This window comes from Delphinus delphis, chromosome 17 (assembly GCF_949987515.2).
Source record: "Delphinus delphis chromosome 17, mDelDel1.2, whole genome shotgun sequence".
In the NCBI taxonomy this organism is placed as follows: domain Eukaryota; kingdom Metazoa; phylum Chordata; class Mammalia; order Artiodactyla; family Delphinidae; genus Delphinus; species Delphinus delphis.
Window position 1 is genome coordinate 65451695 of NC_082699.1, and position 122136 is coordinate 65573830.

General features: G+C 39.2%; 1 protein-coding gene and 1 long non-coding RNA gene across 3 annotated transcripts; one reads left to right on the forward strand and one right to left on the reverse strand.

Annotated features, from left to right (window-relative positions):
* Nucleotides 1–28744: 28744 nt before the first annotated feature.
* TMEM65 (transmembrane protein 65) lies at nucleotides 28745–75977 on the reverse strand. The gene is made up of 7 exons (XM_059995162.1): nucleotides 75224–75977; nucleotides 44751–44795; nucleotides 41680–41747; nucleotides 37258–37312; nucleotides 36352–36394; nucleotides 34382–34487; nucleotides 28745–32362 (listed from the first exon to the last, which is right to left on the reverse strand). The coding sequence occupies exons 1-7, from the start codon at nucleotides 75507–75509 to the stop codon at nucleotides 32261–32263; spliced, it is 705 nt and encodes a 234-aa protein (XP_059851145.1). The 5' UTR covers nucleotides 75510–75977; the 3' UTR covers nucleotides 28745–32260.
* Nucleotides 75978–76213: 236 nt separating this feature from the next.
* Nucleotides 76214–121469, forward strand: LOC138414323 (uncharacterized). Of its 2 annotated transcripts, none has more exons than XR_011246786.1 (4): nucleotides 76214–76637; nucleotides 87399–87477; nucleotides 118998–119157; nucleotides 121231–121469. It is a non-coding gene; the product is annotated as an uncharacterized lncRNA (long non-coding RNA). The 2 variants fall into 2 exon arrangements; XR_011246787.1 differs by lacking the exons at nucleotides 118998–119157; nucleotides 121231–121469 and adding exons at nucleotides 95665–95853; nucleotides 96691–96757.
* Nucleotides 121470–122136: the final 667 nt, after the last annotated feature.

Consider the following 122136-nt stretch of genomic DNA (forward strand, 5'->3'; position numbering starts at 1 on the left):
GTTCAGATATTGCCGTGTGTGTCCCCTGTGATGGGTGCTGTCTGAGAAGTGCAGCCCTCTGGGGCCAGTGGCCCTTCACATTCCATATGGAGTTTCTTATTCAGTGAAACGGCCTGTTCCCTTTCCCATTCATTCCCCTTGATTTGATGGTCTCGAGGTGGAGGTATTCTTCTGCTTTGCTGTGGTATTTACAAATTCCTCAGAACCCTGTCCCATCACATTCCTCCAGACAGGTTGGACTTAGATCCAAGGGCCCAGACTGGAGGACTGGGTGTTGTATTTCTTGGTGAGCCTCTGATGCATCTCTGGTTAGATTTCTGTCTGGCAGCCATTCACGCCTCCCTGAGAGTACAATCTCTTTTTCCCCTACAATGCTCACGGGGTTGAATTGTGTCCCCCTGCCCCCAAATTCATATGTTGAAACCCTAACCCTCAGGACCTCAAAATGTGACTGTATTTGGAAACAGGGCCTTTAATGAGGCAATGAAATTAAAATGAGGCCAAAAGATTGAGCCTTAATTTCTTTTTAATTAAAAAATTTTTTTAAAATTTTTGGCTGCATTGGGTCTTCGTTGCTGCGCGCAGGCTTTCTCTAGTTGCGGTGAGTGGGGCTACTTGGTGCGCGGGCTTCTCATTGTGGTGGCTTCTCTTGTTGTGGAGCATGAGCTCTAGACACATGGGTTTCATGTGTCTAGAGAATGGGCTTCAGTAGTTGTGGCTCATGGGCTTAGTTGCTCTGTGGCATGTGGGATCTTCCCAGACTAGGGATCAATCCCCTGTCCCCTGCATTGGCAGGTGGATTTTTAACCACCTTGCCACCAGGGAAGTCCCTGAGCCTTAATTTACTCTGACTGGTGTCCATATAAGAAGAGGAAATTTGGACACAGAAAGACTCCAGGGATGTGCACAAACAGGAAAAGGCCATGGGAAGATAAAAGGAGAAAACAGACATCTACAAGCCAAGGAGAGAGACTTCAGAAGACATCAACCCTATAGATACCTTGTTCTCAGATTCCTGCCTCTAGAACTGTGAGAAAATTCATTTCCCTTGTTTAAGCCAGTCTGTGACCACTTTGTTATGGCAGCTGGAGGTGACTAATACAGTCTCTTTGCATTCCCCAATATTCAGTCACTTCTATGACATCAACTCACGAGTTAAGGTAAGCCACGTTGACTCATTTCTGTGGTGGCTTTGGGGAATTCTGTTTCCAGAGCCAATTATATTTAAGGTGTCACTGGACAGTGGCAGAGAGGGAAGAGCCACAGCACTTGAAAGGATACTTTTCTTTTGGGTCTATCAGTCTTCCTGAAGAGACACCATGGCTCCCAAAGTTGAGGCTGGAGCAGACAGTTACTTCTGTCCACAATGCAGCTTCTTACTGTGTCTGGGATCCTTGATCATTTCTAGTCACTCCACTGGAATGCTCCTCGCATGAATATGCACCAAACCACTCACAGTTTTTAGTCCCAGTTCCTACACTTTGCGAAATGTTTCACATCCGAGGTTCTGTGGGGAGCTCCACAATGCAGCTGTAACCTTCAAATCCCAACTACCTTATAAGCTCCCTAGATGGGCCAGAGCCCCGATATACCACATATTGCACTGAAAAAGCTGGGGAGCGGGGGTGGGGGACAATTGCAGAGACTACAGTGCTGAGAACACACTCTAGCATGACCTGCACAGCTGGACAAAGTGACCCTGGCAGAAACCATGTCGCATATCAGTCATCTCCCTCCCAGCCTTGTGCTGTTACTAAAATGCCCTTTATAAACATTATCAATTTGCTGACATTTCTAAGTGAAGTATTTTCCTCCAAAAAGAAAAATAATAAAAGTCACCAAGGAAAGGAAAAGGCTCTGGTGAATATTAGATAAATACTGCTCCTTGGATCTCACTGTATCCACTCTGGACATTGGGATTACCCGGTAGAGATAAAATGACCCGATTTATATAGTCATCTCTGGGAAGGGAGGAGATCTGGTGCTATGTGAGGTTCTGAAGCACCTCCTCCAGTTCACCTGTTTGAGCATCCCCTTGTAGTCACCTTAACCCTTTCAGTTTTTACACTTAATGATTTTGTTCTCCTTGGGTGGCTATTTTAATTAGTAACCACTAAGTGCATCCATGATCGTTCATTGATTTAGAACAATGAGTGTCTTGCTCTTAGAGTTTGTGCAAATGAGCCAGTGTGAGAATGTGCTGCAGAAGGTTGTAACCGGTTCTGGTCTCAGAGGGAAGCATCCACCTTGGGGCATACAGGGCATGTACCTTTTCTTAGAGACTGAGACGCGAGTCAGAATGCCTGTTTCTTAGTTTAAGATGAGAAGTACAACTGTCAATCAAGCCCAGCTGCCCCTTCAGCACCTCTCCACTGCCTTTCCCTATACATCAAATACCTGGACATCAAAATTACAATCAGAAGCTTGCTTGATGAGTGGCGATGCCGAGTTGGGGTGTGTGTAGATTGATACATGATAGGATAACATCTACCCAAAAATAGGAATGCTGGTTCATGGGGCAGCAGACACACTGCTGGCCAGCATCTGAAAGGCTCAGCTCACGCCTGGCTCCTTAACGGTTTTCCTTGTTCTCTCTTCACCCTCATTCTCACCTTTGCCCCGCCCCCTAGTCTTTCACCAAACCATAAACTACAAGGCAATAGTTTCTGCTGAGTGGATTCCAAAGACCCCTGCTTAGACTCCTTAGGATCGGGTCACCTTGATTGCAGTTTCCCAGAGTCCTCGGTTTCTCATCAACAGACACTTGCTTGGTTTGCTCCCCATCTCCATTGAGTGGGTTTTCCTGATTTGACTCCTAAACAGAAACTTTTCATCTGAGTTGCTAGGGAAACATCGAGCTCACTGCCCTCTTCCAGTCTCTCTTTCCTGCTTTTAAAGGGCTACTGAGAGAGAGAACAAGATAATGCATGCGACATTCTGGTGTTCAGCACCACGGAGCACTCAGTAAGCATTGGTTGCTTTTCCCACGAGTGGTGAAGCGTGCTTTGTAGCTCTGCATATCCAATCAGACTCTCATAGGGCAAGGGGGCAGATGTGCATGCCCCAGAGAACTTCCGTTGAGTGATGGTAGGGATCCGTACCCTAGCCCAATCCCAAACCTTAAGTAGGATTCAAAGTGTGTGAACACCTTGTGGGAGACTGTGGGAGTGACGGGCCTGCCACAGATGTGGGTCCTCAGAGGAGGGCAGTGCTGGCACCTCGCTGGCCTGACCAATACCCAACCTGATGGAGCACTGATTGACTCTCCCAGCTGACGGTGAAGTTCTGACCTGATTGATCTCTAAGAAAACCTTTAACACAGAGCTGCAGAGATGGTCAAGGACGCAACAGAGATTCAGCTTTGATGTGAAGCATGTTCCAAGATGGTGAACGTGGCTGGATACCTTAGCCTCCTGACCTCAGGAGCAACGGTGTGGCCTCATGTTCACTGCTTTGAGACAGAGGAGATAGAACAGTTGGCTCTTTTTTTCTGGTGAGAAAGGAGAACTACCAGGAACTCCTCTCAGGGGACATTTTACCCATATGGGCCCAATGAAGAGGATGCTGGCCCCATCCTGCATCCTCAGAACTTCAAGTCACTCCCTCTGGACAGGTGGGGTGGCTGGAGAGACTGGTTGACATCCATGATTCTGAATATTCCATCTGTAACCTATAAGCTTGAAAAGTGGTCTTTGTGGAGGAAGGGATGCCCCTCTCTTTTCGGAATGAAGACAGAGAGGTGGGGTCCAAAGGCCTTACCGATGACTAGCTCAGCAAAAACTGTTCTTTGTGGAGCGTCTATGACATGCTGGGCATTAGATGTGGTGCTGTGTGTGTGATCTCATCTATCTCTAGATCAACACCAGGAGGCAGGTGCTATTGTCCCCATTTTCCAGAGGGAAGACTGAGGCTCAGTGGGGTTAAGTAGTTGATTCACTCGAGCTCAGCAGCTGGTAAGTGGCTAGACCAGGATTGGACCACTTTCCACTTGTCAGCACCTCCAGAAAAAGTCTGTGACAGCACGAATTGGGTAAGATTTCCTAAAGTTTGTGACCTCCCTGAGCTTGCTATTTTGGTCTCTCTGCTATCTGTGGAGAATAAAAAACTTTCAAACAAGAGGAGCACATCTGCTTGTCCTTAGAGGCAACAAGAAGAGAAATTTCCAGTGATCAGTGGGGCCAGAGTGAGGAAAGGTAATATCTAAGGGGTGAGATTCGAGAGCCTTTGGAAAGACAGAAAGGGAGAACCTGGGAGTGAGGTCAAGAGAAGCTGTACCCCAGGGGCTCAATGGTAAGACTGAGATCGGCTCCCAAAGACATAAAGAAATCTTTATGTAAAGAAAAGAGGGTCAAAGGTACACTGATAGGAGAGGGCCCTGGCCATTTCATGGACTTTAGCATGACACATATGCAAAGAGTCACTGTCCTTTTTCAGAAAAAGTGGTCTTCTTTGGATTTTGACAATATCATTTTTTAAAGTCCCTCTGGTTGCTTTTATTCTAGAAATGCCAGGTCGAAGGCTGGGCCAAGGGAAACCACACTCAGGTTACCTTTGGTCCTCCGGGTGCTCACCTATCCTCCTTGCCAATATTACTTTAGTTCATATGATCCCAGAGGGTTTGGGGAGGGAGGTTTGGCTGCTAATAATATAGCTACCTATCCCTTGGGATAGGTAGCAGTAACCACTCTACCACCAGGTTAATCTTTGGTGCTACTGGCGTGTGGAGGCCCCAGTGCTATCAACGGGTCACCTTTCATGGAATGTGTTCACACCAGGGAAGTGCCCATCTCCATGCTGTCCCCCCAGCTGGGCCCGTTAGTCAGGGACAGCCAGCATTTGGGCTCCAGGAAGGCACAGCTTTCAAGACCCAGGGCCTTTCCCGTGAGCTCTGGGAGCCTTCCCTGCCTGTCACCATCCATGACGACCTCACCTTTCTCCCATCACCAAACCCTCTCTCGGTCATTTACCGAACACATAAGCATGCAATTGTTTCTGATTGCTTCAAAGGTATGCGCTGACTCCTATGGTAAATGCCTGAGCTTCAGGCGGTGCAGGGGCGCGGGAAGGCTGCCTTAAGGATGATTATACCCCACAGGCCCAGCCCTGTATCCAACTCACATTCACCACATCTTAGCCAACCCTGGAATATCTCTAGATCCTCAACACCGCCTTCTGAACAGTGTCAGCTGCAGTGTGGCCTGCTCGCAGAATTCTTTCTCACAACACCTCTTTTCACCTAGAGTATATAGACTCAGAAAAATAGAGAAAAGTACAGAGACAAAGGTACAGTAAGCCAGGGAAACGAATCCTGGATTAAAACTGGTTCCTTGGGAACACTCCTCTCTTGCACATAATAATCTCACTTTGATGAACACAGCCCCATTAGGGGCACAGGTATATTTGAAAGCAGTATGGTAACCGGAGACACCAAGTTTGAAACAGCCGCTAAGCCGTCAAGGCTCTTTAAAATATGAGGCCAACTTTCATTTCTGTCTGAGCCTCTGTTCTCCCACCTCATTCTGTACTCTGGGCCAAGACTGAACTCCACAGGACAGGCAACTTGTGGGATGGGAAGAGAATGGGCTTTGGAGTCTAACAGGAATGGGTCTGAATCCCACCTCTGCATTCTAGGAGCTACGGCTTTCCTTGCAGGGATTCTGCCATGATTAAAGAGATGGTATGTGTATGTATGCCAGCGCACATAGTAGGTGCTCAATACATGGAAATGGTTTGTTTTGATTCAAGTCATTGTGAACCCAGAACACGTCTGGCTGTCACAGCTGCTTGTGCCCTAGATGAACAGCCATCTCTGCTGGTTGACACCCTATCCATCCATTCAGTCCTGGGTTAACTGATACCTCTTCAAGGAAACAGTCCCTGATTTCCAAGTCAAATGAGACATCACACATGGCAATATGACCATGTCGTTCCCCAACTCCAAACCAGTGACTCTCCATTGCCTAGAGAATGAAATCTAATCTCTTTAGTGAGAACAACAAGGCCCTTCATGATTTAACCTCTGTCCCCAGTCCTTCCTCAAACTCCATTCATTTACATTCCAACCATATGCACCCACTGTAGCTTCCTGAATACAGCAAGCTTCCTCAAACTTCCCTGCTGCCGGAGGCTGTACCATCAAAATCAGGAGGCTGACTCACACTGGGATTTCTGAGACAACAGGCATGCAACACACAGGACCCAGTTAGAGCACACCCATAATCCTTGAGGGTCTTTGCATCTGCATCTTGCAAATAGAACATTCCTTGAGTTCATCTGAAGCCTCGCCCAGGATGACCATGGAAGATGCGCTTGTGGTTCCTGCTCCTCAGACTAACCTGTCCTATCTGCGTGCTCATCAGCAGCCTGGGGTCAGGGGAGAAGGCAACCCTCCCAGGGGCGGATGGGAAATCCAGAGCACTGTCATTGCTCTGTGCAAGGTATCAGGTAAGAGTGTGTGGCCCCCAGGCAGAACCAGACCTGGCCCAAACCTGACTTGTCACTTATCAGCTATGGGACCTTGGCCACGTCTCTGAACACTCATTTCTTCTTCTGGGGGAGGGGAGTAGTAATAATGCCCCAAAATGTTACGGGGAAGAGTGCCTGGCATATAGCAGGTGTCAATAAATGTTTACTATTTTTAGAATTCCTGGAAGTAGCAGGCAATGGCTCCTCTGAAATAACACTGGACCATAACAAGCATTTGGGCTGGGTTTTTTTGTTTGTTCTGTTGCTGTTGTTATTATTTGTTTTTGGTTTTGTGGGGTTTTCTTTTTTTTGGCCGCACCGTGCAATACATGGGCTCTTAGTTCCCCAACCAGGGATAGAACCCCAAACCCCTGCACTGGAAGTGTAGAGTCTTAACCAACGGACTGCCAGGGAAGTTCGTGGGCTGGGTTTTATGTACTGCCTGAAGAGATTGAACCAACTACGTCGGATACATCTGTAGTTCAGCTTTAAAAGGTCAAGATTTTGTCCCCCTCTCTCATCCTTCCCCTCCAGAATACAGTCTGATAAGACACTTTCCTAGAGGGAAGCCTCTCTGTGCTCCAGGGAACATGTTCAAGAATTCAGCCTCTGCAAGTTTGACTCTTCAGATTTATATGATGTGTGGGTTATGGTATGGAAAGATCCAGAAACCTGGAGGCAGGGGACCTGGGTTCTGGTCCTGACCTGCCTGGTTACCAGCTGAGCTGTGTGACCATGGCTAAGTCACTTAGCCTCTCTGGGCCTCAGATCCCTCATCTATAATACAGGGGTGTCTACCTCACAAATAAGATAATGAGAGGGAAAGTGTTCTGTAAACTACAAAGAATAGTTAAGGTGTAAGTTTCTTGGATTTACCTCTTTTTCCCCTTGGCCTGTTTTACTATAGGTTAAAAATCTCTTATCTACAATTCCAAAATGCAGAAACATCTGAAAAACAATATTTTTTTTTGTAATTCATTTGGCTGCAATACGTTTTATTTGTTTATTTTGTTTTTTTCTGGTCACCCCCTGTGGCATGTGGAATCTTGTGCAGCACGTGGGATCTTAGTTCCCTGACCAGGGATCGAATCCCTGCTCCCTGCATTGGGAGCACAGAGTCTTAACCACTGGACCACCAGGGAAGTCCCCTTGGCTGCAATACTTGAACTGAATTGATGTGAGTCTATTTGCAGACTTCGTCTCACTTATAGTGAATATTCATATGTTTTACTGCAGAAATAATAATGTGCTTGATTTCAGAGTACTGTTCCAGTTACCTCTGGGGGTGTCAAGTAACATAAGAGATACTCTGAATTCTGGAACACACCTGGCTCCAAGAGTTTGGCTTAAGGAATTATATTCTAGGAGTAGATCTTAAATTGTAGACATCTGTATGCCATTTTCATTATTTTTGTCATATCCTTATTGTTTGCTTTATATATTTTAAATGACTCAATTTTAACTTATTTTTTTCAAATGAATCCTTAAAAATATATACAGTAAATTAAATATCTAATTATACATTTAAAGTGTTTGTCTATTCTGCAAATCATCCTGCATATCACAGTGAATGAACACACCCTGCACTTTAGGCAACAGAGATCTTGAAACAGCACAACCTATCAGCTCTTAAATCGCCAGAAGACAAGGGATAAGGGTGACATCTGTACAGTTCAAACTCATCTTTGAAGTTCTCAATTATCATAAATATTCAGCAGTTCTATTCCACCAAGTGCTGGCTGGATCCCTGCTGTGAGCAGTAATTTTGATCACATCAGCTGTGAAGTTATGTTGAAAAACCACAAAACGACCAGCAAAGATGGCAGATGACACTTAACTTCCTAACAGCTTACACGTGGTAAGCTCTTTGTTTGTTTAGTTGATTACATTTTTAAATTAATTTTTTAAAAATTTGTTCTATTAAGGTAATATTGATTTATAGCATTATATAAGTTTCATGTGTACATATTTCTACTTCTGTATACCCTACAATGTGCTCACCACCAAAAATTTAATTTCCATCTGTCACCAAACAGTTGATCCCCTTTACCCATTTTGCTCCCCCATCCCTCCCCCTCTTAGAAAAACCTAAGTGTCCATCAACAGATAAGTGGATAAAGAAGACGTGGTGTACGTATACAAGATTACTTGGCCATAACAAAAGATGAAATTTTGCCATTTGTGACAACATGGATGAACCTTGAGGGTATCATGCTAAGTGAAGTAAGTCAGAGGAAGAAAGACAAATACTGTATGATTTCACTCACATGTGGAATTTAAAAAACTAATAATCCAACAATAAATAAGTGAACAAACCAAACCAAAACAAACACATACAGAGAAAAGAGTCGTGGTAAATTCTTTGACTGACATTCTTGTCCGATTCTCACCTCCACCCACAGCTTAGGTAATATTAGTGTAATTTAAAACAAAAAACCCAGATCCACACAGGTTGAGAGCTTTGCCTAAGTCTCACCAGTCACGGGCAGAGCTGAGAGTAAACGCAGGAGCCCCTGCTGACCTGGGGTCTCCTCTGCCACGTTGTAGGGTCTTGGTCACATCAAGCCACAGTCTTAGCTGCTCATGGCGCTGCCTGTGCTGCTTTCTGCTTCTGGTTTATACATTAATATTCACAAAAGCTGCTGGGTTTTCATGAAACCAGCCTGCTCTCAGTCTAAAACACACCTCCCATGGTTTAGCTATTATCCTGTGCCAGTTCTCTGTGAAAAGGCTCTGCAATGGTTGAACGGGTTTAACAAGGCCTTCAGAGGTTTTAAGAATCTTCAGAATGGACCGAGAAGATCATGTGATGGTTTCAGCATTTCTACAAAGTTAGGGGAATAGCAGTTTGTGGAAACAGGGAAGGGCCCAGATCATCCGTTCCAAGTCCATATATAACAGTGTAATGTAGACTTCGGTAAGTATTTTTGTAAAACCCCGATTTCCGGAGGAATCAAGACTTCCCCAAATTATCTAAGCAAGTAAAGGAAAATCAGTTTTTTTTCCTCTCTCTCTCTTTTTTTCTTAACCAGAATTAATCACTAATGGTCCTAGTTTTCCTATTTTTTTTTTCCCCCTCATATGTAAGGTCATGAAAAGGAAATTACGCTAGGGGTCAGGAGGCCTGGGTCCTAAATTCTACCCTGATATTAAATGGCCATGTGCCCCAGCATCAGTCTCCCATCTGTAACTTACGAAGGCACGCTCTAAGGAGCCGGCCTGCAGTGTAGTACAGAAATCTAGGTCCTGGGGTCAAGCAGACTATGTTTTAATCCGAGCTCTACCCCTTGAACCAGTTATTTAAATTTCTCTGAGCCCCACTTTCCTCATCTGTAAAACCTGTCTCAGAGGCATTAATGAGAATTAACAAAATGGATGTAAAACACTGAGCACAACCCTGGTACAAAGCAACAGGTAAATAAATGGTAGTTGTTGTAGTTCCTGTCAGTTTAGATAATCTGGGCCTTTGAACTGGACTGTATGAACATAGCTAATGAATAGCCCTTGCCTTCAATAATCATGGATTTATTGTCCAGACAGAATGATTGAGGAAACATCATGCAGCTGATTGATAAGCTCATCACAATTCAATTTTCAAATGCATGAATTTTTCTAGCTTTGAGGAGCTATTCACACAGTGCCTTAAAAAAAAAAAAAAAAAAAAGTCAACCAGAGCAGCTTTAAATAGGCCAGTTCTTGACTGTTAGTGGAAAAGGAAGTCAGGGCAAATGGGAATCAATAACATCAACAAATAATTATTATTTTAGTGTATGCCTTTGACTTTCAGGGTGGAACATTTTACCCAAATGTGTCCCCCTGATTTTTCACCAAATACCATCCCAGGCTCTTCCTTTGCTGCAGGGAAACTGCCCAGAGTTAAGTAGTAAGAGGCCAGAGGAGACGTGATGAACCCAGGCTGTAGTTTGTAAAACGGAGTCACCTGACCAATTACATCAGGGTCACCTGGGAGTTGTTAAAATGCAGATCCTCCAGCCCCAAATGAATGAGACTATCTTGGATTGGGGACTGAAAATAAGTATTTCTAACAAGCACCTTTTTTAAAAATTAATTAATTAATTTTTGGCTGTGTTGGGTCTTTGTTGCTGCACGCAGGCTTTCTGTAGTTGCGGTGAGTGGGGGCTACTCTTCCTTGCGGTGCGCGGGCTTCTCATTGCGGTGGCTTCTCTTGTTGCAGAGCACGGGTTCTAGGTGCATGGGCTTCAGTAGTTGTGGCACACGTGCTCAGCAGTTGTGGCTCGTGGGCTCTAGAGCGCAGGCTCAGTAGTTGTGGCGCACGGGCTTTGTTGCTCTGCAGCATGTGGGATCTTCCCAGACCAGGGCTCGAACCCGTGTCCCCTGCATTGGCAGGTGGATTCTTAACCACTGCGCCACCAGGGAAGCCCTAACAAGCAACTTTGATGCAACCAGAACTTTGAAAACCACTGATCTTGGGCCAAGTTGTAATCGTGCAGTTATTGCCGCATATTATTCATGTGTCATCTCAGTAGGATTTCTCCCTGTTTCCAGCAAAAATGCATGGTCTAGAAGGAGCAAAAGATAAGCAAACAAACCATCCTAGGAATTGTGTCGCCAAGTAATAGAGATAAAAACAAAGTATAGGGTTTCCCTGGTGGTACAGTGGTTAAGAATCCGCCTGCCAATGCAGGGGACACGGGTTCGAGCCCTGGTCCGGGAAGATCCCACATGCCGCGGAGCAACAAAGCCCGTGCACCACAACTACTGAGCCTGTGCTCTAGAGCCCGTGAGCCACAACTACTGAAGCCTGCGCACCTAGAGCCCGTGCTCTGCGATAAGAGAAGCCACTGCAATGAGAAGCCCGCACACTACAACGAAGACCCAACACAGCCAAAAATAAAATAAATACACTAAACAAACAAACAAACAAAAAAACAGAGTATGGTGGTGTCCCAAAGCGGGGAGTGGGGTGGAGGGCTGGGGGAGGGGCGGGTCAGCCTGCTTGGGGACACAGAAGGAGAGTTGTCAGGAAGTTCTTCCCTGAGTGGAAACTTCACCTGCGCATTTTCTAGGGGACTAAGTGGGTGGAATGTACCACCGGTAAAGAGATCATGACTTGCTGAAGGCTCAGATGATGGTTAGCATTTTAGCAATAAAGTATTTTTAATTAAGGTTTAAAAAAAAGTAAAAAAGAAACTGCTGTGATAGATGGATCTGTGGCAGGACAAGAGGGAAATTTAGACTGAGAATTCAGGAAAGGTCTCTCTGAGGATCTGGGACCGAGGTCTGAATATTGAGGAGGGGCCACTCCTGCAAGCAACTTGAAAAGGCGTTTTCCACAGAGGAAACAGAATGACAAAGACCTTGAGGCAGAAGAGTCTGGTGAGCATGAGACACAGAAAGAAGGCCAACGTGGCTGCAGCATCAAGAGAAAGGGGGAGAGTGGCACAAGATCATGTTGAAGAGGCAGCGAGGGGCAGGTCATGAAGCAGATGGTTTGTGAGTGTCTGGAAGAAAAAAACCAGAATCACAAGGAGTCAGCACATAGCATGAAGAACAAATTGTCAAGGACTCTACACCATCAAATCCTCTTCACTTAAAAGAAAGATGAAGATTCCATTTAAATGTAAGCCTTTATTTCTCTCTTCATTACCTACTTGCTTGTGTATGTGATAAATACCAAATTTATATTTTTAAAAAGTGGGTGGAGTGTGGAGGTTAATGGATGGATGGGGACAGGGTACAGAAGCAGGAGGAATAACACGAACAAAGAAGAGAGATGCGAGAGCCCCTGGCACATGTGAGGGAGTGCAACCATTCTTCACGCGGCTGGAAGGTGAGGAGTGAGGTTTGGAGGGAAGTGGACACATGTTTTTTCAGCTGTGCAGAACTACAAAGTATACCTTCCTCAGAGGAGGAAAGCCATCTCAAGTTTCTCGCATTAAAAAGCATAAACAAATCTCTAGGCTCTACTAGGAGTTGACTCTCCCCCCTTTTCCTGATTTTAAAATGCACGCACATCCTACACCAAATTCCAAGAAGACGCTGGATACAGTCAGCGTTTTGAGCCTGCTTCATTTACTCTGCAGCGCCAGTCTTTTCAATTGTGATTTATGCTCAGACTGTGATTGAGTGAACTTAGTCAATTAACTTCACTCAAACCAAAGATTTATTTTCCATAAATATCTCCATTCTTATTTTTAGGAGGTAGTGTTATAACTATTTTAGTTCAAGTTGGTCCTATTTCATATATCTATTGCCATGTGACAAACGCTCCCCAAAATGAGTGGCTTAAAACAACAACCTTTGTATTCCACTATTCTGGAATCCAGACTGGGCTTAGCTGGACAAACCCTCTGCTGATTTTGATGGTGGTCACTCATTGGCTGAATTCAGCTGTGGGCTGGCTGGGGGCTGGGCTCAGTTGATATGCTGGGATAGCAGGATTTCTCTCAGGCCACTTCACATACCCTCTGGCAGGGTTGCCACACTTCTTATATGGCAGTGCAGGCTGCCAAGAGCACCAAAAGCACGCTGCCACTTGTGCTACATTCCACTAGCTGAAGCTAGTCATAAGCCCAGCCCAGATTCATGGCAAAGGGCCTACACAAGGCTGTGAATGCCAAGAGGCATTGTTTCCCGGGGCCACCAATAAAACAGACTGCAATAGTTTGCTCTCTGGTCCCAGATGGCTCACAATCGTCCCACATTCCAAGACCTCTAAGAGTCTCATCTTATTACAGCATCAGTCTCAGGCTCAGGGTCCAAGGTCTTTTCATCTAATTCAGTTTGAAGTGTAGGTGAGACTCCTCAGGTATATTTTCCTCTAGATCTGAAAACCTGTGAACTTGAGGCAAACTGTTTTTCCCCACATACTGGTGAGAAAGAGACAGGATAATCACAGTAGATACTCCCATTCACCATGGAAAGGAATGGAAGGCACACAGCAGTTGCTGGTCCATAGCAATTCTGAAATCCAGCTGGGCCTATATTACCATTTCCCCCTGTTCCAGGGACAGTTCTGATTCCTGAGAGTTATATTTTTCATTGCTCATTTGTTTTCTACATGGATGTATCTCTAGACAGTTCTGGGTAGAAAATGTATTTGTTAGATAGCTTCTTTTTTTCTTAACTCTAAAGTCTATACCCTAATTGATCATTGAACACATGCCAGGACAAAAAAAAAAAAATGGTGCAGTGTTATAATCACAAACGTCTCTTGCGGAATGGTATTATATTCCAGCAACCATTAACGCACGTTGCTTGGCTGCTTAGGAAAAACTAATAGCCAAATAAGCAGACATCAGTGTGTACAGAGCATCAGACCCTCCAGGTGTCCTTCTCCTCTTTTCTGCCTCCCTGCCAGTCTATGCTCCTTGCAGGCAGGTCAGTACTGTAGTCAAGAGTGTTCACTCTGCAGTCAGACTGAGTCCAAACACCAGCACTGCTACTTAGTAGAGGTGTAAAGTTGGACTAATTTTTGAGCTCTTTAAGCTTCCTCTCAGATAAAATAGAATGGTGATAGCACCTACAGGGCTGTTGTAAGGATTAAGTGGGGGTAATGCATATAGAGTGATTAGAACAATGCCCAGTGGGCACTCCATGATCATTTGCTTTTGATACTTTCTCTCCTTTTGAGTATTCCTTGAGCACACCATACTATAAGTCAGGTACTGTAGTGGGTACTAAAAATGCCCGGGGGAAGCACCTGACTCTACCCTTTCCCACAGTCAGGAAAGGTTTTGCTGACTCCTGAAATGAGACTTAAAACGGATGAGCAGGAGTTTGTCAGGTGGGCAAGGAAAGGAAGGCTGCTCTACACAGTGAGAATCTCAATCTCAATGAGGGGGTGTAGGGGCCAAGTGATGGCACCTTGGGACAACTGCAAGAGGACTCATAAAACTTGAGCACAAACAGCACAAGACTGAAGGAGTCAGGGGACAAGGGAGGCTTGTAGCCTGGAGGACATGACACAGGGGACCAGATCACAAAAGACCTAAGCATCATACTCTGGAGTTTGAACATTGTCTTGTAAGATCTACCTTCTTCAATTGGCATATGGTCATGTCCTAGTGAGTATAAGAAGCTATAGCTTAAACACAGAGCGCTTTTTTTCGAGTGTACATTTTACTCTAAGATTCTTGGAAAAGAAACATTTTAAATTAAGACATACCAGTTCTAACATTCTCTGATCCCAGTTTCCTGAAAAGAACATCAAGAGGAGGACAGAGTATGTTACCAACGCTACTTCTCCTCCACGTGCTCCCTCCATGTAAGCAACGTGGCAGAAAGCCTGCGCGCCCAGAGCCCGTGCTCCGCAATAAGAGAAGCCACCGCAATGAGAAGCCCACACACTACAACGAAGACCCAACACAGCCAAAAATAAAATAAATACACTAAAAAAACAAAACAAAAAAAACAGAGTATGGTGGTGTCCCAAAGCGGGGAGTGGGGTGGAGGGCTGGGGGAGGGGCGGGTCAGCCTGCTTGAGGACATAGAAGGAGAGTTGTCAGGAAGTCCTTCCCTGAGTGGAAGCTTCACCATCCTGAGAAGCGTATTAGGATCTTGTGAAGCACACTGGAATTCTGCCAACTCCCCATCCTTGTCCCCTAATATTAGTTGTCTCCCCCCGGAACAAAGGTTAGAAGCAAAGGGTAAAAACCGTGGTGTGGCCTCATGTGCCACATTTGGTTATAAGTTCATTAAGATATCAAGTCTTACCCCCTGTACAGTCCTCACTACAACACCCCTCCATCTTCACTGTCCTTTGAGGCTCTAAGTTTGTTTCCTAATTGGGCCTCAATCCATTGAATCACTCTCCTTGTATGACCCCACTTCCATAGATCAGGCATTATCACGGTCATAATCCCTTCTGGTCCTGTCAGTGCTGAAAGTGGCCTGACTGCCCTGCATGCCAAGAACTTTCCCTGGGACCAAGCAACGGGTGTAACAATGTTATTTACCAATGTGCAGAGCCACAATTTTCGAAGTTCTGTGTGTATTCTTCTCTTTTTTCTAACACCTCCTTTTTTCTGATGTTTCCACCTTTCCTTTGCTATCATCTAGTCTACACTTTGGGCTCCGAATACGTGCATCCCAACCTGGTATTCTTTTGTCTTTTCACCTGCAGTACCAATTCTGCAGCATCTGGATGCTAGAGATTTCAATATCTATTCTTTTTTCTTCAGCTTCGGTGTAATTTTGAAAATTTTACTGAAAAATAAACTCTAGATAGCAGAGAGATGGGCTATTTTTATTTGAAGCAAAATCCTTTACTGGAACTGCTACCTGGAATAAAGAAAAAGACTTTTGGAAAACAAGGCATTGAACTATTCCCATAGCAACAAGGGAATGAGGCTTTTCTACATGACCCAACAGATGTTTATAGAACCACCAACTCCTAGAGAGGGTTACAAAGCAAAGAGCACAGGATTCAGAGGCCAAAGACCTGGGTACCAGAGAACCACCTCTGTCATTCATTGTATGTGACCCTGAAGTTCTTAGAATTCAAGTTCCTTGCATATAAAATGGGGTATGGGATACCCGTGTCTTCAAGGTTATTGTGATGGTCAAATGAAATAATCTGTAAGAAATTTTTTGTCTAGAGAGATCTAGACAAATTATAATCCCTCTTTTTGAGCAGATAATACTGAAGTTTAGAGGGGACAGCAACAAAAGATGAACAAGCAAGGCGCGCGCGCACACACACACACACACACACACACACACACACACACACACCACCAGTCTTCTGGAACATGTAAAGGGTGGGGCTTAATTCAGAGACATAATAGGTGTGTGAGCCCTTGTTTCCCAATGTATTCAAAGAGCACACAAGGATCTAGCAAGGCCGAACTTCAGGCTCTGGAAGAGAAAGCTCAGTCTTTGGGCTGTGGGGCTTTTAAGGTGCATGACTGAGAGAGTACAGGTCCTTCACATGATATGAGCAAGGGCCAAGGTCCAAAACTTGTGATCTCAGCAACATGATGGGGCAGAACCTTGGCTCCATCCTTACGTCATAACCCCAGCACTCATCAGTTGTCAAAATCAAGAGGTTGGAGTCAGATCTGGGGCGGGGTGGGCGGGGGGCGGTCACAGCTGCATAACACGGCAGAACTTTAGTATGCAGCCCAGGTCTGCTACCGTGGTATCCTGGTTGTGAGAGCACCAGTTCAACTAAACTGCCCCTCAGATTTCTGCCATACATTGGTTTGATTGTCTTAAGCTCTCAGCTGGAGCTAGTTTCTATGGCGTTTTTCAGAGGCTACCCTATGAGGAGTCAATCTTGGATAAGTTAGCCCTCAGTTTTCAGTGGAGTAATAAAGAATACTTCTTTTTCCGATTTAGTTCTTAACATTTTGAGAAACAAATAAGCCAGGCAGTTGAAGATAAAAATAGCAGCCTTGGGCTTCCCTGGTGTCCCAGTGGTTGAGAGTCCGCCTGCCGATGCTGGGGACACGGGTTCGTGCCCCGGTCCGGGAAGATCCCACATGCCGCGGAGCGGCTGGGCCCGTGAGCCACGGCTGCTGAGCCAGCACGTCCGGAGCCTGTGCTCCGCAACGGGAGAGGCCACAACAGAGAGGCCTGCGTACCACAAAAAAAAAAAAAAAAAAAAAGCAGCCTTATTGCTGATAAAGCCTAGGGTGGAAATATGGGTTAGGGGTACAGAAACAATGGGTTCCATAATTCTGCACTCCAGAACTAGGCAGACCAGCTACCAAGTCATATGCATCTTTCGTAAACCGTGGGCCTTTCTTGGCAGGAGCAAGATGTTTTCTAATAAAATTATCAAGTGGCCAATTTCTCTGCAGAGGCAGATCCAAAAGGGGACCCAGTAAGTGACAAGTTTCCCTCAGTCCAACCATCATAAGCAAAATATGGTAGATACATACAACCTAGGGGAGAGGAGGAGCCAGGTTAGTGATTGAGAAAGGCTAAAACTGTTAAAATAGACAGCCCATTAAGAATTTAGTGCTATGAGGGACTTCCTTGGCAGTCCAGTGGTTAAGACTCCGAGTTTCCACTGCAGGGGATGGGGGTTCGATCCTGGTGGGGGAACTAATAAGATCCCGCAGGTCGTGTGGCACCGCCAAAAAATAGAAGGGAAAAAAAAAAAGAATTCAGTGCTATGAGATTAAGTATCTACTTAGGAATCCAGTGTATTGTAGTCAGTCCTATTTCACATGAGAAAGGAGGTGTCTCTGAAGTATTCCATTAAATGGAGTCCCCAATTCACCCCCATGGATGTTTAGTATTAATACAACTTAAGAAAACAGTCATCCCAATGACAAAGCCATTCCCCATGTAATGTCTCATTCAATCTTAAAATAAACCTGTGAGATAATAATAAGAGTGACTAGGACTGTTCTGCAGATGAGCTGAATGACTTGCTTAGGATCAAACAGCTAGTAAACAAAAGACCTGGAGACTTAGTTTTAAATATTATTTCAGTGAAACTATAGGAGTTTCATAGGACCTTACCAGCTTTCCACAACACACAAGAAAAATATTGGAAGGCTCCAAATCATTGCACTTCAGTGCAGTTATTTTAGGGGTAGCAGTGGCAAAATAACTTCAAAACCATGTGTTTGATCTGGGTTATCTTTTGGTTGCTTAACTTTCATCAAGGATGTGTCTGATGGACAGAGATTTCAATACTTAAAGTCGCACTATAACTGCCCAAAGAGAAAGTGGAATGTTTTCACTTTCCCATTATTTCTCAGCTCAAAAATATTCAACAGGTTCCATTTTTTTTCCCAAATATTTAACCACCAAATTGAGACAGGAAGAGTCCTAAAAACTGCTATCTTTACTACAACCATTTACTGAGCACTTTCTATATGCCAAGCAGTTCACCAGGCATGATAAATATGTAATCACAATCCTGTAAGGAGGTATTACTGTCTCTATTTTATGAATGGGGACACTTTGAGAGTTCAGAGAGATTAGTCCTTGTGTGTAAGTTCCCACAGCTATGAACTGATCAGCTTAGAACTGTTGATTCCAAATGATCAATGCTATTAACATGACTTTAGAAAAGCAAAGGACTTCAGCTGTGAAAGATCTTGCTCGGGACTTCCCCAGTGGTAAAGAATCCGCCTTCCAATGCAGGGGCTGCGGGTTCGATCCCTGGTTGGGGAACTAAGATCCCACACACCGCGGAGCAACTAAGCCTGCGTGCCACAATTACTGAGCTCGTGCACCTCAACTAGAGCCCGTGTGCCACAAACTACAGAGTCCACGAGCCCTGGAGCCTGCACACCACAACTAGACAGAAGCCCACGCGCCACAATGAAGACCTGACGCAGCCAAAAATAAATAAACAAATAAAGAAAGAAGGACCTTCCTCTATAACCAGCTGCCAGCTCTGTCAGCAGCAACCACTCCCCTCAGAGGCTCAGAGGCTGAAGGCTGAAAAAGAGCATTAAAAATGGGTTTCAATCTATTCATGTATTTTTAATGAATTTGCAAGTCTCTTATCAAGACTTCAGAAGTTCAAAATTGATACTGAGTCTAATAAAAAAATATAGAAAGAAGGAAAACCTACAGTATGCTATCGTGATAAATACTAAGGACAGGAGAGTGAATTAGTTATAGCCTTGGCCTCAGTGTTGAGGCATCACACAACGGATGTGAATTAATGGTATCCACGGGAGCCATGGGATCATGGAGAATTTAACTAAATTGATGTCTTGCCCTCTAAGATTGCTATATTTCATTTATACTTTTCCTGAATTGGAATAATTCAATGTTTTTATTTAAATGGTTACATTGTCTTACTGCAGAGTAAAGATTAATATGAATAGTGTCAAAATGACTTTATTGCCCAATGTGTTGAATTATATAAAAACAAAAAAACTATAACATAATTCATTACAAGAACTTAACAGCAACACTGTGCACCATGTGGGTCACTCACTTAGAATCACAGAATTCTGGAGCTTGCAGACACACCCAAAGACTGTCCATCTCGCTGATACCAGAGGATCCTCAAGGAAAGGGATTGGATCTCATGATTCTGTTGACCCACCTCCCTCATAACCTGGTTCCTTACTGGACACCAAACATATAATAATAGGAGTGAGTGCAGAAAATAGTTTTTTCTGAATTGCATTTTCAATTTCTAAATTTTACAGAGACAAGGAGAAAGGCTGAATCTTAAATTAGTTAAACTATTTATTAGCTGTCTGTGTGGGAAGAATATTGCAGGAAGATATAATTATAAAACCTAAATGTAGCCGGGATCCAGACTAGAGTCGTCAGCCTATTTACAAAACATGCCAAATATCAGATGGCATGCAAAGGGTAAATGTGTTAATAGCAGATACGCAAAACATTGGCTGCAATTTCTAGGGAAGACTAAAGAATTTGGACTCAGCTTTTGGCAGAGCTGCTCTGCAACATACTTCATCTCTTGTTTCTAATCTAAGTGCTTAGAAACAGAAAGGACTTGAAATAAATGAACAACGTTTATTTTAAGCACCTTAAGCATTGTTCTAAAATCTTTCATTTTCTACACAGAAAAATATAAATATGAAAAGCATGGTACTAACCACCAGAATGTTTTTTTCTGTAAATTTAAAATCCCAAAGTAATCCACCCCTTTCTCCAATTGCCTACCATAATACAATACTATAAAATCTGAAGAAGAAAAAAAGTCTAGAATTTTGAATCAGAAGAGTTGTATTTAAATAAGGTCTAGCTATTAAAACAGTTTTGCAAGTCTTCTCATCTATAAAATTGAGGATTGTATCGCCCTAACCTATTTTGCTATAAAAATGCTGTGATTATTAAGATATTCTGATGGCTTATCAATAGCTGCTGTTTGCTTTTGCTTGCTATCGAAATTATTTTAAACACTTTGGGATCTTTTCCACCCTACCACGACAATGATACATTTTCAATTTTAGTTTTTTCTCACTTTCCTTTTACTTCTCTCATCATCCAGGAAACGAGGTCTGTGATAGTTGCAAAGGGAAATAAAAGATGAATAAGATACTACTTTCAGGGAACTTACAATAGAAGGGATATGGGTACCAAAAAATGTCCATGATAAAGGATAATCTCAAAGGATAGATTATAATAATGGCTTCCAACGAGCAATGCCTCCCTGTGTCCACGCACCTTTGCAATAGGACACTGCTGCTCCTCACATCAGAAGGGGGAGTCAATTTCTCCATCCCCTTGAATTCGGGCTGGTTTTGTAACTTCTCTTGACCAAGGGAAGATGGCAGAAGTCACATTGTGTAAGGTCCAGAGTGTAGGCATTATGAGATCTCATGATTCCTACCTTTACTCTCTTGGGACCCAATTGCCACACCAAGATTTGGCTAGACTATGAAATGGCACTACGCAGTGGTGAGAGAGATCCCAGCCTTCCATCTATCTATGCCAAAACCATCTTAAACCCTCCAGCTTCTGCCAACTCACCAGCTGGACTACAGTCACATGACTGAACCTAGGCAAAACTAGCAGAGTAATTGCATAGCCAACCCACAGAAATGTGACAGTAAATAATTGGTTTCATCCACTAAATTTTGGAATGATAAACAACTGAGACATCTGTTAAGTACTATAACGGAAGTAAAAAGTGATTTGGGAATAAAGAAGAGTTAGAAATTATTTCCTGCTCAGTGGATAGGGGCTGATGGTGGTAAAGAAAACTTTACAGTAGTAATGGCTTTTAATGCTTTTCCTGTTATTCTTTTTCTTTTGGGGGGGCTGTATTTTATACAGCTTCATTGCAAATATTTAAAGTGTAAAATGTGATGAGTCTCGGCATATGTATACACCTGTAAAGCATCATCACAATCAAGACAATGTATGTGTTTCATCACCCCACAAAGTTTTCTTGTGACCCCCTTTATAATCCTGCTTGCTGCTCTCTCGCTCCATCCTCAGACAACCAGATGTTTGCCATGACTACAGTTTGCATTTTCTAGGATTTTATATAAGTGGAATTATACAATGTGTACTCTTTTTGTCTTCTTTCTGTCAGCTTGATTATTTTGAGACCCACCCAAGTTGTTGCATGTATCAATAGTTCCTTTTCATTGCTAACGTGTATTACATTGTATGGATAGACCACAATTGGTTTATCCATTTTTCTGTTGACGGACATTTGGGTTGCTTCTATTTTGGAGCTATTACAAATAAAGTTGCTATGTACTTTAGTACATATGTGTGGTCATATACATTTATTTCTCTTGCGTAAATACCTCAGGATGGAATGGCTAGGTAGTATGATAGGTATATGTTTAACTTTTTAAGAACCTGCTAAGTTGACTTCTACAGTGGTTGTACCATGTTAAAATCCTACCAGTAGGATTATGTTCCAGTTGTTCCACATCCTTGTCAATCCTTGATATGGTGAGTTTTTTCAGTTTTAGCCATTCTCATGAGTGTGCTGTTAATTTGTATTTTCATGACTAGTGGCGCTGAGCGTCTTTTCATGTGCTAATATGCCACCTATATATTTTCTTTGGTAAAGTGATTGTTCAAATCTTTGGCATATCAACTATACTCCAATAAAAATTTTTTAAAATCTTTGGTGTATTTTTATTTTTTATATTATTATTATTAGATATGAGATATAAGAGATTTTATGTATCCTAGATAGAAGTCTTTTCTTGGATATATGTTTTTTGAATATTTTCCCCCATTTTATAGTTTGCCTTTTCACTTGATAACAATATCTTTGGAAAAGTAAAAGTTTTTTAAATTTTATTTTGATGAAGTCCATTTTATTGATTTTTCTTTTTTAGTTCTTGCTTTTTGTATCCCAGCTAAGAAACAACTGACAAACCAATGTTGCTAAGATTTTCTCCTATGTTTTCTTCAAGATGTTTTATACTTTTACCTCTTACATTTAGGTCTATAATTCATTTTGAATTTCTTTGTATATTAGTTTAAGGTAAGGGTTGATGTTCATTTGGATTCTTTGTTGTTTTGCTTTGGGGTTTGTGTGTGTGTGTGTGTGTGTGTGTGTGTGTGTGTGTTTGTGTGTGTATGGATATTGATTTGTTCCAGCATCATTTATTGTAAAAAACTACCATTTCTCCCACTGAATTGGCTTGGCACTTTTGTTGAAATCAATTGATTATATATACATGGGTCTATTTCTGGACAAATTCCATTGATCCATGTCTATGTTTCTTTTTCACGTGTCTATCTTTATATTGTCTTGATTACTGTAGCTTCATAGCAATATTAAAATCATTGCCTACAGGGAGAAAATATTTGCAAATGATACGATTGATAAGAGATTAATATCCAAAATATATAAATACCTCATACAACTTAATATTAAAAAAACCCAATTAAAAACTGGGCACAAGACCTGAATAGATATTTTTCCAAAGAAGACATACAGATGGCCATACAGGCACATGGAAAGATGCTCAACATTGCTAATCATCAGAGAAATGCAAATCAAAACCACAATGAGATACAATCTCACACTTGTCAGAATGGCTATCATCAAAAATACCACAAATAACAAACGCTGGAGAGGATGTGGAGAAAAGGGAACCCTCTTGCACTGTTGGTGGAAATGCAAACTGGTGCAGCCACTATGGAGAACAGTATGGAGGTTCCTTAAAAAACTAAAAATAGAACTACCATATGACCCAGCAATTCCACCCCTGGGTATATATCCAAAGAACATGAAAACACTAATTCAACAACTTTTGCAACAACATGGATGGACCTGAAGAATATTATGCTTAGTGAAATAAGTCAGACAGACAAATACTGTATGTTATCACTTCTATGGGGAATCTAAAAATAAAACAAACTAGTGAGTATAACAAAAAAGAAACAGACTCACAGATATAGATAAGAAACTAGTGATTACCAGTTGGGAGAGGGGATTAAGAAGTATAAACTACTATGCAGAAAATAAATAAGCTACAAGAATATACTGTATGGTACAGGGAATACAGCCAATATTTTATAACTATAAATAGAATATAATCTTTAAAAATTGTGAATCACTATCTTGTATACCTAAAACATACAATATTGTAAATCAACTATACCTCAATAAAATAAATAAAAGACAGGAAAATACCCAATACAATTGATTGTTTTATGTTGGCCTTATATCCTGCCACCTTAAGAAATTCATTTATTACTACTAGTAGCTTTTTGGTAGATTAATTAGGATTTCCGAATTGCAGATGATTGTCATCTACAAATTAAGATGGTTTTATTTCTTTCTTTCTAATTTGAATGCCATTCATTCATTTAGCTTTGCTGCATGGGCCAGAACATCCAGTACAATTTGAATAGAAGTGGTAAGAATATATGCTTGCCTTGTTCCTGATCTTAGAGGAAAAGCATTTCAGTCTTTCACTTTAAGTATGATGTTAGCTGAGTTTTTCATAGATGCTCTTTATTAGGTTGAGGAAGTTCCCTTCTATTTGTAGTTTGCTGAGAATTTTTATCAAGTACGGATGTTTGTTCCATTGGATTTTTTCTTTCTTTTTTTGCATCTTTTGAGATGGTCATGTAGAGGAATTAAGTCCTTAAATACCAGTGATTGTTATCCTTACACCCACTCCCAGCCACCTTTAGAGTTCTGTTCTTGGACCTCCTCTCTTATGTTCTACAAAATGAAAAGACCTGTACATTATAATAGCTTTAACTAAATTCTGCGTGTAAATAACTTCCAAGCATATATGTTTCATCACAAATTCTCAACTGAAATTGAGACCAATATTTTCACCTTCTAAATGTACTTTATCTACCAGGTTATCCTCCACATACATCTATGAAGATAAATATGTGTAAGATAAAAATTCCATGTCTATTCTCTTCAGTTAACTGACATTGAATTAAATAGGATCCTTAATATGAATTTATACCTTTGTATACCAACGAATATCTTTTAAATGTAGGGAATTCTCTGGCGGTCCAGTGGTTAGGACTCCGCGCTTTCCCTGCCGAAGGCGTGGGTTCAATCCCTGGTCAGGGATCTAAGATCCCGCAAGCCGCTGGTGCGGCCAAAAAATAATTAATTAAAAAAAAAAAGTCTTCATTAAAAAATATCTTTCAAATGTAAAATCAGAAAAAGTAAGTCTGAAAAAATTTTTTAAAATACTAAAGCCAAAACATTATAACGCAGGGTTTCTTAATCTTGTACTATGGACATTTTGTGCTAGATGATTTCTTATTATGGGGGCTGCCCTGTGCATTGTAGATATTTATCAGCATCCTTGGCATCAAACCCCCTAAATGCCAGTAGCACCCGCTATCCACCCCTCAGTTATGATAGCCAGAAATGTCTCCAGATGTTACCAAATATCCCCTGGGGAGGCGGCAAAATCATTCCCAGTTTGAGAACTACTGATGTAGTTACTTGCAACAGATCAATGCTCACATAGAGATCAACTAGAAGAACCATTTTTAAAATCTGCTTGAAGGCACTGGGGAGCCTCTAAGAAACTAGGATATGATGGGTCTCCACTGCCTTCAAATAAATAAGCTGGGTGATGTGGTGGTGGATTTAATAATTTATAGCAACCAGTGATAGCCGTGTTGCTCATTCTTTCCCTTTCTGAAAAGAAATTGTTATTGCATACTGGATGTATAAGGGCAGATACTTTTTTCACTTATAGCTTATCCGATACCAGAGTCAGTTTAAGACATTATAGAGAAACTGGCACATTCCCAGAGTTGAGTGCAGTCATTGCATGTAAACTTGAGCCCAATCCCTTGTGGTTGGGTGTCTTCCCAGATGCCCTCCCTTCTTCCAATTTTTGGCTATATACTTGGCCATACAGAATGGAGAGATTTACAAGTATCTCTTTCAGCTTAGTATGTTCATGTAATAGAGGTTTGATAGATAAGTAGATGAGTCATGTGGTAACTTAAAAGTTGGTTAAGCCCTTCACCTTTCTTTTTAGTTCCTTCCTCCTGGGTAGAGTATGGATATGATAGCTGGGGCTGAAGCGGCCACTTTAGATCATGAAGTGACTTTGTGCATAAAAGCTACACATGATGAAGCAGGAGGATGTGAATCTGGGTCTCTAATTTGTGGAGCATAACCTTTACACTCACCCTGGGAAACATGCCACAATAACTTTATATAAGAGAAATAAATTTCCATCTCATTTCGGCTGCTGTTATTTTGGGGGTCTGTTACTTATAGCTAAACCTAATCTAAACTAACTAGAAAAGTTCAGGGCAGTGGTTCTCAAAGTATAGAAGTGTGGTCTGAAGGCTCCTGATTTTTTAAGGGAGTTCATGGGTAGAAGACAAACCACAAACCAATCAACTTGAAGCAAAATGTGTGAAGTTCAGAAGTGATACAGAATGTGACATAGGAAGTGATACAGTTTTTATACAGTCCTGATACAGAATGGGTTGGGAGTCAAGCCAGAATTCAAATATCTAGAGGGAAGAGCACAGTGAATGTGGGTAGTGATTCACTCTTTAAACAAATCTCTATTGTACAGGTACCGTGTGTCAGGCACTGTACGGAGCATTAAGTATAGAGATGTAAGCAAGACAGATGAGATCCCATCCTCTGGGGCACTGACATTTAAAGCACAACTAGTCAGATCTTTTTCCTCTTATGAAATGTGGGCTCTTTACCTGAGTCGGTATGGAAGAAAGAACAGTTAAAGCTGTTAACAATTAAAGAATGAACTAAACTGAGATTTGTTCTTGTTCTCCCAAGTAGGGGTGGGGAAGAAAATGTTTGATTTATATGCTTTTAAAGTAACAGTGTGGGACATAAAATACATTCTAAAAACTGCACTTTCCGTTTCCATCAGTCTGAGGTTGAGGAAAAGAAGAGAAAATAGGGAAGAGAAAAAATACATTTGAGACATAAAGGAGACAGATACAGACACACTGCAGAATCGATACTGCAGAGCAAGAATGGTGGGGGAGGGGAGGTTGATATGCAAAAGGAAAAATCTTAATTTTAATTAAGGTGCCTAACAGCTTTCTTTGACTCAACTACCTCTGTTAAACTCCACTTATATCTTGCATCTGCATAAATATTTTATAAGTGGTAAAGCACTATATAAATGTATAGCCTTCATATTATTAGCAGATACCAAATCTTTACTGAATTTCACAGTTCTCACAGAAAATTCCTTTATAGTACAGTTTTTGAGGGTTCCCCCCATCTCCCCCTGAAAGTAGTTCCTTTGAGTTTAACTCTTCAGTCACCATTCTCACATTTTACTCATTTAAACAAAGGTTTGACTTGTAGTTGTGGAGAAATTATATAATCTACCATATGCTTACTCCATCTTTTTAATCTTTAAAAGTCAATAAAAAATTGCTGAAATTTCTTTCATTCATAAACTTATCAATAGCATTAACCTATGTATGACATTATAAAATTTCATATAAATACCAATACAAAACACCATGTGCTTCATACAGCTGTCAGTATAAGATCAATAGATCCTGAAAGTTCGGAAGCTTCAAAATTAAAATGTTACAAGTTCCTGCTTTAATTACTACATCATTTCTAAATGTTAGAGGGGAGAAACTAATCTCAGTGTTACAACCCATATGTCAATAACATTCATTCCTTTGGTAAAAACAAGTGATCTGTTAGTAAGGTTTCATTATGAGCACACAACAAAACCCTAAATTATTTGCTGATAGGTTGGTTATCCACTGACTTTATGAATTCTAGGATAGCTTCCCCATGCTTCTGAGTCATTTCCGTTTACTACTGTAATATGCAGGGGTATTAATCTTAATATTTAAATATTAATATTTAGTCTTAATTCAGAAAACATGAATAATCAAAACAAACAAGAAAACTTCTTACATGCAATCCCACTCCTGGGCATATATCCGGAGAGAACCATAATTCGAAAAGATACATGCACCCCAATATTCATTGCAGCACTATTTACAATAGCCAGGACATGGAAACAACAAATTGTCTATCAACAGACGAATGAATAAAGAAGATGTGGTATAATTTCTACAATGGAATACTACTCAGCCATAAAAAAGAATGAAATAATGCCATTTGCAGCAATATGGATGCACCTAGAGATTATCATACTAAGTGAAGTAAGCCAGACAAATAGCATATGATATGGCTTATATGTGGAATCTAAAAAAAGATACAGATGAACTTATATACAAAACAAATAGATCCACAGACGTAGAAAACAAACTTATGGTTACCAAAGTGGAAAGGAGGCAGGGAGGGATAAATTAGGAGTTTGGGATTAACATAAACACACTACTATATATAAAATAGATAACCAACAAGGACCTACTGTATAGCACAGAGAACTACACTCAATATTTTATAATAAACTATAAGGGAAAAGAATCTGAAAAAAAATATAAAACTGAATCACTGTGCTGTACACCTGAAACTAACACAACATTGTAAATCAACTATACTTCAGTAAAAAAAAAAAAAAAAAAATCTTACAATGCATTCCAAACTGAAATATATTTCATATGGTGAGGATTTTCTTAACCCCAACTTCCTAGAATGTAGTGTGATACCTTCTCTTCCCAGATATCTGTGTTGTGTATGTTTTCACTTCTTTCAGGTCTTCCCTGACCACCCTGTATAAAAATAAGCCCCCACATATGACCACCGGTACTTTCTACCCACCTTGTTTCATTTATCTCTGCAGAACTTATCACCACTATTTAAGTGTACATTTGCTTTCCTATATTCTCCTCCCCAACTCATGCCCCCCACAGAATAACCTTCATGAGAATACAGATGTTCTGGCTGTTCATTCAGAGCCTTGAACCGTTCCTAGTACATAATATGCAACCAAAAACACAGGAGTTGTTAAATGGACTTGGAGATTTTGAGTACAATTCCCTTAAGTTGTAAGTGAGAAAATAACTCCATAAATATAGAGGCAGGAAGGAACCTGAACAGAGAACAGACATTACGGAGTCCATGCAACTGATGTCCCAACTGCATAGTAAGTAGTTCAGAACACAGACTTCACACTTGGACAAAACCAGACTCTAGTCCGCTTATGAATAGTAACACCCTGGGCAAACTAACCTTTCCATGTCTCAATTCACCTGATACGAAATAGGGATGATAACAGCACCAACTTAACATTGTTATTACAGTGGTTAAATGTGATTATGTATGTAAAATACTACAGTGCATAGCAACAAACAAGTACTTAATAAAAGGGAGCTAACATTATATTTACCATCATCATCACCATTGACAACATCATCATCTCACTCAGGCTCCACAGATTGTTTTCTAATATTTCCCAAATAATTTATGGTAAGACTGACTATCTAGCTTCTAAGAAGCAGCAAATTAAAGAAGCAGAAAATTAAAGAGAGAGAGAGCAATTGCCAGATGTGACAGCAGCAAAAAAATGGGAGGAAAATGAAAAACTATAAAAACCAGATTCCCAAGGTACTGCATTACAGCACAATAACAATGTCCATAAAGATGACACTTAGCCACTAAGAAAAAGATTACATTATATTACATTTAATACACTCATAAGATGTCAAGAAAATATAATTCTAAAATTAGGAAGATTTACTTCAAAATGGTTTACCTGAACTTTTGGTGTAAAAGATAAACTTTCATTACCTTCAAAATTAATCTTCTGGAAAAACAGAGTAAAGTAAATGAGGTGTTATTATATAGAAGGCTTGGATATCTCTGCTGTAAATAAATACCCATCAGTGTAATTTTCGCCAATCTCTCTATCTAAAGCTTTTTTGACATCCTATTAAAGATCAAATTATCTCAATATGGGAATCATCCTTCTCTCATAATGTGTAATGTTGTATCTCAACTGTGGACTTCAGGGAAATGGTAAATAGTTCCATTTTACTGTCTCAGTGTCATTGCTACAACCCTGTAACAAATCTGCATTTATTAATCCTGTTTCTTTTAAGCTACAGAATAACCAGGGTTTTCTGAGATTAAGAAGAAAATCAAATTTCAAAATCAAAACCACATTCCAAAATTTCTTAAAATGTATTTTTCTTTGTTCAATTCCTTTGTAAAAACATTGGTCACCATTTAACATACAGTGCCAACAAAATGCACCTAATTTACATGCATAAACAAGTCAATAAATCATAATACACAGACAATATGAATTTCAAATGAAGAGTACTGACACAGCTCATGTTGCATTTAACCATAGTTATAGTTGCTCCCAAAAAAGAAATAGCTAATATGAGAAATAAGAATTCCAGTTTCAATCTGAAATAAAATTCCTCGTGACAAGTAATATGAAACAATGATTATATGAAGTCATTATCTTAAAGGGAACCATTTTTCAGAAGTCACTTTGTGCAAAGCACCATACTAGTATATAAAATAAGATCTTGAAAAAAATGTGTACCTTAGGTTAAGGACAAAAGGGCTCCATTTTTTTTTTTAACTAATTACCTGAATGATGTAAATTTTTATTGTGTCCATAGATTAAAATACTTTTCAATATGAAGGTTATATATTCCATATTTTGACATTTTAAATAATTCTACAGACGCTCAGCTAAAAAGATTCTGTAGGACTGGGTTATTTTCACGAGCAAAAAAAAATGAAAGCACTAATCAAAAGCCCTTTCTAAACTCACAGGCAAAGTTTCTGGATATGGGATTTAATTAATAAAAAGAAAATTTAAGCACCACAATAAAATATGTTTTTAGAGAACAGAAAGGACTGGCATTACAGTTAGGGACAAAAACACTTAAACATTTACCAAAAAAAAAAAAACATTTTTTTTTTTAAATAATCACTCTAATCCTATCATCTGAAATAATAAAAAAAAATTTTGGTGTGTCTGTGGTATTATATGGAAGATACAAACCACAGTTCTATTTAAAACGTTAAGTTTTATAATTCTAATTTGATCAAATGAAACTGTCATAGTATTTGTACATAATAAGAATGTTATATATTTATTTTTATTTTCTATGATTTATTTTTTCCCTCAAAAATCTATGATTAAAGGATACCACTAAAATCATTTTGAAGTACACAGAAGAGAATTTATGACAAATTGCCTTGTGAGAAAAAACAGCTCCTCTGAAAATAAAACCTCAAAGTAAATATGTGCAAATAAAACTTTAAAAATAAGGTAGCTGTAAATAGAGCCATCTTTAAGTTTCCCTTCTTTTGCATCTATTTAGCAAAATAAATAATTTCAGTGGCCCAAATAGTAACTTTAATTTCTGTTTTTCTCCTCCATGATGTGTTCATCAACTCTTACAATTAAGAGTAATTTTTTAGCCTGTGTAACAGACCACATGCTAACAAACTTTAAGGTTCATAAAATTAAAATTTATGATTCACAAGTATAGATATGAATCCTATCTATGCCTAAATCAGATACACAAGACTGGACATAAGTAACTTCAATCTAAAATATGATTTAAACACCACAAAAAAAGAAAAGGGACCAAAAAAGGGAGCAAGAATTTCTCCTCATATGTCTTTTAACCACTAGGCTATATATAGCAAAAAGCAAAATATAAAATATTTATTTTTCACCTCAAAAGAAGTTATCCAGAAATAAAATCTGCTAAAGAAGATATAACAATGTCAAAATTATGAGTACTCAAACTCACTCAATTCAGATGAGAAGACATTTGTAGGGGGAAAAGCCTTCCCAAACAGTATTATTTGTATTTTATTAACCTTACAAATATCACCTCAACTTCACCACTCAAACCATAAACCTTCTTGACAGTTTCCGTTTTATACTAATGTGAAAAAAAATTTTTTTAGCCTCTTAATTTTCCAAGTGTCATGTCAAACCCCTTAGTTCACACATTAATTCCACAATCCCCATTAAAAATACTCTAAAATGGGCTTCCCTGGTGTCGCAGTGGTTGGGAGTCCGCCTGCCGATGAGGGGGACACGGGTTCTTGCCCGGGTTCGGGAAGATCCCACATGCTGCGGAGCGGCTGGGCCCGTGAGCCATGGCCGCTGAGCCTGTGCGTCCGGAGCCCGTGCTCCGCAACAGGAGAGGCCACAACAGTGAGAGGCCCATGTACCGCAAAAACAACAACAACAACAAAAAAACCCAAAATACTCTAAAATAATGACTTTCCCTTAGGAGTCAGAAATCACTATGTAATTATTCAAAACTGAGAAATTAAATTGGTAAAAAAAACAATTCAAAATAATACACTTGTTAACATATATGGTTTTATGTAGTAGGGAGACCACATAATTGTTCATCCTGATTAATCTCCAGCTCTTGAGACAATAAGGTCTGAAAATTAAAATGAGTGATAGGTACTTAAAATACTTAAAGTCTCTGTCCATTTTGAATAGATGTGAGAGTTTTTTTTAAATGACTGAAATTATGATTGTAAATGTTTACTGTGAAACAGTACAAAATTGATGTTGCCAAAAAGAGTAAAAAAAATCTTTAACTGATGTTAAACATCTTAAGTAATTTGGAAAAAATCTTAAGGTTGAATTGTAACTATAAGGGAACAACAACAGAAAATGCGTTCATGCATGTACACGTGGTAAGTAACAAATAGGCAAACTCCAAGTCAGCACAGCACATCAATGACTGATACTTAAATGATATTTTGGTATATAAAGAAAGAAAAAGAAAAGGTAAAATGTTGACTGTCATTGATGAAAAAGCATTTCAACAATTTACACAAAAATTTTTTTAAAAAGATGTCCCAAGAAAACCAAGCCACAATAAGTTAGTGTTTTCCATAATACATGCTGAATTAGTTGATCCCATATCTATGCACTGTTACTGTCTTAATTCCTAAATGTTGTGACAGCATATTTAATAATTGAGGTACATTAGTTTACATCTTTTTATAGGTATCCTAAGAGAGTTAATTTTTCTTTTCCAGTTTTTCATCATCTTCACCTCCTCCAAAGAAAATCAAAGGAAACATTCCTAGAATGCAGCCAATAGTAACCCCAACAGCTTTGCCCTATGGAAACAAAAGAAAAGATTTTTTGACAGTTAATTTACCCCTGTAAGAGGAATCCTTGCTTAAGTATCTGATAAAAATTAAAAATTACTATGTACTAAAAAATTCAACTGTGACTATATTTCTTTTGATCATAGTAACTTAAATATAATAATAATGTACAAAAGGTTCTAGAACAAATAATATGTAAAGTTCAAAGCAACAAGGGAAAAAAATTTTTTTTCAAATTGCCATAGAAATAACATTAGAGGGGCTTCCCTGGTGGTGCAGTGGTTAAGAATCCATCTGCCAATGCAGGGGACACGGGTTCAAGCTCTGGTCCGAGAAGATCCCACATGCTGCGGAGCAACTAAGCCCATGCGCCAACTACTGAGCCCGCATGCCACAACTACTGAAGCCCGCACACCTAGAGCCCGTGCTCCGCAACAAGAGAAGCCACTGCAATGAGAAGGCCGCGCACTGCAACAAAGAGTAGTCCCCGCTCACCGCAACTAGAGAAAACCCACGCACAGCAGTGAAGACCCAATGCAGCCAAAAATAAATAAATAAATTTATTTAAAAAAATAAATTAACATTAAAGAAGTGTTCAAGTAGAAAAACACTTTTTAAGAATGTCAGAGATAGGAAGAAAGGAAATATCTCACCAAGTACTCTCAATATATTTGGATTTGCTGCCCTTTGTATATATTCCTTTTCAATATTTATCCCCATGTACACCTAATTATATGTAGGTCTAATCATTATGTAAACATAGCTTTGTTTTCTGCCTTATTCCTTCCCCCCCCACAGTCACCCATGTTATAATAAACTCCTTTCCAAACTGTTTCATAAACTTAATAAAAAAACTTCTAAATTCCACTGAATTGATGGGCCTATAATCTACGTAAAGCTCTTTTTTTTTTTTTTCTCCCGGCCACAACGCGTGACCTGTGGGACCCTTGTTCCCTGAGCAGAGATTGAACCCGGGCCCCATGCAATGGAAGCAGAGTCCTAACCACTGTACCACCAGGGGATTCAAGCTCTCCTTACCATTAAAAATCATTGCTACTTTTTCACCATTGCAAATGATAGAACAATAAACACATCTGTGTATAGTTCTTCCTCAATGATTTATTTAAAAATCAAATAATATGAATATTTGTGCATAACCATAGGATACTGCCATGCTATCTATTCTAGACAAAACTGCAAATATCTGTATACCCACTGCAATATATTTATATGTATACGTACACACAATTTTTCTGTGATCTCACCTACATTAAAATTTTTTTTTTAATTTTTATAAATGATTTTTAAATGATGCATTCCTATGATGACTATGAAGGTTATACACTTTTGAATTAAGTTTTATGTCTTCATACAGACATTTACTGAGAATCTACAAAATACCAAACTCTATGCCAGGTACCAGGGAGACAGACAGGGTCCAAGCAGATGCAGTCTGTCTCTCTCCGCTAGGAACTTCCAGTTAGTCATCATGCTTTTCTACTTGTTAGTCAATATACTTGGAATTCTCTCATTCACCTAGCAAATGTCTCATCAATAATTTCAAAATAAGCTTAGATCTAATACTCACCAAGAAATCTCCACACCAAAAGAAATTTCTCTCCACAAAGAGTTAATTCTTTTCCTGGTGCTTCTGCTACATCAGGTGCATAATTCTATTACTGAATATGTCACACTAAATTATAATTTATTTAATATGTCTGGTTCCTTACCTACACAATCCTTAAAAAGAACTATAGTCTATTACTCATTTTATGTCCTTCAGTCTCAGCACATAACTGATACTCCTCAACAGTAACTGAATCATATAAAGAATTTTTCAAAAATCAAGTATACCTACAAAAATAGTCAATAAAAAATTACTGCTTTTCTGAACCTGCCAAGGCTTGGACAGTTTCTGTTAAAAATTCCACTCAAATCAATTTTAGTCTCAAATTTCTCAAGGGACTGAATACAGTGTCTTGCTCTGGCTACCCAAATTCACCATCATAAGCCATATAAAATACTCACCAAATGTGTACTAACACGTGTTTGCCACATGTCAACTTGCTTTGGTGTGAGATCAGGAATTGATAGGCCTAACCTGGAAGCCAAAGCTTCAACGTAGCCTGCAAGTCTTTAAAGATACAAGAGGACAGAATATAAGTTTTTAAAGAGAAACACAATGTCCTCACATAGGAAAAACTAATTACTACAAAGATAAGATAATTCTATACCTGTAATTGGCACTCTAGAAATGGTATAAACATTCTTTTACAACTTTCATCTTCATTGTGTATAAATATATTTGGTTTAAAATTTTTCAGACTGACATATTTAATATACAGGTAAATTAATTAACTTAATTATTCTCTACCATTACCTTAAAAAGAACAATTCAAGGTATATAAAAATTTTTACAACACTTATAATTTATACATTTATTCCAAATTCAAAGCAAAGCACTTTAACATATAAGTTAATAACTATCATCAGAAAACAAAAATTTCCAAAATTTATCAGATTGATATACTAAGAAAAACAGCCTACGATTTTCAGGGCAATTTCAAGTATTTATCAATTCTAAGTTGCCATTGCTTATTGGATACAATCTTACTTTAAGAACTGTAAGAAAGAAAAAAAATTGCCAATTAAACTATGCATACCATCAATTATAAGATAGATCCCAATGTCAGATATGTTAAGTTCTAAAAACCTGTGCAACTAAGATTGATAAAATGTGGTATTTGTTACCTAATGCTATTTTTAAAAGGCAGAGAAGTAGTTCTTAAATATAAGACTCCCAACAAATCTTTATGTCTAATAAAAAAATAATTGTTTAATGATATAATCTAAAACCAAATGGTCTTAGAGATCTATTAGATCATTTCATTCTATTAAATGTAGAAAGCTATCACAGTAGCTATATAATATTATCATTATTAACCTTAATGTTGGAAACTGGGAAATAGAATGTTTAAGGGGTAGTATCATTATAGGTTTATGTCAGGAATTCCAGGAATATAAAATTTTTACTTCAGCCCAGAACAAAGAAACTGTGTTTTTAACATTAGCTTTGGCCCCAAACTCCAGTGCAGATGTCTAATATATAGAGTTAGGTCGTATATAAAGCTGCTTTCCTCCAGATTATAGGGCTAAGTAGACCTCTACTAGACCCAGATCCAAATCTCAAAACTTACCATTCTAATGAACCAAAAAAGGAAGAAATAGAACCAAAGACTGAGCAAGAGAAAATATGTTTATCACAAAAATTAATGCCAACTTAGTCTAATTTATACTTCCCAGGCTTCCCCAAGCTCAGGAAGCAGCCCAGGCCATCTGCCGCTTAGAAGAGAGAATGTAAAAACAGAAAGAGAGAAAGCTGGCCTTTTCCAAGTAGGCATCCTCAGTTTGTTTCATCATTCCTACCACATGGAATAAAAAGAGCAAAAACTAGCCGAGTCCCTGTATGTTTTGGCCATTATTCTCTGAAAATTCCTCTCTCTAGAAAACATGCCCAGACAGTATCCTCACATTTGAGCCATATTTCTTATCTTTGGGTTTAGTGGGAGGAGGGTGGGGGTGAAATAATGATAGGGGTTCTTACTTTTAGTCCTGTCTCACCCTTGGAGATATTTATAAAATACATGTAAATACTTCAGTAAATGAAAATTCAACTTACCTTATGGTAGTTTTAGAAAAAATTTTGCACATATCACAATTGCTTGAGAAGATTATTAAACACAAATGTCAGGGTCCCATCCCCAGAGACACTAATTCTGCATGACTGGGATGTGAGCGAGACATCTATATTTGATGCACACCAAAGGTTTAAAGATTTAGTGCTATTGATTTAGAAACATTAAAGTTAAAAATTTAGTTATAAAACACACATGCAAAAATAAATGTCCCTTTTTAAAATCCTTCTCAATTAAAGGAGAATGGAGAAGAGAAAGAGAGCAAGTACACACATGCCCAAATGAATAAATGAATGAACTTACCCAAGACCAGCTAAATCTGACACAAGGTTTCCCAAAGCAGCAGCTAAAAAAATGAAAAATGGACAAGTGAATTATTACACAGAAGTCAGAAAAATCAATAAAGCACTGGTCTGGAAGAGTTATCACATTTCTAAACTACAATGACAATATCCAAAGTAGTTCATTTGACAGCTCTGAATCTTGAGATCTCCAAAATAGAACACAATATTCCTGAGATTATAGTATTCTACCTCCATCAAGTAGTAGGTTTTTTCTAATGTGGCAGCCAGTTTCCATTTTGGTTTCAGTATTAAAACACCTGTACAATATTTTGTAGTTTAACTTTCAGATAATATTTAAGGGAACTTGAATACTTGAAAGTTAAAGAGTAAAGCTATATGTACAGCTATGACATTCAAGAAAATCAAGGAGAGGAAATGTCTCTTTCATTAACTCATCTACTTCACGTGTTCCATAGAATAAAACAACACAGAATCATTCCCAAACGTCACCATCATGAAGAGTACAGTGGTATTTGGGGGGAAAGAAGGAGACAGAACCAAATTAGATTTTCAATCTTGTATTTCCTTCCTTGACTTTTCTGCCCAACTTGAAAATAAATAATTTGATAGAGAAAAAGAGTAGGAAGGTTTTAGGGTAACACTGAATTAAGAGAAAAAAAATTTTAATATAGTCAATCTAGTAGATTATTGTTACCCATTAACTAACTTAAAGTACCTAAACTTCCTCAGAAAAATATATGCTACATATACGAAATTAAAAAGTAGAGGAATAGGATTACGTAGATAAACTAAGAGACATCTCAGTGAATAAACTCATTCAAATAAAGTATCCTCTTCTAAACCTAACCTACTAAAATGTTTCATAAATATACAATGGAATAATAACATTATTATTATTAAATACCTGCCATAGTTGAAATTCCCAAAATAATTCCAATAGATAACTCAATATGGGTTCCCTGAAAAATGATTACAAAGAAATTAATCTTAAAAATTAAAACTGAAGTGACTATCAAAGAATAGCAAAACATTAATAAAAAGAGGTAAAATAATCAATGTTATCACAGCAAAATTATATATATATAATATGCATAAATATACACATATACTACAGCAATTCACTTAATTATTAAATATTGGGTTGACCAAAAAGTTCATTCAGATTTTTCCATAAGAGGTTATGGAAAAACCCAAATGAACTTTTTGGCCAACCCAATATATGCAGTCATGCAGAAATAACATCAATATTTTATTTATTAAAATTAGGCTTTCATAAAAATAAAAAATAGCAACACACATAGCAATATAATTCATCATTAATAATCTAGAATTTATATTTTCTTACCACAGAAAGTTGTTTTAATGCTTTTGAACACAAAGACAACCAACTCACCTACATTTTAAATTCTGAATGATACAACTATACTATTGATATTTACCCTATAAAAGATTTAAAAGACAGACAAAACCAGTTTCTAGGGACCCAAAAAATCAGACTTCAAAAATTATCCTTAAAACACTTAGTTCTTTAACCATTAAGTAATGAGACTGTATGATTCATTTATAAGCAACAATAGCATTTAATACAATAGACCTACAGCAAAAATGAGGTTCCACTGTATTTCCACTGAATTTATTGGGACTTTAAGATTTTCTATGTCTATCTCATTTCTCTAAAGAAAAGAGGGGCTCGTATTTTTCCTTCTACTTTAAAGAGAAGGAACTGAAGTGAAGAAGATTAAACCATTCTAATGGATTATTACATAGAATAAAGAAGAAATCCTACCATCTATTGTGCTAATTCAGTTCCAATCCTTACACAATTCTGCCATAAGTGGACTTAACTTTCAAAAGGTCTCTTGAATACTGATGCTTGAAAATTTCTAAAACATAAAAAAAATCTCAATAGTACTTATGGAGAAAAAAAAAGAATGCCCTACAAATCTCAACGATATTTGTGGAGAAAAAAAAAAAAGAATGTCCTATCTGGTAATATAGAAATATTGTATTACTCAATTATTTATAAAATTGAAGAGAAGCTAAGTTTAATTTCCTCAATTTTCTTTCCCCTAGGCCTGTTGATTCCACTCCTTTAAAATATAATTCTTGTAGAGTATGGACCAAACAGCGTGATGTACGAAAGTTTCCCAGGCACTTAAAGTTACAAGGTTGTAAAGATACCCAAAGAAACAGATTTCTGAAGAAGAAAACAGGCATGAAGAAGTAGCTTTATATATGGAACCCAAAAAGTCAGGAGCATTACTACAGAAGAGAAGCACTTGACAGTTATAGTGTATAAAAAAATAAATACAGGATCTTTAACAGCAATGAATCATTAGAAATGACCCCCAAAAAATCTGTTTGCCAATACATGTATTTATAAAGCATTTAAGTGCTTAATCATTTGGTTGAATTTAAGAAACGTGAAGATCCTTCAAACAGCATGAAAAGCCTCACATAAAGTCAAGGTCGGTTTGAAGGCAATGGACTATCCACTCCCTTCCTTTTTCCCACAGTTATATCAAATTTCATGTTAACAAGTGAGGTAGAAATTATAAATAAACCTAATACTAGTTGTCTTAAAGTTATACTTGGTTCATCACCTTAATATGATTAATCTATGCTAGAATTTTAATCAACTCTATCCTAATTAAATTGTAAGAAAAATAATCCCCCCAAAACCCACTAAAATATAAGTTATAAAAAGCAATCCCAATAATATAAAAATATAATAAAAAACTATGAAATCAAAAGCTTAGTATGAACAGCAGCCAAGAATAAAGGTCAAACCTACTATGAGAAGTTATATAGGAATTTGTTTACATGACTACAACTAGGTAGCAGTTAAGAGAGTATACCTAACAGGAAAAACATCAAATGGCATGATAGAAAAGAAGAATAAAATATCTTCTTGACTTACTATCTTCAGTCATAGCTATCCTACAATGTTTGGAGGCAATCAGTGTTTTGTTTTTTTTTTTTTAAAAAAAAAGGTGAAAAACATTCTTAAGATAATAATGTTCACTTATTTCCCTTTTCATAGATCCTACAGTTATATTATTTATGGATTTTAGTCTTAGCAGTCTATTAAAAAGCCTCTTTGGAAAATTTAACCGTTCTTGAATTATTTTGCAATTATCACAGGATAATATAATATAATACCTATTACTCTTAATCAGGTTTAAGCCAGTAGTTTAATTATTTATTTCAGTACTATATAAATAAAAAACGGAAGCAATTATACCCCAATAAAGATGTTAAAAAAAAAAAACAAAAAACAACAACGGGTGATACGTTCCTGAAACTGGATTTCAATGTAAACCAGAAAAACAAATATTACTGAATTAGAGTCAACCATCTCAGGCCTGGAAAAATAGTCCACTCTCAGTTACACTAATAATGAGACACAGGCCTGAGTAATACAAAATAGGAACATTACAGTAAGTTGACTTTAGAATGTGGTCATTCTATTTGTTTTGTCTTGTTGGTATCTGTATTTAAACACAGATATCTGTTACTTTAGATATTTATTTCAAAGAAATATAAGACCATACTGTGAAGGTCTTATTCAAGATCTAAGAAACTACCCAGTTTCCCTATTCTGATATCTCTTCAAAATCTCCCTGCACCCCTCTTTATGCAAAATATATCATCTCAACACTTCCCTGTAGCAAGGACAGTCTTTCATCATTTGAATATCTAAGGTCTGCCCAACTGAGCTGAAAAAAAAAATGATTATTAAGATGGTAGAATGAGAGGTACCAGCTGTCAATAAAGAGAATCTAAAATATTGAGTGTAAAACTGAAACAGAGAAGCTTTAATTCAGATAATCTATTCAAGAACACATCAGACCTTAAACTATAGCTTCTAAATTCATCATAGTGGGGTTTTCATTACAATTAGATTTTATTTACATTAACTATTTAAATAATCTAACCAACTCAAGGTTTTAGTAATTTCAGAAAAGGTAGTGTGGTATGGTTGAATAAGTTTCTCATATTCACAGATATATAAAATAGCCAACTTGATTCTTATATACATAATAGGAAAATGTCATAATCAGTCAAAAAAACTAGCATTTTGAAATTATATTTTAGAGTCTCTTACTGGACTACTTTGCTAAAGAATTATGTATCCAATGGGTGCTTATCACCTTCAAATTATGTGCATGCTACAGCATCTTCTGTGACTGCTTAAGGAACAAGATGCCTTCCTGATGTGTGAACCCTGTGTTTCCTCAACCAGCTGAATGTCTAGACTTTCTGGGTATCTGATCCCACCTTATCAATCTGGACATAAGGTGAGACTACATACCAAAGAAAACCATTCTTGAATGAACCAATTTTAGATATTCTTTAAGCAAATTTTATAATCCATACAACGTAAATTATATCCCTATATCCCTTTTATCCCTATTTTGAAACTAAATATTCTATTTATATCCATCTATAGTACATGTGACCTCCAAAACACCGAAACAAAAAACAAACAACAACAACAAAAAAACCCCTGGCATCTCTCAAATATATTTCCCTCACATTCAATAATCCTAAAATCATTCCATTTCTTTTTTGAGCGGTCTCCTACAAAACACCTAGAATTTACAGAACTTTTTAAAAGTTTGAGTCACTGAAGAGAAGTGGATAGAGCACTGGGCAGTTTCAGAAGACCTGCATTTTCATCATGACTTTATAATCTGGATCCAATATTGGTATCTAGTGACAAAAAGTGTCACAGAAGAGTAAGAAAGATAAATCAGCCATCCCTGAGACTAAACAATACTAGTAAGAAACAACCTTAAATTAAAATGACTTCAGCAAAGGAGAACTTTTTAACACTACGATGGAACAAAGACTGGAGGGTTTATTATTCACAGTATTCTGAATTGAAACTTAAATCATCTTTGGGTTAAATGGATAGACTGTATATCCAAACACCCTTTAAAACATTTCTGTATGGGAAAACTGGACAAGGAACTAATTAATAACATACACATGATGAGAACTGCTGATACAATTAAATAACATTAGAAAATTTTACATACTTTATTCTTTAGTAAGAATGTTGAAACTAGAACAGAATAATACAGACCCAATAAATATTTGTTTATTATTGTCAACGCTTTACCAAAGGTCTTGATGATTAATAGATATGATGCCTTAAAAATTAAGCTACAGTCTAATTAACCTGAAATATAGTTAAAAATAGCCTTGTTCATTATGATATTAATTAAAACTTTATAGCTACAATATGTAAATTATTAGGAAAATTTAGACCACATTAATTTCTTTATTAACGCAAAATAGAAGGGTTGAAAGAACTTACTGCAACAATCATAATTGCATTATCCAAAAAGCCAAACCCTATGAAAGGTATCGCATTGTGGATGAATACTGAAAAACATCAAAAACAGAAAAATATGTTTTAAGATTTCTATAATTTTAAAATGACAAAAACAGACTATATGATTAAACTCTCATAAATAGATTTAAGTTTTGGAATTTGCTTTCCATTCCCCATAGACAAAAGATTCTGCTTCTCCTCTGTTTATATACTTGGTGGAAGATATACTGGGGAAAAAACAAAATAAAAAACACATAACATGTAAAATTAATTGTGTTAGGCTTTTGTATTTCCTTATTGGCAACGCACACACGTACAAATTACATACAGTTAATGACAGAACAAATAAATACACAAGTACCATGTTTTACCTGTTAAATTACTATTGACATCAATCTTTTTCTCTCTTAGACCTAACTACTGATACCATAAAATTGATCTCCATATTAGAAATAATAAAAAGTGTTCTGAATCAAATATCAGGGAAGCTATCTGCACTTATATTCATTAAACAATTTTTTAAACAAATGTTAGGAAAATGTGATGATCTCATCTGTCTTAGACATCTGTGTTCAAAGTCCTCTTTCCCCCCTCAACACATCAGTACCCCTGATAGCTTTCACCAACTAAAACAAACAATATTTGATTTAAATGAAAATGTAACTTGATCTCTTCCTACCAAAGGCACATCTCACCCTATTTATCTAGTACATAATCTGAATGACCTGAGAAAACAGAAGTGTAACTAGGAAGAACTAACACCTATTTTAAAAATATATTTAGCTTTATTTTTTTTCCTATTTACATCTTCAGCACATTGCAGAATGCCTAGTGCACAGTAGATGCTCAATAAACATTAGTTAAATAAGTTGAGGACAACTAATTTGGAAAGGAAGAGAATTCCAGATTAAGAGAATTGAAGGAAGACTGTGAAACAGATTAAAAGCTGGGGATAGTTAAGACTTTATTCTAGTTATTCTATAAATTTGCCAAGGTATAGTCAACATCCATTCAACTGAGGACTTTTTAAAAATAAACATCAAGGCTCTGAGTTTTATACCACATCCAAAAAATAGTCCCTTAAACCAATTCGTTATATATGTGTTCCGTGCCTTTAGATCTTTTTCCTTTTCATGCAGTTAAGTCCACAAAAAGTATAATTAAAATATAATCCAGAAGTTATGAAAATTTGATACGACTTTACACCAATCAGGGAAGGCTAATAAGCAGTAAAACAAGAAACATTTCTACCCACAAGCACTGTCGAAGACTAAGATCAAGGGGGAAAATAGTATATATCCTAGGTCATTTCAGAGTTCTTCTCGTTATCATATAAGAATGTCCCAGGTAAAAAGCAGCATCTTTTAAATTATAAAGCATATTGTTTTTTTTTTTAAGCATATTGTTTTAAAAGCTATGAAAGATGATAAAAATCAAGTGGCACATTAATGAAATGGGATTTTTTAATTAAAGAGTCTAGACTTAGTTCTTTGACTTTTTGCCTAGATCCAGCTGCTTAATGACCAGACATTCAAAATTTTATAATAATCAGCTTCTAAAACACATACAGAATTTCAAAAACATATTACAAATTTGACATGTCAAAAGAATATAATGAAATTTTTAAAATTCACCATATGAAACATTTATAGTGAAAAGAGAGCTACTTAAATGTATATCTGGAGAGAAGACTCCCCAGACATCTCAATCATCTTTGAAATGTAAATATGGCAAAGTAGCTATGAAACCTTTGGGATTACTAAACATTTTAGGGTTAATTTGATGGCATCTCTAAAACTGGCTAGTTATAAATATCTTAAAATTAGGTGTTAAGGTTATTAAACTAAGTTTAAGATTAGACTAATTGCTATCTTAGTAAAAACCTGGTCATAAAACCAAGGCATGTTGCTACACTGCTATAATAATTACCTGGAACTATAAAATATATTATGCTTTGACGTTTAGACCTAAGTAAATGTGTCCTGTAAATAAAAATTTATTTTCATTCCAAAGGAAAATTGTAAGTTTCAGAAAGTCAAATAAACATGTACTGGACACTTCACAGGGCACTTGAGATACAAAGATACTTGGTTACCAGCCCTCAAGAAGTTTGGGTATGATAACACAACCATATAAGCAGGTAATTTCAATATGACCCCCAAAATGGTAATAGCATTATACAGTGCTATGGATATTGATTGTATGAATCCAAGCTAGAAGAATAAAAAAAGATTACCTGGGAAAGAAACGTCTTAAAGAATTCTTAAACTGTTTTGATATCTCGGAAAAGTTACTTATTTCTAATACAAATTATATTCTACCTCTGAGAGTAAAAAGAACTATTAAAAAGAACTGGCTACTACATTTTAATTATATAAGTTTGCTCTCCAGCATGTAATGATATCCTACCAATTTCTTCAGTTTCCTTTGGGAAATATTATTCTCTAACTCGGTAGTTGTTAGCAAATCACATCTAATGTTTAGCTTTAACTTACAATCTATTCAAATTCACCGCACTGCTAAATAATTCTCTTCTTCCATTGTCTTTATAGTAAGATCCCAAACTATTTTACATTACTTTGGTGTTAGCCCTTGAATATTTATTCCAATCGTAATAAAGAAAGCACACCAGCAGCATTGTAAAGCTCTTCTTCCTCGTGGTTTAAAATGAACTTTACTTTCCTCCTTATTACAAAGAACAAATCAGAGTATTTTCTCCACCAAAGAAAATAGCCTAGAAGTTCTAGTTCTGAAATTACCCAACTTAAATCCAAACTAAACATACCCTTCTTCTTGGGAATTAAGAAAACCTCTACTATAATTCTATCTCTAGATGGTAACAATATTTAAACAATAATGATATGGTTAACAATCTTAGAAATTCCATAATACTGTAATATGTCTTAAACCAAGTTTACAAACTTTTTGCTTCAGCATAATAAATAGGATAATCCACTCTATCTGGAATGATTTCTGTACTATTAATGAGTAACACAGTTATTTCAAGTCCAAAAGACAGATGCACAAATATTTAACAATTATAGAACCATTACCATATCTCAGCTGTCCTGGGGTGGGTGGTAGAGCTTCCAATTTTTCTGAAGGGGAAAGAAAGGGTGTGGTCAAGAATTAGTTACTATAGTTACTTCATTTTATTACAATGAAGAAAATACCAGCAGAATTACAAAGTGAGAGAATAGCAGAGTTTTTCATAAATTATCTTTAGGTTAATGGACCAAAGTTATCCATACAGGAAATATTACTTGGTATAGATTAAATTACAAAGCTAGAAAACAAAACTGAGCTTTAGTTACAGGCCTACCATGGACCCTATAGCCCTGAGTAAATCATTTGCTTTTTGGTTTTTTGTAAGTCCTTGTATCTATATAATGAGGCTGTTCACGCAAACTACAGTGGAAAAAAAAATAACTTCAGAAATATAGCTACCCTTCTTTAAAATGGCAACCCTAAATGACTTAAGAAATATATACCCAAACAAACACTGATAATACTCAAGTAGACCTAGATGTCCTTTAAAAATAGGAAAATAATATTTTAAAGCAATGTATTACACCAGTAACTTCACCAGATTGTGTTATGTTCCTTAATTAATATCCCTAGATAATATACTGAATATTTTGAGTTTTGAAACCTATACTACTGGATAATTAGAATATTCTACACAATAAAATGACCCAAAAGAGTAGAGAGAGTATCATTCAACAAATAGCAATATTACTTATATGTCATAATAAACACAGAAAGTTTTCCCAAGTATATACATCAAAGTAAGTAACTTCAAGTGCCATCATTAAATCTAAAAATTAACAATTGTTACAAAGAATCTACCGACCTAATCTCATAACAATACACAACTCACCATTTATAAGTAAGAGTAAGCTATGGTAAAATGGCAGAGAATTCCACCTTCTTTATCTTCACTCAATCCAACAGAAGTAACTGATAACCTACACAGAAGAACCCAAACCATGGATCGCTCTGCTCTAAAGATTTAGTACAAACAACCGAAGGGACCAAGGAAATTCATTACAAACTGGATATATATTTTCTAAAATATTTATTTATAATCTATGACAACATAAGAACTGAAGAATTTAGTTTTTAAAAAGGGAAAAGCAAATAAATCTCCATTAATAAGCTATATAAAAAGGAGTATGATTCATATTTGTAAATGTTATTTTACTAAAAAAGCATATAGTATCATAAAGGCTTTACAATAAGAAATACGCTAAAACCTAGAGTTTAGGCAATTACTGAATTATTCAGAAAGTTCTAAGAATGCAAGTTTAAGTTTTGTTTTTCCTTTTTTAGAACGGTTAAGAAATGAAGATATCCTAAAACTTTGTAGAATTTTACATCTGCTTAGAATATACTTTCCATTCTTTGACTAGCACTGTTACTTCAAAATCTACTTTGAAAGCATGCGAATAGTTTTCCAAATTTTTAACAAGAAATATAAGATACCACTGTACTTCCAAAGAGTTTTCTGGTGAAGCAAACATGCAAAAGTGGTTACATACCAGAACTATTTCCTAGTTGCATTACTCTCATCATCACTCAGTTCTGACACTGTGAGGAGAAGTCCTTGTCAGTTGACTGGAACATCCTGAAATACCTAAAAATTCAACAAGCAGGACCTTCCCAATATAATGAGAATATACAGAGTCCTTGCTTTTACTTCTTCAAATTCCTTACATATTGAGCAAAATATTTAAAATATTTTACAACTCCTAAGACAAAAGGATAAGGGCTAGGCAAATGTATAACGTGTAGCGGTAAAGAGGAAAAAAAAAATCAAATAATGTAACCAATATTCCTAATCTGTCTTTCCAAGTACACATAAGGATTAAAAAATTAAAGGTAATGAAAAATATTTTTTTTTAAAGATAGAGAAAAAGAAAGAAATGTAAAGTAAAGGAGACAGAGCAGGGAAGAACACCACTGGCACAGAGATTAAAGTAAAATCAAAGCACAGATTTTTGCTTCCTGCATCATAGAGAACCCAAGGAGTAATAAGAGTAAATATGAAAGGAACATTTCCTAGAAAGTGAAAGTTTTATTGGAAAGTATCTATAAAAAATTGTGAATCATAAATTGATCAGTTTGAGGATTCTGACACTATAAATTATCTTCTTTACCACATTAACTGAAAGAAAAGAAAATACATATCAGAAGTTAAAGGGCTTCCCTGGTGGCGAAGTGGTTAAGAATCCACCAGCCAATGCAGGAGACACGGGTTCGAGCCCTGGTCCGGGAAGATCCCACAGGCCGTGGAGCAACAAGCCCGTGTGCCACAACTACTGAGCCTGTGCTCTAGAGCCCACGAGCCACAACTACTGAGCCCGCGTGCCACAATTACTGAAGCCCGCGAGCCTAGAGCCCGTGCTCTGCAACGAGAGAAGCCACACAATGAGAAGCCCGCACACAGCAACGAAGAATAGCTCCCTCTCACTCCAACTAGAGACGGCTCGCGAGCAGCAACAAAGACCCAATGCAGCCACAAATAAAACCAATAAAATAAATAAATTTTAAAAATAATTTTAAAAAAAAGAAGTTAAAAACATTAGATGTATAACACACAGCAAAACTCAATCTTGGAAAGAGCCCAAGGTTTCAGCAATCTATACAAGTTTTAAAATGTCATGGCTGCCAATTTAACCTCCCTGAAAACAGTCATAATAAACCCCAAAGTTTTATTTCCCTACATATATATCTTAACCATAAAATTTTTCTTCTGACATATGGTAAACTATGTACACTTACATGGAAATGTATTCTAATCTACTGTTTTATTAAGCAGAATTTGGAGTTAGAAAAACCAGTTCTTTCAGTTACTCTATGTGTGTATGTACGTGTTACATGCATCATAATTTCTCTCTTCTTTTCTAAATATTTTAAAATAAGATGACTATTAAGATTGTACATCACCACACCATATTCTCTAACCATTTTTAGCTTAAGAAATCCTGGTTCTACTTCCAATACTGACTGAATAATCTTCTATCAGACCAAGCCTCCTGCACAGAAAAACTATAACTATAAATAAATATTTGAAAGCACTGGAAAATGACCAAAAGTAGGTTGATTCTGGAGAGGAATCAACACTTAGAAGAAAGAATGGAACTAAATGAGCTACCCATTTAACACAGCTTCTGGCCTAATCCACAACATGTAGACGAACTAAAACTCTTAATAAAAAAACTTCAGTCTTTCTGGCCTAAAGAAGTAGTGGGCAGATAAAAAGAAACGAAATTGAGTTATTTGTAGTGAAGTGGATGGACCTAGAGACTGTTACACAGAGTGAAGTAAGTCAGAGAAAAATAAGTATCGTATGCTAACACATACATATGGAATCTCAAAAAAAAAAAAAAAAAGGTTCTGAAGAACCTAGGGGCAGGAAAGGAATAAAGACACAAACGTAGAGAATGAACTTTAGGACACGGGTACGGGCACAGGTAAGCTGGGACGAAGTGAGAGAGTGGCATGGACTTATATATACTACCAAATGTAAAATAGATAGCTAGAGGGAAGCAGCCGCATAGCACAGGGAGATCAGCTCGGTGCTCTGTGACCACCTAGAGGGGTGGGATAGGGAGGGTGGGAGGGAGACGCAAGAGGGAGGGGATATGGGGATATATATATATGTATAGCTAATTCACTTTGTTATAAAGCAGAAACTAACACACCATTGTAAAGCAACTGTATTCCAATAAAGATGTTAAAAAAAAAAAAAGAAGTAGTGGGCAGGGTGCAAGGTAACCAAAGCCGCTGGAAACTGAGAGGGGAATCCTGGAAAGAATAAAGTCAGAAAGGAGGAGCCCTAAGTTCTGTATACACATTTGGTTCAAATATATGGCTGACCTGTAAACCACGGTTGTACAGGGAAAACTCCAAAAATCTCAGTTAAAGGTAAAATAACTGAAGATGTGAGCTGCAGCCCAAGAGACAGAGTTTGCAATATGAGCCTAACAATTAACTGCATGCTAAAACAAATAAACAAAAGTCAATATTTTTCAGAAGAATGAAACACAATCCAGAGTCTCTGCAACATAATAATAGCAATGACTAGTATACAATCCAAAACTACTTCACAAACAGGAAAACCTGACCCATTTTCAGGATAAAAAACAATAGACAGAGACCAATTCAAAAGTGACTCAAATATGCATATATATGTACAACTGTATCACATTGCTGTACACCAGAAACTAACACAACATTGTAAATCAACTATACTTCAATTTTTTTTAAAGTGACTCAAATGTTAGAAATAGCAGACAAAGAATCTAAAGTAGTAATTAAAATTATATTCGAAGATGTAAAAATAAAAATGCTCAAATAGAAATGATAAAAAACAAACTGAAGTTCCATAACTGAAATATTCAATATCTGAAATTTTAAAATTAACTGGCTAGGCTTAAAAACATAATGAAAGTGACAGAAGAAGCAATTAATGAACATAATGATAGATCAGTAAAATTACCCAATCTGAAAAAGAGAATAAAAGGACTGAAAAACAGTAAACCAGTCTCAGGGACCTGTGGCTAAATATCAAAAGGTCAATATATGCGTAACTGGAGTTCCAGAATGTGAGGAGAAAGAAAAGGACCCAAAAATCTTTTAAAATAAATAATGGCTAAAACTTTCTCAAAGTTGGAGGGAAGACAAAAATTTCAAAAGATTCAGGAAGTTCAGTGAACCCTTAGTAGGATAAATATAAAGAAAACCAATGACAAAGAAAAAAATATATTGAAAGCAGTCAGGAAAAAAAATGACACATTAAGTAAAGGAAAACAATGATTTGAATATACGGAAAGAAAAAGAAAGCTGTCAGTCCAGTATTGCATATCCAGAAAAATATCCTTATCCTTCACGAATGAAGGCAAACTGTACCTCAGTTAAACTAAAACTACGAAAAAATGTGTTGCCAGCCAACCTGCAAAACAGGAAATGCAGAAGAAACTTCTTCAGATGGAAGGAAATACCAGTTGGAAAGTAAAATCTTCAGGGAAGAATGAAGGCCAGAATAGTCCTAAATATAAAATCTAACCAAGAGGGCTTCCCTGGTGGCGCAGTGGTTGAGAGTCCGCCTGCTGATGCAGGGGACATGGATTCGTGCCCCAGTCCGGGAAGATCCCACATGCCGTGGATAGGCTAGGCCCATGAGCCATGGCCGCTGAACCTGTGCTCCACAACGGGAGAGGCCACAACAGTGAGAGGCCCGCGTACCACCAAAAAAAAAAAAAAAAATCTAACCAAGAAATTACAAAAAAGAGAAAACTACAGACCAATATCCCTCATGAACACAGTCAGAAAAAATTTTAATGTTTATGCCTAATAACAGAGCTTTAAAATGCATGATGCGGACTTCCCTGGTGGCGTAATGGTTAAGAATCCACCTGCCAATGCAGGGGACACAGGTTCAATCCCTGGTCTGGGAAGATCCCACATGCTGTGGAGCAACTAAGCCCATGAGCCACAACTACTGAGCCCGTGTGCTGCAACTACTGAAGCCCGTGAGCTCTAGGGCCTGCGTGCCACAACTACTGAGCCTGCATGCTGCAACTACTGAAGCCTGTGCCCCTAGAGCCCGTGCTCCGCAACAGGAGAAGCTGCTGCAATGAGAAGCCGGTGCACTGCAATGAAGAGTAGTCCCTGCTGGCAGCAACTAGAGAAAGCCTATGCGCAGCAACGAAGACCCAGTGCAACCAAAATAAAAAGAAAAACAAACAAAAACCAAAATGCATGATGCAAAATATGACAGAATTAAAGGGAAAATAAACATTTTCACAATCACACTTGGAGATACAAAAGCTTCTCTCTCAGTAACTGATAGAACACTAGGGGAAAATAGCAGTAAAAAACACGTTATCTGAACACTACCAACCACCTTGATTCAACTGATATTTAAACATTTACACTCTACAACTACAGAATGCATATTCTTTTCAATTGCAGATGGCACATTCATCAAGATAGACCATATGCTGATCCACAAAACAAGTGTTAATAAATTAATGATTAAAGTTGTAAAGAATATGTTCTCTGACCAAAATGGAACCCATAACAATAAGATATCTAGGAAAAAAAATTAGAAATTAAATAACATCTTCTAAATACATGGGCCAAAGAAATCAAAAAGGAAATTAGAAAATAGTTTTCAAACTGAATCACAATGAAAATACAGCATATCAAAATCTGTCAAAACAGCTAAATGAATGCTTAGAGGGAAACTTCTAGTTTTAAATACTAATATTAAAAACAAAGGGCTAAAATGAATAACCTATGGTACTATCTTAAGAAGCTACGAAAAAGAGAACAAGGGAAGCCAAAAGTAAGTAGCAGAAAGAAGGAAATAATAACAAAAAGAGCTGCAATCAATGAAATAAAAAACAAACAATAAAGGAAATAGACAAAGCCTAAAGTTGGTTCTTTGAAAAGATCAACAAAATTTAAAAACCCTTAGGTATACCAATGAAGAAAGAGAGAATACATATTATTAATATGTTACTAATGAAACAGGGGACTGTCACTACATATCCCACAGACATTAAAATGAGAATATTACAAATAACTTTATGCCAACATATTCAACAACTTAGATGAAATGAACAAATTCCTTGAAAAATACAACTTACTAAAACTGATATAAGATGAAACAAAAATCTGAACAGTTCTATTTAGTAGCAAAATCAAATTTGTTACCAAGCACCTTTCCATAACATTCACACTAAAAAACCTTCTAGGCCCAGATGGTTTCACTAATGAGTTTTATCAAATATTAATGAAGAGCAAACACCAACCCTAGACAAACTTATAATCTCTTTCAGAAAAACAGAAAATGAGGAAATACTTCCCAACTCATTTTATGAGGCCAGAATAGTCCTAAATATAAAATCTAACCAAGAGGTCTTCCCTGGTGGCGCAGTGGTTGAGAGTCCGCCTGCTGATGCAGGGGACATGGGTTCGTGCCCCAGTCCGGGAAGATCCCACATGCCGTGGATAGGCTAGGCCCATGAGCCATGGCCGCTGAGCCTGTGCTCCACAACGGGAGAGGCCACAATAGTGAGAGGCCCGTGTACCACCAAAAAAAAAAAAAAAATCTAACCAAGAAATTACAAAAAAGAGAAAACTATAGACCAATATCCCTCATGAACACAGTCAGAAAAATTTTTAATGTAATGATAACTGTTCTGCTTTCCCAAAGTGTGTTTATTCACAATAGTGGCAAAAAATAACATCCAGACTTCCTTACATTTTTCCCTTTCTGATATTTCTTATTGTTTGAAGGAGAAGTTGTGCTTAATAGGGTTCCATGTTTAGAAACATACAGATTAGGAAAGTTATTTGTATGTGTCTATGAGATAGTATTTACAAATAAATTTTTTTTCTTTTGATTTCACAGTTAAAAGTCTTTGCTGGAGGGACAGTAAATAAGACAGTTCTTGCAAACTGCTAATTTATACCATACCAAATCAAATAAAAATTATTTTAAGTGGGACTATCTCTCCTTTTGATCTGTCCTTGAGAACATAAATATATTCAATTATTGTACAGACAAATCTTTTCCGAATTAAAAAGCACTTAAGATATTCATTACAAATCCTGAAAACATAAGAAAGTACTTTCCATGTTTAAATATAAAAATTTTCAACGCTTTCAACATTTTGTTTTGCTTCAGTAACCCAGGAAGATTAGAGAAAACAGTTTAAAACATTTAAAGCAATTTCACTTTTATTAAATGAAATTCTAATTTTTTAGAATGTACAATGAATGAGGTATTCCAGTTAGTTTTCTAGTTAACTAAAGCAACCAGAGAACTGATGTAGCTTATAAAATACTGTTACTACCTAAGTAATATTGAATTCTTTAAAAAGAAATACTTCTTTGATGAACTGGAATATTATAGTGCATCAGAATCATCATTTTAATGCTCAATTATTATCTATTTAGGAGATATAAAACTGAGGGTCACTGTCCCATAAAAACCAGAAGAGAGAACAAAACACAAATTAAGGCTTTTTTCTCCTATTTCAGGAATAAAAATATATTTAATCCAGCAGCTTTTTATATTTTATTATATAAATGTAAGTATATAATATTTGTTTTATACTATATTCACTTAAAAAGGGGGGAAGTTGGATTAGGAAGAGAAAGACAAAGGGAGAAATGAGAAACAGAGCAAGGTAAGAAAAACAGATGAGGAACAAATGTAGAGATTTTTTTAAAAATGGAGGGAGAGAGAGAGTTTTTGAAGGGAGTCTCAGAGAAGGCCACACAAGAAAGAGACTTCCTAGGTCTGGGCAAATGAGTTGGTGGGACATGGTTTTTTTCAGTCCCGCTACTGTATTTCTTTGTTGATTAGTCAGCAGGTAGTCTAAACTTGACACCTTTGGATCAGACTCCACTGTGCACACAGATACCTCCTAATATATACACACTGCTAAGCACTATGGGAAAACCAGATGAACAGATATTATCTCCAGCTATGCCAGGGGTTCCCAGGCTTTGCTGTAGGACACAGATCTAAAGGTTTCCAAATCCCCAGGCCATGTTCTAAAAGCTTATTTTAAAATAAATTCCTGACCATTGTTTATCATTGTCTTTTTTTTTTTTTAAACTTAAAATGGCATCTGGTGAGAAAGGAAATTAGCTAACTGTAGGCTCTAATTTAAGCTGAATTCCAATCAGATTTTTTTTCCTGTGGTGAAAAATAAACAATAATAATTTTTTTATTGGTAAGATTAAGAAGCAGTTTTTCCCAAGACATACATTTGGGACAGTATTCCTACAATCAAGCCTATACTACACTATTTCAATGACCTCTAATCATAGAAGAACAAATATCACCATTTTAAACCTCACATTTGTTTTATTTATTTATTATTTTTTAAAAAATTTATTTTTTATTTTTTGGCTGCACTGGGTCTTCTTTGCTGCGCGTGGGCCTTCTCCAGTTGCGGCGAGCGGGGGATACTCTCCGTTGCGGTGTGTGGACTTCTCATTGCGGTGGCTTCTCTTTTTGCGGAGCACGGGCTCTAGGTGCGCGGGCTTCAGTAGTTGTGGCGCGTGGGCTTCAGTAGCTGTGGCACGCAGGCTCTAGAGCGCAGGCTCAGTAGTTGTGGCGCACGGGCTCAGTTGCTCCGCGGCATGTGGGATCTTCCCGGACCAGGGCTCTAACCTGTGTCCCCTGCACTGGCAGGCAGATTCTTAACCACTGTGCCACCAGGGAAGCCCCTCACATTTGTTTTAATCCTGGAAAATTCCTACTAGGTTTTACCAAAATGTCTTAGAATCCTTCATAACTAAAATGTAACATATATTCAAATACTTTTATCAGTGCTATAAACATACTAAAATTTACCTTTTATATTAATGCTTAGAATAAAGTAGGAAAATGCTTTTAAATTGTGCTTTTCAGGAATATACAACATGCAAGTTTTAGAATAGAACCACTGGGAATAGAACAACTACCTGTAACCTGGCCATAAAATGCCTTGTGCCTTTGTGCTTTTCAGTCAAAATTGATTGTTATATCAATTTGGATATAACAAAGATTGGGATTGACATATATACACTGATATGTATAAAATAGATAACTTACAAAAACCTGCTGTATAGCACAGGGAACTCCACTTTGCTGTACAGCAGAAACTAACACAACATTGTAAAACAACTATACCCCAATAAAAAAATAAAATTAAAAAAAAATGAAATGAAGACACCAAAAGAACCCCCAAATACTGTACAGCCTCCATTAATAAAAAAAAAAAAAAAACCATAGGAATTTACTTACATTAAATAAGCCATATTTACATACACACGTATATAATTCACACGTAAATATTTATTTATTCATATTACATATATGAAAAGGATGATGATGTTGAGTTTTTTAACTTAAGAGCGATTTTTAAGTAAAAATTAGAAAATAACATTTAAAATACTAAATTCCTTTGGTTTATCTAAATGAATAAGTTACACTTTTCAACTAAGAGGGTTATATACCTTTATTGTAGAAAGTTAATGAGACTCAGAAAAACAAACCAAAAAAAAACTTCAAACTACCTATAATTTATCAGAAATAAACATTTTGATGTATTATCCTTCAATCTTTTTTCTATAGAGAGGTATACAGAAAATTGTGTTCTGCCACTTTCACAAAGCACTATGTGGTGAATATTTCCCCCTTAAATTTTTTAAGGCAATAATTGTATTGGTGGTATTTTATTTCATCATATGATACATAGTAGTTTAATCCCCTATGACTAGATATTTATTCTTTATTCTTTTTCACATTTATAAATAACACTCATACAAACATGTACCTAAATCTTTTTATGTTCCCCTGAAAGTTCTTTATGGTAGATTCTTAAGTGGCATTACTGAGTCCAAAAAAAAGGGCATACATTTAAGGATTTTTAAAATTTTGCAAAATTCCTCTCAGAAAAAGTATGCTAAATTACTCCCATCTTGCTACATTTTTATTTTTTTATTGTTATACTGTACTAAAAATATTCTCATGTTTTCGGAATATAGGTAAAATGTCATTAAAACAAAATCCTTGAAAGAAATTTCCAGGTCCCAATCAATTGCCAAGTTATTTTAAGTGGCAAAAGATTCCAATAGAACAAATAGGTAGGACAGGTCAAAGGAGTTTATTACTATATTTCCCCTTAAAAATAATTTTTAAAAAATCTTCAGTCCAATATAGACAAGTGGTTTTAAAATATCTTTTAGAATAAACTAAGCCTACTGTATTTCTTTTCTAAATAAGTTACTGTACTAAGAAATATATCTTAAATTGAAAATCAAGGGCTTCCCTGGTGGCACAGTGGTTGAGAATCTGCCTGCTAATGCAGGGGACACGGGTTCGAGCCCTGGTCTGGGAAGATCCCACATGCCACAGAGCAACTAGGCCCGTGAGCCACAACTACTGAGCCTGCGCGTCTGGAGCCTGTGCTCCACAACAAGAGAGGCCACGACAGTGAGAGGCCCGCGCACCGCGATGAAGAGTGGCCCCCACTTGCCACAACTAAAGCAAGCCCTCACACAGAAACGAAAGACCCAACACAGCCAAAAATAAATAAATAAATTAAAGTACCCTTAATTAAAAAAAAAAAAGAAAATCAAAATACTTCAGTAGAAGAAAGTAAGTGGAACACCTATACTTCATTTTCGCCTCCGCTATAAAACAAAACGCGTTTACAAAGGTGGTGCTGGAAAACAAAACTACCCCCCTTGATATAGTGAGTTCTATAATATTATGTAATAAAAATTATAATTTGTTGGGAACTATACTCAGTATTTTAACCTATAAGAGAAAAGAATCTGAAAAAGAATAGATGTATACATATGTATAAATGAATCACTTTGCTATACACCTCAAACTAACACAACATTGTAAATCAACTATACTTCAATTTTTAAAATAAAAAAATACTTTTTTAAAAACTATGATCTGTCATTTTCATTGTTAAACCTTCCATTAAATTTAACCATACTTTACAAGTATAAATACAAACTTGAAACGAAAGAAAAGCTAAAGAACAAAAAGAAAAGTCTTGGTTTCCAATATGCTTTCACAGCAACGATAATTCTAAATGTGGTAACTTATTTCAGTCTATTATCATAGGCATAAACATCAATATAAGATCACAAATCAAGGGAAAAATTCAGAATCATTTATAATAGACAGCAAGAAAAGTATGGAAGCCAACATCACCCTGAGATGACATAAAAGTAACAGTTTAATGCACGCACTATTCCTTTAATTACAAATAACTCAATACCCTTGAAGTGTCCCGTGATGCAGTTTCTGATCATTTGACCACCTAGTATTTGTTCTAAGCCCCACCCCAGAATCTTCCCTGAGAAAGGAGAGGAAGTAGCTTTGGCAACACAAATCACAATTTGACCTAAAAAGAGATTTATGAAAAGAACAGAGATGGAATTGCTGCATTTAAACAACAGTTTGAGGGATTACAGGTTTCAATTACCCATATTTCTAAATAGATAACTGCTTAGACTTTTAACAGAACCAAGAGTTTGAACGGGTAAAGTTAAATTTACAATAAATATATAACACATTAAAGAAAACAAACTTAAAATGCAAACCATGCTGTATGAAAAATAATTTAAGCAAAGTAAATCATATTAAATGCCAAAAAACTCAAACATGCACCAAAAAGGGTTTATAAAGCTACAAGGCAATATTTTTTAAAAGAAACAAATTAATATGACTAAGCAATATACTTATAAACACTGACATTCCGATTGAAAAATGAAACACTTTAGAAATGGAAAACTTTTTAATTTAGTAAATTTCAATTAACAGGTCTTGTCTTTTAAAATGACTATTAATTATAAAAGGACTTTTAAATTATTTTTTAAATACATGCCTTAGCTAAGACCAAAAAAAAAGTATTTGAGTATGATTTTGTAATTTTATTTAGCATTTAAAAGTTTACTGCAACTTGTACATTATTTAGTAAAGAAATTTTTACTTAGATCATGCAATACTGTCACCTCACTAACCTTCAGGGGAAGGTAACATGCAGCCTGGGGCTTCAATGCAACCTAGACTGGGATCCAGTTTACTTAAGGGCAGCTAACAAATTCCTGGTCTGAGGCAGTCCAGTGGTATAACAGTTGAGGACCGGAGTTGGCCAGTAGTAATGATGAGGAAGGTGATAGTACCCAGTTAATCATCACCTTTATTAACCTCATTAATGTAGTAACCTGTTAATTATTTAACTCTGGCTTAAGAAATAGTAAATACTAGATGTACAGTAATTTATTTCTCTTATGTCTGTCATCTCATGGAGTTTTTTTTTTTTAGGATAATCAAACATACTATTCATTTGTGGTTGCTTTTACACATCTTACCTGTGTATTTGGAGTAATTATATACACTGCTTAACACAGAAACTATATTCCTTCCCCTCCTTCATGCCAAAGGAAAAGAGACAAGGCAAATAATTACTATATATAATGATTTTCCCTTTGTTTTTAAAGGCTAAGATATTAAAACAACAATACAACTTTTAAAAAAAAAGTCAGATCTGGGGCGTTCCCTCATGGTCTAGTGGTTAGGATTCGGCGCTTTCACTACCGTGGCCTGGGTTCAATCCCTGGACAGGGAACCGAGACCCCACAAGCTGCGCGGTGTGGCCAAAATAAGAAAAAAAAAGAGTCAGATCTTGTTACTTTTACTTATTAGGTATAGAGAGAAACAGTACTATATAACATTAAATTTAAAAAATCATATAACTAAGTATACATAACATGGATACATTATATTATAGATGGAAAGTTTAAAGTGAGTTATAAAAAAATTATTTATCTTGGAACATCATAAGTGGTTGGTATATCTGTGGGTATGGTGACATAAATCCCCAGAAAACATTCATTTTAAAATAAAATTGCTTAATATTAGGAAGGAGCAGAGATTTTTCAGTCAGTGCATTGCTTTTTTCCCTTTCAATCATTCCCCAAATAAAAATTCTTTCACAGAATGTTAGAGCTGAAAGGATCCTTAGAAACAATCTGCCAGTGGTTCTCAATATGCTACCTCACCCTGGAAAATGCCTGGAAATGCAGGGTTGTTTGTGGATGTGATAATGACTGAGAAATGCTACTAGCATCAGGGATTCTAAACATCCTACAATGCACAGGAGAGCCCTTCATAATGAAGAATTATCCAGCCCAAATGCCAGTAGTTTGCCCACTTGGTAGTATACTGACTTAATTCTCCATTTTGAAGATTCAGCCACTTTGGTCCAGGGATGTTAGGTGACTTACTCAAGGACACACAACTTGGTCTAGAACCCAGATTCTCATTCTCTTGCTCTACTTCTCTTTCAATGAGTAAATTCTCAATGGGAAAAAATAAAAGAACCAAGAATCAATTGTATATGGATATCAATTGTATATGGATATATAAAACACTGTCAAAACATTGGTCATGCATTAGTATTTGAAATTGAAGTAAAAACGCAACTAACTAAAATACTAATACCTTTTAAAATTCCTTTTTTCTCCCCTAAAATATCATTCCCTTTCATATACATCATTTTAAAATATCCATCAAAGTTAAAAGAAAGAAGAGGAAATCAACTGATTTATTATGGTTAACAAATAAAATATTTTCTGAATGGGAAAATTACATGGTTTCTACTGTTTCAGAACAACAGGATACCATATAGTATAGCGCTAATCTCCCCTGCTAACCCTGAAGAAATTTATTACAGTGAAGAGCACTGAACTAAAAATCCAAAATCCTTGACACTAATCCCTGCCCTGCTTTACATGTGTAATATATAACTAGTCACCAAGTCTTGACTATATCATAAATCCTCTAGATCCCAGTTTCATGTTACATAAAATGAGGAGTTTAGGGTCTCTGCATCCCTTCTAGCTCTAAGATTCTGATTCTATAGTTATTGTTTATTATATAGCTAGTAGGATTTAAAAAAAAAATAAGAGGCATACCACCTAAACATTCATGAAGAAGCACTCTACAGTGAGTAGGGTTATAACTGAAGACTGAGTCTCAAAGGCTGATCGCTGACAGGTTAAATTCTACGATTACTTACTGCTCAGCAGCACCTTACCTCCTAGTGATATCATTTGCCATTATCTATAGAATAAATATCATTCCTTTTTCCCTACATTGTCCTAAAAATGAGGACTAACTAAACAATCTACAGAATAACCCAAAATTAAAACTTTTTTCTTCAAAAGACATTTTCATTAAATGCTTAACTTCTGCATACACACTTAGATTAAACTTTTTAACTTCAGAGTTACATTAGAACTGGCAAAGTAGAGCAAACTGGGGGATTTTTGCACTGCCCTAATATGTTAACATATACACGTGTGTATGTGTGTACACACACACTATATGCCTCTCCATTTCTCGGAGGTTCTTACAGTTTAGTTTCTGCTCTTGATACTATATATACAGCCTAAGAAAACTGAGTTATATTTATCCTTTATCCTTACAAAATTTTAATTGGCCCATAAAATATTTCTTATTCCTTTCCAAACATTGTGTTATACTTCTTAGGCAACGCATATATATTAAATAGTAATCAAAAATAAAATATGGACAGAGAAGTATTTATTGCAATATTTTTATTTCTCCCTCTCCCCCCCCCATACACACACAAACACACACACTCAGTTAACACAATTCCTCCTCTACCACCACCATCACAACGTGCAACAGAAGTTAGATATCAAGCTGCATGGAGACTGAATCTGAAAAAAGTTCATGAATGGCATTAAAGTGAACTTACATAAGACTTCCAAACTATTCAAGAATACACTCTTAAAATATATTTTCCTAAAGTTCAGTTACTTAAACACAGTTTCTCTTTACAATATTCTGAAGGTTTCCCTGTCCTTTTATCCTACTCATTCATCCTAAAGATATTCATAATTTTTGTTGCTTCTTATGTCTCACTTGTTCTCGTTATTTCAACAACTTTGAAAATGTTATTTAAATATAATTAAATATAAGTGATTTTGTCTTTTGTTAAGATCATAAATGTAATCTTTCAGTTAATTAAACATGCAATTATTAGTTGATCATATCCACAAGGTCTAGGGTTAGATAATAAAAATAAATATTCTGTAGACAGTCTAAAACACTGATGCAAACAAACAAACAAACAACAAAAAAAGACTATCACTATAACCAAAGCATTCTACTTCAAACAAGCAAGAAGTTCTGTCAAATAGATGCTTTTCCAGTTGCATTAAACATCTGACAAACCATCAATACTGCAAGATTGTACTATACCAAAACTATCAGGGGTCTCTGCTGATGATACCTCCTTCACTCGCTTCCCAATGGCAATCTCGGGTTTAGGATACCTGCATGCTAAAAATATTTTTAAATCAATGTATTCAAGCAATAATATAAATAAAATATGTATAAGTTTTCAAATGTATATGAAATTTTGAAGTGAAACATGCTAGAATATGGGCAGTCCTCATTTTGCACAATAGTGTGGGGACATAAAAATGACAATGCAAGCTGCAAAGCAAACAATAACTGATGGAAAAAAATCACAATTGTTCTGTGACCTTAAAAAAATTTTTTTTCCTAAAATATTATAAATTCTCTTACTGGCAGTTATAAATATATAGGGAAAGTTTTTAAATAGTAAGACTGATGTTTATTTACTATACTGTAATTTAAAATATTAGAAACACTGAGAAATAAAGTGTTTTATGCTTTGTAAAAAAAAATTAAATGATCAAAAGTCACTTCAATCGTGCTAGCACTCTCTTTCTCATCATATAACTTACAATATGGAACAAGCATCTTTTCTATGCCTTGGTGAATTGTCACACTCCTTTCTAAGTCTGAAATAGCTTGCATTTTATCTTTCATATTTTTATATCATGAAATATCTGAGAGTTCCTTTAATGTGAAATTTTTACCAGAGTCACTTCTCTGGAACATCATCCTTTTCATCACAACCTTCTCACTTTCCTCATTCATAAGTTTGCAGTCTCTTAGCTCCTCTGGCTGCATATCTGGAGTCTCTCAAATGGCAGCAGTTCAACAGCAGTGTGAACATTCCCACAGTCAGCTATTTCTTCTATAACCTCATTTACATTTGATTAAAATTTCACTTCAGTATTATCACTTTGCTGCATTTTCATCTTTTTTGGTCCATCCCCTTTTCATTATCTTTTTTTTTTTTAAAAACGTCTTACAGGTATATCACTGGGAGACAAGGAGGCAACACAACTACACATTTTGCTGTCTGTGTGTGAACTGAATAACAGATAAGTAGTGACCAATCACTGACAGACCGTGAAAGAGTGATATGATTGGTCACAATCATGAGGCACCCCCTGTTTTTACACAGTGATTTGCGGACTGAGGAGCTAGCAGCAAAGTTAATACTTTATGCAATTACTAAGAGTTAATATACCATGGTAAATAAAATTTGAACCTTGTTGTTGGGGACTGGTGTTATTTAACTAAAACATGGTTACTAAAATTCATGCTTATGGGAACTGTTTAAAGCAGGGACTGACTGCAATAACAAAAAAAATGAATTATTTAATGAAATGAGCATAAATTCAATGGTGGTGATGGGATATTGGTGACATGTAGGAGGAATGATCAAAAGAATAAATATATTAAGGATAATGGGAGTCAGGTATTTTTCCATCAGAGAATAAAGTTAGAAATACAGAAAGACAGAAACAAGAATGTACCCTGTGATGTTGGATCAGGATTGGAAAAATTGTTATGAACTCTTATGTTATAATAGATATGGATAGATAGAGAAATATAAATAATATTTATTATGTATATAAATACATACATTCATATATTCACTAACTCTGTCCACTGTGGGGGCCTGAGAACAGCAGCACCCTAATAGCTATGAGCACACCTAATGTGCACATCTTGGTTTCTAAATACCATCCTACACCGAGAAAAAACAGGGCTCCTTATAGAAATGGCTGATTCCAGGGCTAGGGTAGGAAATGTGCTAAGATTAGCCTAGAATATCGCATGGTGCCAAAAATGAACCGTTCAAAGAGTAATGGAGGTGTCAAAAAGACAAGAAGCCAACTTGAAGGAGTTACCACTGGTGAAATATGGGACTGTCTGAGGGTCAAAAATGAAAGTAATGAATTGTAACCCATTAAATAGAGTAAGAATTCATGAATATATATTGGTATGAATTCATAACTTGAATAGTTGATGAGGAATGGGATAATTCATAGACTCAAGGTACCTCCCCACAAAATATTAATTACAAAAAGGCAAATAGGGGCTTCCCTGGTGGCGCAGTGGTTGAGAGTCCGCCTGCCGATGCAGGGGACACGGGTTCGTGCCCCGGTCCGGGAAGATCCCACATGCCGCGGAGCGGCTGGGCCCGTGAGCCATGGCCGCTGAGCCTGCGCGTCCGGAGCCTGTGCTCCGCAGCGGGAGAGGCCAAAACGGTGAGAGAGGCCCGCGTACCACAAAAAAAAAAAAAAAAAGGCAAATAGTAACTCTCTAGTGGATAAGTCAGACAGATATTACTTCATCAAATGTTCAAAGGAAATGGTTAACCAAGAAATAGTTAACATCATCAGAAACAAAGAAAAATCATGAGCAACTGATAGGATGAAAACAACATAAAATTACTTCTGTGATATTCCTACTTAAGATGCATAACTGGAATCTATTCATGAGGAAAGAGACAAAACCAAATTGAAGTATATGCTACAAAATAACTGGTCTGTAATCCTCAAAACTATCAAGGTAATGAAAGCCAAAGGAAAGACTAAGAAACTTTCAAATAAAGGAAATTCTAAATGCAACATGTGATTCGGACTGGATCTTTTTGGTGTAAAGGAGCATTATTGGGACAACTGGTGAAACCTGAGTGACAGAGAATAAGATGGTAGTAATCTTTCCATGTTATTGTGGCTTACATGGGACAATATTCTTCTTTGTAGGAAGTATAGGCCAAAGTATTCCAGTTGTAGTGGGCATCGTGATGCACAGTTGATCCTTAGCTGCCCGAAGTCCTTCCGAGAGACAGCCCTCAGTGACAGTCCTCTTAGGGGACTTCAGCTGAAGAATGCTGCCTCACCCAAGGCTCTGCCCCCTGCCCAGGGCAGTTCCGCATGTAATTTCACAGAGGAAGAGGCCTGGACCTGTCACCCAACTCAGGACAGCACTGAAGGGTCGTTCTATCTCTAGACCTCTCCTCAGGTTCAGCTAAGGCTTCGGTTGAGACTGCATCACTTTACTTCTACCTCTGCCCAAAACTCCTTCCTTCCCTTCCTTTCTAAGGTGAGGTTTCCAAACAGCACTCCCAGTAAACTTCCTGCATGCTAAATTTTGTCTCAAAGACTGCTTCCCAAAGAACCTACCCTGTGCCAGGGATGACAGAGCATCATGTCAGCAACTTATTCTCAAATGATTCAGGGGAAGGAAAAAATCTTACTATACTACACTTGAAACTTTTTCAGAAATTTGAGATTGTTTCTAAATTTTAAAAGCAATACAAAATTGCGTGGGGAAAACATAGGAAGAATAGGATGAAGAAAAGCAGAAGAAAAGTATGACATAGGACATAGTTCACTGAAGAAATGAGACTAACCAATGAACAGTATATTCAAGGTAATAATGGGAAAGAAAAAAATTAGAACAAGGGAATAAATCTATTACACAGCATTTATTACTCAAAAGTGATCGTTGCATAACTATAAAATCAGTGTTAACAATTCACACTTTTTGTAATGTTCTTAACAGGTCCCTTTGAGTAGAAAAAAATGCTATAATAATGTTTTTTTAAACCATAAGATCTTTCTAATACACAAACAAAATTTGCTAGCTCACAAAATATGCCACATCTTACATTATCACTCTCACATGTTTGTCTGTTTCCTTTCAAAATGCAAGGATGCCTGAGTTTATCTACATGACCTCAACTTTCTCACCTTAAAAACAAAAACACTTGCTATAACCTTGCTATTCAAAATATTGCCCCCCTGAACCTGTAGCACTGAATCATTGGGAACTTGTTAGAAATGCAGAACTCAAGCTCAACCCCAAATCTACTGAAACAGCATCTGTATTTCAGTAAGATTCCCAGATCATTTTATAGGTACATTAAACTTTGTGAAGCAGGTTCTAGTTTTCACTGTGGGATATAGAGAGCTACAAAGAGTATTGCTCCCACCCTTACAGTGAAACGAAGTCAAACTGAATTCAAATTTATGACTTATTTCAAACCCATAAGAGAACTCAAGTCACAAAGCAAACAACTGGCCCTACATCAAAAGAGAAGCAGGCACCTGCAAGGACAGAGGAGACGTTAGCACATGCTTACTTGAGACAGATGCAACTGGACACCATACGAATACGGCTAGAATAGTAAGGGAACAGGTGAAGGCAGAGTGACAGCCAGTGCAACAGTGTGAAGGCATTAGGGTACGAATAAATTGTGGGAGTCTGCACCTTCTTGCAGGTTCTTTCACCAGAAATCTCACCAGACACAAAAGGTAATAGAAGGAGCCCTAAGAAAGCGTCCATTGTGGTACAGACCTAGAGGAAGGGAAAAAGCAGTAGTGCAGAAGGGACATGAAACTCTACCTGGATCCCTTTCTCAACCTCTCCTATGAGTCAAAAGCCTTAAATACTGTCACCCGTGGGCAGGTAGGGTGACTAACCATCCAGTTTGCCTGGGACTCTTTCAGTTTTAGCACTTAAAGTACCACATCCCAGGAAAAAAATGTTCTCCCTAGCCTTTAGGTATTTTAATTTGAAAGTGGAGTTTCAAATCATCTTCTTGATTTCTCTAAGCTTCTTACCAAAGAAAATGAAAAGACATTACTTGCTAAATGGCCTGTATATTTTCTACACAATACTGCTAAAAAGAGGTATAATTTGCTTACCTGTGATATTACATTTTTCTCTGATAAACTAGAATTCTACACAGAACTCTGTAAAAAATGAGTAAACTAGTAACATATATTTAAAATAAGTTCAGACTTCTGACCGATGAGGAAAGAGGGAATCTTAGTAGTACTCAAGCTACGGCACAACACCTCCTGCCCTCCATATCCAAAGTTCCCTTTAAAGAGTTGAATCCTTCCTTATTGATACTGCCTCCTCAGCCAACTAAAATCTGGCTTCTCCTCACGTAATTCTTGACAAAGACATCACTCTCTTTTGTGTTGTTATATCCAATAGACCTTTACTCCACCCTCCCAACCGCCAGTCTTCCTCTTATGTGAACCATCTAAAGCACCAGATCATTCCCTCTTTCTTGAAATGCTGTCTTCTTCACTTAGCTTCTGGAATACACTATTCTTGTTATTTTTCCTGACTTTGTAGACACTCCTCAGTCTCCCTCTAGTTCTGATCCTTCTTCATTTTCCCTTCCAATAAACACTGGTGCTTTTCAGAGTTCTGTCCTGGATCTTCCTCTCCATCTATATACAGCTGTTGACACCCACACTTACATCTTCAGCCTAAACTTCTATGAGCTCCAGATTTAAGTGTATAAATACACACACATGCATAAACACACACACCTACTTATTTGACATCTCCATTTATATTCACAAAGGTATCTACAATTTGACATGTCCAAAATTAACACTTTAAGTTCCACACCCCCAAATCTATTCTTTCCCCAGTCTTCTCCCTCACAGTTAATAATAATGCTTTTTACTCAGTCAGTATAGTCAGAAACCTAAGTCATCACTTACTATTTCCTTTCCCTTAATTATCTGACCCTTTCTAACCCATCAGCAAGTCCCATCAGTTCACTCTCACAAGTATGTCTTGACTCCATCTCCTCCTCTTCATCTCTGTGGCCACCTAGTCTCAGCCACCATCATTGCTAGCCTAGACTACTGTAACAGCTTCCTAAGTGGTCTCCCAGCTTACACATCTGCACCCTCCAATCTGTTCTCCAATAGCAGCCAGAGGGCTCTTCAAATACCATTATTTCACTAATGCTTAAATGCTCGAATGGCCTTCATATGGTTTACCCAGAAAGGTCCTGGCCTATCTGGCTTCTGCCTACGAACATCTCATCCCATTCCACTCTACCCTTTGTTCATTAAGTTCCACTCATATTTGCCTTCTTTCAATTCCCACACTATGTGAAGTCCCTTCCTATCTCAGCCTCTTGGTATTTGCTTTTCCTTCTGAGAATGCCATCTGTCTGAATGAATGGCTTCTTCTCAATCCTTTATTTTCAGCTTAAATATTACCTAAACAGAGGCCTTCCCAGATCACTTTAAGTAAAGTAAATGTCCTTCTATTTATTCTTCTAATAGCACACACTATCTATAATTATTTTATTATTTACTTTATTGCTCTTATCTTTCCTCTCTCAAAAATGTAGGTTTCATGAGAGTATTTCCCTGAATTAATTCTGACACACCTCCAATATGCAGTACCGAGTCTACTATGGTAGAGAGAGTAACAAATATTTGTTACACAAATAAATTTTCTAAGTTGAGAAAGGTTTTCTATGAATAGTATGTTAGATTTTTTTAACTCATTTAAAAATCTAAAGGAAAATTAGAATAACGGTTAGAAAGTTAAAGATTTATAATAGTTGGAAGGCCCAAATACTAGTTTTCTGACTTTTTCAAAATCCCCCCACAACTTATAAACTTTTTTGCACACTGATTTTACTTTGATTTCCCTTATTTTAAAAGTAACAATGCTATATTTGCTTTGTATTGAATGTGTATATTATGCAAACATATAAAAGATAGACTAAGATATACTACCAGCACATGTGACTTTTATTGAGCATTTGAGTTGTTACCTTTTTTCCCAGCACATGTTAAAAAAATTCCAGGTATGAATATCTACAGAAAGGTGCAATAATAAGAACAGGGATTTTAAAGTCAAACAAAGCTAAGCTAAAAACTCTGCCACGGAGGTTTTAGGATCTTGGGCAAGCTCCTCAGCCTCAGCATCTTAATCCATAGAATAGAGATAACTCCTTCTCTCTCCAAGAGAGGTAAACAATAATTACATGAAAACTCACTTAATTAGCCCAGTATGTCTGTAGCAAACATTCAATAACTGCTAAGTAATGGTAATGAAAATGGTGTTGGCAGCAGCAATAGTGGTAGCAGTGGGATGTCTTCTATTAAATATAAGAACCATTATACAACAGAAATTCAGAAGTTATATTACAAAATATCATGCTATTTTTAAAATTACAAATGTTTTAATAACCCAGTGCCCTAAAGTCTACCCTAAAACTCAGAAAGAAGACAGAAAATCTAAAGTAAACCAAGTAAAGAACACCATTCTAACCTAAACTTCTCTGAACCTAAGTGCCTTTCAGGTATTTACAGCAACAATCCTTTGAATGGCCATAATCATAACTTTAGCAGAAATACAAGATCTTCAGTGTGAGATCTGAAGAGTCAGAGGTCCATAGCAATGTGATAGGTGCGACTGGCTAGCTGGAGAGACAGGAGAGTAGTGGTTTGTGACCCTGAAATGTCTATCAAGATTAAACCCCACTGAATAGTATAAGGGTGAACAGAGAAAGAGATACTGAACGAAATATAAGGAAAAAAAAAAAAAAAACCACCATGAAAGAGTGACAGAGAGCAGACATTAGAAACAACAAGAGATGCCCGAGAAGCAGACCTCCTTCCACAGCAGCAAAGTTTACCACAAGGGACGAATGAGGATAGAGCAGAGTGGTCCGTGGGCACTGTGGATGGAGTGGGGCAGGGGCAGAACAAATCCAACACACCTCGCCAGCACTATGACACGGTCTGAAAGCATGCCAACGGAAACAGCACAGCGTTCTGGGGGCATCTGGTGTGATGACTAGTATCTCTACAAATAGAAGTTAAGTAGCCCCAAAGAAAATCATCGTATTAAAATACAGTATACAAGGACTCGGACATCTGGTACAAGCAAAACTGTGCTCGTTATACTTTTACTAAGGCAGAGAAAAAAGCAGTATGTTCAAATATGTTGCCATCAAACACAGTCAAAGTAAACGTTTCAGAGGTTAAGAGGAATGATGTTTTGTACAGAGGAACCGGTTTGCAAGGCAGAAACAGAGACACAGAGATAGAGAACAAACGTATGGACACCAAGGGGGGAAAGTGGGGGTGGGGGTGGGGGTGGGATGAATTGGGAGATTGGGATTGACATGTATACACTGATATGTATAAAATGGATAACTAATAAGAACCTGCTGTATAAAAAAAATGAAATAAAATTTTAAAAAAAAAGAGGAATGACGTTTTGTTACCTGCAAGGTCCTTTGTCTAGAAGAGTCTCTCATTTACCAGATGGTCTGAGGTAACTACGTTATTATATTTTAACAAATAACTACTTGCTTTCATGTCGTTGTTTTCATTCACTTAAAGCATAAACCTATGAGCCAAAGACAAGGCTAGAATCTTACATACTAATTAATTCAGCTGACAAGCAAGATGCTAATAAAATCTGCACTCAGGAATTTAGTCCCTATTTGTTCCAGTTAGCTTTATATTCTCTCATGCCAAAGAAAACCACGTAAGAGTATAGTTATACAAATTCATCACTATTTTTAGAAAAACTAAAACAGTCGCCACTGATAGTGATTCAATATCAGATCATTCCCAACATTCAAGATTATCCATTATCTTTATTTCTGCCTGACCCTTTGGATGACCCTATAAAGTTGCAGACTTTATATTATTTCAATTTTCCTACCTACAAACATCTTTATAAAAATTTCCTTGTCACAACTGCTATAAAAAGTAAGAAAATAGTGAGTATTGAGAGGAACACCAGCAAATTACTGGTGAATTCAACTATGGCAGTGTTTGACTTATCTGGAAGCCCTATTTTCTAAGGGTCGAATATTTAGAATTTAGTTAAGAACTTAGAAGTGAAAGGACATCACAATCAAGGAAAAGAGTTATCACAAAGCTCATTTACTTGATAATGAGGTGAAGAGTCTGATACAGCATTTCATATAAAGCGATGGCCCTCAAGCAGATTGGTTTTGCTAAATTCCTCCCTTTCCTCCCACCCAGTGTCTCCTCCAGGGAATATTTGGCAATGTCTAGAGACATTTTTGGTACACAAAACTTGGGGTGAGGAGGGTGGGAGGGTGCTACTGGCATCTAGTGGCTAGAAGACAGGGATGCTGCTAAATATCCTATGTGGAGGACAGCCCCACAACAAGAATTATACAACCCAAATGTCAATACCGCCAAGGCTAAGATATCCTGATATAGAGGAAAGAGTCCTATACATCTCTGTCTCCCTCTGTCTCTCTATATATCTATCAATCAAATGAATCACTGTCACTATACTGGAACTCAGTACAAGAACGAATGGTCAAAAGTCTTAAGACAAACAAACAAAAACTAATATGTTACTGGTATGCATTAATAAAGAAAGATGTAATACAAGATTTCCAACAGAAACGATTAATTTTTAAATGTTATAAAGGATATAAAGGAACTGATATAAAGGAACAAACTACAATTATTAGTTATGGTTACCTACATAGAATATCTCCTCCTAATTTCCCTTCCCTTGAATCTAGACTGGTCTTAGTAACTTGTTTGACCAATAGCATGCAGCAGAAATGACATTCTGGGACTTGCAAGGCTAGGTCATAAACTGTGGTAGGTTGAACAATACCCCTCCCCATATGTCCCCATCCTAATCCTCCTACCTGTGAATACATCACCTCATATGGCAAAGGAGAGTTTGCAGATGTGATTAAGTTAAGGATTTTGAGAAAGATTAATCCTGAACTATCCAGGTGGGCCCTAAATGTAATCACGAGGGTCCTTATAAAAGAGAGGCAAAAAGGTCAATGATGTGACAACCGAAGCAGAGATTAATGTGAGCAAGAACAAAGGAATACCAAAAGCTGGAAGAAACAAGGACCAGATTCTCCCCTAGAACCTCCAGAAGGACAAGGCATTGCCAACACTTTTATCTTAGCCCCTTAAGTCTAATTTTGGACCTCAGACTTCCAGAACTCTATGAGAATAAATTTGTGTTGTTTTAAGCCACTATATTTGTGGCAATTTGTTACAGCAACAATGGGAAACTGATAACAAAGTCTTACAGCTTCTACTTAGTTCTCTTGGAACATTTTCTCTGGAAGTCCTGACCATTTTAAGACTGTCATACTGGTGAGATCACATGCATCTACTCTGGTCAATAGTTCTCGTTGAACCCAGCCTTCCAGCCATGTCCAACAAAGTGCTAGACAAGTGAGTGAAGCCATCTTGGACTCTGTGACCAGCTCATCTGCCAGCCGTTTACCGAGTGACCCCCACAGATACCACGTGAAAGAGACGAATCACTCAGCTGAGTCCTGCCTATATTTCTGATCCACAAAATCATGAGAAATAATGGAACGGTCGTTGTTTTATGTCACAAATAACTCTGGACCTCAAGTTACATGTTAAATGATGATTAAAGATTGTTAAATAGAATATATCCATTTTGTAATGGAAGAAAAAACTCCTATTTATATTATCTGTTTTCTAGGGAGTAATCCCTAGTTATAGGGCTACTCCAACATTCCCATTAATTCTAAAGAATTGTAATTAAGCTTGCTGGAATATACTGCTGTAACTAGATTCTTTCCATATTGGTAAAATAACTGATTGTAACAAAGCTTCATTTACTTATCCAGGGCCAGGATATAGAAGCTCTCAGCTTATTAGAGATCACTCACTCTTCCTGACTCAAACCATATTTCATATCCTCGTCCTGTTCTTCTCCTCTTTCAGGTCTAGTTATTCCTTTATTCCTCTTTTACTGTTGCAACTAAGGCACCTAAATATCTTTATTCACAAATCTTAATTTGGAGTATGAAATGTTTTCTTGCCCTCTTTCTTATTCTCTTTGAGCAAAAGCCAAGATTATCTCCAGTTCATCTAGAGGTTAATAGCTTAACAGCACTGCCACTTTCTTATATAATCCTATACAAGGAGCTGAGAAAAATGGGGATACTCTTGTTAAGAGTCCAAGATCCCTAGTGGACTGGAACTCCACAAAAAATCATATTTGTTTCTATGTATTCTAAGTATGCTATATGGCAAGTTCTCAAAACAAAACTCCTCATGCTACCTTAAGTAAATAATCACAACGGTGGGGAACTACAAGATTAAATTTAGAATTATATGGTGTATCTATATGGATGTAGATAAATGGTAAAAAAAATTTTTTTAAACATATACAATTATCACTTACACAGAGAAACAAAAAAAAAATGCAAGCTGATTAAGATCTAGCATTGATAGAAAAACTGCTCTGTTCCCCCAAAACATCCCTTATTTGCCTATATAAAAAGAATCTCATTTTAAAAAATACTTTAAGTACACATTTAACAAAAATATTCCCTAAGAAGGTCCTTTTTTTTCAAATCATATCTTTCACTGTGCCTCCCCAAAAGCCAGCTCTTACCTTTCTGTGTAATTCTCCAATGAGCATTAATTACAACATCTAAATAAGTGTGGAAGGCAGCCTCCAAGATGAGGCCCCCAATGATTTCCACCTCCTGGTATTCACACCCTGCCTGCATAGTATGCTCCCACAGTGTATGATGAGGGCAAAAAAGGATGGACTATCTCTTCTAAGACCAGGTTATAAAAGACTGTGGCTTCCAGCTTAGGTGTCTCTCTCATCACTCATTCTGGAGGAAGACAGCTGCCATGTCTTGAAACACTCAGGCAGCCCTGTGGAGAGACCCACACAGCAAGGAATTGAGACTTCTAGCCAACAGCCATGTGAGTGAGCCTTCTTGGAACTGGTTCCTCCAGCCCCATTTAAGACTTCAATAATGCAGCCCTAGCTGAAACTTGATTACAACTTCATGAGAGACCCTGAGGCAGAAACATCCCCCTAAGCTGCCCCAAGACACCTGATCCTCAGAAACCATGAGACAATAGGTGTCTGTTTTAAGCTATTGTGCTTTGGGGTAATTTGTTGTACAGCAATGTAGAACTAACTAATGCAATGAGCACTGCTCATCCTTCAAAAACCAAATAGGTATTTAAAAAATTTTTTTTAGTAATTATAAATAGAAATAGTAACTGCAAAACTTGAAAACAAATTTGGTTTAAAAAGCTCAGCTAAAATTAAAAGGCAACAGTAATAACATCAGCTTGCCAGTCCTACTTGTAAAAACAATGAACCAACAATGCACTTTCAGAAGAATATGGACTCTTTCTGGAAGAATAGAGAGCAGGTTGAGCAGATAAATTGAGAATAGAACATCAACTTTTTTAAAACTAGGAAAGAAATCAGTTTGTAATTTAAAAATCACAATATCTTACTTAACTATTAACAAGACAGCCCACAAAGTCTGCCTTATCTATTACAAACTGGTTCTAAAGCTTTATCTTGTCACAGACTATATCAAATGCCTACTGATAAACACATAAGAAAGATAAGGGCAAATATAACAAATTTCAGCAGTAGACCCCACTTCCATTTCACAGCACAGATTTTCTTTTCCTGTAATGTTTCCACACCAAATCCAAAGCACTTCATTAGATCATGCAAGCACTCTTTCCAAGAACACATAAGGTTTCCTATTGTAAGAAACAGCTTTTTTAACATAATTTATTTCATTAGAAAGTGCACTTAGTACACACATATTTAATACATGCGTTGAGCATTTAAAAACGCTCAAAAAGCAACAATAAAAGAAAAACATGGCAATTTTTCATTTGTCTGGGGAAAAAATTGATTTCAGCAATAGAATGAGCTGTATGCATTCTCAACATAATAAATCCTCTCTACCTTAAATGGTTAATGAATAGGGTAATTTACTAGTGATGATCCCAGTTATCTCCATAGAAACTATATATATTGATATCGAAAACAACGAGGAACACTAAGACTGTACTAAAAATTAAACCATCATCATCAATGTGTCATCTGAGTCAAAGAGCAATAATTTAGTCATCAACATTGGCAAAATTAGTTGACTTAAACTCTGAAGTTCTTTAGCTTTTAAGTCAAATAAGCATTTGAATACCCCATTGTTTCCTATATCCTTTATCTTGAACAAAGACAACTTAAATTACCAACTTCTCTCTCATATAACTTATGTATTATTAAGTTTAATTGACGCTAACTGATCTCCATTGACTGAAGTTTATAGGTCCTTTCCAGAATATTTAAAACCATGTTAAATTTTAAAATACATTTTCCATTTTCACTGGAAAATGTAGCATTCCTACTGGCATGTGCTAAAATAATAAGGTATGAGGCAAAATTTATCCATTTGTATCACAGGACATGCTTTTCATGCACTGTCATAAAATCATATTAATGAGGCCCTCCAATCTTGTAACAATGTTAATGCAGAATTTCCAAGAAATTACTTAGAAAAGGCCAAATGTGTGTTCAAACAGTCTTACCCATGGAGAAAGATTCCTAAAACTAATGCTCTAGTGTGAATGTCTTTATAATTTTCCAAGAGTCACATTTTCAGAAGTGAATATTTTAAAACCACACACTGAGTGCACACATAGCTCACAAATATGCTAGTATCTGATTATGACTTCATGTAATATCATGATTACATTTAGTAACCGAATTGATTGTGATATTACGTTGTTCCTATAGAAGCACTGTGGGTAGACAATGTCTGGAATCATCCAATACCATAAATTGGTCCACAATTCCCTGAACGGAGGTAAAAAAAGCAGTTAAAAGGCACAACTAATAAAAAGTTTCTAAAGAAGTAGTGTAGAAAAGTCCTGCTTATGAGGTAGACAATTCTCTCCTCCATTCCTGAATACAGACCAAAGAAGCGCTTTTAAGTGCCTGTGGAAGATCAAATGCCTTGCTCCAAATAAATGTGCTCTTAACTTAGGGAACCTATGGAATGCTTATGTACCTACCAACCTTGAGGGAGGGGAGGAGTAAACTTAAAACAAACAAACAACAAAAAAGAAACAAAAAACACTTTCCAACACACCAGAATGTATAACATAAAACAGCAGCAATGTATTCTGTCTGTATCACGGTAGTTAGATGGCTAAAGTATCTTAAGACTGAATGATTTGCTCATTGGCCCCTTTCATCCTTCTGATTTTCTGACTTTTTAGCTTTTTCACTTGGACTCACATTCTGACATACCAGCATGCTGCACCGGTTTGAAAAATATCCTCCTTTAACAGGTTAGCTTAAAAATGGCTTGGCTTTCACCATTCCAAATTATTTTTGAGCAGAAGTCCGCTTTTTATTGCAGAGCCACAGATTTCCAGAAAAATACCTTCTTAACTACTGCATTCTTTCCTCCTCTGGGGGCACAACAAAAACGGGAGTCTAACTTGGGCAGCACCAAGCCTGTGATGGGCTTGCAAGTATGCATCTGCGGTTGCTGGTCTGATCCACGCTTTCAGTTTCCCAGGAAAATGTTTCCTTCGGCTGCTTAAATGAATCCAACCAGAGGTGTACGAAAACAAGCCGCTGAGAACACCTCTGCCTTAACGAACCAACATCCCTTCTTTCGGACCCTGACACATCTTCGTTTGATAACCATTTAGCGAAGTTTCCCCCTGCCTCTCGGCTTTGTAGCGCTTTGGAAGGAGGCACCGCAGGCCACCGGCATGGCTGCACGTTCACAAGTAAGCAGCAAGGACTACAGGGGGACAGCAGGGCTGGGGGACGGGGGGCACAGCAAATCTAAACAAAATCAAATCAACGGCGGTTGGTAACTGGGGCTGAAGCTCCAACTGTGAGGCTGGGGAGGAACCAGCCAAGCGTTGGCCCTGGCTGCCTGGCACGATCCGCGCCTGTCCTACTGCCCCGGGGACACTCAGGAGGCGCAAAGTTCCCCCGCCCCCCCGGACGTCCCAGGCGCGAGGCCAAGCGGGCGAGGGGGCCGGCGGCGAGGGGCCCAGGCCGAGGGGCGGCCGGGGCGCAGGCGAGGTAGGGGAGGGCTCTGGGCACCCGCCCCTCCGTCCCCGGCTCGCCCCCTCGCGGCCCCCTTACCTTGGGCGATGGCAATGGACTCGAAGCGGTGCAGCTCCTTGAGCAGGCAGCTCCTCTCGCTGGAGTGCAGGCTGTAGATGAAGTCGCGCGCGCCCTGCGCCGTGTTCAGCGCCTCCATGGGCTCCTTCTTGGGGTGGGTGCCCAGCTCCCGGGGGCCGCCCGGGGCCGCGAGCGCCAGCAGCCCCCGCCCGCAGCAGCACCAGGACGGCGGGCGGGGCGCGGCGGCCGGGCCCGGCCTCAGGCTGTGCGCGGTCCGGCTCCTCAGCAGCGGCAGCAGCCGGGACATGGCGGGCTGAGGAGCGGGGACGCCCCGCGGCAGTCCGGGAGGGCGATTTTTGGCGAACCCGCGGGAAGAAGGAGCTGGGCTCAGCCCGACCCCGCCCCGATGTCCTCCTGACAGGCAGCAGAGGCGCCGGGAACCATGCACTCGCCGGGCCCGCGCGGCTGGAGCCTCCTCTTCAGTCCTCCTTCCCTTCCCAAAGGCTCGCGGCGCCTCCGGTCCCTCCAGACGACAAAAACTTTCTCTGAGGCTGCCGGGCCGGGAGAGCGCTCCCGGAGAAGGCGGGCGGGCGGTGCGGGCGGGCGCCTCCCAACCAGAGGAGCGGCGCGGGCGGGCGGGTTCGGCAAGGGTTTGTGTCTGTCAGTCTGATCTTCCAGAGGGATGAGTCAGCCACGCGCCGCCCTTCCCCGGCACCGCCCTTCCCCGGCACCGCCCTCCTCTCTCGCCGGTTTTCCCACCCTCTTGCCAGCCCTAGTCCCCACGCCGTACGGCTTCCGCGCCCTCAAAGCAGCCACGCTCTCAGACCACAGCCGCCGCCGCTACCCCTAGCGGCAATATAAGGGGGTAACAGGGCGGGACGAAGAAAAGAGGCGGGGTGGGTGAGGCGGGGCCGCGCAGGCGCATTGTGCAGTCTCGCGGGCCGTGCTTTCTCCGGGCTGAAGAGCGTGCACGCGTGTCCCCACCCCCTCCTAAGCATGAAGGTGGAGAAAGAGAAGGACCTTGCACCTTGCGCCGGCCTCCGGTTGGCTGAGTAGTACGGCTGCCACCCGGCCCCCCCTAGCGCCGTGCCTGAATCTGAGGCTGGTTCTGAACGATGCTCCAGCGTGTAGGCCCTCTCGCCCGTCACGGGCCCGGCCACAGCGCCCTGCTCAGGCTTTGGAACATTGAAGCGCCCAGGCCGCGCCGTTCGCCAAGTCCGCGCACACCCAGACTTCGGCCAGACAACCGAGTCTCCGAGACACCCGCTCTGGGAGCCCCAGAGGGAGGGCTAGGCCAGTTCTCCCGCTTCCCAAGAAGAGTCTGAGACAGAGACCTTGACACTGAGAACACCCTTCCCCGTTCTGATGCAAGCAGCTTAGAGACATTGGAGCCTGAGGCAAGAATGTCACAGACCTTTTCCAGGTGGTTGTCCAGGTTTGTTTGTTTGTTTTTTTTTCTCTGTGCCAAGGTGGAAAGAATTCTGCGATCCTCCACCATTTCCACGTGTCCTAGGCATCTTTCAAGGCCCCAGTTCATAGGGTCTGCTATTCCAAGCTTTAATTTATCTCTTGCTAAGGGAGGAGATCTCTGCTTTATCTGAACCTGTCTGAAGGCACTTAGGCTTCCTGTCTTCTTAGAGAATAGATCCACTTAGAGAATAAATCTGCTCAAGTGTAATCAAGATCTAAATCCTATCCTTATCATACCCACTGCTGCACCCAGCCCGAGACCTTGTATACAGTAGATGTGCTATAAGAATGTAAGTGCAATATATAAATGCGCGTCAAGGGAGGAACGGTATCACTAAATCCTCCTACTGCTGTAACCCAGTGGTTCTCCAAGTGTGGTCCCTGGACAGCAGAGCTTGTGAGACATGAAAATTTGTGTGCTCCACCAGAGACTTCCTGTATCTGAAACTGGGGGTTGGTCCCTGTCTGCGGTTTTTTTTTGTTTGTTTTTTTTCCTTTTTCCTTTGCGGTATGCGGGCTTCTCGCTGTTGCGGCCTCTCCCGTTGTAGAGCACAGGCTCTGGACGTGCAGGCTCAGCGGCCATGGCTCACGGGCCTAGCCGCTCCGCGGCATGTGGGATCCTCTCGGACCGGGGCACGAATCCACGTCCCCTGCATCGGCAGGCGGACTCTCACCCACTGCGCCACCAGGGAAGCCCCCTGTCTGCGTTTTAACAAGCCCTCCAGTTAATACTGATGCACACAAAATTTGAGAACCACTGCTCTAACTTAAGCATGGAAAGGAGTTTTTTAAATTTTTAAATTTCAGGGCAGTGCCTCTAGTGTAATAATGACAAGAATTTTCTCTGTGGAAAATGGAAGCTCTTTGAGTGTAGAGATTTTCTTGTCTTTGAAACCCCCTACACCTCCCAGTGTGGGTTGGAATCTTCTACAGAGTTATTTAAATTCTTGGGATTTCTACCACCACTACCCACCCCCCATATCCCTTTTACCCCCAAGAGATTCTGACTCATTGGGCTTGGGCTGGGACCTGGGAAGAGGGGTTTGAAAAAGCCCTTGAGTAGGAATTCCCAGCAGTCTCCAAGACACCAGTTTTGTGTTTGGGTTCCAGAAACAGATTGCTGAAAATTTGATAACTGGGTCAACCACTTCCTAGCTATGTGTTAGTGTTAGATTGTTTCAGTAGTGGTCCCAATAATCATGCCTTATGGTATCCACTCCCTTGTGTAGACCTGTCGCACATGACTGTGGGCTCGGCCACGTGACTTGCTTTAGCCAATAAGTGGGACATCACAGCCATGCTCTAAGTGCTTGTTCCTTGGGGCTTGCTGTAATGTGTTTGCTTTATGAATATTCAGTCCTGCTATAGAAAATAAGAGAAACAAAAATGTAGACACAATTTGCTTATGAGACATGTTACACGCAGAGTAAATGGATATGTGTTGAACATAGACAAAAAGGATGGAACAAATGAAAGTGCTACTTCAGATAGAAGGAGATAGACCAAGTAAACTTTAAATATTAGTAAGGCATGAATCATACAACCTCTCAACTGACAACCGTGTCATTCCTAAATTGACCACCAACTAGTGATATCCATTATAGCCCCACTGTGGCCTCATGTAGTCTCTGCACAAGAAAAGCAGCTAAATCCCCAGCTGCTCAGGCAGCTAATGACCAGCTACAGTTATGACCAGACACGCTTCTGTATCACTCAGATGTATGTCAGATGTATGTCGATTCCAGACCTGTTCAGTCTGCCAAAACCCCTTGCTTACCCTCCACTCCGGTCCTTAAAACCATGCCATCTATGGTTTTAAGTGCTATGGTCCTTCCACCCTGCTTAAACCCTATCCTAAGCTTGTTTATCTACTCCTTTTCTTTCTCCTTGCTTCTCATTCTGTTTTAAATTGGTTGATAAACTGTTGCTGCTCTTTAAGTGAACATGTTAAATCAAACTTAGTGGCTTAAATAGCCAGTTTATTTTGCTCATGATTTTGTAGAAATAGAAATAGAAATTCAGGAAATAGAAATTCAGGAAGGGCTTGCTTGGGCAGTTCTGTGTTGGTGTCTCTGATCGGATGTCACTGTAGCTGCAGTCGTTTAAAGGTTCATCTAGGCTGGACATCCAAGATGGCACACTCATGTGGCTGACAGTTGAGGCTGGCTGTTGGTTGGCTGGAAGCTCAGCTGGGACCGTGAACCAGAGTGCCTTCATACACCCCCTCCAACATGTCAGACTTCTCACATGGCAGCTGGCTTCCCTGAGAGCGAGTGTTCAGGTTCATGGCCTTTAATGACTTATCCTAAGGTTCATGGCCTTTAATGACTTATCCTAAGAAGTAATGGAGCATCACTTCCACTGTATTCTGCTGGCTACCAGCAAGCCACTAAGACCACCCCATATAAAAGAGAAGGGGATATGGACCTCCACCTCTCAATGGAAACAGTGGCAAAGAATTTGGGGACGTGTTTTGTTTTGTTTTAAGATGTTGGGGGTAGGAGTTTATTAATTTATTTATTTTTGCTGTGTTGCGTCTTCATTTCTGTGCGAGGGCTTTCTTTAGTTGTGGCAAGCGGGGGCCACTCTTCATCGCAGTGCGCAGGCCTCTCACTATTGCGGCCTCTCTTGTTGCGGAGTACAGGCTCCAGACGCGCAGGCTCAGTAGTTGTGGCTCACGGGCCCAGTTGCTCTGCGGCATGTGGGATCCTCCCAGACCAGGGCTTGTACCCGTGTCCCCTGCATTAGCAGGCAGATTCTCAACCACTGTGCCACCAGGGAAGTCCTGGGGACATGTTTTAAAGCTGTCACATAAACAATGTGATTCAAGCATCTTAATTTGGTCTATAAGCCTATCTACATATATGCTTAATCCTTACTAGTCACTTGTGTTATTTCATTTTCTTCTTTTTTTTTAATCATTTCGCTTGGTATATCAATGTCTTTGTTACTGGTTTCTAACAACTCATTTATGAAAGGATGTTAACCATTTATCATGCAATGCAAATGAAATACCGTATTTTATTGCCATCAATTTATTATGGTGTTTTGTATTTTGGTTTCGTATTAAAATATAATCATGTCGTGCTTTTAGGAAAAAAAAAAAGCCTATCTGTTCCATGACTTATGGTACAATCTTGGAATTTGGCTGCCACATAAAAAGGTCCGGAGTATCCTGCTAGAAAGGCCACATGAAGGAGGAGGCGACAGCCAATAGCTGCAGCTAACTACCAGGCACATGCGTGAGGCCATCTTGGACCACCTAGTCCCAGTCAAGCCCCAGATGACAGCATTGCAAAGTGGTTGAGATCATTAGCTCTGGAGCCAGACTGCCTAGGTTTGAGTCCCCACTCTACCGTTTACTAGATGCATAACCTTGAGCTAATAACTCAACCTTTCCATGACTGCTCATCTCTTTGATGGGGATAAGGGCGTGTTGCTAAGTTTGCTCATCTGTTAAATGGACATAAGGGCATCTGCTTTAGAGGGTTATAGTGAAACTAAATACATGTAAAGTATTTCAAACAGCTCCTGGAACATGTAAGTGCTCAATAAATTATTACTATCCAAATTCCTGTGGACCTCTCAAACCTCTAGGATTAGGTCTTTGGACCCTAATTTGAGAAATAGCTACCTAGCTATCTGTCATTTAATACACTTTAATACTAAGTGGATCCTCTATCCACTCTCTTTCTCTGAACATTTGAATACCCTAAATATAAATGGAGGAGATGGGGAGGGGGGAGGGTTGGGGGAGTCCACGTATGGAGCTATGGAGAAGTATAGGATAAGGCAGGTCTAACTGTGCGTGGCAAGAGGAAGGCTGTGAGGAAATGGGAGAGTGCCGAGGAGGTAGTGCCAGCAGGTTGGAGAAGGTTACAGAAATGGAAGAGGGAGAGGAGAGCCCAGAAGGCAATCCTGGCCTGGGTTCAGCCTAACCTGCTCTTCACTTTTAAAGATGACAAACATCGTGCCTCAGTTAACAGTCACAGTCTCCTCCTCATGAAAAATTGGTGCTGAGTCAACAGTCTACAGTAGGTTACATTATGCAAATCCTCTCCAGAGTTCCTGGCATCCCTGTTGCTGGCAGGGCACAAGGCCATTTGCTGTCTGCATCTTACAATACGTTATACACCCCGTTATTGCTGGCCACTTTAAAATTCTTGAAATTGTTGCTTTACTTGGTGGGACCTTTAATCATTTTTTTCTGCCCACATTTTTGCAGTTCCCTTATTATACTTCTTATCCATCAAGTCTTAGTATTCTGACCCCCGGAAGTCCCCTGCCTCATTGGGGCTGTGGTGAATCAATTGCTGCTTCACGATGAAAACCACAAAATCTTACTAGGAAAATTAAAGAAGACTTAAATAAAGGGAGGAGAAGATCAATTCATGTTTGGAACAGTCAATAGCATTGATATAAGATGAGGGTTCTCCCCAAATTAATCTATAAATTCAGCGCAATCCCAATCAAAATCCCAACTTGGTTTGTGTCTCTGTATATGTGTGTGTGAAATGGTCAAACTGATACTAAAATTTATATTGCAATGCAAATGGAGGCAGTGTAGCATACCAGAAAGAGCATGGGTCCCCTGACTTTACATCCTAACTCTAATACCTACTAGCTGATTCAGTTTGGACAAGTTGTCTATGATGCGAAGTCTTGGTTTGGGGGTTTCTTGTTATTTCTTAAAATACCACCTCACAGAGTCCTGAGCATAAGATGAGTTAATATATGTGAAACACATGGCACAATACCTAACATGTAGTAGGTGGTCAAAAACTAATAGGTAGTATTAGAAGGCATTAAGATTTAAAAATTAGTGTTAGCAGTATCAGTGTATCTACAGGTATCGGAGGCTCATATAACTTCAGAGCTAAAAGAAAGAGAATCCAACTGGATCTCTATTTTCTCAATGTTTCTTCACTCTGCAACTCCCTGCAGTTTAGCTGTTGGGCTTCCAAAGGACAAGGCTGGAGATATAAATTTGAGAGCCATCAGCATCCAGGTATCATTGAAAGCTGTAGACCTGGCCAGGTTTCCAGTGGGTAAAGTAAAGATGGAGATGAGAATGTGGGGCTGCCCCTGGGACCCTTCACCACTGAGACACTGGAAGAGGCAGAGGAGCCAGCAAAGTAGGAGGAAAAGCAGAGTCCTCCTCTCTGTTTCTAACATTAGAAACACCCAGAATGATGTTCGTCTGATACTGGTCATCATTCTTCTTGGGATATGGGATGATTTTGTTAACTTTCTTCTTTGCCCTTGTCTCTGTTGCTTGAATTTTTTATGGTAAGTGTATGTATTGATAATTTAAACAAATAGAAAGCTTTACTCTAAAGAGGGGAACTACAGAACACTTTTGGTATGAAAAACACCTGGAAAATCCTAAATAAATTCTGAACAGACAGTCCCTCTTTTGGATCCTTTGCATTCCTCTACACCAGTCATTTATTACTGCCTCTCATCACCACCTCATTTTGGTGCTTCATCTTTAGCTATTTAATCTATATGTTGAAAAGTGTCCATCACAGGGCAAGAAGCAGTATCTCATGGAAGCAGGATGGAAAATATAAGAGAGGGGCTATCAACTGGAGCTCAGAACTCATGTGTTAATTTCATACTCCAAGAGGTTCATATTTATCTGTCCATAAGTATACCTATAGGCAACACGACTATCTCTGTCCACACAACATGAGAAGTGCATATGCACACATAATACCTGTTCATATCAACACACACACACACACACACACACACACACATACACACACACGCACACACCCCTGCCTGACTCAAGGCAATATTTTGTAACTTTTCCCCCTTCCAGATTGCCTGTTGTGTTTGAGTCTGAGTAGGGATGTTGACCAAGGTAAATGTAAACAACAGGGCTATGAAATACCTTCTCTTCAGACTTTAAACTTGAATTCTTAATGAGGTTTCCAAGTATTTAGATGCCCCAAGAACTATTTTTGAAAAATTACTCCAACTTTGAGCCCAGCAGCAAGATCAGCGGAAGGATTCTTGAATGTTCCTGTTTTTGAAGGAAAATAAGGCATCAACTCAGACTTTTCTGAACACCCTTTCAAATAGACTTATTAAGTCATCTTCTAACACATACCTAAATTCAAATAATATTGACCCCTCCCCCCTCTGTACCAGCCACCAAGCTAGGACTGGAAGTATAAAAATAAAAAGATATTTTGTTTAAGGCCAAATTTTCTATTTTAGACCAAATATTTTCACTGCTGTCAGTTACTACTGTTCAACAGAATCGACTCTCAGGGTGTGAGAGGATTGTTCTTCCTTGTCCCCTTGAAGTGGGGAGTGGCCATGTGACTTGCTTTGGCCAATGAATGGAAACCTGACTGACACATTTTCACCTCTAGATGCAGGCACTTAATTGCCTGTGCTCAGCTGTGCAGCTCTGTCCTCCCCTAGCATGGTGAGATTCACAACATGTATTGAAATGGAAGTTCCATGAAATTGAAGAGGCGGGAAGTAGTGAGCCAATATAGGAGGACAGCTGCCCTGGAGAGTTGCCCCAATCCACAGCAGATTTTGTGTGACAGATAAACTTTTTTTGTGTTGAGTCACTGTGATTTAGGCAAAAGCTCCCATATCATGACTAGTACAGCTCCTACTTTGTTTCTTACATTGAATGCCTCCCTTCACTCCTTCTATTTTCTTTACCTAAAAGGAAGCCTGTTTTGGCTCCAGGGTGTTTGTTTTTCCTTGGGATTAAGATATAGGGAAACAGGGTCCTTGTTTCCTTTGTCTTGTTTCTGAGCTTTATGTGGGTCTGGGACCACAGATATAGATTTGGGAGTCAGCAGCATTAAGGAAGTGGTTAAATCCATGCACTGGATAGAAAATGTGTAAATGAAAATGTAAGAGGACAGAGACCTGGGAAACAACAAGAGTTAAGGGATAAGCAGTGGAAGAAGAAAAAACCAAGAGAGGAAGGTAAGATGATGTGGCAAAAGGAAAACAAAACAAAAAACAGGTGGCCACAGAAGCCAAAGGATGATACAGTTTCTAGAATGAGTGGTCTACAGTTTCAAATACAGCAGCAAAATCAAGCAAATTAAGGACAAGATAGTACTCATCAGAAACGATGCGTTGACTGTAAGTGGGTGAAGAAAGCACAGAGTTAATGGGAGAATAGATGACATCAACGCAGTAATACAAGCGGGAAGCAGGTAGAGGAGTTGTAACTAACCTGACTGATCAGAGGGAGGTGGAAACTCAACTGGAATGGAACAACCTAGAAGCTTCATTTTAGTAACAGCCTCAAAAAAGTATAGGAATTGGAGGCATCAGGTACCTCTGAAGGTAGAGATAGAGCTGAGCTGAAAACAGAAGATCCAGGTGAAAATTTTTAATGGAGCAGTTATAAACCCAGATCCCATGCAGCTGGGAGATGGCCACTCCCTCACCCCAGGAGAATTCTAGAAGTTTACTAGTGGAGAGACACTAGGCTTGGGGGCTCCAGGAGCACCTGAGGGCAAGGGAAGCACAACACAAACAAGGAGATTAAGTGAATGCCACAGACTGACTCAAGGATCCCTTATCACTCTCCTGCTCTGCCTCGACAACTGTTCTGTTAACCATAGTATTGGAGGATTCCTCTCTGAGAACCCAATAAAAGAGCGCAGCCAGGCCACCCCGTAATTAACCAGGCCACCAATTAACCAGTTCTGCCAGTCACAGTTTCTAGCTTTTTGTTGTCTCATTCTTAAAGACAAATTATGAGCTAAGAGCCTAAATTCACTAGTCAGCTGAAGAAAGCCTTCAAGATGGAAAGACAGAACCAAAATAGTCTTAAAAAAACAAACAAAAAGGAACTCAGGACACAGGGAGCAAAATAAAACTTTTGAAAATGTATAACATTAACATCTTTGCAAAATAAGAAGCGATACTGCATCTATGGAAAGATAGGAGTCTATAAAAGTAGGAACATTCAGAAAACAAAAGGGACTTCCCTGGAAGTCCAGTGGTTAAGACTCTAAGCTTCCAAGGCAGGGGGCACAGGTTTGAGCCCTGGTCAGGGAACTAAGATCCCACATGCCACGCGGTGCAGCCAAAAAATTTTTTTAATTGAAAACAATTAAAAACAAAACAAAAAATCTTACTTGAAAATTTAAAGTATGACAAAGTGAGAAATGTAGCAAAAAGATTGGAAGATAACACCAAGAAAAAACTTTATCATATCTATATGGTAGATAATATAACAAAATAGAAGACAAGTGACAAAATTATAGAATCAGGTCAGGAGGTGCAAGAGAGTTAAAGAAGATAAAGTAGTTTTGAAAATGTAAGGGAGAATATTGTCAAATATCTGAAGGAGGGACTTCCCTGGTGGCACAGTGGTTAAGAATCTGCTCTGCCTGCCAATGCAGGGGACACGGGTTCAAGCCGTGGTCCGGGAAGATCCACATGCTGCAGAGCAACTAAGCCCATGTGCCACAACTACTGAGCCTGTGCTCTAGAACCCGCGAGCCACAACTACTGAGCCCGTGTGCCACAGCTACTGAAGCCTGTGTGCCTAGAGCCCACGAGCCACAACTACTGAGCCCATGAACCACAGCTACTGAAGCCCACGCACCTAGAGCCCGTGCTCCGCAACAAGAGAAGCCACCCCAATGAGAAGCCAAAGCATCACAACAAAGAGTAGCCCCCACTCGCTGCAACTAGAGAAAGCCCGCACGCAGCAATGAAGACCCAACACAGCCAAAAATTAATTAATTAATTTTAAAAAAAACATCTGAAGGAAATTTCCCCAAAGTGAAGGTCATTTGTTCCCAGATCAAGAGTTCATTGAGGGCTCAGAATACTAGATAAAAAGAGGACCAACTCCAGAGCCTGTCATCATGACATTTCAGATCACTAGGAACCAAGAACAGATTCTGAAAGTTCCCAGCATCAAAGTCAATGGTTGTCAAGGGAAGTTCAATAAAAATAATCCCATAAGAATGGCTTCAGACTCTCAACAACAATGCTGGAGACTAGAAGTCAACAGAGAAATAACTTCAAAATTCTGAGGGAAGTTATTTCCAATCTAGAATTCTAGAATTCTATATCCAGCAGTCTAGTGTGAGGGTAGATTATAACCTTTTCAAACATGAACGTCGTAAAATATTTCTGTCCCATATATCATATCAGGAAGAAACTGGAAGATGCACTCCATCAAACTGAAGGGATAAACCAAGAGATCCAGGAAGTGGGAAGTCACAGGACAGCAGGTCTAGAGAGCAGCTAGTCTGTGGGGGAGCAAAGCAATGGAAGGTTCTGAGAGGTGGGCTTCTAACAAAGAGGTGGACTTAATGAATTTTTCTGATGTATTTGAAATATTAAAGGAGAGTTAACGCTTACGGGAGGGAGTTTGGGAATGGACTAGTGATTGAAAACTAAGCAAACAACTGAGGCAATTATTAACTCTAGTAATAAATTATATTAGGAAGAAATTATAATAAATTTAAAAGTCTCAGGTAAATAGTATTTACAGAATTCTAATAATACAGAACACTTATCTAACCAAAAATGATGATATATCTAAACTATGCAGATGGGCGCCAGGGGAAGGGTCTTAGTCAATTCAGGGGCCATAACAAAATACATAGATTGCATGGCTTAAATAATAGGAATTTATTTCCCACAGTTCTGGAAGCTGCAAGTCCAAGATGAAGGTGTCAGCAAGGTCGATTTCATTCTGAGGCCTCTTCTCTTGACTTGTATGCAGCGACCATCTAGCTCTGTGCTCACATAACTTCTTCTTTAAAAAATATATATATATTTATTTATTTATTGGCTGTGTTGGTTCTTCCTTGCTGCGTGTGGGCTTTTCTCTAGTTGCAGAGAGCAGGGGCTACTCTTTGTTGCGGTGCGTGGGCTTCTCACCGCGTTGGTTTCTCTTGTTGCAGAGCACAGATTCTAGGCGCACAGGCTTCAGTAGTTGCGGCATGTGGGCTCTGTAGTTGTGGCTCATGGGCTTTTGTTGCTCCGTGGCATGTGGGATCTTCCCAGACCAGGGCTCGAACCCGTGTCCCCTGCATTGGCAGGCGGATTCTTAACCACTGCGCCACCAAGGAAACCCCACATACCCACTTCTTTTTGCAGGTGTGGGAGAGACAAAGCCCTCTGGTGTCTCTTCTTATAACGGTGTTTATCCCATCATGAGGGCCCCACCCTCATGATCTCATCTAATCCTACTTACCTCCCCCAAACCTCATCTCCAGAGACTATCACATTGGAGTTGAGCCTAAGCATATGAATTTGTGGGAGACACAAACATAATAAGAAGTGTGTTTGCTTGTTTATCTGTGTAGGTGCTGTAGGGCAAGGAAGTGGGAGTAGAAAAGCTAAATCCTTATCTTGCATAGTAAGCATGTCAGCGTCACCATAGGACATGGGTGGTAGTCCTCTCTAAATAGGGTCATCTGTGGAGGGTTTATTTGCAAAGGTATGGGTGTAGGGGAGCCCCAAGAGATAGTGCAGTCACCCAGGGCTTAGAAGAAATTGCACTGTCACCAACCCTAGGCTCACAGGGATGAGTGGAGTGCATGGGGACCACAGTCTAGAATGAGAGTCACATAGAAAAGGCCTCCCTGAGAGAAGCAGTGACCTCCTGTTGAGGACACAGCCGGCTAGATTAGATGGTCAAGGAGGGAAACAGGGGAATAAATGTTCTGCTCTCACAGTCTTTCCTCTGTCTCTCTGATCTCTCCAGGTTCTCCCAGCTGGGGAAAAACAAACTCGTCTGGAAGTCAAAGGGCCCATTCATCAACCCATTGATGTGGTCCATACAGGTGAGTTTCTCTGAACGGAGAGCAAGGAGAAGGGTACAGAGTAGATCCAAAGGACAAATGAAAGATAGCCAACAGAGTAAGAAAGCCAAAAAAATGAAGAAATAATAGGCATAATCTTAATATGTACCCAGAAGAGAGTTCTAAAAGAATTGAAAATAGTTGCCTTTTTTTTTTTTTTTTTCCCACACCTTGGGCAGACCAAAGATCGAACCCACACCCCCTGCATTGGAAGCATGGAGTCTTTTTTTTTCTTTTTTCATTTTTGGCTGCGTTGAGTCTTCATTGCTGCGCATGGGCTCTCTCTAGTTGCGGTGAGCAGGGGCTACTCTTCATTGCGGTGCGCAGGCTTCTCACTGCGGTGGCTTCTCTTGTTGCGGAGCATGGGCTCTAGGCATGCAGGCTTCAGTAGTTGTGGCTCACGGGCCCTAGAGCGCAGGCTCAGTAGTTGTGGTGCACGGGCTTAGTTGCTCCGCGGCATGTGGGATCTTCCCAGACCAGGGATCGAATCCATGTCCCCTGCATTGGCAGGCAGATTCTTAACCACTGTACCACCAGGGAAGTCCCAGAAGCATGGGGTCTTAACCACTGGACGGCCAGGGAAGTCCAGTGGTTGCCTTTGTGAAATAAAAATTGAAAATAGGGAGATGCAGGGTTGGGAACTGCTTTTTTTTTAAAATATATATCAATAGAATATAAACTGTGTAGAACTCTTTGACTTTTATAACTAAATACAACTTTGACAAAAATAATTTTTAAGTGCTTTTTGGATTTGCAATGAGAAAATCATTGATAAACTTTTGCCATGCAATTTCAGTTAAGTGCTGGGACCTGAAGTCAGATTATAGTGGGTTAAGAAGAGAAGCTGAGGTGAGTGGAGATGAATTCTAAAAGGCAGTCAAATGTTGTTAATCGGATGTTTAATGTCTTTAACAGCTAGTCTGTTAGCTTAGCTAGGTCAAAGGTATGCTGCCTGTGATTTGTGTTTTAATGACCCTGCACATTGCTACTTTGGGCCCACATGTGTAATCCACCTGTCTAGGATATTCATGTACAGTTTTAGAATTCAGAACATTTTTTTGTGCTTTTAATTATTAAAATGGTTTCTGGCTATTATTTCTTAACCTGTCCCCAAAATATCATCTTGCCTTTGACACCCATTCCTCCTACTGTATTTCCTTTGTATACCTTCCCAACTCAAACTCAAAATTTGAACCGTCTGTGACCTTCTCTTTCACTTCTAACATGTCCTTGCCAAATGCTATACATTCTACCTATTAACTGTTTTTAGCTCCTCATTTCCACCCTGGCCGACCCTGACAGAGTTTAAGCCATCAGGATTTGTTTATGTCACTATGGGACTAACTCCCTCTCTAAGCCTCTAATCTCCACCTCCAATACATCCGCTTATTAACTAATAGACTTCCTGGTCTTATTAGAAATTGCTTTTCCAGCCACATCTCTCATTGCTTCCCCTTTCTTGAGCCAAACACTCCTTTGGTGCTTGCCAAGAATTCCACTCTCCATGCCTATGTTCATGTTGTCACCTCTGCTTGCAGCACCTTCATGCTCATTTTCTCTAAGTGTCCAGTCTTTCCCAGTCTTCAAGGCCCAGCTCTAATGACTTCCCATGCCTGAGGTGCTCTTGGAGATGCTTTCCAGGAAGGCATGAGCTCCTTTTCTGAAGCCCCTCATCACTTTCTCTGAAAGAAGTCCTTGTGTTCTAGTACATGGGGTGCCTCACTTACAAGCAACTTGAAGGAAACTTCCCTGTCTAATTCATCTTTGTTTGCCCTGAACAGCAAGCATAGTATCCTGTACCTATACACACTCAATACATTTGTTGAATTTTTAAAAAAAATATTCATTTATTTTGGCTGTGCTGGTTCTCAGTTGTGACACGTGGGATCCTTAGTTGTGGCATGGCATGTGGGCTCTTTAGTTGCGGCATGTGTGTGGGATCTAGTTCCCTGACCAGGGATCGAACCCAGGCCCCCTGCATTGGGAGCGTGGAGCCGCTGGACTGCCAGGTAGGTCCCCATTTGTTAACTTTTAAATGAAGTAGCCAATCAATATTTTTCCTGCTTTATTGAGGTATAACTGGTATACAAAAAATTTGCACATAATTAATGTATATCATTTGGTAAGTTTAGACAAATGTATACACTCATGGTACCATCACCAAAATCAAGGTAATAAACATATCCATCGCCTCCAAAAGTTTCCTTGTGTCCCTTTGTTTTGGTTTTGGTTTTGGTTTTGGTTCTTGGTAAGAGCACCTAACATGAGATCTACCTTCTTAACAGATTTTAAGCACATGATACCTCATTGTTAACCACAGGCACTATGTTGTACAGAAGATCTCTGGAACTTACTCATCTTGTGTAACTGTAACCTTATACCCATTGAACAACTCCCCTATTCCTCTCCCCCCATTCCCTGTTAACCACCATTCAACCAATCAGTATTTGATTTTACGATACACTGTCATCTGAAAGGCAAAAAAGAGCAGTGATCTTAGGAAGTATTATCATAATTAGACCAGCTGACTTCAAACCTCAGGTGCCAGAAAGATAGGAAAATATACTGTCATTAAGGAAAAGATAGAGGGTGGGGGAACTGAAAGGTCCTATTAAAATTGAAAATCCATAACCCGTTATTGTAGCCACCATGTAAATAAAGGTTAAGAACAGAGGTATTGGAGTCAGATAAACCTTGGCCAAAATCTTGACTCTGCCCCTTAAGGACTGCATATCCTTGGACCAATTAGCCCCTTTGAGCCTTCTTTCCTCAATTTCCTTCTTGGCAAAATTCAGACAATAATGTTACCTACCCTCCAAAGCCGTTCATATACTTAAGTGAGATACAGGCAGACCTCATTTTGTTGTACTTTGCTTTACTGAGCTTTGAAGATACTGCATTTTTTACGAATGAAGGTTTGTGGCAAATCTGCGTCAGGCAAGTCTATCGGCACCATTTTTCCAACAGCATTTGCTCACGTCATGTCTCTGTGTCATATTTTGGTAATTCTTGCAATATTTCAAACTTTTTCATTATTATTATATTTTTATGGTGTTCTGTGCTCACTGATCTTTGATGTTTCTACTACTCACTGAAGGCTCAGATGATGGTTAGCACTTTTTAGCAATAAACTATTTTTTAATTAAGGTATGTACATTGTTTTCATAGACATAATGCTACCGCACAGTTAATAACTACAGTATAGTGTAAACATTACCTTTATACGTACTGGGAAAACAAAACATTTGTGTGACTTGGTTTATTGCAATATTTGCTTTATTTATTTATTTGGCCACACCACGTGGCTTGTGGGATCTTAGTTCCCTGACCAAGGATTGAACCCAGGCCCTTGGCAGTGAAACAATGGAGTCCTAACCACTGGACCACCAGGGAATTCCCAATATTTGCTTTATTTTGATGGTCTGGAACCGAACCCATAATATCTCTGAGGTATGCTGGTAATGTACACAAAGAGTTTTGCTGAATGCCTGGAATACATCATATACACTCAGTAAGTGATAGCTTCGTTTTTATCATCAGTAGTGAGAACTGTGTTAAGGAGTTGCCAAGAGCACTCACTAGCTTTCGAATCAGACAGAGCTGGGAGTGCTTATTAAAAATGATGAGAGAGGGCTTCCCCGGCGGCGCAGTGGTTGAGAGTCCGCCTGCCGATGCAGGGGACACGGGTTCGTGCCCCAGTCCGGGAAGATCCCACATGCCGCGGAGCGGCTAGGCCCGTGAGCCATGGCTGCTGAGCCTGCGTGTCCAGAACCTGTGCTCCGCAACGGGAGAGGCCGCAACAGTGGGAGGCCCACGTACCGCAAAAAAAAAAAAAAAAAAAGATGAGAGTCCACTCAAACTAATTTTACTAGGCCATCATTAAACTCATACCAAAGCAAGTTAAGGACACTGTGAGAAAAGAAAATTACAGGCCAATGTTCTTGATGCACTTAGATGCAGAAATACTCGACAAATACTAGCAAACCAAATTTAATAGCACATTAAAAGGATCATACACCATAATCAAGTGAGATTTACCCCGAGATGCAAGGATGGTTCGGTTCAACATACACAAATCAATAAATGTGATATGCCACATTAACAGAATGAAGGATAAAAACCATATAGTAGTCTAAATCGATTCAGAAAAAGCATTTCACAAAATTCAACAGCCTTTTGTGATAAAAATTCTCAACAAATTAGGTATGGAAGGACTGTGCCATAACAAAGGCCATATATGACAAAACCACAACATCATACTCAATGGTGAAGAGCTGAAAGCTTTTCCTTTAAGATCAGGAATAAGACAAGGGTGCCCATTCTCACCACTTCTATTCAATGTAGTACTGGAAATCTTAGAGTAATTAGGCAAGAAAAAAAATGGCATCCAAATTGGAAAGGAAGAATAACAACAAAAAACAAAACAAAACAAAAACCAACCAAACAAACAAAAAACAAATTGAAAAGGAAAAAGTTAAATTGTCTCTGTTTGCAGATGACATGATTCATATGAGTAACATCAACATGTATACACTACCAAATGTAAAATAGATAGCTAGTGGGAAGCAGCAGCATAGCACAGGGAGATCAGCTCAGTGCTTTGCTACGACCTAGAGGGGTGGGATGGGGAGGGTGGGAGGGAGGCTCAAGAGGGAGGGGATATGGGGATATATGTATGCATATGGCTGATTCACTTTGTTGTACAACAGAAACTAACACAACGTTGTGAAGCAATTATACTCCTATAAAGATGTATTTAAAAAAAGAAGAAAACCCTAGAGACTCCACCAAAAAATTATTAGAACTAATAAATGAATTCAGTAAAGTTGCAGGATACAAAATCTATATGCAAAGATCAGTTGCTTTTCTATACACTAACATAAACTATCTGGAAAAAAAATTAAGAAAGCAATTTTATCTACAGTAGTACCAAAAACAATAAAATACTTAGGATAAATTTAACCAATTAGCTGAAAGAGCTATATAATGAAAACCATAAGACATTGATGAAAGAAACTGAAGAAGACACAAATAAATGGTAAAGTATACCATGTTCATGAATTGGAAGAATTAACATTGTTAAAATGTCCATACTGCCCAAAGCCATCTTTAGATTTAATGCAAATCCTAAAATGCATGTGGAACCACAGAAGACCTTGAATAGCCAGAGCAGTCTTGAGCAAGAAAAACAGCTGAAGGCATTACACTTCCTGATTTCAAGCTATATTGCAAAACTATAGTAATCAAAACAGTATGGTACTAGCCTAAAAACAGACACATAAACCAAAAGAACAGACTAGAGAGCCAAGAAATTTGCCCATGCATGTACATATAATATTTGACAAGAATACACAATGAGGAAAGAATAGTCTCTTTCAATAAATGGTGTTGGGAAAACTGTATATACACATTCAAAAGAATGAAATTCAGGGCTTCCCTGGTGGCGCAGTGGTTGAGAGTCCGCCTGCCAATGCAGGGGACACAGGTTCATGCCCTGGTCCGGGAAGATCCCACATGCCGTGGAGCGGCTAGGCCCGTGAACCATGGCCACTGAGCCTGTGCGTCTGGAGCCTGTGCTCCACAACGGGAGAGGCCACAGCAGTGAGAGGCCCGTGTACCGCAAAAAAAAAAAAAAAAAAAAAGAATGAAATTCAACCATTACACAAAAATCAACTAAAAATGAATTAAAAACTTAAGTGTAAGTCCTGAAACCATAAAATTTCTAGAAGAAAACAGGGAGTAAGCTCCTTGACACTGATCTTGGTAATGATTTTCTGGATGTGACACCAAAAGCACTGGCAACAAAAGCAAAAAGAAAACAAGTGAGATTATACCAAACTAAAAAGCTTCTGTACAGCATAGGAAACAATCAACAAAATGAAAAGGCAACTTGCAGAATGTGAGAAAGTATTTGCAAACTATACATCTGATAAGGGGTTAGTAACCAAAATACATAAATAACTCTTACAACTCAATAGCAAAAAAATAAAGATTAAAAAATGGGTAAAGGACCTGAAGAGACATTTTCCCAAAGAAGACATTCAAATGACCAATAGTTATATGAAAGGCATTAAATATCACTAATCATCAAGGAAATGCAAATCAAAACCACAGTGAGATATCACCTCACACCTGTTAGCATGGCTAGTACCAAAAAGACAAGAGGTTACAAGTGTTGGCAATGGTTGCATAAAAGGGAACCCTCCTACACTGTTGATGGGAATGTAAACTGGTACAACAATTATGAAAACAGTATGAATATTCCTCAAAAAGTTAAAAATAAAACTAAATACCATATGATCTAGCAATCCCACTTCTTGGTATATATCCAAAGGAAATGAAATCAGTATCTTGAAGAGATATCTGCTCTCCCATGTTCATTGCAGTATCATTCACAATAGCCAAGATATGAAAACATCCAAAGTGTCCATGAACAGATGAATGGATTTAAAAAGGTGGTATATTGCTAAAATAAAATAAAATGGAGAATGCTTGAAAATCCCCCAAGTAGAGAAAAACATTTAATCCACATAAGCAAAACTCAATACAGCTTATTTGATGAATGTAAGGAAAACTTAAGTTATTTCTTCCTCCACACTTCCCAGTTGCTGTAAAGTTAAATAATTAGGCCTGCTGATCAGTTTCATAGTAATATGTAATCATTATTTAGTATTCACCACATGGAAGACACCACATGTGCTACGTACTTTGCATACCTCATCTCATTTAATCCTCTTAGCCTCGAAAAAGTAGCTTTTGTTATCTCCAGTTTATAGATAATAATAATCATGATGATTATAGCTCTTGAGTGCTTACCAGAGTCCAGGTACTGTGCTAAACCTTTAATATAGGTTACCTCTCTTTATCTTTATTAAAAATCCTATGTGGTAGGAACTATTTTTAATCCTCACTTTTCAGATGAGAAACCAGATGTTCAGACAGGTTAAGTAACTTGCCCAAGGTCATACAGCTAATAAATGATGGACAGGAGTCAAACTCTGGTCTCTGTGATTCTAGAGTTCAAGGTTTTTCCCCTCAGAAACCCAGCCAGCTTCAGGCACAGACATGTCTTTGTGTAAGTTTCAAAGTCTCTCAAAATCAAAAAGTCTATTTCTCTTCTTGATAGCTCCAGCAGCAATTTCCCTCAGTAAATTATCTGTTGCCTGACTAGCTTCACATTTAATCACTTTATTAATCTCCAGTTTGAGTTTCCCCTTATCATTACCCTTTTAAACTATCCCAAATGATTTCTCCATGTAATGTTGTCCCTGAGGCATTGGAAAATATATCATTTGAGAAAAAGTTATGTAAGATAATACACTAAATACAGGGTCCATTAAGACCAACCGTAACACAATAAATGTTAGAAAGGATTAATGTATTTCCGTCTTTGCCGCTTGCAACTATTTATTGGCATCCTTCTCTCTGCTTAGCACTGTACTAGGCATTCTGACCTTGCAGATCCATGACCTCGTCTCCCTCCCATGATTCTTTGCTCCCCCTTTCTTCAGCCACTAATCCCCATGGTCATACCTGGCTTGGACATCACAAATAGTGTCAATATCTCAATGTTCAATTAATGCACTTCCCTCTCTGATCATCACTTTCTACCCTTTTAGATACTCTTATTCTTACTTCTCCTCACTATAGTTGTTTGACCCTATGGGGACCTTTAATCCATTGACTCTACTATTTTTTTATTATCCAGCAATCCTTGTGTCCTCCCTTCCCTTTGAGCCCATCTTACATTACATGGTGTTATAATGACTCCCTTTGGAACACTATTAACTTGCTTACCTCCCTCTCTCTCCATCCTCCTTATTTGGCAACTTGTCAACTGGCTAAACTCAAATATTTGCCAGATATCCGTGCCAGCTCCTAAGAAGCCACATGTGGCTGGGGAGCATCATAACCTTCTTTACCTGTGCCCGTTTCTGGGCCTTCTCTCCCTTTACAATAGATGAGGGGTTCCTGCTCTCATCAGAGGTGTGGTCTATGGAGCTTTCCTGCTCCGGTAGACTACTGCTAGAATTAACCCCCAGTCTCTTTCATCTTTAAGTTCTCCCTACTGGATCAAAGCACCTTCCATTATCTTGCATCTTTAAACAAATCAGATCTCTTGAACACACTTATTTATAGCTACTGCCCCATTTTTCTGTTTCATTTCAGGGCAGAACTTCTGACAGAGGTGTTTGTGGTCAGCATCTCCACTTCCTCACTTCCCATTTACTCTTTAACCCTCTCGGTTAGACCTCCACCGCCACCACAGCACGAAAACTGCTTTTATCTGACAACAAGGGCAGTGTTGAGAAATCCAGTGTTAACTTCTTTGTACTGATTTTCTTCCAAATCTCAAAGGTATGTGCAGTAATGAACTACCCTCTTATTCTAGAAATGCTTTTTTTTTTTTTTTTGTCTTTTTTGGCCGCGCAGGGTGACGTGAGGGATCTTAGTTCCCCGACCAGGGATCGAACCTGTGCCCCCCTCAGTGGAAGCACGGAGTGCTGACCACTGAATCTCCAGGGAGTTCCCTTTTTTTTTTTTTTTTTTTTGACATCTGGGAAAACACTCTTCTGGTTTTCCTACCATCTCACTGGCAGTTCCTTCTTCTAAGTCTTCTTTAAAAGTTCCTCTGCATTACCCTGGCTTGTTCTAGGGATTTCCCCTCAGTTTATTTCTTTATTTCTCTTTCTACCTACACTTGCATCTTAGGTGATCTCATTCAGTCCCATAGTTATAAATGCCATCTATGGGCCAATGATTCCCAAATCTCTGTCTTCAGACTAACATGTCCAGACTCATGTATTTAACTGTTTACATGACATCTTTAGTTGGATGTCCAATATGCATCTCAAATGTGACAAAGGCAAAGAACTCATGATTCTACACCATTTATCCCCAATCTAGCCCTAGGTAAGCATCACTACTATCCATCCAAATTCTTGGGTCAAAATCCTAAATGTGAAATGCCTATAATAGGCAAATCTATAGAGATAGAAAATAGAGTAGTGATTGACTAGGTGTCCTGCGTTGAATGATGGCCCCTAGAAAGATACGGCTGTGTCCTAATCCCCGGAATCTATGAATATGATGTTATTGGAAAAGGTCTTTGCAGATGTAATTAAGGATCTTGAAATGAAATCATCCAAGATTCCCCAGGTGGGCCCTAAATCCAATGACAATTGTCTTTATAAGACAAGAAGAGAAGACATGGAAGAGAGGAGAAGGCCATGTAAAGATGGAGGCAAAGATTGGAGTGATGCAGCCATACGCCAAGGAATGCCCGAAGCTGCCAGAAGCCAGAGAGGTAGGGAAGGATTCTCCACTAGAGCTTTCAGAGGGAGCACAGTCCTGCTGACAGCTTGATTTTTCACTTCTGGCTTCCAGAACTGTGAGAAAATAAGTTTCTGTTGTTTTAAGCTATCAAGTTCCTGGTAATACACTAGGGCTGCTGGGTGGAGGGAACCGAGGAATGACTGCTAATAGGCATGCGGTCCCTTTTTGGAATGATGAAAATGCTCTAAAATTATATTATAATCATGGTTGCACAACTCTGTAAATATACTAAAAAACCATTGGTTTGAAGACACTAAATGGATGAATTTTTTGGTATACAGATTATATCTCAATAAAGCTGTAAAAATAAAATGTCTTGGAGTTATCTTTTAACCCTGAAATAAAAAAATAATAATAATAAAGATTTCTTTACACTTTGGGCTCTCTTCCGAAATATATCTCAAATGTGACTACTTCCCTTTATCTCCATGGCCACCTTTTTAGTCCTGGCCTGTCATCTCTGGTCTATATAACCACAATAGCCTGTTTCCCTGTTTCCACTCATTTAAATCCATACTCCTTAAAGCAGATAAAATGGTTATCTTAGAACATAAATCAGATCATGTCACTCTCTTCCTTAACCCCTCTCTACCTGTCCCCATGGATTTCCTTTGTACTTGGAATGGAATCGAAACTCTTCACTGAGTGCCACTGAGCCTTCTATGACCTTCTATGAGCCTCTGTCCACATCTGAGATCCCATCTCCTTAAATGCTGCCTTTTCTCCACACTTTATCCACACAAACCCTCCTTATGATCCTGGGACAGACCAATCTTGTCCCTGCCTCAGGGCTTTTGCCTCTGCTGTTTCTCCTGCATGTAGCACTTTGCTTCTCAGCTTCCCCATGGCTGTTTCTTTGTCAAAACCATTCTGAACACCCTATAAAGAGTTGCCTCTCCCCAATTTACTCTCACTCATGTCACTTTGTTTTATTATTTAGCAATTTTTGTTATCTGAAATAACCCTGTCCGTTTAGTTCGATGCTTTTTTATAGTCTTATTTCTTCTTATTAAAGATAAGTTCTATGAGATAGGGACTTTATCTGTCTTGTTCTTTGCCAAATCGCTGCTCCTACCACAGTGCCTGACAAAAGAGATGCTCAATAAATATTGCAGCCATGAACAAGTGAAGGATACAAATCAGAATGCACAGCCTTTTGCCCTTAAGACACGTACAGTCTATTGGAGTCCAAGACATCCTTGAAGTGTCGTAAAAGATTCAACAACAATTTAAGACAGAAGGAAAACTGCCAATATGTAAATAGAATAGTCTTCTCCTAGAACAAGTCTGATGACCATCCCACAGTAAGGAGGTCCTGGGGAGCACATTCCTTCCCAAGCCTGCACTGGTTGGGCAGCTGGAGTGACTGAAAGGGCTAGTGAGGCCCGTGAGTTGTGCAGGTGCTCATGACTTTTGATGACCTCTGCCAGGATGCAGAAGCAAGTCCAGAGAGCTGTGGCTTCCCTGGGCCGTACCCCTGGACCAGTTCCTATTTCTTTACAACATGTGTTCCTTGTTCTTATCCTTCTTGGCTTCCAGATTCCAGTCTCTACACTGTAAGTTCAGTGCCTGCTTCTGGCCCCAAAGTCTTGACCTTTGTGGGATTTTGAAATGTCCCTCTATTGGCCCAGCACCCTGCACAGCCCTGACTGTCCTCTGAATCCTGGAGCAAGAAATTCCCTTCCCCAACTCTGGTCTCCCAGACATCCCTCTTTTCCCCTGAAATCTTTCTCTGCCACAGAGGAATTTGTGCAATTGATATCAAGATTAAACAAGATGTGGTATAGTAGAAAAAAAGCATGAGACTTGGTGTCAAAAGAAAAGTTGAGATCACAGCCCTACCACTTACTGTTTGTGTGACATTCAGTCTTCCTTTCATCCCTTTTTAAATCTCCAAAGTAATACCTATGTAACGGGGTTGTTGAGATGAAAAATAAGGAAAAGTCCTCTTTTTGCCCCTATTTCTCTGTCACATCCTCTTACAATGTTTTCTGTCTTACTGAACAGCATTATTACCATTCACCCAGCTGCTCAAGCCAGAAGTCTGGGAGATCATCTTTACGGTATCTCCAGATCTACTTCTTGCTGTTCCAAAGCCAAAAAAACTTTCACTCAGGTCTACTTTTTTCCATTTCACCACCATTTCTCTGGCCTAGACAATCATCTTCCACCTGGAATGCAACAGCAGTCTTCTAACCAGTCTCCAACACTGGATCCATTCTTCACAGCAATGACAATTACTTAGTAAATGCAAATTTCAGGGGCTCACTTACTTCCTTGAAACTTATCAAAGGCTTCCCTTTGTTATCAGGACAAGGTACACAACTGTTGCCATATACCCTGCATTGCCAGGAACCAGCTTCCTCTCCAGCTTTACCTTGACCCCTCTTGTGCTAAGCTTCAGACATACTGGTATTTTGTCCCTTCTGGAACCCTCCAAGCTCCATCCTGCCTTAGACACCCTAATATACTCTTCATTCTGCCTGGGGCCCCCTCCTTCTCTCTCTGCCTTTCTGTTCCTTCTACCCAGTTCATTTCTACCCATCCCTCAGGTCTCAACTGAAACATTGTTACTTCCTCAGAGAAGATTTCTCTCACTTCCCTCAAACCAGAGTATGTCCCCCATCAGGTGCATCTGTCTCTCTCACACACACACACACACACACACACACACACACACACACACACAGCCCTCATGGCTCTTTCAGTTACTTGATTAGCATCTTATTCCCAGCTTTATCTATGCTTCCTGAAGGCAAAGACTGTGCCTATCTTGTTTAGCTTTGGGCCTCTGGTGCCTATCAGTATAATAGGTGCACAAAAAATGCTTGTCAAATTAATGAAAAGAGTATGTCTAAGTGTATTGTGAACTATAAATGGACTATAAAAATAGCAATATTCTTATTGCAGTCGCATAATTAGGACATTAAGAATCTAGCTTTGAGCTTATAGCAACCATCATGCTGGCTACAGCTATGGCATATTTGGGTTCCTGGCTATCTGATGCCAATCCAAATGGCTGTGAAAACTTCTGACACTTATAGTCCCCTTATCTTGATCCTCTAGGTTTCTTTAACTGATAAACTCAATGGAAAATAGCACAGGCTTCGTGATGGCAGAGACATCCTCTGTCTCATTCACCCCTGTATCCCTTAGATTTAGATTGTAAGCACATACTATGTGCTCATTAAATTGTTTCCTAATAAATGAATCAGCCAGGTTTAATGACATTTCAAACGAAGCACTCCTACCGCCACCAACAAATATCCTGAGCATCTCAAACTCAGATTTGCAGTGTAAATAATATGTAAATAAGTAGATGGTATTTTATTAAAAAGGAAAAAACCACTGAGAGTCCTCAGAGAGGAACACAGGTAAATCAATTTACTTGTTAAAAAGATTAGGCTAAATGAACACAAAGGTCCATTTCGTTATAAAATTCTGATTCCAGGATGTTAGGCGATTGGAATAGTAGGTAGATGAGCTTACTGAGAAGTCATTGGGTTCATGGGACAATGGTGCAATTGACACCCCAATTTAGTATTGACTTTTCCTAGGACATTAGCAAGGACTTTGCACTAATTGGTTTTAAAGCTTGATGACTACAGCATTCCTGTTAATAGATCATCTTGTAGCTTAGGAACAGTTTTTCAGAGAGACTCAAAAGAAAGTCCTGAATTCTTTCTCATCAGTACCAGCTTATGATGACAAGGCCAAGTGCTAGAGTAGAAAGAACACTGGTTCTGGAGCCAGGATTGGGACGAGTCCTAGCTCTCTACCTGCACTATCTGTATGGCCTTAGATCCATCATCTACCTCCTGTGAGATTTAATTTTTCTCCATATGTAAGTAAAACTTTACCAAGTAATCTCTAAAATCCCTTCAAGTTCTGAAGAGTCATGATTCTAAGAGACTGTAAAAGCTTATAAACATGCATGTGTTATTCCTGTGCTTTAAAATTCCCAGGGCTGGGAATTCCCTGGCAGTGCAGTGGTTAGGGCTTCGCACTTCCACTAAAGGGGGCACGGGTTTGATCTCTGGTCAGGGAACTAAGATCCCACATGACCAAAAATAAATAAATAAATACAAATTTTAAAAAATAATAAAAAGGGACTTTCCTGGTGGCGCAGTGGTTACGAATCTGCCTGCCAATGCAGGGGACACAGGTTCGATCCCTGGTCCGGGAAGACCCTACATGCTGCGGAGCAACTAAGCCCGCACACTACAACTACTGAAGCCCGCGTGCCCTGGGGCCCACGTGCTGCAACTACTGAAACCTGTACGGCTCGAGCCTATGCTCCAGGACTAGAGAAGCCACTGCAATGAGAAGACCACGCACCACAACGAAGAGTAGCCCCCTCTCGCTGCAACTAGAAGAAAGCCTGTGCGCAGCAACAAAGACCCAACACAGCCAAAATAATAATAATAAAAAATTTAAAAAATAAAATTCCCATGCCTCCCATTGTACTTAAAATCCAGATTCCTTATAGTGATCTAGATCTCTTGTATGATCTGGCTCTTGCCTGCTTCTCCTGATCTCAACTCCTACCAATTGCTGTTTGTTTTTGGCTGTGCTAGGTGTGTTGCTGCATCGGCATGGAGCATGTACTTTTCCCACTGGCTAGGATAGTCAGCCCCCAGCTCTCTACGTGGCTGGCGACTGATCATTCAAATTCAGCTCAAATGCTACCTTGTGGGAGAGGTCTTTTCTGAACACTCAATGCGAAGTAGACCCCACCCCCCAAGCCCTTCTGTCACTTCATCCTTGCCTTATTTCCTCCACTGTACTTATCATGATCTGAAATCACCTTTTGTAGTTATTTGTTTCTTTGCTAATTGAGGGATTCACCCTACTAGGAGGTGCAGGCATACCTGGAGATACTGCAGGTTCAGCTCCAGTCCATCACAATAAAATGAGCCACACATAGTTTTTTGGTTTTCCCAGTGCATGTAAAGTTATGTTTGCGCTCTACAGTAGCCTATTAAGTGTACAATAGTATTATGTCTAAAAAAACAATGTACTGGCCTTTCTCACCTTCTGGGATGGCCCACACTTTGTGTGTGGAGTGTGTTTCTCTCTAAATAAATCCACTTCTTACCTAAAACAAACAAACAATGTGCATACCTTAATTAACGGATACTTTATTGCTAAAAAATGCTAACCATCATCTGAGCCTTCAGCAAGTCATCATCTTTTTGCAATCGTAACATCAAAGATCGCTGATCATAGATCACCATCACAAATATCATAGCGAAAACATTTGTGTCTCACAGAGACACAAAGTGAGCAGATCCTGTTGGAAAAACAGTACTGATAGACTTGCTTGAGGCAGGTTTGCCAACCCTCGATTTGTAAAAGATGCAGTGTCTGTGAAGTGCAATAAAGCAAAGGGCACTAAAACAAGGTAAGCCCTACTGCTGTTTGAAAGCAGGAACCTTGTCTAATGCCCCACTGCAGCCCCAGTAACCTAGCCCAGCCTGCCACCAAGTTAGATTCTTAATTTACTAATTTCAAGTTCAGTTTTTCTCTCTGCACCAGCATTATTTGTTTGCCCCATTAATGTGTTTTGCGTAATCAAGATATGCAAGATCTTTTTTGCATAATCAAGCTACGTCCCCAAATATTAAAATATTCTTGGAAAGAAGAAAAAATAAAAGAAGACATTATTTTAGCTTTAAGAACATATCACTAGGGCTTCCCTGGTGGCGCAGTGGTTGAGAGTCCGCCTGCTGATGCAGGGGACACGGGTTCGTGCCCCGGTCCGGGAAGATCCCACATGCCGCGGAGCGGCTGGGCCCGGTGAGCCATGGCCGCTGAGCCTGCGCGTCCGGAGCCTGTGCTCCGCAACGGGAGAGGCTACAACAGTGAGGGGCCCGCGTACCGAAAAAAAATAAATAAAGAAAGAACACATCACTAAAATGAATGGATTGGGGCTTGCAAGTACATCACTGAGAAGTGATGGTATTCACTGGCTATCCAAAATAGTAACCTTTATCAATAAGCAATAAAAGGCTTAGATGAGTGCTATCAATTCACATTGAGCTGCTGAAATTATTCTCCAGTAAACATTCACTTTTTTTACAATCTATAATTTGTCAATGGCTGGAACTCATAAAAACTAGCTTGGTAAATTGTTTGTTTATAACCTGGGGTGTGTTTGTCCAAGAAAATTATTCTTCTCAGTGTTGATATGGCAAGCAAGGCAAAAAAAAATGTACTAAATTTAAGACCCGAATTTAGTACTGTACTAATGTATCAGGTCCCCATGACTCACACTGCTTCTGTAAAAAAGAAAAACATCACCTGTAGATTTCCAGAAAATTATTTCTGGGCAGCATCCCTTCCCTTCCCCTACCCTATCCTCTTGGGCTCCAGTGCTTTTGGATTTCATTTTCGAAAATTTTTTGGTTCTTGCCTTCTCTTCCTTGCCACAGTGTTAGGCAGTATAAACTGGAGAAGGTTTCTGTAAATCCAGTAGGAGGTAAGAGGATGACTCAATCAGGCTGCTTTACGGTTTCTCATCTGCATTCAGCTTCAGTGAAGGAGTTGATGAAATTTTTGCCAAATATTCCAGTGGGCCCCATCAACATTGCAGTAGTCTAAATCTCAGCCCAGAGAGCAGAATTGACTTCATAAATTGCAATCAGAACTTCCAAGAAACATTAAAATGAACAGTATTTTCCAATAAATATTATGTACATGAATGGATGGTTGGAGCTGGATGTGAAGAAGAAGATCATATAAGCCGAACCTTTTATGTCTCACAAGAGAAAACTGATATGTGGAGATTAAATAACATTTCCAAGGTCACACAGTGGTAGAGCCAAGGTTCCAAGTGACTGCTCTTACCAGCAGAGGACAGAAGAACCCATTTCGATGTTCCTCTCACATTGGAGCCAAGGAACTGCTTTACGTTTCTCAATAAACATTTGTTGAATAAATGAGACTCCCTTACCTTCAAGTTCTAGCCTTGTTTTGATCCAAAAACTAAAGTATTTGTGTCTTTGAACTTAAGCTAGACACATATCATCATGACTCAAAACTGACTGTTGATGAATTTTGCTTATTGGTTCAGTGCAGAGGTTTTCCTGCCCATTCCCCTCCCCGCTTGGAGTCCATGGATAGAATTCAAGGAGTCATAAACCTGAATGGGAAAAAATTACATCTTTATTGTCACAAACCTCTAACTGAAATTTAGCAGTATCTTCAATTATGGATAGAGGCAACAAACCACAGTATCATTAACATTGATCACACAGTAGTACTCATAGATGTTTTATATCATATTATCATTTTTGCAGATATCTCAAAATATTATTTATACTCAACATTACTTCAACATTATAGTAGTAGTTATTGGACCCAACATGGACCATGTTATTTAATACATTCTTGAAGAATCATATACATTACTATATCACAAATTTGTTTTTATAACTTTTCAGTAGACATAATAATGGTTATATTATGTTATGTTACGGACATAACAAAGATGTCCATATCCTAATCCTCAGAATGTGAATATGTTACCCTACACGACAAAAGGAACTTTGCCAATGTGATTAAATTAAGGATCTTAACACAATTAGATTATCCTGGGTTATCCAGGTGGGCCCATCAAGTCAGAAAGGTCCTTAACAAGGAAAAAGGGAGAGAGGAGAATCAGAGTGAAGGAGTTGTGACCATGGAATCAGAGTGATGCAATTGCTCACTGGATGCCATAAGTCAAAGAATATGGGCAGCATCTAGAAGCTCAAAAGACATGGAAACAGATTCTCTCCGAGCACCTCCAGAAGGTATGTAGGCCTGTCAATACCTTGATTTTAGTGTCACAAGATCAGTTCTGGATATCTGACATCCAGACCTGTAAGATAATAAATTTGTGTTGTTTTAAGCCATTAGGTTTGTTGTAATTTTTTTACAGCAAAAGGAAATCAATGCAACATTTTACTATCATTCATTATAACTGTCTTCCTTTGTAATTTTCTCTGCAGTTTATTTTTTGCACTTAAAAGAAATTTAGTTCTGCCACTTACTAGCTGTTGTGACCTAGAGCGAATTATTTCCCCTCTGTCTCCTCATCTATAACATGGGAATTAAAAAAGTCCACATCCCAGGGTTGTTGTGAGAATTAAATGTGACAATTTATGTAAAGATCATAGAGAACCAGGCTCACAGTAGGGACCCAAAAAAACGTTCTTTCCATTGCCTGTCTCCCAAAACCCTAATGATTATGGATTTCTTAATCAATTTCAATACTCAGTTTATGACATTATGACATTTTCCAGACCTGAACAGTTCTGTTAAATCTTAATTGCAGCTACTGCTAAAAATATCTTAATTGCAGCTACTGCTAGAAATTTTTTTTTTTGTGGTACGCGGGCCTCTCACTGTTGTGGCCTCTCCCATTGCGGAGCACAGGCTCTGGACGCACAGGCTCAGCAGGCCCAGCCGCTCCGCGGCATGTGGGATCTTGCTGGACCAGGGCACGAAGCCGTGTCCCCTGCATTGGCAGGCGTACTCTCAACCGCTGCGCCACCAGGGAAGCCTTTACTTTGACTTTGACCTTGAAATATTTAAATACTGACATTGTGTTTAGAAGCCTAGTTCCAGTTTTGATTACTGTTTTCTGAATAGCTCTGGGTAAATAATTTATTGTTTCTATTTATAACATTGCTCCCTTCCTTTTGAGTAAACATTGGTACGTAAGTTCAAATATAATCTATAATTGAGATGGCGATTAAGACAGAATGAAATGATTAGGTATTTTTCCAGAAAGCATGTACAAGAAACATTGTCTTAATGATTAAATTGTACTTAATGAACCCCATATTCTGAAGTAGTCCTTCATTGTTAATTAGGCACCTTTGCAATCATTACCCTTTGGTGTCTAATTCATATCAGGAAGGGTGACATATTAAGCAGCCAGGTTATCCAGGTTTCAAAGGTCCGTGCATTATAAGTCAATAAGCATTTATCAGATTCCTACTTTTCTATCAATTCCTTGAGGGAGGGATTTTGTATTTTCCATTCCTCCCATTTCTGGATAATTTGGACAAATCATCTAGAATGTATTAAATTCAATGACATGTCTTCAAAATTTTTAAAGCAGGATAAGAAAACCCCAACTTGCAAACAGGTTGTTTCACAAAGGTTTCTGTTTTCTTAACATAGTTTTCTATAGAAATATGTGTGTATGTTTCTTTAGAAATAACTATATAAGTAGAGATGATAATAGAAATATATTATTAATATACAATATAAACTCATGACTATTATAATTATGTAATATTCATAAGTAAATGTCATATAAATATATAATATATTGTTTCCAAGCTAGCCCATAAACTCCAATTGGGCCCATAATAAATAAAGCTACCAGACTGCTACTTGATTTTCAACATCATTACATATATTTTAATATATGACAAGATTCTTAGGGCTTATCACTAGGCCAGGTTTCCTTGCAAAACAAACCTTTGATACACAGCCACTGTTTAAATCCCCAAGCAGGATGCTGAGACTGGATTGGGGGAGAAGAGGAGAGAGACAGCAGGCATGGGGAACGCCTATGATCAGCGCTCTGATGGCAGGAAAGGGGACTAAGAGACTTTAGTTTGCACTTATCTGGCTCCTGGGAAATAATATTCATAACAGCCTCTGCCAAAGTTAGTCTTTTTCATTTATAATTTGTTTTCATGCACATCAGGTATGTATAACCTGGGGTCTGTGAGGTGTCTCCTGGAAGAAGTAGAAGTGGAAGAAATTCTGGAGTCCAGAAGTGACTCCTCTGAAATTACAGGCAGAGTCTAGATTATATGTACATTTTTCTGGAGAGGGCCATTCTCAAAGGGCTCTGTGACTCAAGAGCCCAAGAGCTCAGTCTCATCTGTCCCCCCGACCCCATAACCACTTGGTGAGGGGGGATAGAGTAAGCATTTTTGTACCTCAGGACCCTCCCCCAATCAGAGGCCATGGGTAACAGGTGGCCCCTGGTCCCACAAAGTCCACCGACCAGCTGCTCAGGCAGTCAGGAGTGAAAGTACATAGGAGCAGTGAGCAGGACAGCAGGAAATCTGGGAAATGGCAAGCCTATAGTTTTTATCTAAAGGACATAAAGAAATGCCTAGAAAAGGCACAGTCACTCCCTCAAAGAGCTCATACCCTTGTTGGGGTATGGGGAGGTAGAAGTTAGGATAAACACAAAAAACTATAAGTTGGCTGGAGGTTAAGTGCTATTATATGCATCTGGCCATATTTCACAGTCATTATCTCAGTGTACGTAGTAGGGGCCCCATACGCATGTTGTTTGCATATCATGTTGATGGCAAAAACCCTGGGGATAAAAATAGAATACGTGATCAGTGTGTGGTGCTGCTCACTGCATAGGTGGTTAAAGAGGATAGAATAATTGGGGAAAAGCCAGAGAGAGACAGATTTGGCTGCATCAGAAAAGATGAGCAACACTTTTAGGAAGCAAAGATGCAGCTGAGTGAATGTTTAGACAGATAGTGGGGGCAATAGTGATATTCATGTGCTTAAAACTTGGGGGGGGATAAATTGGGAAATGGGGATTGACATATACACACTACTATATATAAAATAGATAACTAATAAGCACCAACTGTGTAGCACAGGAACTCTACTGAATACTCTGTAATGACCTGTATGGGAATAGAATCTAAAAAAGAGTGGATAGGGACTTCCCTCGTGGTCCAGTTGTTAAGACTCTGCGCTTCCACTGCAGAGGGCGTGGGTTCAACCCCTGGTCTGGGAACTAAGATCCCGCATGCCGCATGGCCAAAAATAAATTAATTAATTAAAAAGAGTGGATATATGTGTATGTATAACTGCTTAATGTTGCTGTGCAGCAGAAACTAGCACAACATTGTAAATCAACTATCCTCCAATAAAAATTAACTTAAAAAACCCCCGTAGCTTACATCTTCATTTGTTTCTCTGTTAATTGGTTGTGCAGCATAGTGCAATGGTTGAGAGCAAAAGCTATAGAACCAGACTAACAGGATGCAGAATCACACAGGTCTCCTCTAGCTGTGTGATCTTGGGTATGTCCTTTAACTTTCCTAAGCCTTCATTTACTCATCTATAAAAATGGAGAAAATGGCAGTATAATTTACCACTACCAGCTAGGGTTGCTCTAAGGATTAAATGAGTCAATAAATATAGAGTAATTAGAACAGTGCCTTTCAGAACATTATAAATTTATTTATTCCTGCTATTAATATTATCTTTCACTTCTGGTCTGGCCAACTATCTACTTTACCTTTTTTAAAAGCCTGAAAATTATTTTTAAAGTTACAGAAAATTTTCTAAACATATGACTATTTGCATAATTATTTTCCTTAAAATCAAACAAGGCAATGTGCTTGGATGAAAATATAATAGATTTTTCTAGGATATATCCCCAAAATACTAATGCTTGACCCTATTTAATGATGTCTGATAAAATGAGTTTGGCATCAACAGTATTTCAAAACAACTATAACATCCTTGGGTGAATTAAAACTGATTAAAAATTTTTTTTATTGAAGTATAGTTGATTTACAATGTTATGTTAATTTCAGGTGTACAGCAAAGTGATTCAGATATATATATATAATTCTTTTTCAGATTCTTTGCCATTATAGATTATTACAAGATATTGAATATAGTTCCCTGTGCTATACAGTAGGTCCTTGTTTATTTTATATATAGTAGTGTATATCTGTTAATCACAAACTCCTAAGTTATCTCCACCCCCTTCCCCTTTGGTAACCATAGGTTTGTTTTTTATGTCTGTGAGTCTGTTTCTGTTTTGTAAATAAGTTCATTTGTATCATTTTTTTTTAGATTGCACATATAAGCCATATCATATGATATTTGTCTTTCTCTGTCCAACTTAGTATGATTAGCTCCAGGTCCATCCATGTTGCTGTAAATGGCATTATTCATTCTTCTTTATGGCTGAGTAATATTCCATTGTATATATATCACATCTTCTTTACCCATTCATCTGTTGATGGACACTCAGGTTGCTTCCATGTCTTGGCTATTAAATAGTGCTGCTATGAACACTGGGGTGCTTGTATCTTTTCGAATTAGAGTTTTTGTCTTTTCTGGATATATGCCCAGTAGTGGGATTGCTGGATCATATGGTTTTTAAAGTAACCTTCATACTGTTCCTCATAGTGGCTGCACCAATTTACATTCCCACCGACAGTGTAGGAGGGTTCCCTTTTCTCCAAACCCTCTCCAGCATTCATTATTTGTAGACTTTTTGATGATGGCCATTCTGACTGGTGTGAGGTGATGCATCATTGTAGTAAAACGGATTATTTATTTATTTGGCTGCGTTGGGTGTTTGTTGCTGCACGCGGGGCTTTCTCTAGTTGCGGCGAGCACGGGCTACTCTTCGTTGCGGAGCACAGGCTCTAGGCACATGGGCTTCAGTAGTTGTGGCACGCGGGCTCGGTAGTTGTGGCTCACGGACTCTAGAGTGCAGGCTCAGTAGTTGTGGCGCACGGGCTTAGTTGCTCCGCGTCATGTGGGATCTTCCCAGACCAGGGCTTGAACCCGTGTCCCCTGCATCAGCAGGCGCATTCTTAACTACTGTGCCACCAGGGAAGTCCCTAAAACTGATTTTTTTTTTTTTTTTTTTTTTTTTTTTGCGGTACGCGGGCCTCTTACTGTTGTGGCCTCTCCCGTCGCGAGGCTCAGGCTCCGGATGCGCAGGCTCAGTGGCCATGGCTCACGGACCCAGCTGCTCCGTGGCACGTGGGATCTTCCTGGACCGGGGCACGAACCCGTGTCCCCTGCATCGGCAGGCAGACTCTCAACCACTGCGCCACCAGGGAAGCCCCCCTAAAACTGATTTTTAATAGAAATAGTTGTCTGGGGACCTATATGGGTGGGCAATGACAGCATCATATGATTATAAGTCCAGGCACGTGCTCTACAGCCTGTTAGCCAAGAGAACAGGCTAGAACAGAGAATTTTCTTGTTTTAAACTTTTGCTTTTTTAAGCTATGTTACGGCAACCACCAAATGTATGGAAAATATTGCTAGCTGCTTAACTGCAATATTCTCTTTCTTTTGTGATTATTAAGTACATGTAGAGTTGCATTGAGAATTTATATTAATTATAATTAATTTATGTAATTATATGAACTTATATTGTATGTAGACTGCTATAACCCTTACTTTATCCCAGAGGTCTAAAAATTTTTAATTAGGCACACATCTATCATTCAGATTGAGGACCCCAATATATGTATATTCACTTCTTTTTAAACTAGATATGCACACTGTATATTACATACATTATAAACATACACAAAGATAGAACTTCACAAAGCATGAGTTAAAATATTTGTTAAAGATCTGCATTAGTTTCCTACTGCTGCTGTAACAAGTACCACAAACTTAGTTGCTTACAACACAAATTTGATCTCCTATGGTTCTGGAAGTCAGAATCTAAGATCGAGTTGATGATAGGGCTGAAGACTTCAAAGGAGAATCCATTTCCTTGCCTCTTCCAGCTTCTAGAAGCCACCTACATTCCAGTCCCTTCCTCACAGCATTCCAACCTCTTGCTTCTGTTTTCACATCTCCTACTATTGACTTTGAGCCATGTACCTCCCTCTTCTAAGGGCCCCTGTTATCACACTGGGCCCACCCAGCTAATCCAGGAAAATCTCCCCATCTCAAAATCCTTAATCACACCCACAAATTTCCGTTTACTGTGTAAGGTAACATATTCACAAGTTCTGGGGATTAGGAATCTCCTGTGTTGCATGAACCTTGCTATAGAGATGACCAATCTGGACACACCAGAGGGGCCAAGTCCAGGGAGCTTCACCAGAAGGTCCTCCTGGACCATCCTATTTCAGGCTAGCAAGTCCTGATGGACTCTGAACACATATTGTTATTCATGTAATTTGTTAGGACTCAGGAAAACAAGCAGTAAACACATGAAAGGAGGATTGATTCTCGATCATTTCCTGGTGTAACCACATGAGAAAAGATGTACAAGTCTGAGAGGACTGGATCTTTGAGCACAGGATGGCTCAGCTGAACTCCTGGAGGAACAAACCTGGGGGATATGACCTTGATGGGGGTCAATATCTTGCGTGGTTCCCATCACATTCTGCATTAAATCCAAGGCCTTCTGCACTGCCCACAGGCCATTCGGGATCTGACCCTCGTCTCTCTGTCATCCTCTCCCTGAGCACCCCCTAGTGGTCCTTTTGGTGCTAGCACGATCAAAGTCCATTTAGCTGTCCTCTCAATCACACACCTTTCCGCCGCCCTAAAGACCTCCTGGCACAGGAACTTTGTGAACAAACTCCTCGTTTAAGGACCTCATCCCACCTGGCTGCCTTAATGAAACATCCCCTCCGATTATGGGTTCTCCTCTCTACCCTCTTGGTAACATTAGTAATTCTGTATCTATTCTGGTGGTCATGAGCTACATAATTTGTGGAGCTCAGTGCAAAATGAAAAATGAGGGGTCCCTTGATAGAAAATTATTAAGAATTTCAAGACAGCAAGAGCAGAGTGTTAAACCAAGCACAGGGCTATTTTAAGCCCCCGGCCATGTGCTGTTGCACAGGCTGCACACTCATGAAGCTGGCCCTTGACCCTAGCGTGGGTCTTCTAAGGACCCCGAGGAGAGAAACTCACCTGTAATCCACATGTTCCCCAGACCTAGGTCAGGGCCCCTTCCCATTGGAACACAAAAATGACAGTGGAGTAGCTGCACAAACGAATGAATAAGCGATGTTGAAGATAGTTTCTATTTTATAGAAGATTGTATGTCTAGGTTTCCTATTATATATGTGAGTTTCCTAGGGCTCCCGGAACAAATGACTACAATGTTGGTGGCTTAAAACAGCAGACATTCATTCTCTCATAGCTCTGGAGGCCAGAAGTCTGAAATCAAGGTGTCACAGGTCCCTGCTTCCTTTGAAGGCTCCAAGGAAGGACCTGTCCTTGCCTCTTCCCAGCTTCTGGGGCTCCAGCAATCATTGGGGTTTCTTGGCTTGTGGCTGCTTCACTCCAGTCTCTGACTCCATCATCACATGGCCTTCTTTCCTCTGTGTGAATCTTTGTGCATCCTCTTCTCTTCTTATAAGGACAGTAGTCATTGGATTTAGCACCCACCCTAATCCAGTATGACCTCATCTTAACTAATTACATCTGCTAAGACCCTATTTCCAAATAAGGTTACATCCTGAGATTCCAAGTGGACATGAGTGAGAGACAGAACACTATTCCACCCACTACATTTATTATAGAACATTCTTCAGAATGTGGCAAGAATATTATCTGCTGATAGGTATTTAACAGTTCATATGAATTGGAACTTAATTGTATTTGCCTTGGGAACCTTAAAGGATACATAAAGCCATACAAGTTGTAGAGAGGCATGTATAACAAATATACATTAAGTATAACCTGGAGAACTAAAAAAAAAATTGAATGTGGTCATGTAAGCCATATAAATTATAGTTGGAGCATCTTAGAAATGTGAAAGGCAACAAAAAGTGTTGGGGAAAGGAATAGGAAGACATTTTTTCATAAAGTAAGGTGAAATCCAGGAACTGCTATGTTTTCTGCCAGGTATGTGTTTGTAAATTGCTGGAACCTAACTGGCTGGAGTTCCTAGGCGGTTTCCCTCCTCTCTGGAGAGACTAGGGTAAAATCTAGGTGTTTAGAATGCCTTTGGGGCTCAGCAGTTTACATAAATTGTTTATTAAGGGTTAGGAACAATGTATCACTTTGCATGTGGTAAGTAGATAAGGATCTGAGAGGCCCTTTGGGGGTTTCATTAAAATAAACTGTTGACATTTAGCAATTCCTGGCTGGACCATTGTTTCATTAATTGTTTAAACTATTATAGAAGCCTAGAGGGTTTAAGGATTTTTTTCACCTTCATTGAGGTATGAAATAGCGATGAATAAAATTGTAATATATTTAGAGTGTACAACATGATGATTTGATATATGTCTACATTGTGAAAGGATTCCCACAAACAAATTAATTAAAACATCCATCACCTCATGTACTTTTTTTTTCTTGGCGCCATCACATAAGATCTACTCTTAGCTAATTTCAAGTATACAATACTCTTAACTATGTCAGCATGCCATACATTAGGTCCTCAGAACTTATTCATCTTATAACTGAAAGTTTATACGCCTTGACCAACATCTCCCCATTTCCCCCACTCCCAGCCCCTGACAACCATTATTCTATTCTCTGTTTCTGAGTTCTCCTTTGTTTGTTTGTTTAGATCCCACTTATAAGTAAAATCATACAGTATTTGTCTTTCTCTGTCTGGCTTATTCCCCTTAGCATAATGCCCTCCAGCTTCATTCAGGTTGTCAAAACAGCAGGTTTTCTTTCTTTTTAATGGCTGAATAATATTCCAGTGTGTGTGTGTGTGTGTGTGTGTGTGTGTGTGTGTGTGTGTGTGTGTGTGTGTATCACATTTTCTTTATCCATTCATCCATCAATGGACAGTTAGGTTGTCTCCATATCTTGGGTATTGTGAATAATGCTGCAGTGAACATGGGGGTGCAGATATCTCTTCCAGATAGTAATTTCATTTCCTTTCAGTATATACCCAGAAGTGGGATTGCTGGATCATATGGTAATTCTATTTTTAATTTCTTGAGGAAACTCCATACTGTTTTCCATAGAGGTTGTACCAGTTTACATTTCCACCAACAGTGTACAAGGTTTCCCTTTTCTCCACACCTTTGCCAGCATTTGTTGTCTCTTGTCTTCTTTTTTTTTTTAATTTATTTACTTTTGGCTGCATTGGGTCTTCGCTGGGTTGCGCAGGCTTCTCATCGCAGTGGCTTCTCTTGTTGTGGAGCACAGGCTCTAGGTACGTGGGCTTCAGTAGTTGTGGCACACGGGCTTCAGTAGTTATGGCTCTCGGGCTCTAGAGCACAGGCTCAGTTGTAGCACACGGGCTTAGCTGCTCCCCGGCATGTGGGATCTTCCCAGACCAGGGCTCAAACCCATGTTCCCCGCATTGGCAGGCGGAACCACTGCACCACCTGGGAAGCCCGTCTCTTGTCTTTTTGATAATAGGCATCCTACCAGGTGTGAGGTGATATCTCATTGTGGTTTTGATTTGCATTTCTCTGATGATTTGTGATCTTGACAAAGTCCTTGACTTTGTTTAATAGCTAAACTATTATTATTTTGTCTTGCTTGACTGCTTTCCTTTGTTTGTGTATTTTCTCATTTTTCTGATTAAATTTATTCTTTGGCTAAAGTTTTTTGTACAGACAAGAGGCAGGCAGAGGACATGGGGTGGGGGAGCAGTCTGTTCCAGGAAGGCCCCATAGGGTCCTGCTCAGTTACAGTTTGATGTAATCTCACTGGTTTAATTTTGCTTTTGTTACCTATGCTTTTAATGTCATATCCAAAGAAATCATTACCAAGAACCAATGTCAAGGAGTTTTCTCCTAGGGATTTTATGGTTTCAGGTCTTACATTTAAGTCTTAATCCATTTGGAGTTCATTTTTGTATATGGTGTAAGGTAAGGGTCCAATTTTATTCGTTTGCATGTGGATATTCAGTTTTCCCAACACCATTTATTGAAGAGAGTATCTTTTTCCCATTGTGTATTCTTGACATCTTTGTTGAAAATTAGTTGACCATATATGTGTGGATGTAAGGTTTTCTTAATGCATTCCATGTAAAAGAAGAAGAGTGTTGCTTAACTAATAAGAGGAATCATGTTTAACGCTCATTTGATAGTAAACTAGGGGACCTGTAGACCTTTCCCTGCCCTGCAGGTGCTGGGCTAGGTTCCTTAGTCGCTCCTTGACTCTGCCTGCCTTTATGTAAGCAGTAGAGATGGAAAGCCTTTCCATTAGAAGTTCTGAGCTACCAAGTAGAGTGCTTCTGTGGGCAGCCACACTGAACTGGGCTGCCCCTTGCCACCTCTTCCACTGATTTCCTCAGGCTGGCCCAGGAAACCAGCACCATCAAAACACCTGAATGTTCTCCTCCAGGTGCACATACCAGACACTGTAGCCCCTCAGTCACCCAACCCTGCAACTTGTGGATTCATTTGTATGGAGCTTTGATGCTCCAGCATTGCCAGTGCCCCTTATTGTCTGGAGTGCACTCTTCCGGTCAAGAGACCCTTTAGGAAGTATTCTAAGATAAATCTCTGGTGCTTGCAGGTTGTGTCCTTGGATTCCTTCTGAGTGCCCCCTTTCATGGGCTGAGTCTCTCAACAGGCCACCCTATCCCAATATACATCAGTTAGCAGAACAGAGCAAGAGATTCCTGTCCAGGGCTGGATTTAGGACAATGGGAAGTTAGCAAGAGTAAACATCATTTATTTAATCATTCATTCATTTATGGGTTCCTTTATTTGTATATTCATTCATTCAAGAAGCATTTATTAAATATTTATTATGTACTGATCACTGTGTTAAGCACTGAGAGATACAGTGATGAACAGGACAAGCAAACTCTCTGACTTGGTGGAAAGAAATGAAAATACACAATATAAAAGTAATGAACAAATGAAGAAGATAACAGGTTATGAGAATGCACTCAGGAAATTAGCATGATGTTGAGAAAATGCAACTTGGAAAAGACACTTTAATCAAGATGGGCAAGTAAGGCTTCTCTGAATGAGGAAGTAATGTTTGAGCTGAGACTCAAGGATGAGAAGGAGGGAACCATGTGCAGATCTGAGGAAGAGCATCCCCAAGAGAAAAAGCTGATATAAGAGCTGACAGACAGCAGAGGCTGGGACCGTTTTGTGCAGCTGGGTAGTAGTCAGATCATGCTGGGCTTTGTGGAGCATGTAAGTTAGATTTTATCCTAAAAGCAATGAGAAGACATTGGAGGGTTTTAAGTTGGGGGAGAGACATGATTAGACGTGTTTTAAAATGAGAGCCGTGGTTGCTGCCTAGAGAATGAATTCTAGGTATAAATGGGGACTCCAGTTTAAGGCCAGAGGAATCTGGGCAGGAGGTGCTGGTGACTTAAACTAGGCTGAAGACAATGGGGATGGAGAGTTGAGGACACAAGGTATGTATGTTTTGAACCTAGAACAAATGGAACCTGCTGAAGGATCGTTGTAAGGATTGGGAAAGGGAAGATGCATGGACAACTCCTACAGCTTGTTCTTGAAAAGCTGGGCAGGTGGCAGTGCCATTTCCTGGGATGGAGCCCCCGGGGGGCAGGGTTGGGGGCTGCCCCAGGGATCTCCCCCTGGCGCCCTGTGAACTGATCAGGTGCAGACTGGGAATGCCTCTCCACAGATGTGCTCTCCTCCCCTCGTTGATATTAAACCCCTGTGGCCATCTCGGCACTGTCCTCTCCTGTAAATCTCCCAACAACTGTGAAGTGGGTTCTAGTATACCTAATTCCCAAGTCAAAAAACAGAATAAGAGGGCTTCCCTGGTGGCGCAGTGGTTGAGAGTCCGCCTCGATGCAGGGGACATGGGTTCGTGCCCCGGTCCGGGAAGATCCCACATGCCGCAGAGTGGCTGGGCCCGTGAGCCATGGCCGCTGAGCCTGCGCATCTGGAGCCTGTGCTCCGCAACGAGAGAGGCCACAGCAGTGAGAGGCCCGCGTACCGCAAAAAAAAAAAACAAAAAAAACAAAAAAAAAAAACCCAAAAACATGATAGGGGTACATTCCTTCAAGGTTTCAACAAGGTCAGATCAGCACGTACACAGCGAGCCCCTATGGCGTTGGCACCTGGGAAGGGAGGCTTATCACTGAAGGAGGACTAACACAGCCATCCCAGGAAGGGAGGCATTTCATCTTTACCTTTAAAATCAACATTCTGTACTTTTGGCCAATGCACCCTTTTCTTTATTTGTCGAAGAAGATGTATGATGTATGTTTGATAAGCCACAAAACAGGCTGTTCTAGGTAGCATGTTAAAGTTCAATTTAAGTAATGTAGAAGCCAGAATGACTTCCTCTTACCTCGGTATGTGAAAATTTCTTCCATCAGCAGGAAGCCTGGGGGCAAGATTTAAAAAGGGAAATTCTGCAAAAATTTGGGATCGGGGAAATGAGAGAGGAGAAAGGTGCTATAGGTCCTGGGTGAAGAGGGAAACAGCCCCCACATTCCAGAATGGCCCCTGGGTTTGTCTGGGCAAATGAAAAGACAGGGAGGCTCCCCCAAAGTCCCCTGACCCACCCAAGTGCGGTGGGAGCCCCAGGAGGCCAGGCAGATGCAGACAATCGTAGTCGCAGCTGAAACCTCGTTACCCAATACTTCGGCATCATCATGATTTTGAAATCATGTCAAAGTTCCAGGTGTCAGGAGGGTCTCCAAAACTATGGCCTAATCCTCAGTGGGAAGATCTCCAGGAATGAGTTTAATTTTCTATCAGTTGGGAGGAAGGGAACCTTGAAGTTAGAAATTAAGTTGAATTACAGAAAATAAAGCAGTCCCTACTTGTTCTAAATGTAGTGGGTAAGTGTCCGGGGCCATTCATGGCCCAGAGAGGAGTTTTTATGGGAAAAGTGTGTTTTGGCCCTGTCCTATTTAATTTTCTGTCTTGAGCTGCACTGACGTAGTTGGCATAGGGAAATGTAATGCTGGAGTTTTCTTTTCTTATTTTGATTTACACAAGAAATGTTACATTTTGGAAAATCCTCAGTCAGCAACCACTTGGTTTAAAAAAAGGATCCAATCACATTTTCAGAGATTTCCTATTAGGCTTACTTAAGACAAATGGGTTGAGTGACAGGTGATTCTTTTGGAAACTCAAAGGAGGGCTAAGGTGACGCCTAACCGTAGGGTGTGTGTCTTTGCCTGCTGCCTGCTGCTACTGACCGTGCTGCCACCATCTGATAGCCAGGCTGCCCTTTCATTCCTTCCCTTCTTATGACTAAGGGCAGTGTTCTTGTCCTAGAGCCAGTTTCTTCTTGTGGGATATTTCTTTATGCTTTTGCTCTATGCTACCAAAATGAGATATAAACCAATAAAGTGGAATACTCCTGAGGTTGGAGGGTGAATGTAGAATGGCTAAGACAGGGAGGCTGGGACATGAGCCTGTAGCTTTGTGCTTTGCTCTTCCATTCAGGCAGTTTTTGTTTGTTTGTTTGTTTGTTTCCTGGCTGCACTGTGCAGCTTGTGGGATCCTAGTTCCACTACCAGGGACCGAACCTGGGCCACATCAGTGAAAGCAGCGAGTCCTAACCACTGAACAGCCAGGAACTCCCCCATTCAGGCAGTTTAATGAGTACTGTGTGTTTTTAAATTGGAAGAGTGTGTCTTAGTGAGTTGACCTTGTGTTGAATGTGATTTTTCACTAGGTACCATACTCTTTTTAAAATTTTACTGAAGTATAGTTGATTTACAATGTTGTGTTTAATTTCTGCTGTACAGCAAAGTGACTCAGTTATACATATATATTCTTTTTCGTATTCTTTTCCATTATGGTTCATCATAGGATATTTAATATAGTTCCCTGTGCTATACAGTAGGACCTTGTTGTTTATCTGTCCTATATATAGCAGTTTGCATCTGTTAATCCCAAACTCCCAGTTTGGCAACCACAAGTCTGTTCTTTATATCTGTAAGTCTGTTTTTGTTTCGTAGATATGTTCATTTGTGTAGTATTTTAGATTCCACATATAAGTGATGTCATATGGTATTTGTCTTTCTCTTTCTGACTTACTTCGCTTCATATGATAATCTCTATGTCCATCCATGTAGTTGCAAATGGCATTATTTCATTCTTTTTAATGGCTGAGTAGTATTCCACTGTGTGTATGTATGTGTGTATATATATATATCACATCTTCTTTATTCAATCATCTGTTGATGGACATTTAGGTTGTTTCCATGTCTTGGCTATTGTAAATAGTGCTGCTATGAAATAGGGGTGCATGTATCTTTGCCAATTACAGTTTTTTCTGGGCTAGATACACTACTCTTAAAATTTTTTTAATGTATGGTGTATTTATGATTATATGTGCTGCATTATTGAGTATATTCCTAGCAGGAGAGAAATTCCATTTTAACCAGACATTGTCAAGAACCAAATCCTACATTTAAAATTGTACCTGTCTGAAGATTAAAAGAATTTTCTGCACTCTAGTTACTGATCTCTTACTTTTGAAACCTGGTTTCTCTTCCATGGCCCATATCCTTCCAGTGCCCAGCACCAGAGAACACATTCAAGTCACCGTGGGACAGCTGGCCTGCACTGTGTCAAGATGCCCGTGAGTCAGGAGCCAAACATAGGAATACTCCTGGAAACTACTCCCAACTTGAATGGCTAGCTAGAACCTAACCACACACAGAAGTGACTGCAAGTGCGTAAATGTATCCCACTAACCCAAAACTACATGTATTCTCAACTTAACCTACTTGGTTCCCAGAATGCCTGCAGCCACTCCAGGGTCACTCTACAAAAAGGGAAGTGGGCCAGAGGGGAAGGTGGCATGGAGTGACACAGCGGTCTTAACCATTTGTGGTGAAGACATCTTACTTTTGCAAATTTTACAAAAACACATGACCTTGTGAAACGATGGTGAAGGGCCCCATGCAGGGCCTTTGGAAGGGACCTGTGCAAGTGAGGGGACCTGAAGCTTTAGCTTCCTTACTGTCGCAGTAAATCTGCTTCTGAGGATGGGAAAGAAACTCACTAGCTGCTGCTATGCCGAGGGTGAGCGTTGTGTACACACGCCTTAACTCAGCTGGTGAGGCGGCTACACATCTAGTCGCCTGAAAGCAGAACGACCTGACTCTGAAAAGTCATTTCTCAACGAATAGTTATCTACTGTGCACCTCCTCGCCCAGGCGCTGTGCTGAGGGTCAGGACAGAGAGAAAACATGGACCCCTGATCTTGAAGGGGTCACTGTCCAGCCAGGTAGATCTCTGTACTCAGTGGCATGTGCCACGTGTGAGACATGAACAGAGCTTTTAAGGGCACCCTAGCAGAGGCATGAGTTCCTCCAGACGTGAGGGTGTGGTAGAGGGAGGGAGGGAGCATGGTTGGGAAGATAGGAGGGGTGATGCCTGAGCTGAGTTTCAAGGTGAGGAGGGTGTAGGGAGAGATGAGGGATAGGAATGCCCTTCAGCATTTTCCCTGGGCTGTGATAGGCCATCTTCTTTAGTGATTTCCTAAAGCCTGCAGGTGAGTGGACTGGCCAGGTGGGTAAGAAGCATCCAGTGGGCAGAAGGAAGGTGGGGAGTATGTTCAGAGCCCTCACTACACCCACACAGAATGATGCAATCTCTAAGCACAAGTCTGTTTTCCCATGAATGCACCCCCTGGTGGAGACACCTGGTAATACATGTACATTCAGACTGCACCACTCTATTCACTGGTCCCACGCTTTTAAGCCAGCAGCTCTAATCCAGAGAGCTCTAAACTATGTACCTAAATTTTTATTTATAAATTTTGGAAAAGAGTTATAGTACATAAAGTATTACGTACTTTACTAAATATATGCAGATATAGAAATTAAAGATATGAGATATAAAAAATAAATCAAAATAAGAAAAATTTAGTATTTCCCCTCCTTACCCACTAGGACCCTCTTGTATACTCATGGGGTGCATTGCATCATTTTGGAGCCCTGTGAAAATCAGTGTTGTCAAATTGTTCTTCAAAGCAGCATAGGGACAGTGGTTAAAAATGTAGACTCAGGAGTCAGCTGGCCTTTATGCGAATCCTGGCTCCACCACTTCCTAGCTGTGTGACAACCTCAATATTGCTTTCTTTAAAACACAAACAATAATAGTACACACCTCATAGAGTTCTTGGAAAGGCTAATTAATATAAAACATTGACATCAGTGCTTGGCACATGGTAAGCACTTGTTAAACATTATTATTTTCCTCAGTGCCACTATTAAAAACAACTTAAAATCTTTGGTTTTACATTGTCCTTAAAAAAACCCAGAGGGGAGGAAAAGGAGAGAGAAGCCTGGAAGGACTTCCTGAAAAAGGTGACCCCCCAATCTGAATTGGAATTTTGAGAAACACATAGGAGTTTGCTGGGTGAAGATGAAAGCAACAAGAGTCAGTTCAGCCTTTTAGGTAAACTATACATTTTATTAACACTTTTTCCATAGATGCTGTTCTTGGCTCCTATGTCTCCTTCCTGTCATTCATTCTAAATCCTTCTCCAGAACCTCTTTGTTGTTTCCAGGGGCTTTTTCACCTATTGCCTACAGGAATGCCTGACTTTCGCTCACTCTCCTTTATGCATCTCGATTATTTCCATAATCAGAAAGTAAAACCAACCCACTTCCCAGCCTCCCCAGCAGTCGGTGGTGGGGGGAGGGTTGGCAATAAGACCCTTCTGTCCCAGAGGGGTAGGCGGAAGTCCACATGGTGGGCATCTCTTATTTCTTCTTGCTCTGCCCTATTCTTCAAGGGTCACACTGAAGCTGAGAAGGAGCCTGGGTTGCTGAGGATTTTCCTGAACAGCTACACCAGCCCTGGACGTTTATATTAAAATATATATGCCTCTCCACCCACTGCGGAACCGCTGTTTTGGAGGTTTCCGTTACTTGTCGCCAAATACACTCACACATCCGGATTAACCATGTCAATAAGGGATGTCTAATAGAGATTGATGAAAAAAGGCCCATGGGAAAGGGTACGACCCCTGAGAAGCCGGGAAAATCCAAACCACCTGAAACGCAAGAATTCAGAGGCTTCGACTACTTTGCTGCTGGTTATTGCTGCCATCTAGTGGCAGTATTTTGGAACTAAAATTCTTTCTGACCATAAACTCTGCAGATCTTTTTTCTTTCCTTTCCTCATTCATTCATTCACTCACTTATGTGTTCACTCTACAAATACTTTATGAGGATGTACTATGTGTGGTGGGCCCTCCTAAATGCAATAAGGAAATATGGTAATGAGGGGAAATCCAGCTCCTTGCCCCTTCAAACATACATACTTGGGGGGAGATAGCCACTAATCAAACTTAAAAATGGAAAAGTATTATTAAAACAGAAAAAAAAAGAAAAAGTTGGGAAGGGTATAAGAGAAGAGCATGGTGCTATGAAAATCGTTGATAAGGATTTGGCTTATAGAGGAGATGGGTAGGAGGTTAGAGAGGGTTTTCCTGAGGATGTGCCCATTGGCCTGAAATCTCAGGAAGAACCAGGTGAGACTGCAGTGAGAGCAGTCATGAAAGTGAGCTGCAACGAAGAGAGAGAGTGTATGTTGAATACAAGGGAATAAAAGGCCATGCATTTAGATATACCTGCAGAAGAATGAAACTGGGCTACTTTCTTACACCATGTACAAAAATAAACTAAAAATGGATTAA

Coding starts and splice junctions, on each gene's coding strand:
- TMEM65 (XM_059995162.1), bottom strand. CDS start 75,509: ATGTCCCGGCTGCTGCCGCTGCTGAGGAGCCGGACCGCGCACAGCCTG. Junction 44,796..75,223: donor GTCCATTGCCATCGCCCAAG/GTAAGGGGGCCG, acceptor TTTCCCCTTCAG/AAAAATTGGAAGCTCTACCA. Junction 34,488..36,351: donor TCAGATTTAGCTGGTCTTGG/GTAAGTTCATTC, acceptor GTATCTTTAAAG/ACTTGCAGGCTACGTTGAAG.